Genomic DNA, 113,402 nt, shown 5'->3' on the forward strand with positions numbered 1-113,402 from the left:
ATGCCATTTAATTTTTGTTTAGGAAATAAAAGACATAGTAAAATTTATTGTTTTAACGAAAATTAATATTCCATGGAAACTTATTGTACATATAATTCAGGCTAAAATTTAACTTATATATTAACTGGTATCATATAATCATTCTTAACGTTTAAAAACACGTATACAAAATTTTAATTATGAACAAAAAAATATCGTATTGTAAATCATACTAGTAGATCATAGCATTCAACGATGTGGCTGAAATTTATTTTTTTCAAAGATCTTTAAAAAAAAATCAATGTATGATAGAACAATGACAAAATAATGAATGATTTATTTGGTACGAAAGCCTATTAGGATCAAACTACGTAATAACGCCTTTTGGAAAGGCGTAATAACGCCTTTTAGAAAGGCGTTATAACGCCTTTTAGAAAGGCGTAATAACGCCTTTTCAAATTTTTTTTTACCGTAGTTTGATTCTAATAGGCTTTCGTAATTTGGATTTGTCAGTTATTAAATAAAAGATTTCAAATCTTATCACACAGCCATGATAATTTAAAATTTAAATCGACACAGTATGACACAGAATAATTTGAAACATGAATATTTGTTGGATGGTACTGAGATTTTTTTTCTCCGAATAATTCTCTCTTTTTTTTTTATTTTTTTCTTCTGGAAATGATGTGTACGCACTTGCGCATTTGCGTAGAGGCAGCTATACGCGCCTGGGTAATATTGGAAAGTCATAACTGCATAGTTTGGATGGTGTTTTTAAGATAATAAGAGCCATTCTCTGTAATGACTTGAACTTTTATAAAAGATCTGTTGCACGCATAGTCTAAGAATTTTTCCAAACTCTCTATGATAAAAGTCTTTGATACCGTAAACTCAAATCAGGCAAAAATTAGTTTCTGTGTATCAGGTAGCCATGGCAATATACTTTAACGTTTGAAAAATGGCATTTTTGAACATGCTCAGAGTCCTGTGGTTAACATTTGCAGCAATGCAGGCAAGTAACAATGACTGATTCTAAAAGAAGTTTTGGTGTCTTGAATGCAAAATAAACATGTTAAACATATTTGGAAATTCAGTTACAAACGTTACTGTGGAAACAATGTATTCAAATGAAATAATTTTATTCATTTATTTTTAAAGTCATATACACTAAAAAATAATTAAGGGTTGTAATGCAACCACATTATAGAGAAAGATCCTTGTAGCATGTTCCAAGAAGGGAATGTGACATTTCTTATTGGTTGGCAATGGTTACTATGGCTTTAATACAGCAAAGGGATTTGGAATTTAATCTCTAGATGTTTTAATCTGAATCTATCTTTTTAAGAGCACATTTTATTTAACTGGTGATCAATTTTTAAAGCCAATAGTGTGGTCCTAATTTCCACATTTCAAAAAAATTCAAATTCTTAAAATAGAGCGTTGCTATGGAAGTTATAGGAAAAATTATGTATAAAAAGCTGACAAATATTTTGTTTCCTTGGATACGTACCCATGAATGTAGATTTCAAAAACTTTTATGATTGATTTTTATGAACAACTAACTTGACTGTCAATTTTGACTATCATACAATCTCTAACTGGAAGCAAGAAGCTAGCACATAGGGTTTAATATTGCTAAAATTGAACATTTCCCAAATTGGTAACCATAGCAAGAGAGTTAATTATTTTCTTCATCAAACTTTATCAATATATGATATTCTACTTCAGCTCTATCAGATAAGAACAATGCAAGGTGAGTCAAACATTATGTCTCTTGATTAAAAAGTAACTAAATTCCTAAAGCAACAAAAGATTATCACTATAAACCACTGGTACGTTGTTTCCATGGTTCTTATGTTATCTGTGTTACAAGAACCTAACGATGTACATTTGCCAGTCTTGAATTTCCATGATTTTTCCTTAAGATAGCAGCATTAACCAAAACTTAGCAACAAATTTTGTGTGGCTACCCTTTCCATGGCAACCATGAAAGTTATTTTTGGAATTTTGTTTTACCTTATTACATAAGGATAAAATATTTTTATTGCTTTTTTTAGTGTTGTTTAATGAGTTTGATTATGTAACACCCATCATTAGTGAGTTTTTCAGCATATTTCAGCATTTAAAATATAACTATGGTTACCACTTACTTAGATATATTCTTAATAGTTTCTTTGTGGACCCGATTTTAGCAAGAGTTATTTCCCGTTGGTGGCCATATTGGAACTCAACAAACCCAGATTCCTTCATTATCCAGTCAATTTAAACTTGTAAAACAGGGCAATGAATTGGAGATAACACAGTTTTCCTTACGAATATGTTAACAAAAGATTCCTTTAATTCTTAATTTTAGAATTTTAAAGTTTTTTGGTCTTATATTTCTGCCATACTTTTAAAATTAGTTGCTCAGAGAGGAAAATTCACTACTTGACCTCCAAGATAGCCCCCAAGGGAAATTACTCGATGGAAGATACGTCATACGAAAACAATCTATAGCATAAGTGGCAATGTAATGTATAATGTTTTTGTAAAAGTGGTTTGTTTGATTTTCTTAGTCTTTATTAAGGCTTAATCTCGGTGGAGATTCGGCTGGCCTAGATATTTGGTCTGACGCAGAAAGGAACACGACATGAATTTTATTGGCAAATAGCAACAATTAAATTCTGGTATTAGGTAAACACTGACAGGGCTGTATATTTTTGTTATAGGGATCAAACAGGAGCGTATATCGCCACTGGAGTTATTTTAGGCCTCATGATTCTGATCGTGACGGTGATTCTTCTGAGGAGGTCGTGCTGTCCCTACTGGAGACCTTCAGATCTCGTCACTGACTGCAAATACAAATGCCAGCAGTGTCAAAAGGGAGACAGTAAAGTTAAAATTGAACCATCCTCGGTTGAAAGGGAGAAACGGAAGAATACCTGGGCTCCCGTCAAAAGACATATGGCGGAGTTGAGGCTTGTTATGCACACTCCAAAACCAGGTAAAACGACAGGAGTGATTTATTTAATAGGAATTAAGAATAAAACATGTAGTTAATTTTAATATACATGCTTTGGGAGTGCCTATATCATATACATGTATACTTTTTTTCAAAAAAAAAAAGATCTGCATCATTTAAAAGACTTAATATTGCAATTGATATGGTTTTCACACATTTTTTGCAGTGTTAGAGAAAAGAGAGTCCAAAAATTTAGAAAAGAAGATTTCTTTGTACGAGTCGAATCCAATGCATTACCGCGCCTTTATGGAGCCCCCGCCGGCGTATGAATACGTAGAAGTGAAAGAGACCGACAATAAAAACAAGTCTGGATTTCTTCAAAATCGACAGCGAATAAGCAGAGTAGTCTCACAGATGAACCTTCTCAAAGAAAAGGCAGCTCAATCTCGTCAAGAAAATAGTATGACGTCATCAGATAGGAAGACAGACGACAAATCGTTACCAAAACATTCTAGTAAAAAGTTTGACAAATCTGAAACATCTTGCGGAAGTAAAAGACTTGCAAGGACTCACAGTGTACCGCAAATGGCACGGACAGCTTATTGATTCAGGAAATGTAGCCTGTTATCATTAAATACTGAGATGTGGCCAAATAAATGAGACTGGGTCTTAAATTCATATCACGAAATAGGCCTACCTGAAACGGTTAAAGAATTCGAAGACGCGCATAGTACCTACTTTATAGTTAACTTAACACCTTCCACACTAATTGAAATAACAAGTTTTAACTTAAAAAAAAAAACAATAATCATAACTTGTTTAATAGTATTTTCTTGAGGTTTCCTTTTATACAATATTTGATAAGTTAGTCTCTTATTGATTTTGTCATTTATACACTCAGTAGATATACTAACAAGACATGGCAGTAGTGGGCAGGGTACAATGGCAATTATGTCAAGGAGGATAGCCTACGTTTAAGAAATAGATATACGTTTTTTGAAGTCCAAAATACAATATATTCATTCTATGGGATGTGTTATTTTGTATTTCTGTGAAATAAGATTGCACAAATAAATCATTCATTTAATGAAATTGTCCACCATGTCCGTGAGCAAATGTTCACTCCGCATGTATTCTGCATATTTACCTTGTTTATATATGTTTTATTGTAAATACATGTATTATACCACAACACCCCCACCCCACCCCACCCCCCCTCTGACTAAATATCTACAAATATTTAATACTTGGAATGTATTTCTGAAGTGAGTTTTGTCTGAATTTAGTCATGTTGATTCAAGTTTTACAAAAGTCACAGGAATCATTCATTACTTAAATGTGGAAGTGTTATTCCTATATACTGGGGACGTATTGGAACAAAATTAAGTCACTTGACTGAAAATATGAATTAATTTATAGTTCTTTTGAAGGACTTTTAATGAACATATTTTCTAATGCAGGAAGCTTCTTTTAATTCTATGGAGGTCCATTAATTCGTACCAATTCATATATATGTCTGGTATTTTTACTACGTAAATTATTGTGTTAAAACGCCATGAATGTTTTGCGTTTAAACACTAAACATATTGTGTTGAGACGCAATACACTTGCATTAAATATATATAAATTTTATCTATCTATCTATCTATCTATCTATATACAATTATATATTGCTATTATAATAAGCTTGAATGGTCTTCAGTATATTTTTAGTCATTGTTTTGAAAGCATGTTATATTGAATAACTTTCGATAACTAAAAATCAGATTCTTTTTAAGTCCTTTAATTCCGGCCTTGCATCTTACACACATGTGCAAGTAAAGATAGAATGCGTCATGCAAGTAATAAAATATACATAGCCTGAAAATTTCTTCCACAGCAGCGAACACATAAATTACTCCTTATAAACATAAAACTCGTATGATATATCACAGAAAAAAAATCGTCTGACGGATAGTACAGCGTAAGCATCCGTCACTCACAGGGAAATAATTGGATGGACAGTATTAGCCTAAAAATACAGTACACGGCATCATTGAGACTGTGCACTTAAAAAAACGATCAGGTGCTAATTAATGCTGTAAAATAATGCTGGAATTATCCATATCCACTCTAAGTATAAAGTGTAGAAAATCTCGTTAGTACCACGTTGAAGATTGGTATAGGTAATAATACTGATAGATGAGTATCAAGATAAGTAGTCAATGGTGTAGATTTATTTCGGAACATATCCCGGAGGGTAAGCCGGATCAGCCGGAGGGGGGTAGGCTGAGGCTTGGTATGAGAAGGCTCCTGGGGGTGGCTGCCCGGGTCCTGGGGGAGGAGGCTGTCCGTACAGATTATTATAAGCAGGGGGCTGCTGATGGAAATATTCCGGACCCTTCCTTTCATACAATTCCTGTCTCTTTTCAATAACTGAAAATACATATCAAAGAAATATAAACTCTCGATTTATATCTCTTCTGGTATGATTAGTTATTGGATCTGCTAGGGTAAACGCGAGAGAGAGAGAGAGAGAGAGTTTACCTGACTGGGGCGTGTTTAACGTAACATGAGCAGCTTCCTTTTTAACTTTACGTTGTTGAGTATTTCTTTTTAGGGAATAATGCCTCACAAGTAGAATACAGGCACCAATAAGCACCAATCCAAAAAGACTGCCGACTACAGCCCCAGCAATTATTCCGGCATCTCTGTAAAATAACAGAAATTCTGGTAACGGCACCAATTTTGAGGTCAATTGTTGTCCTTTTCGTCTGACAATATTAGCTGCTGGTTATTTTAAATGATCAATTTGCTTTGATACGTGCGAGGCGTTTATAATTTGGTTTGTTACGCACACGATGACAGAGTTATAAATGATAAATTTGGTTTGATACGTGCGATGATTTTTTAATTAAAATGATTTGATAAGTACGATGAGTCTTGATGACTTTGGTATGATACGTACGATGAGCTTCCAGTGGTACTATAGCCGTAGTATCTGTAGTAGTAATATCGTGAGTAATAGGAATACCGGTAGGACCTGTAGTATCTAGATCCGCCCCTTCGATATGCATCTACATTGTTCGCTAAAAAGAATTAAAAAAAAAACATTAGCAAACTTGTGAATAATTTAAGTAGATGTTAAAATTTAGCTCATGTACCTGTCAGTGAGTGGATGTCAGTATGTCTTAAAATACATAAATGATTATGTATTTTATACTGGTGTTACACTTTATAACATGTACATCTACAAATATCAAACCACATTTAGGTCTTCTTGCATCATATTTCAAGTATATGGAAAATCATCTTTTATTTAAGTTGAACTGAAATGATTGAAAAAGGAAGAGAGGAAAGGAGAAAGGGTTGGATACTCCGACAGCCCCCACATAAACATACGTATTTCTCAAACGGGGAAAAAATCTGACTTCTGATTCTTAGTTTTATTTAATACATTCATTTCATCAATAACAGGCTCGTAGCAAGGTTTTAAAAGTGGGGGCTAACCTCCAAAAAAAAAATCTGACAAGCAATACAAAAATGGGCAAAAGGTGGGGATCCTTCCAAAAAAAAAAAAAAAAAAAAAAAAAAAAAAAAAAAAAAAAAAAGGTAAAAAAGACTTAAACTGTCCGAAATTGAAAAATCCTGTTTCGTGGGGGAGTGGGAAGGGGTAGACCTTTTTCTTGCTCCTTGGTATATTTCATTTTAGATACTAGAATTTACCATTGGTCGACCTTACAGCATCAAAATGTGTGTGTGTGGGGGGGGGGGGGCAACTAGCATATAAATGAAAATTTACTAGCAAAATACTAAACTAAAAAAAAGTGGGATGTGTGTGGGCGGAGCCCCCTGGCTCTCCCACCCTTCGCACTCTACGGGCCTAAATTATTTCAATATTATGAAACACCCTGTTTGATAAATACAATATATTCTTAATTAACTTTTCTTCAGAAATATTAAGTAAATCCATAAAAAGCAGTATATATACATACCAGTATTATTTTGATATCGAGTCATTGTCAAAATAATTAGAATTGAACATTTCGAACCAATTCATCAAAGAAACCTGGAAATTCCTTTAAAATTTCTGAAGATCAAGTTTTTAATTTCACACCCCTCCACTCAAAATTCTATCATAAATTCAACCCGGTAAAGTTGGAAAAAAGGGCTAAAGCTCTACCAGATCCCTTCCTCTTTCACCTCTGACCTCAAGCCCCACACCTAGCCCCCCCCCCCCCATTGGCAAATTATGAAGAATTGAATATTTTAGCTTGCTTGGAAATGTATGGTTTATAAGTTATAAAATTTAATGATGATCATTTCTTCAATGAACTGCATTGTATAAATATATAAGGTTGAAGCAAATAGCAAATTTCAAAAAGATGGTAATTTTTTTTGTAAGATTATTCACAATACTTTTAAGACCTTTTGGGGCAAATTATAAGAAAATATTGACATATTCAGGCTGGGTAGAAATCAATATTGCTAATGGTAAAAAGGTATTTCATTAATCTATAGATCTGCAGATTCTCATTTTACAAGCAGCTTCTAAATCGATTTATATATTGCCAAGTAAAATCGTTGACCTTTAACCTTGCCTACACATTCTTACCTGAAAGCAACACAATTCCCAGTATCACTGATATAATGACTACAACTAGACTGGTCAGTCCTCGGGCTAAGTACCCCATGACTCAGACTGTTAGACGGACAGACAGATATACAATGTCTACCCGGCGAATATCCGCGGCGTGACGCTGCGTTCCTTTATTTTGGAGATATTGGTCTATTGCTATGCGCTGACCTATCCATTGCGAAATGGTCTTGATTTCAGTTAACCATTGTTCGTTATTTAAATCCCCATTCCAGGCTGCTGCGTGACGTATACTTATTAAATATACCCTGTTTTGATACACGTCACACAGTACATTGCCCTCGGAAGTCTTTTAAAGTATGTACATACATGTACAAATGTATATACATTATATACTCCAATGGCGCCAATTGTTTCTATAATCATTATACATGTATTGATTGTCAATTTAAATGCAAAACATTTTTTAAAAAATCTATTTCCAGTAAAAGTGGAATACTGGTAGGAATACGTAAAAAAAAAAAGAAGAGAGAACACACACACACACACACACACACACACACACACACACACACACAAACACACACACATATATAACAGCATATGGACTTGTGTTACTATTTAAAGATTCTGAAATGCATATCGACCTGATGTTTCTAAATATGGAAATAATCTTCTATAAAACAATAATAGTGTTGACTTAACATAGCTAGTATGACTTGATAATTCTGGGGGGGGGGGGGGGGGGGAAACCCAGATATACTAGAGTTACTAAATATTGTAATTGTGATGCTCTATAATAATTGTTAAAAAGGTAAATGCCTTGAATACTGATCTACATGAACTTTATGTTAAAACAAATTGATATATTTTTCGTTAATTGATAAAAAAAAATAGTAAAACAAATGTAGCCATATCAATTAGTACATTCCCTAAAATATTCTATTATAAGAAAGTAACACAATGACGTAAACAGTTTCTCTGTATGAAAACTTAAGAAAACTTGTTTTTATTAATTTCAAATTTTGTCTTGTCCATCTGTCTAAAAAATAATATAACAAATGTCTCCCTTTCATTCGGTCAATCCATAGATATATTGACTTCACAAAAAAGCATATCGACCTCGCACTTCGTTTTCATACTAATTGTTAGGCCATTATTTTTCATCTTTATCAACATTTAGATTTCTTGATTGTCTTTGTTGTCTTACGACTTGTGGTTGATGTTTTTGAACATTTTCTTAACATTTGAATATGTCACGCATAACCACGTTTTACTAGTACTTTTTCCTCTATCAGTGATTTATTCTCAAAAGATGTCGCCATATCAACATTTATCAGAAATTTGTTATTTCTTTACAGCCTAATCTATTGTTTAATCTGGTGTTTCTTCTGTTTCATAAATATTCTTTATCCTAATATCACTGTCGATGTAATTTTTATTTTCATCAGCATTGATCATAATGCTTTTGGAAAGAGTCAGCATTAGTTTTATTTATTTTCTAAACACATTGCAATTCAATTTTAAGCCGGCTTTTATCGAAACAATTTAAGAAAAGTGATACAATAGTGATTTTTATCAGAGATCCTTTTTATGTATTTATTTGATCATTTCAAAATGTTTTTATCATAATTTATTTTTTGCAAAATTTTCGTGGCATCCCCTCTTCCGTTTTCCCCTAAGCATATTTATTTTATATTTTATATCATTTAGCAAAGAATTATTTATATAGGGACCGCCCCTTTCCCCCTTATTCGTTGTTGTAGTAGGAGGTTAGAATCTCCCATGATACCAGTATCTATACCCCCCCCCCCCCCCCAAAGATGGGTTCTCTTTTTTAGATTGAATTTTTACCGATTGTTTTTTATTCGGAGATTTTTTTTATAATTTTATTTTTTGCTTTTCAATGATCCCCCCCCCCCCCCACACACACACACACATTTGGATATCGACGCTTCACCCTGAGCTGGTCTATTTGCACTTATCGATATGATTAACTATGGATCAGAATTAAAATGGCTTAATACATTTTATTTTTATATGAAGCTATTATTTTAGAATAAAGAAGCGAATATTTGCATTGATCCCTCTCTCTCTCTGAAAAAAAAAACATACGTGTATTTAGAATACCATTTAATATTAAGACTTAGTCTACTTAATATGAGTCAAAAAACATTTGCAAATTGCTCAGAAAACAAATATACAGTATCTTTATCCATGCATAATATATACAGATCGCTATAAATCGTCGTTCAATGTCGCGTTTAGATTAATAATATGATATCAAGTTAAATACTTAAACAGAATAATTAATAAATGCATTTATTATATACCTAACTGTTTTCACCCAGTTTTACTGTTGAATTTATGCAATCACGTGACGGTGTGATCCGACGTTCCGGATCACCACACTGTGGTTTTCTGAGTCCATATCACCCCTCTCTGAAACTGATGACGTAGTACACAGATAAATGACGTTTTTATTCTGGCGCATCAAAAATTTCCTTGACAAAATGGTTTGTTTAATGGATAAAAGTTATTTAATTGATCCAAAAAGTTTTCTTTTATTATATTTTGCTAGTTGTAAAGGGGTATATAATAAATTTATCATTTTAACAGTAACTTGATCCGAAGAGCCGTATCACGTCTCGTTGACAGGCGCGGATCATCAGATCAAACTCGACGCTTCGCGTCTCGTTTGATCTGATGATCCGCGCCTGTCAACTTGACGTGATACGGCTCTTCGGATCAAGTTACTGTTATAATAATATATATTTATTATAAACCCAACTGTTTGTCACTCAGTTTTACTTTTGAATTCACGCAATCACGTGACGATGTGATCCGACGTTCCGGATCACCACACTGTGGTTTTCCATATCACCCCTCTCTGAAACTGATGACGTAGTACACAGATAAATGACGTTTTTATTCTCGCGCATCAAAATGTTCCTTGACAAAATGGTTTGTTTAAGTTCTGTAATTGATCCAAAAAGTTTCCTTTTATTATATTTTGCTAGTTGTAAAGGGGTAATATGTTGACGGTGCGACCGTTGGGGCGAGCGCATTGTTCACTTCTTTTTAAGATCCGCCTCTTCAAACCGCACGAGACACTTGGAACGTCTAGACTGTGACGTCACATGACGTCGTATGTTAGCTGCATTTCCATAAACAAAGTTTAAAAAGTGCAAATATTTTAACAAAGAACGTTTAATCTACTATCTGCATGCAATAGCCATTAATTAAAGTGAGTTTATTTTTTGTGAAATTTTAGTTGTTGTCACCGCGTGAACGAAGTTAGCAGCGAGAACAAGAAGCGATGCATTGTGGGTCAGAATTACTGCGGAAAAAAATTCTATTGAATGAATGTGCAGTAGTCCGAATTTTCTCTTCGCCCAGGCGTTGTCGTTAGAGCTCGCAGTGACGAGCGGCGCTTCGCGCCGCTCGCTGCGCTCGCTATTAATATCTATTGAGTAAGTTACTTGTACCAGAGGACCAATGAGAGAAAAGCATGTTGATAATTAGCACCGCCTACTACGAGGTGTCAAGCCACGGTCCGGAGTCTGTATAAATAGCTGTCTCCATCTGCAAGGATCATAGTTAGCTGCGTCACTGCTACTGCGAATTGGCGATAAAAAATTCGGAATCGATACGTTTGAAGATATTGTACCTTTGGAATGTTGAAGACGCAGAAAACATGATTTTTGTCAGGTACAGGGTAGCGATTGTAGGCTTTTATATTCAATCCGTGAACTCTGACAGAAAATTTATCTTCCTAGATCGTTTTTTTTTTTTGAAAAAAGGGGGATGGGTATGGGAAACATCGCCATTGAACTTTCTCTATATGGCAATTGGCGTACAGAAAAAAATGAAATGATTTGTGACATTTTCATGAAAGTTTGAAATGGTATTGGAATTAAAAAAAAAAACGCGGGGACTTCTGATGTGATATTGCTATTTGTACCATAGGACTGGCGGTAAATTTAGATTTTGCTTTGATGTTGCTGTGGTGTATTTGCCAGAAGAATCACAGTTGTTTTAAGTCACGCCCACCTTTTGGCATCAAGCCATACTGTGACAAGACCTTGACTGATGAATAAATGATGTCAATTTCCAGAGCTGGCTGATGAATAAATTAAGTCAACATTTGTAATTTAAAAAATACTAACATTAGCTTGTCGATGTTCGTTTCTTTAATGTTTCTGTATGTTTTCTCCGCGTATCCTTAATCAGTAAATGATACGTCCTATCTCGAGTTCTCGTCATTCTCTTTCCCGTCTCCAAATACAAATAGCAATATCACATCAGAAGTCACCCCGCGTTTTTTTTTTAATTCCAATACCATTTCAAACTTTCATTAAAATGTCACAAATCATTTCATTTTTTTTTCTGTACGCCGATTGCCATTTAGAGAAAGTTCAATGGCGATGTTTCCCATACCCATCCCCCTTTTTTCAAAAAAAAAAAAAAAAAAAAAAAAAAAAAAAAAAAAAAAAAACCGATCTAGAATTTTCTGTCAGAGTTCACGGATTAAATATAAAAGCCTACAATCGCTACCCTGTACCTGACAAAAATCATGTTTTCTGCGTCTTCAACATTCCAAGGGAACAATATCTTCACACGTATCAATTCCGAATTTGTTTATCAACAATTCGCAGTAGCAGTGACGCAGCTAACTATGATCCTTGCAGATGGAGACAGCTATTTATACAGACTCCGGACCGTGGCTTGACACCTCGTAGTAGGCGGCGCTAATTATCAACATGCTTTTCTCTCATTGGTCCTCTGGTACAAGTAACTTACACAATAGATATTAATTGGTTAGCAGTAAATACACTCACAGTTTTTATTCACTCGGGGCTCCGCCCCTCGTGAATGAAAAACTGTGAGTGTATTTACTGCTAACCAATTAATATCTATAGTGTAACTATAACTAATACTTTTTTCTTGAAAAAAGTTAAATCAAATATCAAGTTCAATATCGGAAAGTCTGTAAGCCCAGTACCATGGATGGTTTATTAGCATGCAATACACATACTAGATATCAAACTTTGCCATAATTTTTTGTAATCTAACAATAAGTAGAAACATTTCTGAAAAAAATAGGTCAAAGGTCAGGTTCAAGACAAGAATAATAATGATTATGACCTTGACCACACAAGTTTTTGGGACAAGCATGCTCCTATCAAAATATTATTGCTCTATACTCTCGGTTGTAATCGATACTAGTATACAGACTGAAACATATTAAAAATTACCCCAAAGATCAACTTTAAGGTCACGAGGTCAATAACCTAGTACTACGAAAAGGCATACATTTTCAATATCATATCACCGCCTATTTCGTTTTAAAAAAGTTGATTCGGCCAGACATGCAGATAGTCTAAACTGAAGACATGTCAATTAGTTTCACTGTGTTTGCAGGCGACACAATGAAAATTAGATCCACCTATAAAAAAAAAAAATAGTGTATCAATGGTCAGAAAGATACTGTCAAAATTAACAAACTCTTGCCAGCTTGTCAAACGAAGCGTGTCTTTGATCAGTACATTCTTTACAAAATCACAGTCTGTAGATAAGTTCATATTGTTTGTTCCTTATTGTCCTAATTAAATCCCAAATTAAAAAAAAAAGATCAGGCAGTCGTGATGTGTAAGTACCGAAATAAACCCCCAGTATTGTATTGACCATGGACACTATGTGCTGGAGTTTAAGATTGGGTGTCTTTCTCACTCTCATTTCAGGTAAAAATGATTCGTATGTTTTATCGATAATCTTCAGTATTTTATGCTTTTTGTAAAATGTCTAAGAATATTTTATAGTATAGGCGGTGAATTTTGCCGGTGTAACGAAGAATTTTAACCCGGGTTGAAAAACTGACCCCGGGTGGTCAATATTTCAACGTTGAATATTGAGACCAATGGTGTGGAATTCAGACCCCAGCCCGTTGAAAATTGAGCCGCATCGTTGAATTCTGATCACGAAACCGGCTCTAAATTCAACAGCATTAAAACAGATAATATTGAATTGACGTTCACAGTTATGATTTATTCATTTAAGAATTATATACATTTGGATAAATATATTTCACCAGGCAAGTAGGAACCGAGAGGGGGTGGGGTGGGGGATAGGCCGTGGCCCTCTTATAATTTTGCCAAAATATACCATACAAAAACAAATTTACAGCCCATGCCCCTTTATAAAGAACGTCCGATGGCCTTTTTTTGTTTTGTTTCCTGTGTTTTGGCTGGTCAAAAACGACCCCTCTCCTTCCCCCAAACTTAAATTTATTTCTAAGGGGTTGTCTTACGAATTTATTCTTATTCTTTAGATTATTATCAACACTTAAATATGTTAAATTACAAATGGAGAATTTGTACCAAAAACAGCACTGTTAAGAGTAAGGTCTTTAATTTTCCAAAGACCGATCACGAAAAATATACATTATTCTTTTTACAAAGAACTCTTCCATATGCAATAACTTTCGTACTATAGTTTCACTTTTAAATTATAAATTGTGAACATTTCGCGAATTATCGTAATGTTTTGAGTATCTATTTACAATATATATTGGAACAAGAGGCCCAAGGGCCTTAACGGTCACCTGAGTATAAAACAACACTTTAAAGGATCCACAGAAGTATGAAGCAAAATTAACTTCCTTGCTTATAATTAATATCCTTGCTTATTGCACCATGCGAGACCTGAGCAATCTCCTTGGGATCGTACTTGGTTTGCACTAGTCTTACAAGGATGATAATGAATGCAGAATATACAAATACAACGGACACTTGCCTAGTGTGAAAGGTATTTTGCCACTTGCTTAGTGCTACCATTAAGTACAAAAATAGAAATCTCTAATGCCTGTATATTCACTCGAAATGATGACCTACTTTTTGATAAATCTGTTTTAAGGCCCCTAGGTGCATCCACTTAAAAGGTTTGATGATTCTAAACCTCTTAGTATCTGAAATAATGACTTTTAATGTTTAGAAAATGATTAGCCATAGAATTCAGAAAGTAGGTCACGATGACCTACTTTTTGATTTACACACTTCAAGGTTTAATGATGCATAAACTGACAAGTTTTGATGATCATAGGCTTCAAAGTATCCAAGTTATGCATCAGAATTAAAATGAAAATATATACCTGCAAAATTCAACAAGTGGGTCACCGTGACCTACTTTTGAATCAACATGATATGAGGTCCGAAGATGCATCAACTGAAAAGATTTGATGATCCTAGGCTTTATAGAAAGCACAATATCAACGTTTTAATAAAATGTAATTTTTGGTCAACTTTGAAGTGACATTGGGACCATGCCTTTTGCCCCACGGTGATGCCTTGAACAATTTTAAATCTACAACATATCCTCATCCTTGTTTTTAAGTTTGGTGATAATCTGCCCAGTGGTTCTTGAGAAGAAGATTTTTTAGCAACCAGTGCTTTTGTTTTTATTTTCCGAATTATCTCCCCTTGTTTAAGGGTTCCATCCCTTTTTAGTATAAATAAGAGTCCTTTGGTCAAGGATACTCTGTGACAAATTTGACAAAAATTGGTCAAGGGATTCTTGAGTTATAACCCATATTCCAAAAAGTTGACGCACACCGCACACCTCACAAATTACCATAGCATTAGCTCTCTGAGCCTTCAATATATATTCAACAGAGTCCCGCACTAGCACCAGGGGGTCGTTACATAAAGCTTGCTAAGTTTTTGACTTAAGTAGGGTCATAAGTATGTTTTAGGTGCAATCTTAAGACCTGCCTAAGTACTACTTAAGTATGTCTTAAATCGTAACATAAAACGGACTTAGCTAAGTCAAACTTATGTTCAAAATGTTTTATTAATCATCCTAGTTTTTCAATTTATTTATATATGTATTTGTAAAAATGATTTAGTTACGTTTTTAATCACATGCATATTAAAGTTGACTTCCTTACTTATCGGTTTTAGCTAGGTTAGATTAGAGTTCGTATTTAATTACAGTTAATTCTGTTTAAATAATTTTGAATATTTGAAAACAATTATTGCACGGTCACAAAATGGCACTAGTGGTTCATTGTAAATGCGTGAATATTGTTTATCACTCCAGACTGCGATGTTTTCAGTTTACCGTTTGTTGTTATTCTTCCGTTTGACAAATGTTCACTTGCTTTCAAATTGTCATTCTCGCATACATGGCACGACAACCGAACGTCTACGTACTTGAAATTGAAACTCTTAATAAAAAAGTGAAGAAAAAAAACAATAGGGGCATTTTGAATTTTTGTCTCTACCATATCAGCAAGCAGAGACTGCAGACGTTTAATGAAGGGTGGAAAAGAATTGTTTTCAGAAAACAATTTTTCGTATATCTCCAACTTATCAACGAGAGAGAGAGAGAGAGAGTTAACGGTAGTGAACCCCTTTCTGAATCCTCGCTTGTTGCGTTCTACATTCAATCTAATTTACAGAAAATCTTTATTAAATAGTTTTACTACGCATCATCCTTTACTTCACCTACAGTTTTTAAAACCATTTCATCTCATTTTTTTTCTCAGTGAACGAACATGATTACTATATACAATTTACATATAAGGATTAGTGTTTATAACCTAGGTCCCACTAATATTTTCAAACGTATCCCAAAAATAATATTTTGCATCTACATGTATGTCATTTAGAGAGTGATATTGGTATAATTGATGTATAATCCCCCCCCCCCCCCCCGGTACGAAAAACTAAAATTCTTATACCAGTATATCAAATAGAGAAAATTATCTTTTAATGCATAATATTAATAAAGGAATGTTTTAACATAGTAAGTCAATCTTAAATAGTTCTAAATATGTGTTTAAGAAAGTTAAGACATACTTAAAGCTGAACACGCTTCGTAAAAAGAATCTGTCCGCCATATTCGGTTGGACTCATGCTATATCTGAGGGCCCCTATATATAGAGCCGCTCACTTGGTCACTGTTCAGTGTAATCAATTGTCACCGGTGTAGACGGACGTATGCTATACAGCACTTGGTAGCGACAAAAATAACTGTGTGCTTCTAATGCAGGAGAGTAAGATCCCAAAGAGATTTACAACAGTTGCACAGGTCAGTGCAGTATACAAACAAACACAATTACACGTCAGTAACTGCAATAAAATGTAAACGAAGATAATGCAAGATAACCAGCACGAACACGGGTCGCCATTCCACGCCGATACCCGTGACAATAAAGCAGTCAGGTGTAACGAATGCGAAGAGTATACCCTGGTGCTGATATCTTAGACAGTAATATCGAAAATGGCGTATGCCTATTTACGAGTCGTGTTCAGCTTTAAGTCACCTCTACCGGCCGCCTAAGTTTTGCTAAGATTGTCAAATCTTAGCACGCTTCTAGTTACGGTCTTTAGTTTAAGACTGTACTTAAGTCCTACTTAAGCATGGTCCTAGACTTAAGTACCCTTTATGTTACGACCCCCAGAACCCTTAACCCTGGGGTCATGAATTTCACAAATATGGTAGAGAGCTCAATGCTTATTACAATCATGCCAATAGTTCGACTTCTTGACGTAAAATTTGTTATGCATGGTGTAGACAGACACATGGATTTGGGAGTAAGAAGATTTTTAAAGATTGTATTAAGGAGGCTGGGGGTCAACAAATTAACCACAAATTAACCACCAGATTTAACTTAATTTTTTAGATATGATATTTTAAGCTGTCAACTATCATTTGGCAAAGAAAAATTTCAAAAATTTTAGTTTTAAAATTTGATCATTTTCTATATCTTCATATGGAGCTCTTCTTCTAAAGGATATCAATATAGTCTAAAAATGGCCACAACCCCCCAGCCTCTTTAATTTTGATGGTTTTAGCCCCACCCTTCAGGCCCCAGGAGGGCAGGGGTCATAAATTTCATAATTTTTGTTCCCCTTCACCCAGATGATATATGCCAAAATTGGGTGAAATTGGTTCAGTGGTTCCAGAGAAGAAACTGAAAATGTTCAAAAGTTTACGACCGACGGACGAAAACAGATAGCAATAGGTCACCTGAGTGACTCAGGTGACCTAATAAAACGAGATCTAGGGTTTTCATTTTTTTTTTTTTTTTTTTTTTTTGTACAGATGTACAAGTTTAATTTTACCTATCAGTTACATCATGAACATGTGATTCTTGTTGAATGTATTGTAAACCCTGAAAAATGTAATACTGTTGCGAGTAACGTAAACTCTTGAGACATGTAAACCATGTTGCGTTTATAATGTAAACCCTGAAACATTAATCCCTATTGCGTGTAATGTATTCCTGTTGTGTGCACTTGTACATGTAATTACTGTGGTGTTTTTGCATGGTAATTTCTATGTAATGTATAATATAAGGTTATGCACTTGTTTTTGGTGAGGTGGTCTCCATTATACCGTTAAAAGTTCTTTGGATTTTTATGTATCTTTTTCTCTTTGAATTAGTGCGTTGCACTAGGTTGTTATAGTCATATTGTAAAATACGTATTATATTCTTTATTCCAGAATGCATCTGTAAATATTGTTATACGACTAGTACAGGGGCGTATACTTGCCAGAACTCTTATGGAGGACAGTAAGCCATTTACTTATACATATATTTATTCTCTACAAATCTCTCTATGGAAATGAAAAATATTTTGAATATCAGTTTTGTACATGTAATCAAGTTTAGAAATTAACGAATAGTTTAAGGTATTCCGTCCCTAATAGCAACAGATTCAATGAAATTGAAGATGTGTAGGGGTTGAATACTTCGTATATTTAGACGTAATTATTACTATTAGCATTTAATAGTGGGATGTGTCCTAATTTATGACCTTGAATTTTGGTAAGAGTTATCTCCCTCTGTTTTTAATTAATAAAAAATCAATTTTAAAAACTTATCTGGTAAAAAAAAAAAATGTTTTCAATTGTCATTCTATTTCTAATGTTTTAATGCATCTTTCCATCACAGTATTTATTGACATTCTTATTATATGAATTTTCATTTTAAAATAATTGCTTGTTCCCATAGACTTCAGTGCGATCTTTGTTAATTAATTACTGATTAGTTAATTACATTTTTGAAACTTTCCCTTGGTAAATCCTTTTCTACTGTAAAATGCTTTAAATTAATATCATAGTATTTTGTACGAGATGGACATTAAGAGGATAGAGAATCTGGTCCTATTAGGGATGGAAAACCTTAAGTTCACGAGAATTGTGATGCTAATTAATGTCACCTAAATGCTGAAAATGTACTTTTTTCCAACCCCAGGGAGACAGGACAGATAGCGGGTATCGCTATCGGAGCTACAGTGGCACTGGCCTTACTGATCGGGGTCTTAGTTTGCTGTATCACAAAATGTAACAAAAAGAAGAAGTCCCGGTCCCAGGCAACGAGGGTGCAAGTCAACGAAGCTAACAGACACAGTAAAACTGAACAAAAAACACAATTTTATAATAAATGCACATATAAATATATACATAATATAAACGAATGACTGAATTTTACAAACTTTAATTAATCTGTTGATTTCTGCTACTCTTAGACTTACTCTCCACAGACAGTGAAAATCGAAAAACTTGAAAATACTAAACAACAAATCTTCTGAAGAAGAGATTTATTTTATTTTCAGATCAAATGCCAATGAACAGTATCCCAATGTATCCAGCACTTCCCAGAGCTCCGCTCCCGGAGTACGCCCCTCCGTCTTACGATTCCCACAACTTCAACCAGCCCCCTCCAACCGTTTCAGCCACGGTTACGGGCCCTGGTCTCCATAGCAATGGCATCGGTGTCCATGGCAACGACGATTTACCTCCGGCGTATTAATCTGTGTTATCTCCGCGCCCAAGTGTAGCTATTCCAAAAAAGACTTTCATTTCTCAATTTATGAATGCCAGAGAGATAATTCATGGTCATTTGGTCATGAAGGTTTCATTTGATCATTTCTTTTTTTTCTTTGACTTTAAATAATATTTGTTGACACTTATTTGAAATCAATCAATTACAGCCATCATTGTTTTTTGTTATACTCATTTATTTGTTGATCTTGTGTTCTTTCTTTTATAAAACTTACTCTTATTTGTTGTTTTTTTTCACAATTTCTCAATATTAAATGGGGGCTATTTTACACATTTTCACATTAATTCTGATATCACCACTTACTCTGCCTATATGAATGCTTGCTTACATACAATTATATATATATATATATATATATATATATATATATATATATATATATATATATATATATATATATATATATATATAATGTATGTATATTACAAAATCATGTATCTGTTCAATATTCATAAATACACGTACTCTTCTGTTTAATCACTTCCTTAAAAATTTTAAGAATTTTAAGATATAGAGAATACATGTAGTTTACCACCATGTGCCAAATGAACAGTCTACAAATATTTTATACATAACTATAACTGCGTATGAAAATCTTGGGTAGACCTGATGCTCGGTGTGTTTTTCAACAAAAAGTACATGTATATGAATGTTGAAATTTCAATGGAAATGAACAAAATTATAATCTTATTGTTACATACATGTGTGTTGTTTATTTAAATTGATGTTGATTTCACTATATGGACATCATGAATTGTTAATAACAACCTATTACAAGTTTAGACTATCTTTTGTTTTCCCTGCCAGATGAATGCCAAAATTCTACATGTATATCACTTTTTGTCATACAAAAGTATTGAGCTGAACTGATTTGAGAACAATTGAGTATAATCATGTAGATATGAAATAATTCTGTTGATCCTCATTATGTACAAAACTTATTTATTTATAAAATTTCAAAAAAAAAATTGGAGAGGTCTGATGACAAGTTCCCGTGAAACAATGGGCTGGATTTTCATTATGATAATCTTTAATCTGTTCCCATTTTATCTCAGTTTCAAAGATCAAAAATTATATCTTAGTACATTTAATATTCCAAGAAGATGGGCAAATAAGCCAAGAAATATATGCCTATTGTTCTGTAACGGGAAAGGAGCAAAGGGAATCAAACCCAGAACCCCCTTCATCACTAGTCAGGTTCTTTAACCACTGAGCTACCCAGACTGATATGCAGAGCCCAAACCATTTCACTTTAAATTAAATCTCAATACATGTATTACTATAACACAATTTTCTTTGATATTTCAGTTAAAATTAATGTACAGTATACTTCATATAAAATCTCGAAACATTTCAATAACAACACAACAATCTCACACATGTCAAAATTATTTGTACATAAAATATCATGTACACCAAAGAAGGCAAAAAGGATCATTTCTTCATATATAACACAAGTTTTCTATATAATTGGGTTTTCCCTCCATTCTTTGAAAGAACTTTTCTGCAGAAAAGTTTTATTTGCCATAATTTCAAACCTTTCAATAATCAGAACTTAGTTCTAAATATTTATGTTCACGAATTGAAGTTGATTTTTATACATTTGAAGCTATAGGCATTTTGCACCCCTTGTTCGCCATCTTCTTTATAAAAGAGGTTGGAATATTGCATATCTGTCAAAAGTAACACAAGCAACAGAGATGATATACAATGAAAGGTGGTTTCTCTCATTGTGTTAAAATAATTTGCATGTACTGAAAACTCAACAGCAGTTAATCTCAAAAGTATCACTTTAATAGGTCTAGTACAATGTGAACTTTTTTTTCTTCCAACAACAGTACATTTTCCAATTGACTTTGACTAAAAAAAACATCACCTTATAAAAAGAAATAAAATTGTACACCAATTCTTTGCAAAAATCGTATTTTCTTTCTTCTACACATACATGTATAACATTTATTCAATTAGAAACAGGTATTCTTAACTCAAACAAGAGGCCCATGGACACATTGCTCACCTGAGCACAATGGCTAAAAAAAAGCAAAAATCAGCTCAGTATTAAAAAGCTTAAATGCATAAGTGGTTCTGACCTACCCCTAAAAGGGGGGGGGGGTATTTTGAACAAAATTGAATCTGCGCTAACTAAGGATGCTTACATATTTTTTTGACTAACTGTAGCTTTTTTCATACAAGTTTGAACTTTCATTGTGGCCCAAACCTATTCCCAGGGGGTCATGATTTGAACAAACTTGAATCTACACTATCTGAGGATGCTTCCATATAAATATGACCGTTCATGGCTTTGCTGTTCTTGAGAAGAAGATATTAAAAGTTTTTTCCTATATTTTCCTATGTAAAAATTTGATTGTCCATTGTGGCCCAAATCTACCCCCGGGGATCATGATTTGAACAAATTTGAATCTACCTCACCTGAGGATGCTTCCATATAAACATGACCAATCATGGCTTTGCTGTTCTTGAGAAGAAGATTTTTAAAGATTTTTCCTACATATTCCTTTGTAAAAATTGATCATCCATTGAAGCCCCATCCTACCCGGGGGGTCATGATTTAAACAAACTTGAATCTATACCACCTGAGGATGCTTTTACATAAATATGATCAATCTTGAGAAGAAGATTTTTGAAGATTTTTTTCTATATATTCTTATGTAAAACTTTGTGACCCCACCCTACATGGGGGTCATGATTAGAACAAACAGAAATCTACAGCACCTGAAGATGATACCACACGAGTTTCATCTTTCCTGGCCCATTGGTTCCTGAGAAGAAGATTTTTAAAAGATGTCATTAATTTTTCACTGTTTTGTACTATCTCCCCCTGGAAGAGGGCATGGCCCTTCATTTGAACAAAATTGAATCCCCTTCACCCAAGGATAATCTGTGCCAATTTTGGTTGAAATTGGCCCAGTGGTTCTTGAGAAGAAGATGAAATTGTGAAAAGTTAACGACGACGACAATGATGACAGACAACGGACAAATTTCGATCAGAAAAGCTCACTTGAGCCTTCGGCTCAGGTGAGCTTAAACTACAGATTTGTTCATGAAATCACCATAAAACTAAATCATCTTCTTAGTCAGTCAGTGATAAAGGTACAAAATATGTACAGTATATATATCAGTTTAATCATGCAGTAAATACCATATTTAACTTGACCAATGCCGTATTCCTGCAGTTCTCTTCTTTAAACTAGATTCTCCAACATGCATTATCTTTTTTTTTTTTTCAATTCAATAATTATTATCACAGTAAATCAGTTATTTGGCTAATAAATATGTGTTCAATATAGTCAACAGAGGGTTTGTAAACAGTATGATGATAATAAAAAACATTTTATGTACAGCTTGTCCTGGAATGTGTTTCTGACACTGAGAGTATTACATACGGTACTTAATATTGGAAGTTTAATGTCATACAAATACACCACAAGATCTACGAGTCAAGACAAGTTTGTTTGTGGATCAAGTATACGTTTTGTTGAATCTAAAGGAAGAAATGATACCAAAGGTCCCATCCAAACAAGAAGCTCAAGAACTTTGACCAAAAAAATGCATTGTGTACATCTTTGAACTAGGGATGGCAATTTGAAACCATTATCTTGTTTGTTACGTTGGTCGAAATGATGGTAATTAGTAAGAAAATCTGTAATCAGTTAGTCAAAAAAAAAAAAAAAAATTAAAATATGAGTAAAGCTGAACACAATTTTCTTAAGATTCAATTTACAATGTAATATGTAATAAAAAAGCTCTGAATGTTGTTAAGATAGGGTTTTCATGTATTTATTTCAGCTAATTTGGAGGTAATTAATTATGGCACTCCAGATTGAGATCGTTTGTCTAATTGGTCAGTTTTAGAAGCGTTTATTACTGTTTAAACACCATATCTTCACCCATCCTGTCTTATTTCTTCAATGATATTTTTGAAATCACCGCTGAGTACTGTGAACTAATTACAATGTGTATCTTACCCTGTCTATCCTTTGCAGTTATCTGTCAAATTACGTGTGTATTTTGTAATTTACGGTGTAAATTAAATGACAGTCCAGACTCTGGTCTAATTATGGTGACAATGCAGAATGACCTTGGTCGAAAAATTTCAATGTCATTGATATCTCAGGTATGTTTTAAGATTTTCTCAATGTTTCCTTGCTTATGAAAAAAAATATACTAGTGCATGTATATAGAATTCTGATCAAGCATAAACAGAATATTGCTAATGTCTTTAAAGTCATCTTGTGTATTTAAATGGAACTTACTTGAAGAAAAAAAAAACATAAATGTATTAGGAAAACGTTTATGGAACCTCTTGCGATAAAATGATTAGCAATTCCATATTCAATTGCCATCCCTAATTTTAACATATTTAAATCACTGGTCTTGAACTAATTTACAATCAGTTATCATGATTATGCTAAATTACATGTATTAATTTCTCCAAAATTAAAAATTACTCATGAAATTTTGCTCTGCACTCCACAATGTAAATACAGTATATTCTGTGAAATTGTATAGGTTTAACAACCTTGGTAGTTAAGATATGAATATAACTCCTTCCTGGTTTATTGGAACACGCTAAATGTACTGTAGATTTTCAGTAATGCAACGTAATTTAAGTGAAAATATCCTGTCCAGAATGTTTTGAGCAAACATCTTATATGAATTATCAATTATTACTAATATTTTATAGTGCTAACAAATCAAATCCTTGTATGAAGGACTCCCTTCCCTAAATTCCTATAAATAAAATACATTCGAAGTTTTAAAACCATGATTTAAAATTGCCACTGAGAAACAAATGTTCATTTTAAATATATTCCACACAAAAATTCTTCTAATTCTACACCAAGACATTTTATTCTAAAAACTAGTTTCTATCAAAAAGTGACAGAGCTTAAAATAAATAACCGTTCCTCCTCTTTCTTGATCCACCGTAGAAGTTTGTTAATGGCTGCTATGGCAACAGGTTTTGTAACCAGAGGTCCAAATACTGCATAGAGTTCAAACCCTTGAGTTAGCTGCAATTAAATATTCAATACTTAAGATGTTATATAAATATGATTTGAGAGGTTAAATCTATTCTATTGTAAAAATCTTAAAATTGGAATTGAGACACAAAATAATCCTGGTGCACCTAACTTACATGTCAAGCTACAACACTATATCCTATGACAGCAGATCAATTTGTTTTTTAAAAAGAACTTTTCAACTTTGCATACAGTCAGAGTACTACATGTACACAGTAATAAAGAACCTGAACCCACCCATCCTAGTGATGTTTCATGCTGCCGTACGCTGTACAGTAATAAAGAACTAAACACCCAACCAGCCTAATCATGTTTCATGCTGCCCTATGTGGTACAGAGAACTAAACACCCACCCAGTCTAGTCATGTTTCATGCTGCCATAAGCTGTACAGTAATAAAAATCTAAGCACCAACCCAGCCTAGTAATGTTTCATGCTGCCTTATATGTGGTACAGTTATAAAGAACTTAACATCAACCCATCCTAGTGATGTTTCATGCTGCCCTAAGTGGTACAGTAATAAAGAATTAAACACCCGTCTAGCCTTAAAGTTTGATGTTTTTATGTTGCCCTATTCTGTACAGAGAACTAAACACCCACCCATTTTAGTAATGTTTCATGCTGCCTTATGTGGTACAGTGATAAAGAACTAAACACCCACCCAGCCTAGTAATGTTTCATGCTGCCCTACGTGGTACAGTAATAAAGAACTAAACACCCATCTATCCTAGTAATGTTTCATGCTGCCTTACATGGTACAGTAATAAAGAACTAAACACCAACCCAGCCCACTATTGTTTCATGCTGCCCTATTTGGTACATTAATAAAAAATTAAACACCCACTCAGCTTTTAATGTTTCATATTGCCCTATGCAGTACAGAGAACTAAAACTCACCCAGTCTAGTCATGTTTCATGCTGCTTACATGGTACAGTAATAAAGAACTAAACAACCACCCATTTTAGTAATGTTTCGTGCTGCCTTATGTGGAACAGTGATAAAGAACTAAACATCCACCCATCCTAGTCATGTTTCATGCTGCCTACATGGTACAGTAATAAAGAACTAAACACCCACCCAGTCTAGTCATGTTCCGTGCTGCCCTATATGGTACAGTAATAAAGAACTAAACACCCACCCAGTCTAGTCATGTTCCGTGCTGCCCTATATGGTACAGTAATAAAGAACTAAACACCCACCCATCCTAGTCATGTTCCGTGCTGCCCTATATGGTACAGTAATAAAGAACTAAACACCCACCCAGTCTAGTCATGTTCCGTGCTGCCCTATATGGTACAGTAATAAAGAACTAAACACCCACCCATCCTAGTCATGTTCCGTGCTGCCCTATATGGTACAGTAATAAAGAACTAAACACCCACCCATCCTAGTCATGTTTCATGCTGCCCTACGTGGTACAGTAATAAAGAACTAAACACTCACCCATCCTAGTAATGTTTCATGCTGCCCTACGTGGTACAGTATTTTCAGTGGACGGTCAGTCATGTGGATCCTGTGATGGAGATACAGGTACAGACCAAACAGTCTTTCCTGTTCCTCAGGTTTGAGGTATGGAGCCTCGATCTCGGGACTAGTGAACTGAGCGGTGGAGCGTGACTTATACAGGAAATGCCGTAAATCCGATATGCCACACTGCCGAATACTATAACTGGTGTTGGCAACAGAATCACTGATTGCTTTAAGACCATTGTATTTATCTAATTTCTGAAAATTGAAATGTTACTCCATTAATATTTAAGGATGTTTTTTTCAGTCCCAAAATAATTACTGCTGTTCACATATACAAAATATAAATGTCAGACATTTACATAATATAAAAAAAAAGAAAACTCTAATCATATATTCAAAAAGAAAAATTAAAGAATCCATTTTACAGTTGAAAAAATTATTAGCAATGTTCATCATAAAGGATAATTTGCAACAGAAAATCAAGAACCCTATTATCTTGAAACAGATTTTCAACCTGACTGTTGGATTATTTCATACCTCCAGTATTTTGTTCTTGCATTCAGAAAGAGTGAAGAAAGACTCCCTGTCCACCGACAAAAGGAGTAGGCAAGTCTGACACCCCTCGTCCAGGTACGATATGTGTGCCTGAAGGTACCCACTGAAAAAGCATCACAACTGCTAATGCCTTATACTCATAAATAAAAGGAAAATATCTCCATCTATATTACCCGAAAATATCTGCAAATGTATTATGTATGCCTGTTTCACACTTAATAGGACAGGTACACTGTACTTGAACTTATTACAGCAGGATTTATATTTTGTTGCCTTTGGGGCCATTGTGTACACTGCTGTGCCAATTCATAAACACAGCCTAAATTTGACTGATTTACATTGTAACATGTATATAAGACAATAATAAATTTACCTGAATTATCATAGATATAATACAATACATAGAAATACTGAGGTAATTAATTCTTGGTTGCACCAAGAAGATTCTGGCCTTTTTAGGGCTAAATTCTGTATAAGCTAAAGTAAGTACTCTTACAGTATACACTGTTCAAAGTCTTTAGTCAACGGAATGAAAAATTTCCTGCTTAATTTGAAATATACATATATAAGCTGGTGAGTTCAAGATAAAATATACAGCTTATTATATTTCATTACTTATGACAATGTAATAACGAACTCTTAATAAAATTTGCACATACCCTCTTTCTCCTACAAACATTAATTACCTGGAGTCAAACTTGGGAAGACATATTGGTATCCAGGATTCCGCGGCCTTGAAGGACTCAGAAGAGTTGACTAGGTTAATGATTAGATGTAGATCCATTGGATGTAGGTAGTATTTCTTCATGCGGACAAGTGTTACAAGCTGATTGTCGGCCAGTATCAGTGCAAACACCAAGTCCTAAAATCACATTAAACTGTCAATATCAACTTATCATCTAGTTTGTAAGGTCTTACACCCAAAATGAAAATATACTTATTTAAGCATATGATCATAAAAAATAATAACCTAAAAACATTTCTCCCTAGCAGCTGATAAGTAACATTTCTACGCATTTCTTAATTGTACAAAATCATGTGAAATCATATAAGCTAACTCGAATTATACCCTCTGAATTAAACCATACTTTAATAACCAATTGATTATTAAGCATTGCTAAGACATTTCAGACCCAGTTAGCAATATACGCAATTCAATTTTTTATTCTACATGAACTTGATGAATCACAAATATATATAAAAAAAGAATGTTTCTCTGACCTTGACCCTGGCTTGTTGTACTACAGTCTGTGCTATCTGGTCCCTGACATGAAAGTCTAGAGGTAAACACCTCACAGCTCCCAATAAAAAACTAGCATCACTATCAATCATATTTAACAAGTTATCCAGGAATTTTTCTGCTCCACTTAACAGTCTCCGAAGATCGTAATTACGTCTCTGTTTAAATATCTTATTTAAAGTTGAGTGAGTCAGTACACTGAGTATCTGGTTGTATAAATAAGAGAGCTGATGTAGAAGCTGATGTTGGGAGTCCTCACTGCAGCACACCGCCACTAGAATCAGGTGATCTCGAACAAGGAACACGAATTTGTGATCACCAGCAATGACACATCGGATATTATCTTTGTTTGAATCGTGAACAAATGAAACTAAAGCTTGTAAAAGTCCCATAATAGTTACAAGTTTGTCCTCATTTCCATATCTGTGAAAGAAATAAGAAATCAATCAAAGAAGTGGAATATTTAAATAAATCAATATTCATAATTATCATTCAAATTAAACTTTGAAGTTCATGATGTGTATATCAAGCCCCATAATTACATTGTAGCACTGTAAATATTAATGAATTCGGCATTGAAAAACAAAGTTTTTGCAATATTTTTGTTTCATATTATTTTTTCTTTACAACTATCTGTAATCATGTAAAACAGAATATCTAAATATTATAATTCTTTTTGCTTCAAACAAGGAGTAGAAACACACTTTTAAAATTCTAAAGATTGAGTAATCTTTTTTGTCAAAGAAAAAAAATAGATTGTGTATAACTGAACATAATTAGGACCATAGGTAACCTTGAGTAGACAGGTTTTCCAGATTCACTCAAGATAAAGATATGCTTCTTCCTTTGTCTCCACTCTGCTGTCTGTGTCTCGTCCAGCTCCTCCTCTGGGATTTCCTGAGGTACCAATTTCACCTTCTCAACATCACTACTAAGCTAAAGAAATAGAAATACACTGACTTCAAGTGCATGGTTTTCAAAACTGAAAAAAAAAATGATGGATAGTATCTGTTAGTGCAAATATAAAAATTAAGTACTGATCTCATTATATCATCATTTAAAAAGGGTAAAACTCCTGTTTGATAGAGAAACATCTGACAATGCATAATTTACACCCCACCCCTTTCCAGAACATGATTTCATACAAGATAACATTCTAAAAAAATTTACATGTGAAAAACTTAGGGTTGGATACCATTAAGAATATGAAACTTACCAGCATTTTAAAAAATGATTTGTTACGTTTTAACAATGTCTGGATCTATGGATCTATTGATTATTTGTTCATAACAAATGTGGTTTCAGTACAAATCTCATGCATGGATCTGGGGGGTCCAGACTCCCCTCGTGGGATTTTCAGAATTATCATTTTAATTTATAAAATTTCTATGCAAAGTAACAAGGAAATTACCTTGGAATCCCCCCCCCCCCCTCTTTTTAGGGAACATGAATTCCTTGTAATATTGTAAGAAGAACAATGTATCTGAAGGGAATCGACTTATTCAGGAAAGTGCCTTTTCTTAACTCCCATCCCACAAAATGGAACTTTAAGGTTTGGGAAGTTTAACCCCCATTTTTTTTTGGGGGGGGGGGGGTGTTCAAAAATATTTGAGTCCAACATTTGTTTGAGTTGGGGTGCCCCTGGAAAAAATTTCCTGGATACGCACCCTTTGATATGAAATCATCCAAAAAAAAAAAAAAAAAAAAAAAAAAAAAACCACAAATTCAGGAAATTACAAGTAAACATAATCATGAATAGTAATGTACAATTTGACTATATGCACATGTAGATTCACAATACAACAAACTTACTTAAAACTTACAACAATTACAAGTTTGACATAAACCGCTTCAAGTGGTTGCCAGGATGTTGTTTACAGTGACACAAAAACAAAAAAAACAAAAGAGAGCTTGGAGAATACATATACAGAATAAACTAGAGAATGATCAGTCTCATTTATTTGATAGATCCATAATCATTTATCGTTTATAATTATAACAAAACAGGGTTAGCAATGTTTACTTTACTGAAAACTATTCACTGAAAAGTTAGACAACTCATGAAGCAATGCCTTTTTTTCTTACATGTAAGCAGCATAACCTTATGCACAGGAGTCGGCAGTTTTATCCATAAAGCAATGTAAACAACAACCAGTGAGCTTCGCGAGCGTAGCGTTAGAAGCTCACTGGTTGTTGTTTATGTTGTTTTATGGATAAAACTGCCGACTCCTGTGCCTTATGAGACACATTGAACAAATTTAATCTTGTGGTTATAACCTATATTTTGAAAGTAATCAAAGTATTCAAACAATTCTGTTTTGCTCAATTAGCTTGAATGCATTACAAATATTGGTACTGGTATTAAAACGGTTTTTACTAGTAATTTTGGAATTACTGAGGACTGGTACATGCTGGTGTCCAATCATACAGAGATTCAAGTGCAGGGTTTACGAATAGACACTTCATACGTTTTATTTGAATTAACCATTTTAGACACTATCTCTAAAAAAAAAAATCAAAGGAAGACATTACAACTATCAATTTTGTGCTATATAATTCTACTAACTTGTTCGCTTTCAGACCGACCCTCTTCGCCGCCTGAGATTTCGTCATTGGACGACTGATTTTTAGTGTCGTCATGCGAGCTTTGTCGAACTAGTTCGTGGATAACCCCGCTTGGCTGACTGTCATATTCCTCAAGTGCCTCGTAGTCGACATTAATGAAAGGTTCCTCGATATCCTTGCGTCTTATTTCTGGCTCTATGAAGTCACTCTGCTCCGATTCTGAGGTGGAAACATGTTCCGCCTCTCTATTTTCTGCCATTTTGATCCATCGATTATTACCTCCAAGACCAAAGAGTCTACTTTCACTTTGTCCGCATAAAAAGGCGCCAAATTACAAATAAATACGAATAAGACTTAAAGCAAAGATTGTGCTTAAGCACTGTCGTATTTCTCCCTTTCTGATTAATTTCTTGATCAAAACAAAAAATTGGCTTCTGATAATACCTGTGCCTGGTTTTACTGAAACACGCTTTAAAAGTAAATAGTTTTGATATTGGCACTATTCACCTCTGCATGGAAATATGAACTCTTCATGGTAAAACTAGAACCAAAATCTTGATCATCTTCCTCTGCACAGCTTCTTTGCCAGATGTCAAACATAATAAATGAAAATTTTCAAGGACTGCATTTTTGGTAGAGGGTAATCATTGAAATTTACAACCCTTAATTTTTCTTACCAAAAGATTCTACATACATGTATGTATCAAAATTGGCTATACCATTATGAGAAATTAACCTTAAAAAAAAAACTTTATGGAAGTCACAAAATTTGATAATTTTAAGAAATCAATAAATATGGTGAAAGTGCATTCATGAATGTATATTAAAGTACATGTATTAAAACTAGTATTGAAAATTTTTAAACTTTAAAATTTTGAACTGATTCAGTCTGAATTGTGGAAAAAATGCCTAATGTGATTCAAAATCCCAGTATTGAGAAAACCTACATATAAATACATATATACCTTTAGTTTGATTTATTGTGTTGTTAAGTTCCTACAAAATATGTGCATCCATACCTAAAAGACCCACAGGATAAAGTGAATTTGGAGGGGGGGGGGGCTGCATGCATATACTTTGAAGATTTTGTAATTGTTCATTGTGACAGAATATATACTGGACAAAAAAAGTTAGGGATCATGATTTTGAATTGTTTTCCAAAAACAATTATAATATATTTTTTACGTTATGGTTCAACCATACTTTCTTTAACATGTTATTGATAAGAAAATGCTACCTGTAGGGTCGTGCAATTCTTGCCCAATTCATGCTTTACTGAATGCCGACACAGGGTGAAAAACAAGGTGATTCAGGGTATACACAAAGTTAACGAAATTGTTTATTTGAATACGTGTTTGAAGTTGTGGATATTTTTTGATGACCCTGTGACATTTCAAGCCATGAGACGTCACTTAACCGGGTTTGAGGTAGATAGAACGTTCTATCGTTAAAATGATATTGTCCTACGGACCCGGTTTAACGATAGAATTCGTTCCATGTATTGGCAATGTTGCAAAATAAACACGGGCGATAACTCGTACTCTTTGCATTTTCTATGAACAATCCAGAGAGTTCCGATGTCAACATGGCGTTAAATTTGAAGTGAGGAAATAACGTTGAGAAAATGAGTTGAATTTTCGTACTTATGTAACAGGGTTTTCTTATGGTGTTAAAGAAGAACTCCTGCGTCTAAGGTTCGATCATTTTATTTTGTCATGTTGAATAAATAAATACATCAATAAAGCCCTGAAAATATCAATAACAAATTATAAGTATTTAGAAAACAAACATATTACATTTATAATGATATTCATGAATTTAGGCATGAATTACTTTATAATAATCGATCATAAAAGTATTACACATTATACTGAGCATTGAAATAAATACATGGAAAAGTAAGAGTTATTTCCCTTACATCGACGTCTTGAAAACGAGAATATAAATCGAACTATTCCAAATAGAACTATTACAAATAAAATGAATAGTTCACAAATCTATTTGCAATAATATATACACAATAAATAGAAAATAATTGTAGGTATATATACCTGATTGTGGATCAAGGCTCAAACAATGGCCACCCGATAAAAATAACGGGTCTTGATATATAGACTCCTATTAAACAATAATTATATTCTATATACACTTCTGCATAATTGATATTTTATTTACATACTCAAAGAATTTATACTTTAAGCTTCATTTAATAATGATAAAGTTGAACTCAGTATATCTTCACAGAATTACATTAAAAATCAAAGACGATGAATTATTGGAAAGTATAGAATAAGAATTAGTATAGATAAAAGAAATAGAAGTCAACTTACAGTCTCTGTCCTGAGGTCTCGTCTCAAAATTAATATTGTATATAATGATGACCAAAAATACTCATCTCACTTTCTCAATGGTCTATAGATGACTGACCGATACACAAAGAGATCGGCGGGAAAAAACGTCCCTAACCAATCGCAAGCTTGGTTATTAAAACTGACCAATAACATTATATACCCTCAGGATAAGTAAGAACTTCTAGAACATAAGTAAAGATTAAAACCAAATGAAGTTGTAATATTTTATTAATTTTATTAACGGTGAGCGCAAAACTCCGTGAAAACGAAAGCTGCGCGATGCTAAAAATAAAATATATACACGTGAATATTAAGTCACTGAACTATATAATATAATATTCACTTAATAAAATAAATTAAAATATCACTCTATCACACTTAAATGAATTATTTTTAGGTAAAAGACATATGCCATCTCAAAAAGGTTTGTTATGATTAATTTGGTAGTTATTTTCAGTGCAACTCCTTTTGTATTCTTCAAAATCATTTCGGAGTGAATCCACTCCGATTTGCTACATTGCAAGTATAAGGGACGTATTCTAACTGTGGTGAGGGCTTGTCCACAGTTAGATTATTCTAACTAGGTTTGAGGCAGCCCAAGCTATAGGTATGCTTCAATCTGGCAATACTTAAAGAACTGTTGCTGCACACTTTAATGTGTCCCAAAGTGTCATTTCACGATTATGGAATCGATTCCAACATACTGGTGCCGTTGCTGAGAGACCACGTTCTGGTCGTCCGAGGTCAACCACGGCTCGTCAGGACCGCTATCTGGTCAATATGGCAAACCGGCAAAGGTTCCAGAGTGCTGTTAGGCTAAATACAGACTTTCAAACAGCAACAAGAGTGCGAATAACACCACAGACAGTTCGAAACAGACTCCATGCGGCTAATATCCGAGCATTCCGACCAGCAGTCCGGCCCAAACTGACCCCAAGACACAGAACAGCCAGACTCCAATGGGCACGATACCATGTCAATTGGCAACTGCGTCACTGGACCCCTGTTCTTTTTACAGATGAGTCGCGCTTTTGTGTAGACTTTCATGACGGTCGTAGACGAGTTTGGCGTACGACCGGTGAACGTTATGCAGATTGCTGTGTTGCTGAGCATGATCGTTTCGGGGGTGGTTCTGTGATGGTTTGGGGTGGTATCAGTATAACCGGAAAGACTGACTTGCACGTTATCGCAGGAAATCTTACAGGGATAAGATACCAAGATGAGATACTGCACCCTATTGTCGGGCTGTATGCAGGTGCTATCGGTGATGATTTTATTTTAATGGACGATAATGCTAGACCTCACAGGGCTCGCGTCGTAACAGACTACCTGGAAAATGAAACCATTGAGCGAATGGACTGGCCGAGTCTTTCGCCTGATTTGAATCCCATAGAACATGCTTGGGACAAACTACAGCAAGCCATTTCAGCGCGCCCAGTACTCCCTAGGAACCGTGAGGAGCTTTCTGCAGCACTCGTCGAGGAATAGCTAGGCTAGATTGCCGCAAATCTTCTTCCGGAGACTTATCCGCAGTATGCAGAGGCGTTGTCGCGCGATTATTCAGGCACGGGGTGGTCATACAGCATATTGAACACATCAAATCACTGCGCAAACGTTTACGTCTGAATTTTCCATCCTTTACCAAGGCTGTTTTTTTATTCTGTTTTGGGGGTTGTGTGACAATTAATCCCAATGCACGTTAACGCTTCATTGATTTGTGACAAACACAATAAAAATTGTTTGTTTACTTGTTAAAGATTTATATTATATAATTATAATGGAATATATTGTTATTTGTTGTAAATTAAATAATTTATAAATCATGATCCTTAACTTATTTTGTCCAGTGTATAAAGAAATGTGACAGAAATTTGGGCAAAACAATACTGATTTTAACATTTCATTATGCATCAAGAACTCTCCTTAACTGGGGTTACTAAAGGGATAAATGAAGGTAGGAGAAATAAGAAACAAGAGATTAACAATTACAGCAATTGTTAGGAATCTGTATTATATGTATAGTCAAGGACATGATTAGAAAATGACTTGAATATGACAAGGCAAATAATCTTGCTCATTTGCATTTTTTTTGACGTGACATAAATGTAATCAATACATGTAATAGATGAAATATGGAAGGTTCAACTGAATTGATGTATAAATAAGAGGTAATACTGCATTATTAGTCATTCTTTTGATTAAAAAAAAATCAAAGTACATAGGAAGAAATTTCAATAGCACATGTTTTGTTATATATCTCCATTTGAAGAAGGGTTCCTACCTGTCTTGTTCACATTTTAAATTTCTATTTTTATTAAGAAAATAACCTCAGTTTAATGAGTTGAATTTACAAGAAAATTTTAAAAATTCAATGACAAAAACATTCTTCATAACATCACATTAAACATCTGTGTTTGTAAACATGGGCACGAGCTCTGATATTGTTAATGTTTACATTTTCCAGGTGTTTAAATTGTTTACTTAATTTGCATACATCACTGAGCACGTACTGACAATAATGGTTGGTTCGCTTTCTACTCTGAATTTTCTGGATTTAGTTTTAACATTTTTCATAAATACACAAATTTTCCACTTTTCTTAAATATTAAGGATAAAATTTACTGAGTGAAAGTGCAAGGATTTGTGTCAATCAAATGCATCCCGAAATTTGTAGTTTTAATAATTTCCAGATAAAACAAGTTTCTAAACATGCATTTATAATACTTTGGTGAGAAATGCTCTTGGACATATACTCCAGTAAGTTATTATATTATACTGAAAATTTGATATTAACTTCAAATCTTTGTCCAGGTCCCTTTAAAATTAAAATGTAGACAAAAGATACATGTAACTAAATTCTTAATAATTGTACACTGTATTATGTTAAAGTTAAAAAAAAAATCATGTAAAACTAAAGTCTTTTTATATTTATTTACTAAGAACAATGAACTTGAAGAATTTCAAATTTACAAGCAACTCAATGCAAAAAATTCATATTGAACACAATAATTCCTGAATTGCACCAAAATAAATCATCCTATCAAAACTCACAAATTTTATCAAAAACAAAAAAAATCTTAAATTCCATTAGTACTTACACTCAACCTGATTCAAATTACAAACATTATACATAGACATAATTAGAAAAACATTCAAATCAATGTACAAATGGCCCTTATTTCACTAAAAATTTACACTCCCCCCCCCCCCCCCCCCCCAAAAAAGAAAAAAAAATGTGAAAAAAAATCTCACATGCAATACAACTTTGAAACATTTTGAAGAGCAAGATTTTTCATTTTTCAATATTTGATGCAGTTTTGCCTATAAAAGTCTATATACATAAAGTCACATCTTTTTTCACTAATCCTTTCACCAGAAGAAGAATGTGTAAGTCACTGATGGCAGCTGCTTCATGGCCAGTATTGTGCTGTCATTTCTTCCCAGATTTCTTGATACCTCCACCCGCTGTTTTGGAAGATAAGAAAAACAAGATAAATGTATTTGTGAAACCTTATTTATAAAACTGTCACTCATAGACGACAGCTTTTATTCACAAGTTATATACTCCTTTTCATCTAAAGGAACATTTAAGAAAAAGGATATTATGGTTGATCATGTAAGTATTTTGGATCAATGGCAGAATAAATGACTGATAATGAAGACACTTAGAATATAAGACTGGATGCTTGATATTAAATTTGAAATGAATCTGATTGTTATAAATTTTACATTAACAGCAACATTTTCAAAATAGTTGTTATTGTCTAACAAACATCATGAGATTAATGCTATGTCCAGTCATTTTTACAACCAAAATTTGAATGGGTGATCTATTTATCTGTATAACATATTTAATGTTTAAGAGTGAAAAATCTTTAAACATACATGATGGAAAATTCTAGGCTTTATCACCCCTTTTATACAGTTTGAATATTTCACTCTCAGTGGGTCTTTTCTAGGTTTTATTACCCCTTTTATACAGTTTGAATATTTCACTCTCAGTGGGTCTTTTCTAGGCTTTATCGCCCCTTTTATACAATCTGAATATTTCACTCTCAGTGGGTCTTTTCTAGGCTTTATCGCCCCTTTTATACAATCTGAATATTTCACTCTCAGTGGGTCTTTTCTAGGCTTTATCGCCCCTTTTATACAATCTGAATATTTCACTCTCAGTGGGTCTTTTCTAGGCTTTATCGCCCCTTTTATACAATCTGAATATTTCACTCTCAGTGGGTCTTTTCTAGGCTTTATCACCCCTTTTATACAATCTGAATATTTCACTCTCAGTGGGTCTTTTCTAGGCTTTATCACCCCTTTTATACAATCTGAATATTTCACTCTCAGTGGGTCTTTTCTAGACTCTATCATCCCCTTTTATACAATCTGTATATTTCATACTCGGTGAGTCTTTTCTAGACTCTATCATCCCCTTTTATACAATCTGTATATTTCATACTCGGTGAGTCTTTTCTAGACTCTATCACCCCCTTTTATACAGTCTGAATATTTCATACTTAGAGGGCCTTTTCCAGCAGCTTTTGCCTGCATTTCTTTCATTGCTTTCTGTTGCTCCTTCTGCTTCTGCTTATATGCCACATCTTCCTACAAAATCATAACATATATTTTCAATAATTTCTATCAAATTTATAAAAGAAAAAAAAAACAGAAATAAAAAACAGACATACATTTTACATGTTAGGAATGACAGTTTTAATCACCATACTGCTGTTTGCGACTTTGAATTTTTGATATTACTACATGTATTTAAAGACTAAATATTTGCAAAATTACACCCACTCAATTTTTTTATGCTTACACTTCAACTTTACAGTAATTTACAGTAATTGAATTTTAAATTTATCAAAAACATTACATCGTCTAACTCAGCCTGTTGTTTTTTGGGGTTCTTCAGGGGTTTCTTTTTGCCACCTGCAACAAAATGAGAGTTACATGTAGTACACTGTAGAGTCTTTTTATTATTTTATTTATCTTTTTTTCTCTTTTCCTTCATTTTCATTTTCTACATAAGTATTTCATGTACACTATGTAATGTATCTCTGGCCTGAATGTATGTACTGCAAATAATCTACATTGCCCTCATGTACCATATGTTTAAATGATTTTGAGTGAATAAATGAACTGGAACTTGGACGACCCCCCCCCCCCCCAGTCGTACACATGACTTTTTTTCTAGAAGACCCATCAACAATTTAGTTCTAATCTTCAATAACTCACTTCAATTTACTTTTTTGTTATTACTGTTGTCATGTGATTTATTTAAAACAATACTTTGAAATATCCTGTGAAATATTTTTAGGTGCATGTCGTGTCTTTCCCAGGTGTAGAAGTTGCCAATTTGGTATCGGGTCATTATCAGCTGCAGCAGCAGCCAATATCCCACGTTATGAAGGGCACATGGGGAAATGAGGAATATTATTTTTTTTTTTTCTCTTTGTTTTGATAGAATAATTCGTTAATGACAATATATAATATTTCAAAGTTAAGAATAAATTGTTAAAAAAAAATTTTTACTATGTCTTAATGACTGTTATTAATTCATTTCAAATTTTTCGTTAATTTTAATCAGATATCAATTTATAATTTTACAACAAAAAAAAAAAATTACGAGAAGTGCTCTCCAGCATGGAAGTGTTTAATTAATGTATAAAAGTATCATGATCCAGAAAATAACATCTAATAATGAACATGCAGATATGCATTTTACAGGTCCGGCACAATCTCTTGATTTAGCTATTTAGCTTGATTTAGCTATATAGCTTTATCAAGCTATTCAGAATAGCTTGATTTAGCTATTTTATGACACTTTTTTCTTAAATGTGTCATTTTCTCAGCATGCACAAAACGGCGCACCTTGGTGCAGTGATAATATTCAACCTTAAACTCTTCTGAAAATAATGCATGTAAAAATCACTCATCAAATTGTGTCTCCTTAAGAGACTTTCATGTACTCAGAGTTCTAAAAGTTTTGGTGCTATATAAAGCAATTGATACAGTTACTTCTTCAATGAAATTATAAAGGAGGCCAATTATGGTCAACAAGATAATTGATTGGTAATAATTCAGTACAATGAGAAGCAATCATACTTATCCACACCTCAACGCACACAAGGTAGTGTACAGTTACCGGTACTCAAACAATGGAAATACATCTTTTGCTTAAAAGTATTCAAATGCTGCAATGTTAAAACTTTCTTTGATTTTGGCTGTTGTTTTGATAGCCCATGGTACATTAGTTAGAATAATCTAACCGTGTCTCGGGACAAGCCCTCACCACAGTTAGAATACGTCCCATATACTTGCAATGTAGCAAATCGGAGTGGATCCACTCCGAAATGATTTTGAAGAATACAAAAGGAGTTGCACTGAAAATAACTACCAAATCAATCATAACAAACCTTTTTGAGATTGTATATGTCTTTTAGCCTTAAAAATAATCCATATAAATACGAAAATTCAACTCATTTTCTCAGCGTTTTTCCCTAGCTTCAAATTTAACGCCATGTTGACATTCAGAACTCTCTGGATTGTTCATAGAATATGCACAGAGTTCGAGTTATTTCGAGTTATCGCCCCTGTTTATTTTGCAACATTGCCAATACACGGAACGAATTCTATCGTTAAACCGGGTCCGAAGGACAATATCATTTTAACGATAGCACGTTTTATTATACCTCTGTGAATTTTTTCTATATAAAAATATGACGATTAAACCTGCTATTTTTTTAAACCGTGGAATAGTTTTTGTGCTATTAGCCCATGGTGAAATAGTCATCAAACTGTGACCGTGTAGATTTGGACGGTACTTAGGAATTCGTCTGGAACAGCATCTGTTGTTTGCAGAACGAACGGGGTGAGGGAACGTTGGCGTAGGGGGGTACGAGGTATAGGTAGAGGCGCTGTGTGGCCGTGAGGTAAAAACAAAATATAGGTGTGCCGTATTCCCGAAGGTCCACCAATATGCAATTCCAGAGATAAAACAAATGATGAAGGATTCCGTATTTATTAGATGAGTCTCAACGATGGCAACAGTTTACATGAATCAACAAACAGACATATTATAAATGATCGAGTCGGATCTGGCCGAAGTGGCCCCGGACTCAGAGTCCTCACGAGTCGGACGTGGCCGAGACTGGCCTTCGTATATTCCAGACTAATGATTGAAATTATACATGACTATTTATAAGAATGTACATAATGAGTAAGTAAATGACAGGTGTTGACATTTAGTAAAATGAGTGAAAGATTCACAGGTATGGATTAATTAAATAAACTCAATGACGCTTTGATGTTTGGACATAAAAAAAACAGATACTTAATAGTGTTGTTTTTAGAGATTAACAGTTCTTGAGACATAGCACTCTGTCTCTTTGTAACAATAGATCAAGAGTCCGAAAAGTGTCACTGGTCAATTAAACAATTAGATTCGCGAAACATATCGTAAGAAATAAAATATGACACAACTTAAAAATTGAAAAGTAAAGTCCAAAATAAAGTTCTTTCTTGAACAGTGAATTTTTCACTGTGATAAAACTATTCACCGGCAGCATTCCGTTTCCCTCGCTTTTCATTTCGAAGCTCTTCTGGTTTTATCCAGATTGTGACGTAACACAAGTAAAGTCGGCTTCAATATAATAAAACACCTATTTACTGACTATTCGGACAATAGCAAGTTTATCGTCCCCCTCGACAGCAACTCTTTCCCTCGGCTGCGCCTCGGGAAATAGTTGCTGTCTTGGGGGATGATAAACTTGCTACTGTCCTCATAGCCAGTAAATAGGTGTATACTATCTAATGGTACATATATGAATAGTCAAATACTTGCGACTTTTGGTCTATTTCTCACAAAAAACATTTTTCTGAAAAACTGCACATAAATAGCTTTATCAAGCTATTTTGAATAGCTTAACAAAGCTATATAGCTATTTCAAGCTAAATAGCTAAATCAAGAGATAGTGCTCGACCTGTTTTAGTCTTTAAAAAATTAAATCTACACTGATCTTTTAATATTTGTTTGTCGTTTATGTTATTAATTTGGGTCTTTCTTTTCTACTTTTCCTTTTTTTGTTCGTTTTCTTTTATTTTACTTTTTTTAAAAACATTTTCTTTCATAATCTGTTTCCTTGGGTTCGTTTGGGTAATTAACGCATCTCCATAAACATGCACGTGTGAAATTCACACGTATTTCTTCTCTCTTTGAATTTTTAAAGCTCTTAACAAATCAAGTTTTTTTTTATTTATATTTTCAAATAAAAATGAATGTTTTGATTCAGTAAAATACCTTCTCTGCCAGACATTTTCTTGTTGGTAATTCCAAGACAGTCGAGACGACACTATATTTTGAAAACAAACTTTTCAATGAGGAAAACACTGGAGGAGTTCCGAAAATATTGCAATAAAATGTATATCGATCCCGATAATAGTTAGTACAAATATTGAAACAAAAGAATTTAGACAATTTTACTTACAAATCTCTTAAACCAATATACTGTAATACAAATATTGTAATATAGGTTTACTTTTTTTGATTTGATTAAATATAATATTAAAAAATTGCAGAAAAGTTACTTATTTTTTCCCCACTTTTAACATGTTTAAGGAAGCTCTAAACACTAACACAAAGTGCTTTTTGGACTTGGAGAAAAAAATCACATAAAGGTGTGCATGTTGAGATTATTTAGTTCATTTTCAGCATAAGGTACCTACCTTATTTCTGCAGGAAAAATTTTCAAAGACAACGGACTATCCGTGAACAGAAATCACTGTTGTTTACTTACATTGTGAAAATTAATGGAAATAATGAATTAAATTACTTATTTTTGGTCTAATATAATGTTAAAAATATTTAAATCTATTACAAATTATGTAATTAACTGAAAAAAAAAAACAACATTTTTTCTATCTTACTTCTAAGGGCAGATCACTCTAACTGCATAAAACTACCCTACAAGTATATCTCTTCAGTATGCAGTGTTTAGAGCTTCCTTAATTAGCATATTGAATACTTTAGCAATGTTTATCCGACTAACTTAAATTGATTAAACGTTATAATAAATATATTATATAAATCATATACTTTATAACGCAAAAAGTACGCGTCATATCGGGAAAGTTGGGCGTTTGATTATTCGAGAAAACGCACCATATCATTATAAAAATCTTTATATTGTCATTTTGATCTTAATATACACAAGAGACATAAATATTTACAGGGACAGGAGAAGATGCTTTCCTTATTATGGTATTTCAATGTATAATGAAGGGATATTAAACAATTTTGAATCATTTTAAACTAGTTAAATGTATGCATTTTATGTCCCAGAAGTATGAGCATATGCAACTCAAGACAAAAAGGCTTGCAAAGGAAGCAGCAAAGATAGGTCTACAGGTGAACATCGACAAGACAGAGGTAATGCGGCTCCAAAACAAACAGCAAACACCAATTACGCTTGGAGAGCACAAACTGAAAGATGTAGACTCCTTTACATACTTAGGCAGCATCGTCACAATCACTGGTGGAACAGATGAAGACATAAAAGCAAGAATTAAAGCGAGACACGTCTTCATCACCCTCAAGCCTGTGTGGAAATCAACAGCACTGTCCACACCCATAAAACTTCGCATCTATAACACCAATGTCAAGTCTGTGCTCCTCTACGGGTCTGAAACATGGAGAGTCACCAACACCACCTCCAACAAACTACAAACCTTCGCAAACAGATGTCTGCGCCACATACTAAACATCAGATGGCCAGAAAATATAAACAACAAGAACCTGTGGGAAACAACAAACCAAGACCCAATCACTAAACAAATAACCCGTAGAAAGTGGCGGTGGATTGGACATACCCTCCGAAAACCATCGGGAGACATTACACGCCACGCACTCGAGTGGAACCCCCAAGGCAAATGGCGAGTTGGGCGTCCCAGGACAACTTGGCGAAGGTCATGTGAAGAGGAAATCAGACAGTGTGGACATAGCTGGGAACAATTGAAAAAGGCTGCTCAAAACAGAGTGCGATGGAGGACTGTTGCCGAGGCCCTATGTTCCACCAGGAACCAAAAGGAACCATGATGATAAATGTATGCATTGCTAGATGACGATGAAAGTGAAATGAACCAAATTAACAACTGATAACATATAAGTAGCCGACCATTTTGCACCTTAAACCAGGGACCTATATACTATATAGGTCCTTGAAGAGTTACTAGTATCTGACCTTGATGAAAAAGAAGAAAATTTAAATTTTGTCAAAATATCTGTGGTAAATGATTCATTTTATTTCAAATTTTAAGAAAGTGAGAGTTAATGCATATTTTCACCAAGAGATTTGTATGAAGTTCAAATTACTTTTTACAATATCTTAATAACACATGTGCTGCCCATAGACTTCAAATCAAAAAGTTTTAAATTCCTTTGGTGGAGTATTTTTTTACTTGATAACATATATGACGTCATAATTAATTTAAACTTACTTTTTCCCGTAGCCTTCTTTACCAGTGGCGGGTCCAGGAATTTCATAACGGGGGGGGGGGGCAGTAGAAGGCGGGGGTTGGGGTGGGGTCTGGGGGCTGCATTGAAGCCCCCAGTAGTCTAGGGCAAAGCCCTGGTGGGGATCCGGCGGCGAAGCCCCCCGGAAGCTGACGAATTCTTACAAATAAGAGATGCTTTTTCCTTGATTTTAGGATATTGGACATATAAGTTCTATATACAAAAAATTCAAACGGGGGGGGGGGGGGGGAGGGAGGGAGGGAGGGAGGAGGTAGGGGAGCTGCGCCCGGCGCGCCGGCCCTAGATCCGCCTTTGCTTTACAGCATTAACAGAATGATGTCAAAAGTAATCCCTATACCTTTATTCAATATTGAATATCATTTAAAGAAAAGGTCAAGAAGATATGGAAAAAAAATTCTGAGAGACTGTAGGCAATCAGGATACTACGGAAGCGTAATAGGGCCGCAGCAGTATCTTTTATTAATTTGTTTTAACAAATTACTAATTTGTTATAACAAATTATCAATTTGTTATAATAAATTATCAATTTGTTAAAACAGATTACTAATTTGTTATTACAGATTATTAATTTGTTATAACAAATTACTAATTTGTTATAACAAATTATCAATTTGTTATAACAAATTATTAATCTGTTATAACAAATTACTAATTTGTTATAACAAATTATCAATTTGTTAAAACAGATTACTAATTTGTTATAACAGATTACTAATTTGTTATAACAACTTACTAATTTGTTATAACAAATTATCAATTTGTTATAACAAATTATCAATTTGTTATAACAAATTATTAATTTGTTATAACAGATTACTAATTTGTTATAACAGATTACTAATTTGTTATAACAAATTACTAATTTTAATTGATATAACAAATTAGTAATTTGATATAACAAATTAGTAATTTGTTATAACAAATTAGTAATTTGTTATAACAAATTAGTAATTTGTTATAACAAATTAGTAATTTGTTATAACAAATTAGTAATTTGTTATAACAAATTAGTAATTTGATTTAAAAAATTATTATTTTTTACAAAATATGAATGTGAATACAGATCTATGGAAGCCAGATCAGATCAGATCAGAAATCTTATTTTAAATCGGTTTTATGAAAAGTTAAGCATAAGCTTTGGAGAGCTTTTGATCAATATAGTTAATGTGGATTTAGATGAATTAGCAATTTAGATTAAAGCACTTTAATTTTTGTTTAATTGCAGGTTTTTTTTTTTTTAATTTTGTTTTGTTTTGTTGTTGTTTGTTTGTTGTTGTTGTTTTTTTGAGTCAGTTCCTTGGAATAGATTTCTCTGTTAGACAATTAAAAGAATAGCTGCATCCCAGGGATTATGTAGAAGAAATACAGAATGTTGGATCCTTCGAGAAAAATTCGAAGTTCCGGACAATTAATATGATTTCAACGTCGTCCATTCAAATCAACACTTTTTTCAATGTCAACACAGGGGTCAAAAGGGGAGAAGACCTATTTTTCCTTCTTTACACATGTGTAATATTTTGTGTGTATTGTTATAACAAATTATATTGCTTAACGATTTCTTGTAAAATATATGAGTAGTCCTATATGAGACAACCAGGATACAAATTACAAATGAATTTGAAGAAACAACTGTCGAAGTTTTCAGCCAATAATAAGTTATGAAGGCTTTAGTGGGACTTCGAGGGCTTTTCCAAAAGGCACGTATTTTGATTATAAAAATTACATACATACATGAAAAAATTTCACAAGGTATCTAAATTCAAATTTTACGAAGTACTACCCACTCAAAAATATTGTTTATTTTCGTTTTCAGAAAAGGTTATTACAGAGTGTTTATCAATTTTTCTATGATAATTTATCTACAAATTCATTTTTTATCAATGTTGCCTTTATTGCCCCCAGCATAAATTGGGGCCAAGGAGGTTCACCAGAGGAGCAGATTCAGGTTTATGTATTAGGAACGGCGGTTTAGTTTAAAATATATTTTATTCATGATACATAAACTGGATTGAACAGTAGGCATAAATCATTTGGTACATGTATAGAATGAATCGAGAGAGGGGGGGGGGGGGTAAAATGAAATAAAATAAAAGACATATTGAAAAAAAAACATATTATAATGAACATGTTGATTCAGGGTGGGAAAAATTCCCTCTCCAAATAACATGTCTTTGATAAGATATTTTTTCCTAGCATACGAACGGGGATGCAATGACCTGGTAGATGGGAGTCAAGGACGGAGCCCTGGTGGGGGAGGAGGACAAAATTCAAATAGAGCTCCTAAGAATAAGTAAATAGGAACCAAAGAATTTGATGCATTGTATCTTTATAACAATAATGTTTGACAGTGAAAACTCTAAATGCTAAAAGATGTAAATCCAGATTAACATATTGGTCAAAAGCTGTAGCTGCAGAGCTTGTACATTTATTATTTTCACAAATCCAACTTATAAAAAATTTCTGATCTCATCTGGCTTCCATAGATCTGTATACACTTTCACTTTATCAAAATTATCAATTTGTTTGGCAAATTATTAATTTCTTATATCAAATTGATAATTTGTTATATCAAATTAGTAATCTGTTATAACAAATTACCAATTTGTTATAACAAATTATTAATTTGTTATATCAAATTGATAATTTGTTATATCAAATTAGTAATCTGTTATAACAAATTAGTGATCTGTTATAACAAATTAGTAATTTGTTTTAACAAATTAGTAATTTGTTTTAACAAATTGATAATCTGTTATAACAAATTAGTAATCTATTATAACAAATTATTAATCTGTTAAAACAAATTAATAAAAGATACTGCTGCGGCCCTATTACGCTTCCGTAGGATACATTTCCCTTCTCTGAGATGGAAAAAAAATATCTTATATATTTACATTGTATTATCCGATTTTCTTAATTTTTCATTGAAAAAGACCGTATAAAAATGTTTTTTCGTTGAGCTTACCTAAAATTATGTCCCGATACACCTTATTTTACAAAGCCATACTTATAAAGCATAATTAAAGGAATCCATTCAAGGCCGTAACTAGACTCAAATTTTTAGTGAGGCAAGGGATCTGGGGGCCGCGCGAGTCCAAAGCGGGCCCAGGGTAGTGTCCTGATCGGGATTCTCGGGGGAGGGGAGAGTTCCCGAAACCTGGGTTTTTAGCAAGTTAAAGACTAAATCTTTGAAAGTTTTCACGTTTTGAATTTTTTTTATATGCTTTCTTAACTACTATGAGGCATCAGGTGAGATGATCGATTTACAGAAGTTGAAACTAAAGTTGAAAGTACATATTGATTTAGTACAAAGACACACATACATGTAATTAATTAAAGTTCAAAGAAAACTTTTTCACTTTTCAGAAAACAACGAATTTCAGTTAAGTGAGGCATTTATCTCACTTGCCTCAGTGGTAGTTATACGGCCTTGCCATTTCTTGAATTTGAGAAATTTGTAGGCACCTTTCATTTGCTAGATCTTGACCTTTTAATTTACAATTTGGACACATTCTCTCCTCTCTTGGTTCATGTACATATATTCCATAATGTATACCTATTTTAATCAACATATTGTGAGAAGAAATTTGAAATTTAGTTAAAATTTTTCGATATTTCTCAGAATTTTCTTTCGTTAATAAATAAGGTTCTAGCTCAAAGTTTTATTTAATGTTCATGACAAATCGTTATAATTATAAACATATCATATGTGTAACGTGAAGCGGCCATGCACCCAACTAAGGGCTCTTCAGTCAGACTCGCCGCGGCTTACATCACCATGCAGAACAAGGTACGTAGTATAAGTTCCCATGCCAAGAAAAAGTACGCAGTCTAGTTTTAGAGCGAATTCAATAAAAGCGGAATTAGCGTTAATCTGTCATTTTTCTCCAGGGAGATGTGCGCGAGGCAATTAATGTCAGCAGTTTTGAGGGAAGGATCTTAAGTTTTACTGGTTTTAAATTAAAGCTAGAATACTTATTATTTAGAAGCCTTTGCACCTTTTTTCCCGTTTTTTTTTTTTTTTTTTTTTTTTTTTTTTTTTTTTTTGAATATTTTTTTTATTTCCTTCGATCCAGTCTATTTTTACAATTTTGGTACCTGTGTCTAGTGCATTTTACATAATTTGTAAATAAATAAAGGTTTTTGACAGGAACTATTTTTTTCAGGGCATAGGAGGCTACTTCCTGTGGTAGAAGTTAATTTTTCTTTTACTAAGAAAACGGAAAACTTAGGATCCACCCCCTCAAATCTGCTGCCGTTAATTGTCTCGCCAGCGTCAGGGGAATATGGGTGATTTGCATCAATTACACTTTTATTGACTCCATCGCTTTGGAAAAATGGACGGGATTTCTTGGCATGCTATACTGTCCACCAAACATCTGCATCTCTTTCTCTCTCTCTCCATGTATCACCATTTTCGAATGCAAATGATGTATAAAAAAGAACATAAAAATAATAGAGAGTAGGAAGCAAATAATATCTAAATTAAGTGAAAATAAATTACTCCTAGTTAAAATTTTATTTCGATTTTTTTTTTCATTTTCAATTCAATTTATTGACAATTACCATGTCGTCATACAGTCATGAACATTAATAACACAAAACAATTTAACACGATTAATACATACATATACAAAGTGACAAATGTGAGGTAAACAAAATACTGTAGAGTATATTCACATATTTTCTAAGAATTCATTGCTGACTTTCTTTTCTTGTCAAAGCACTTTTTCAAGAAACAACATATCCTTCTGGCAGTTGCAATATTTGTAGGATTGACAATTTTTCTGATGGGATTTTCACTAGTATATGTGTTTACATTAAATATATCAGTATATTTGCATCTATATTGGTCATACTTTGAACGGTATAGAACAAATTAAATGTTTTTCACCTTCAATAAGCAATTTGCATGAATAGCATAGACGTTTTTTCTCTAGGAATAGGGGGTTTACAGTATCTACCCGTTTCAATTTATAATAGATGGGCACTGATCCTTAATTTTGTTAATACAGATCTATTTAGTCTTGGTTGTATGTTTTAAGTCTATTTCTGAATCGGGCTTGATATTCTAAATTTGTAAAGTTAGAAGAGTTCCGAGAGTTTAAAATTTGTAAGCGCATCATTGATTGGACGAAATTCTTGACAGGCTCAGTAGCAACCAACATGGCTTCCATTTCTTATGTGACTTTTGAAAATTGTACAAAACTTGTGAAATAAACAATTAATTATCGGATAAGATGTGGTATTGCAACACGAAGCTTTTGGCGTTTTACAAGCATGTATAAAACTGATTATCAGGTAAACAAATAGCATATTCATACAAATGTACGTGTACTTCAGTCTTTACAAGTGAAAAAAAAATGCAGTGCAGTGTACAGTTAAGTTTAACATTTTTAAATATCGATGCATTTTTTTTTAAATATACAAACTTTTTAAAGAATGTCAGAAAGAATTACTTGCTGTTTAAATACTGTTAAATTGACTGATATATTCGTCCTACTATACCTGGTTTGCGCTATATTTTCTTCAGCTGTTCTTGGAACAATGCCACTTTTTCTGAGTCATTCGGAATTTCCTCTACACGGTTTGAACATCATAAATGTTTGCTTACTAAACTGAGCATTTCAATTAAAAAAAATATTGAAGTGTCATTCCATACATAAAATAGTAAAATAGGAATGCTGTTACAGTTAACAGGTAGAGAGATACTGACATTTTCATTAAAAACTTGGTCTGCAAACACAGCTGGAAGAGAGTAGATTCACCACACTAAAATTTATTGCAATGTAGCTGAGTGAATATTATCTGAACCAACAGTAGTGTGAGAGAAATCATCTAGATTGCAATTGAAAGCAATGGCCTTTTTTTTGCTTTTGAATGCATAATTATTGGGAGGGGGGGGGGGCAAAATTATTATTTTTTAAATTTTATCTTGCATCCCTTTTGAAACTGATTTTAAAACCTCACTCAGATTTTTTTTAAGGTGGATTTTGATGGCATGTACCTGAATTTTTAGTCAGTTGATGCAAGTAAATTATTAAACATTCAATGTTATATTGAAATTAATAAAAAAAACTTTTGCATAAGACTTGTGCAGATTGCATTTTTAAAGTAGACATAAAGCTTTTTCTCTCCTTGGCTTTTTTTCTTGGTCAAAACCTGAAAAATTGTTCAATATAAAATATGTAAATGTTAGGGGAAAAAAAGAAGTAAACTAATAAGGATTTATAGTATGGTTTATATTTTTAATTATCTCCTTTAGTTCATAAATATATGGTATAAGTGGAAATTAAAATGTTTAATCTCACAATATGATCGAAATTGAAATGAATTTTGAACAGGATGGTCTCTTTTTGATGGACAGTCAGGGGTGATACTGAAATCCGTCATTTTTAAAATGACGATTTTTAGTCATAAAATAAAATTTTTATTATGACTTAAACTCGTCATTTTTAAGAAAATGACGAAAAACAGTCATAAAAATTTAGAGTGTTTCTAGAATACCGAGTTACCTCTCTTTGAAAAATGTTAGATCCACCAACCGAAAAAAGGACAAAAAACATCGTAAACAAACTTCATTTCTCTAATACAGTTGAATACAATACTGGTTATGTCGACAGTACAAATTTCCCAAGCAAAAATAAGAGTGGAAGAGTTATTTGTCAATTTATTTGCATTAAATAGGAAAGAAGACGAAAATGACGATATGCCGTCTTTTTTCAAAATGGAGGGTCCGGGCGCACTGAAATATCTCGCTTGTTTTATGGGGCGCACTACTTTTTTATGGCTTTAACTTTTTGTCGAGACTTTTCTCTACAAGTACGTATTCTTCCAGACGGTGTACTATATGTTTTTATAGGTTTAAAAGCCATGTAAAAATGGCGAATTAGTTCTACCAAAATTCGACATTTTACTGCTAAATAATAACTTTCACCTTCCATGTTGATGTTCTAACGCACATGGTCGGCAGTAATTAGTGACCCGGATGAAATGAAACTTGCGTAAACTCTTCTTTCAGCAGTGAATTCAAATTTCGCTTTTATGTAACCAGGATAGAAGAATTAAGTTGAAAAGAAAATATGACGATAGTAAGTCATATTGACAAAAATGACGAAAATACGTAGTTAGTAAATATGACGATTATCCATCATTTTTCAGAAATGACGGATTTCAGTCTCACCCCTGACTGATGGACTAAAATTATTTTCCTTGATTTTTTTTTTTTTTTTTGAGTTAGTGTGAAAAAACCCCATAATTTGTTTTTTGCATAATTGTCTGTATAATTCTTGAAAGAAGACATTTTAGTGTTCAGTGCTATATATAATCATTTACTTCAACATTTAACACATTAGCTTTTGAAATGCCTCCTTCTAGGGTGGACCCTTTGTTGAGATTTTTTCTGCCCAAGGCAAAGACCCCTTACATGGCTGGAAACATGGTGGAGGGATTAGAAGAGAGTATGAGAAAGACGTCAAAGGCTACCTGTACTGTCTGGAAGGTTCCACCACCACCACAAAGATACAGCTTCCTAAAGGTAAGATGTCAAAGGCTATCTGTACTGTCTGGAAGGTTCCACCACCACCACCACAAAGATACAGCTTCCTGAAGGTAAGATGTCAAAGGCTATCTATACTGTCTGGAAGGTTCCACCACCACCACAAAGATACAGCTTCCTAGAGGTAAGATGTCAAAGGCTATCTGTACTACAATGTATGTGGAAAGTTCCACCACCACCACAAAGATACAGCTTTCTAAAGGTAAGATGTCAAAGGCTATCTGTGCTGTCTGGAGAGTTCTACCACCACCACAAAGATACAGCTTTCCAAGGTAAGATGTCAAAGGCTATCTGTACTGTGTGGAGGGTTCTACCACCACCGCAAAGATACAGATTCCTAAAGGTAAGATGTCAAAGGCTATCTGTACTGTGTGGAGGGATCTACCACCACCACAAAGATACAGCTTACTAAAGGTAAGATGTCAAAGGCTATCTGTACTGTGTGGAGGGATCTACCACCACTACAAAGATACAGCTTCCTAAAGGTAAGATGTCAAAGGCTATCTGTACTGTGTGGAGGGATCTACCACCACCACAAAGATACAGCTTACTAAAGGTAAGATGTCAAAGGCTATCTGTACTATGTGGAGGGTTCTATAACCACTACAAAGATACAGCTTACTAAAGGTAAGATGTCAAAGGCTATCTGTACTGTGTGGAGGGATCCACCACCACCACAAAGATGCAGCTTACTAAAGGTAAGATGTCAAAGGCTGTTTGTACTGTGTGGAGGGTTCCACCACCACCACAAAGATGCAGCTTTATAAAGGTAAAAATTGTCATTGTGTGTCATTGTACATATATTTAAGACTGAGCTTAGTTTAGGATTCATACTTTAGGGATGAAACTGCATTTTCTGTCTCTAAAATATCATTGTTGGAAATCTATTGATGTAAAACGTGTACTCATATTCATTAGGCAAAGTTTACATAAAGAACAAAGAAAAGTTGAAGACTGTTACTAAATACTGTTTGTATATGGTAGTTTTCACTTGAATCTAAATACATTCACTTATTTATGTACCAGTATGTGTAACTACCCAGTCCATTTATTTGAAATCATTAAGTACTGATTAGTCGTTACTTTACACACCTTTATTTTTTTCAGCCAACCTTGTACAGAGATTCCTAGTCTTTCAGGTGTTTGTTCCAAGAGGAAAAGAATTTTCTTTTGAAATTGGGTATGTGATCATATACATGTATATAATATTTAATGGAGCTTTATGATTACATTTCTGTTACAAATGTTTTTGAGTTCATCTTGACATTTGTAAGACTCTTCTTAGCTCACCTGAACCAAAGGTTCAAGTGAACTTTTCTGATCATCTGTTGTCTGTCATCTGTGTGCCTGTCTGTTGACTTCAAATTTTCAACTTCTTCTCTGGAGCTGCTGGACTAATTCCAACCAAGCTTACTACAAAGCATCCTTGAGGGAAGAAGGTTTAAATTTATACAAAGAAAGGGACAAACCTTCTTAAAAGGGAGATAAGAAAAGGCAAAAATGGTGTGGTTGTGATTAAAAACAAATCCTCTCAACATGCTCAAGAACAATTGGATCAGAAATGATGCAACTAAAGTGAAAGCTTCCCAGCATAATGTAGATTCATGTTTGTTCAAATAATGCCCGGGGGGGGGGGGGGGGGGGGGGGGGGGGGGGGAATAGAGGATCAAAGTTGATGATCAGTGGTATTGATATGCAAGCATCCTCAGGTAGTGCAGATTCAAGTTAGTTAAAAATCATTGCCCCCAAGGGTAAGATGGGACGGCAGTAGGGGATCAAAGACTAGTTTTACATGGAAAAATATAGAGATTTCTAATTATTCATATGAACATGCAAGCAGCCTCAGAAAGTCCAGATTCAAGTTTGTTCAAATCATGACCCCTTGGATAGGTTTTGCCACAATAGAGAATCACAAGTTTTACTTTTCATATATAGGAAATAAAAAAAAATTCAAGAGTGTATAGGGTGGGTTTAAATTGGGATCAAAGTTTACAAAATGCATGTGTACAGGAAAAAGTCTTCTCCAGAAAAGCACGGCCATGTTGGTGATATTCATATTGAAGCATCAAAATTTTCCATGGGCTTAAAAAATGGGGAAATCTGATGATGAAGAACAGCAGGGCCAAGTATATCCAGGTGAGCATTGTGGCTATGGGCTGCTTATTTAAAATAGTGACCTGTTGTACTTCCATTCCTCCTATGAGGCTTTCCAAACTTTTAAGTGGTATGAAATTTGACTACTTAAGTTTTGAAAGGTTACATGCACAGTACTCAAGTAAAAGTCAAATAAAGGCACATTTCCTAACTGAACAATCTTTCTGCACTAAGCAGGAAAAGATTAATTCAATTCAATTCACTTTATTGACAATTACCATGTCAGCATACAGTCATGCTTAAAGAAAACTCTGTGAATCAGTTTGTTCGAACATTTTTACTTTTTCCAGAATCATTACATTGATTTTGCCTTTGCTCTTTCAGGGTTATAGATCAAAGGAAGAACAAGAGGAGACTGATGTTTTCCTCAGCACAGAAAGACATACAGGCAAACGAGCTCCACGCTCGTATACCCCTCACTATAGTCAGGAGACACATGGTAAGTATTACCTCCTAAACAGAAAAAGTACTGTATACGTGTAATTAGACACACAGACAAATGAGCTCCACGCTCGTATACCCCTCACTATAGTCAGGAGACACTTGGTAAGTATTACCTCCTAAACAGAAAAGTACTGTACACATGTAATTAGACATACAGGAAAACAAGCTCCACGCTAGTATACACACCATAGTTGGTAATGTTTAGTATTATTACATTTTCAGCAGTGAAATACTGTAATTTATTTACTGAATAAAAGTATATTTTGTCACAGTGTGAAAGAACATCAAAGTGATACATGTATTTTGTCACAGTGTGAAAGAATATCAGAAGTATAGCAAAACTAGAGATTTTCCTTCCCTTCAAGAAGAATGTTCAACTTGTAAAAAATACTTCCTGGCCTATTATAAGATAGAAAGAGTAAATAAAGCATCCTGACAGAGAATAAAACTGCCAAAGTTTCTCCAATTATGCTGTAGAAGTCCATGTTTACAATGTTTTCAATCTCACAATCGCTAAGTTGTGACGTCTCAACCGCTCAACAACATGTATGACATCACAGCTTATTAGACTTACAAAAAGATGGAGGCAAAGTGAAAATCAAAGGAAATGTAATAAACAGAAAATTCAATGTTTTGTAGTTGGATATGGAATTCATTTCACTTGTTAGTCAGGATTTTTTTGACATTTTTGCTTGTTTCACACTCGTGAAAATATATATAAAAAATTCCTGTCCCACTCATGAAATAAATTCCAATTTCCAACTGCAAACATTAAATATCCTCTATTTAAATAATAAACAGAAAAAGTGTAATACTGGTACATGTAATTAGAAATTTGAGCATGTCATTTCACTTTGGCATCATTAGAAGTTAGGTTTTAACATGTATTGTTAAACAATGAATTTTTTAACAAATATTGTACATACGCCAAGTAAAATACATTTACAGTAGTTAATTTTATCCAATTTATTTCTTGCACACACATGTACTTGTATATGGCTGTGTTTTCACATGATATGCATATAGGATTAAAAATTCTACTTTCCTTTAAAAAGTCCAAATATAGACCATATTTTATTGTGAGCTATTGTATTTCAGTGGCTTAATCTGTGTGTGGATCTAGTGTCTGTTGTGGGGGACACGTGGAGGGGTCAGACGTACCGCTGTGTTGAGTCTGTCTGTGTGTCTGCCAACTGTAAACTGCGAAGGATATTTACGTTGAAAACCCAGCCACCTGACACTGCAGAGGATGAAGGTATGGTGTTGAGTATTCTCTAGCTTTATATTTTTAGTGTTCATTATCAAGATTCTTCACCAACTCTGAGAGACAGCTCTACTACATGCATCTAAACATATTTTGAAACTATTATGTTTTGCTTGATGCATGTATATTTGTGAATCTATAATTGAAGGTCATTGAATCACATCGATGTTTGCATGCTTATGAATTTTTGGTGTTTGATTTGGTTACATATGTATGTTATAAATGATTTTACGATGGCTCGTAATTGTTAAAACTTTCAGTGAACTCTGATGTACATGTAGTTACTGGGTACAACAAGAAATATTACCACTGATTGTGATAAATGTATAAAAGTAGATATAAATTAGAATCATAAGAATGAATGGAGTGCATACATATGGATGAATTGATTGTGGTGAACCTGTTATAGAGATGTATGGCTGTGAACCTTGTAACACAGGAGAGCTGGAAATCATTCCTAAACAGTGTCAGTTTGCTACGGATGTACAGTTTGTTACTCAGGTGAGACTTTTATTCTTTATAACTGAAATTTATTATATTCAGTATTTAAAGTAGATGTGTGCTATTCTTTCAACAAGGCATTAAAAATTTTCAGATTGAATTTCTCTGTTTCCTTGATAAATAACTTCATGTGTATGAATTCTAAGAGTTGAAGATTTAAATGAATACATTATTAGGAGCATTTTCTTTGTAGGTTTTAAACATGGCCAAAATCAAGCATGCTGAAAGGTTAAAAGGAGGAGATAACTCTGTCAGATCATCCACTGAGATAGGTATAGCTTCAAATGAATTTTCTCATATGTTGCACACCATGTACCTTTGCATTTGGAATTTCTGCAGTTCAAAAGTTTGAGATTTAATTTTTCAAAGTTTTGACTCATACTTCTGCTATTTGCAGTTTTTGGTAAATTCAATTGATTCTGCATTGCAAATATACATGTTTATGCAACTGAAACATTATTTGACTGTGTATTTGAAATTCTGAGTCACAAGATTCTGCAAAACTGCAAAGCTCCATATATTGCTAATTATGTATTAGAATTTTGTGAGCAATGGAACGTTTCCTCCATAATTTTTCATACACTGCAATAGTTTGTAGTTTTATTTTAAAGAAGTTTAAAACTTCTATAAAAAAATAAAAGGTTCCAAGAACATTAAGATTGTCCGATTTTAATTTTAAGTCAGATGGTAAACAAAATACAGAAACTGTAAATTTATGGCATGCACCATCGACAATGTTTTAGATCTCAATGCCAGTGGAAGACGAACCTCTCTCAATGATTCAGGATATCACATCGCATTTGGAACTAAAGTTCCCGGGGCTCCCACAGCCAGCAAAAACAAGGTGAAACCATAGACTTACATCAGTGTAATGTTAAAAGGCAATGAACAGATGAAATTTAATTTTCTCTTGCTTTTTGGCTAGGTCTGTAGTTTCAGTTCAAAGATATTGTTTTAGATTGTGATAGATGTTAAGTCATGTTTAAAATAGGACGTTTTCTTTTTATATTTGAAGTTATGTAGAAGGAGAACTTTCTCCAATGGACTTGCTTTAGCTGCATCCTTTAACTGGGGGGTAATGAATCAAAAAATGCACAATAGCACTGCATTTAGTGCCTAGCATTTTCACTGAGAGTGGAGTGCCACTCTTCTACAGTATTCGTTCTATACTGATTAATATCTGAGTACTTTTTAGCATGATTTATTTCATTGAATATTGCACAGCACCATGAGGTTGTGAATATTATAAATCTGTTACACTATTCATACATGTAACTTTATTCATGAACTTGTGAAATTCTGTGTGTAATGCACATACATGTATGTGTATATTAAGTATATACAATAGTTCTGACTTACATCAAAACAAATATTGATGAGAAAATGTGCAATCACGTCTCACTGATTTAATGCAGATTATTTGTACATGTAATAAAGTGACCATAAAATGGCTCTCATTCCTGTAATCTTATCTGTATTCCCTTTTTTGTCTTTGGAAATTAAAAGTGCTTTGTGCACAATGTACTTACTAATACATATATATCTTTGTAAGAAATATAAATACAGTGATTTATGAATAAGTACATGTACACTCTTTTATTTACATGTAAGTATGTAGTATGCAAATTTACATGTACTACTGAAAGACAGTCATACCTTGTATAAATTAAATTATCAGAGTATTGATGTGAAAAATGAGGAAGGGGAGGGGGGGATAGTTTTCAGTGGAAAATTGAATGTTTATAGCTTTGTTTTGACTTTCAGGGAAATCTTACAAACAGAAGTAATCGGAGTGCAGTATCTAGAGCTGATGGTATGTACGGAAATGTAAATTAGTGTTGTTACAATAGTCACTGACTATTGAAAAATCATCATTGGAAGTTGGCAACAATCTATCGAAAATATTGAAAATTGATAGTTATTAAATATTCTGGAAGTATTATAAAGAGTAAAAAAAATGAAAATTTTTCAGATGCTGTGAATGAAGAGTCAACATTCAGAGATCTTTCAGACAGTATCTTCCGAGATGGTGGGGGATTTGATCCTGGTGGGGGAGGGGAGAGACCTCCAGAGACAGTACACCGAGCAGTATTACACAGACGACAGCTCTCAGACCCAGCCACACAGCAAGACCTAGAAATGGCCAGTCGAATAGGTATGATAGAGGAACCAGTGATATTGTAAACATTGACCTTTCACCTTCTTTACACTTTAAGACTGGCAGGAGAGAGATGGTTTTAACTTTTAAGTGAGGCAAGTCAGAGGATGGAAACATGTTTTAGTAGATTGTTCCATAGTTATAACATCCTTAACAAAAGTCAATAATTGTGTTATGATATAGTACAGGTGACTCTCGATCTCTCGAAGTTCAAGGGACCGCAAGAAAAGTTCGAGAGATCGAGGGGTTCGAGAGATAGAAAGTGAATAAAATCCGGAATTTTCAGTTCTGATCTTCATTGTTCTACTATTATAAATACCGGAAGTATATGTTGATAATGTCATTGCACATTTTCATTCGTGTTTTACAGGTAATTCACTTGATTTCAACAACAACGATCGTATTTTGAATAAATAAAAAGATTTCTTTAAGTTTCAATATTTATTTGTTTTCATTTCATGATAACATGAAACCTGAATAGCAATCGTCGGTGTGGATACCCCCTGGGTTTGATTGGGTCCTTCACCAGATTTCTCGTATTAAATCAGTATTCAATTCTTGAGCTAGGATTTCTTGTGCAATGTTTGTCTTACTGGGATTATGTAGACTCTAATAAAACTTCATAATCTTTGGAAAATTATTGACACGTCCCTTAAATTATTTTCTAAAAATTATCGTCTCGCTGTCAAGTCAAAATAAGTTGTGAAGCAATTCGTTTATAATTAACCAATCATAACCATTTAATTATATCAACACTCAGATGCTCATAGGTATAGTGTCATCTATGTAAATGCCCAATTAACACCTCCATGCCAGACCCAGGCGTTCACTGTTATCCAGGTAAGTCCAAGCTGCATTAATTTTACGCTTGATTGGCGTTTACACACGCGCATTCAAAACTTCGAGAGATAGAGAGTAAAAAACAATGAAATGTGTATAACGGGACCCATTTCTTGGTTCGAGAGATAGAGAACTTCGAGAGATCGGAAGTTCGAGAGATCAGAAGTAAATTTGCTTAGTTATATAGAGGAAAAAAACGGGACTGAAGGTTCACTTCGAGAGATCGAGAACTTCGAGAGATCGGAGTTCGAGCCATCGAGAGTCACCTGTATGTTAAATGATTAATATACTGTCCAAACCTATGCTTGCAGATTATGAGAAGCCTGACTTGTTGGTGAAACCCCACCCTCCACGGGAACCTTCCACAGATCGACTTCGGAGGCGAATCCGGGTTAAAAATGGGTCCAGCAGCTCAAACAAAGATCGGGGATCCAGTGCAGGGTCATTAAAAGGTTCAGAAATCTTATCTTAAAAATATCAAGATTTATAGACTTGTGTTGTTGTAGAGATGTCTGTAGTTGATATAGTCAAATATCTTCTATACAAATTTTACAATAGTGTTCAGAGACCATTGATACCCACCAAATGAACTTTAAGTTCTACAAAAAAAATATATATTTATAGATGTAAGTTTAGGAGAAATTCAAGGATACTTATTGATTATGCACAGTCTTAAAGTAAAGTACTTACATGTATCAGCTATAGATACCACATTTCTGTATGCAGATGAAGCTACAAGCTCAGTCAGCGGAACAAGTTCAGCTAAGACTACCAGTTCACAGCGGGGAGGGGCAGAAGAGGGGCGTCGCCAGAGACTAGTGTCTGACACAGAGCTGATCAGTAAACACAGGGGTGAAAAAGGGAAATCCCCAGGGAAAGGTAGTGAAGAGGACATCCGTATGTCTGAGTCTGAATCTGGAATATCTTTGTCACAGTCTTATAGAAAAGGTTTGTATTGAGAATTGTTTATATGATACCTTTCTCTTTTAAATTTCAATAAGCTATACATGTATATGCATAACATACCACTTTGTTTTTATCCTCTGGAAAGCATGATTTTTATAAAAGTAATCCACCAATAAAACATTTTGACACAACATGTAGTAATGTACTATTAGAAAAATACACAAAAGCTCAGATGAAATTATATGTATTTACAGAGTATAATCGTGGTGACTATGAGGGAGATGGGGCTGTGATGGATGACTCCTTGATGGGCGTGATCAACATCTTGAACCCTGGCCCCGGGAATCTGGAAGAGGATGAGAGGGAGGATCTGGGAGAGTATGAGGAAAGTGAAGAGTAAGTTGAAGAGAGAGTGAAGAGTGTATGATGAGAGCAATGAACAATTCAAAGAGAGTATGATGAAAGCAATGAGTCAGAGAGAATAAGATGATCTCCTCTCCCAGAGAGGAAAGCAATGAGTATGTCAAAGAGAGATTGAGGAGAGGAATGGGTAAGTCAGAGAGAGTGTGAGGAGTATGTCACAGAGAGCTTGTAGAGAGCAATGAGAGTATATGAGTATTAGGAGAGCTATGGGTAAGTCACAGAAATATGAGGGTTTCAATGAGTAGATCAAAAAGAGAGTGTGAGGAGAGTGATGAGTAAGTCAAACAGGGTTGGGGTCAATTACTTTGAAATGTAATTAATTACTTTCAAATACATTGATAATTTTGTCAATTACTTGCAATTACAATTACATTGATTTTTTCAAATGTAATTAATTACTCTCAATTACTTTGACAAATGTAATTAAATACATTTCAATTACTTATGTTTAATTTTTAAAAAAATCTTGAGAACAAATATATATATATAAATGGCATTGATACACAAAGCATTATGTACTGAAATGTTTTTACAGTTTTGAGTTCATTTTAATCATCATCAGATTTTCAAACACAGCATCACTCAAACGACATCTTTCTGGTCTGAACAGTTTTCCAGCCACGCTGAAAAGTCTTTCAACGGGTGCTGAAGTCACTGGTACAGCTAAATACCTTTGGGCTAACCGAGAAAGACAAGGAAGCGTGGAATGATTTTGACCTTAAAATTATCAGAAACATTTTCTGGGACATTAAATTCATCCAATGCTATTGAATTCATGTTTGGTTCTGAATAAGGTTTTTACTATAGTGAACTTTTATTCAGTGTTTTTGTTCTTGGGTATTAGAGGGGTTCACACCTGGACAAAATTAGACCTCTACCTATTGCCCTGGGCAGTGTTACATGCTGTATATAAAACAAATTAAACATTCTGAGACATTTAATTGTTGCACAAACACAAGCCCATGCCACACAGGTATACTGAACTGTGTATCTTTAAAAGACACCTTTTAAAACTTATAATTTAAAAAAAAGTAATTGAAATGTAATTGAAAAGTAATTGAAAATACATGACATTTTTGGAAATGTATTTAAATACATTCAATTACTTGTAATTGAAGACTGGCTCAAATACAAATTACTTCCAATTACTTTAAAAAATGTAATTAATTACGTTCAATTACAAATACTAATTACAATTACCCCATCCCTGAAGTCAAAGAGAGTATGACATGTGCCATGAGCACATTTGCATACAATAAATGTTTGTAAGAAGAGACCAGTTGAACTTGAGAAAAGACAAGTTTAAGAATTTAGATATTCAGTTGGATTGAAATTAACTTTTATTCAATTTACAGGGAGCCGGAGTCAGACAGTGGAATGTTTCTTTTTGTGTCAAAACCTAAGTCTGCTCCCCGACGCCATGTCTCTCCTAGTCAGCTGGAAACAGAAGAAGAAACACAGGTAATGTTCACACAACCACACATAGGCATTGCTACAACCACAGAGTCAAACAGACATTATCCACACATCCACATAGGCATTGTTACAACCACATGATCAAACAGACACTGTGTCTGTGTCCCACACATAGGCATTGCTAAAACTATACAGTTTATATCAACCAGAGGTACTGTTCACACAACCACACATAGGCATTGCTAAAACCATACGATCATACACAATACACAGATACTGCCCACACAACCACAAAGTTAATCACAAATCAGGCATTGGCCAAACAACTGCAGGATTAAAATCACACAGTGGTTATGATACTGCTTACACAGCCATAGGGTTAATGACAAATCACATCATAACTAACGGGTTTATACCAAAACATAGCTTAAATCAAACCACAGCCTTGAAATAAACAGTTTGCAGGGTTTGACATTAACTTTTACATGTATGACTACTAGATCAGTCGGGCAACTTCCCATAATTTTTACTAGCCCTGACCATGAAATCACTAGCCTGACCAAACCTGAAAATTTAATTCTTATAATGATTTTATCGCTGATTTTAATAAGGATATTTTCAAATCGTCTCTGGTGCATGTCAAGATTTTGAAACACTAGCCAATTGAGTCTTTTTCTTCAAGACATGCGAATAGTGTAAGCTTTAAAGATCATTCAACGAACTTTAATTAAAATTTTTATCCTAAATATTAATAAATTACAGAATATATTTTTTCGGTAACAGTTTATACCATATAGATACTGAAGGATGTTAGTTTCTACCGCTACATGTCTATTAGCTGTATTTTCATGACCAATCTCTAAACGTAAGAAAAAAGTACAGTCTCCTCGCATGAAATGAAATATGGGGGTGATTGACGGGGATATATATAATACTTCTGAAAGTTATAAGCTCTTAATATTTTTTCAATTAATGTGTGAAAGGGGGGGGGGGGGGGTGTTGATGCACACTTCAGGTACCTGTGGCTAAAAATAGCGATTGTTTCATATGGGCTTTTCTTTCTTTACAGAGCCATGGCTGTATTTACAACTGGACAAAAAAGAAAATTTCTTTTAAAGTCTTTAGAATATTTATTTGGAAGACTGAAATGGGGTTTAACAGTTATTTTATCAACGACCAATTGGTCTAGTTCACGTACATTTTACATGACAGGACCACTCATTTACTGGACTAGGTCGGTCTGACGTGCCTTAGTGTCAAACCCTGGTTTGGCAGAAAGCTACTTTATTGCCAATGCAAATAATGGGATAAATTGAATTGTAATACAGTTGAACTTCATTATCTCCAACACTGATATACATGAATAACATTGTTATGTTCAATGTGCATTCACAGTCCCAAACCACTTTTTCCTGGTGTGTTTTTACCCTCATCTGGAATCCCCAGATGTTGTTTAAAGTTTAAACATGGTCTAATCAAGTTCGATATAACAAGGTTTGACTGTATATATATCATTTCATAAACATGTACTAGTACTTAACATTGTTTAATGGATAATGATAGTATTAAGAGAGAAAAATTATTTTGAAGGTCAAGAGTCCATCTTCTTCAAAAGGGAAACAACAGAGGGGACCAAAGCTGGAGAATGACTTTGTCCACAGTAGTGATTCCAGCTTTGAGGATGAGGAGACCCAGAGACGTAAAATAGTGCCTGGATCTCGCCCCACCAGTGGCTCCTCTAGCAGACCCCACAGTGGTTCAACAACCAGTAGACCACAAAGTGGTGCCTCAAGCAGACCCACCAGTGGTACCACCAGTCGACCTCACAGTGGTACCAGTAGACCACATAGTGGGTCCAACCGTCCACTTAATGTCCCAAGGCCCACAAGTGCAAAATCACAGTGCATTTCTAGTGTTAAAAATAGTGCTACAAATCACATTAGTCCCAAGAACTGTAAAAATGTTCCTAAGCCCCAGAGAAAGGATAAAATAGACCTTTTGACCAATCACATGCCAAAAACAGCAGAAAGTCCCGAGCTTCAGATGAGCTCGCAGCTTCCCACTCAGCGCTCGGACATAACCAATGGGAGTCTGTCTAGTAGGAGTGTTTCTAGGATGAGTCGTAAATCTGTGAAAGAGATTCCTAAGGATGATGTTCGTCTGTCTGTGATAAAGTCTTCTGAGGTATGCAGGGGCTTCAATTACAGAAAAATTAATTTTATTTACAAAGGCACTTTTTGCTCAGTAGATGTGTGTGAGGAATATCAATTTTGTCCACTTTTTAACAATCTTGTAAAATGCATTCTCTATTACTCTTTTGTTGAAAGAGTTCAATTAAATTGTCTTGACAATTGACAAATGGTTCATGTAGTGTATTTGATACTAAAACTCAACATTGTATATTATATATATGCAACTTTAAATTTTTTAAAAAATAATTTTTAGGAGTGTCTCATTAATTAAGTAACAACTGTTTTTGTATTTTTTTCCAGAAGCCTTATGATTTTACCAAATACAGTGCAATAAACTATAAAATGGAGGACATTACAGATTCTTTTGAAGCTGGCATGTTCTCTAGCATGAAAAGACAAACTGAAGAAGATTACGAGGACATTTCTGTCAGCGAGTCCCCCCATAAACTTGTTCCTCCAGCTCCAACAGGTGCTATCAGCAATAAAACCCCTCCCAATCCATCTCCCAGAGAAGCGGTCAACAATCACAGAAATTTATACGATTTCTCCCCCACTCTGACCCTAACTAGTGATGAAGACAGCACCTGGCAGGCACCTGTAAGTAAAACAGAGGCTGCTAAGTAGGTAGTGTTAGAATTAGTTCACAGCTGGAGTGGACTTAGTACAAAATTTTATGTAGCAGGTTTGAGCTTTAATAGTGCTAGGCGATGTAATTAAATGTAAATGTAATGGTTGCTGTTTCTGATTTTGTAGCCAACAGAGATGAAGTTAGGAGTCAGTACGGACACACTGACTTCCTCCAACCCACGGTATGTTTACAGGAAATTGTGAAGTTACAGAAAACTTATTAGGATATTTACAGACAAAATTGTAGATTAATTACGGAATTCATATAATGAAGATGAAAACTATTAAGGAAAATAATTTTTTTGAAGAGAATATTTTGATTTCAAGTGATATTGATATAAGCCAGTACATGTATTTTGTGAAAATCAAGTTATTTTTTTCCTTTTCTTTGGCAATGGTTTGAGTGTTGTCTTGTTTACATTACAGAGACTGGAGTGGTGCTTTTAGTCCACCCATTGTGTTCCCTGGGGGCCGCCCATCTGACTCTATAGAAGATCTATCCAGCTGTTCATTATCACCACGCAAAAATGTTACCACACTAGGTAGGCAGATGTATGACTCTCCAGATATTGGCATATATATAATATAGGTCATTAATACCGGTAAATAGGTAGTATATGTAAACATGCAATAACCCAGTGTAAATATGAAATTGTTTAATGGTTTAGTATAAAATTTATAATTCAGAATTCATTTTATTTCACTAGATACAAAGTCACATGAACAGATTTATGCACCGTCCACTCGAGATGATGGGACGGATGAAGACGAGTTGGATTTGTTATACGACTCATGTCTGAACTGTTACTATGATCCACACACTCAAAAGTATTATGAGCTCATCTGAGATATGTCTGAACCCTGAACCACACAGTGATTCAACCACTCAGAAGTATTATGAGCTCATTCTAGATATATCTGAGCCCTGAACAGTAGAATGACTCAGCCTCTTAAGACGAGCTCAACTGAAATCAATCTGAACCCTGAACTGTACAGTGACTCAATCATACAGAAGTATCACAAGCTCATCTGAAATCAGTCTGAATCTGAACCGTACAGGGATTCAGAAAAGGAGACATTATGAGGTCATCTGAAATAAGGTTTTTTTGACTCTTAAATGTTGGTTGAACTCGGTTTCATTACAATGTCATCTAAAATCTAATGGCTTGTGTGCCCAAAGACTTCAGTGTATTGTGGGGTGAATTTAAACCTTTTATCTCAGACTTTCATTGATCTTTCAATTTGTCAAAATATCTTTTCCTGAGGACTAAGTTTCTATATACCAAAATTGATCTGATGCAATATGTGCACTTAAGGAAGCTCTAAATGTAGGGTAGTTTTATTCACTTAGAGTGATCTGCCCTTAAAAATGAGGTAGAGTAACTGGTAATCTACACTTATTATTGACACAAATTGTAATGGATTAAAGTATTCTCACCATTAGACCAAGATAACATAATTTAGTAAAAACAGTGATTTCTGTTCACTAATACTCTATCCTTTTTAACATTTTTCCTGGGAAAATTTGGCAGGTACACTATGATGGAAATGAACCAGATAAACACAATATGTACGTCTTAATATGATATAATTTTCTTAAAGTCCAATAAACATTTTTCATTAGTGTGTAGAGCTTCGTTAACCTCCAGTGTACAACAAGAACATCAGATTTTCAGAAGAAAAAAAAGAAAGATTGGTATGGTCTCCCTTGTCTGATTCAGTGTATGATGTACCATCAGTCCTTGTCTTTAAACAGAAAGCTTTTTTTCAAGATTTTAGCTTGGCTGTGCTGTGTTTATGTGAACAGATACATTCCATCATGGGCCTTTCAGATCTATCTCACTAATGCACCTGATATATCAATGGTATTCTATACCCATGTTATGTTGGAGTAAAGCGATCTGAGGGCCAGTAATAACATAGGCTATGTCAGTGATACTTCTATCTAGAAATCACACAAAAGATAGTCCTCTTTCCTTTAATCATACTTTCATCGTAAGTGCCATGAGCTTCACTAGAAATTGCATGTTATTACAAGTCTTTACCATTTAGAACAATAAGCAGGGTTGGCTGGGAAATACCAGTTGTGGTATTTAATTACTTAATCCTCTTCATGCTACTTAGCACGCAAGGTCTTCACCAGAGACAGTGGTGATATTTACCACTGGTAATTACTGGTATTTCCTGTCCAGGTAAATAAATACTACAGATTTTCTCGAAATGAGAAATATTGGGAAATACAACTTTAAGTTTAATTTTTTTTATTTTTTGATTTATTCAGTGAAATATATAATTGAAAAATCAAAGAAACAAAGTAAATTTTAAAAACACAAGACGAATATGTCTCAAACTTTAAATTCAACATGTTCAGAGTGTCGGCACTGTGTATCACCACTCCAGGTACCCTACCCTCTGTGCATTTTGTAGCAAAAAACAAGTTTCTTTTTAACTGTTTAACAAAATTGAAATTTTTTAGTTAGACTTCTTTTTCACATTTGTTGTATTTTACAGATTATTAATTAAGTAAAGAACAAAATAAACTTGTTTTGGACCTTATATAAACACTAGGTATTACAATCAAACATGATGTTTTAACAAATTGACAGTGGTGTGCTCCTATTTTGAGAGATTTTTACCTTGATTAGAGTTAAAGGCTTTTTAAGTTTGACATCTTTTCCATTCTTTTTCTTAAGCTTTATACAATTATATAGAAAGGAATGTTCCACAAATGGGGTTTTTGGTTCATTATTATGGATTCTGAACTGTATAGACTACATCTGACACAATTATTGAACCAATGACACTGATCTATCAGTAAACTGTATTATGATTATTTACAAAGAGAAGTATTACTGGGTAGTTGGAAATTCTTAACAAAAAGACAATGATAAGATATTTCAGCTAATAATGTGTACTAGGTAGCTCAACAGATAGGATAAAAATTTTGAAAATGTAGCTTTACTTTTAAATTCCCAGCATTTCCCAGAAAATTGTACCAGTAATTCCTGGGAATTACCAGTATTTCCCGCCATCCTGGAAAATGAGTATTTTCCATTTTTTTGCCAACCCTGACTATAACTATAAGCAAATGTTCATAAAAATAATTTTTGCATAAAAATGGAAGGAGTGTGTGTATATGTAAATTAATTCTATTTTTAATGTATGAATATCAGCATTTTAAACCTACATTGTGGAACACTATTTTTGTACCATTCATGAAAACTCTGTGATCAATTGTGATTTAAATATACATATATTTAAAGTGTTGTTATGTAGATTGAACAGTAACTGTTACTGAAGAACATTCATGTTTAATAAACATGTTGATAACTGTAACTTATTTATCTCCTTCTTTTATTTATGTAACCTCTAGAACTGAATGAGAGCAATAGAAGAAGTAAAGGGAGAAAGGAGAGGGAGCCCCCCCCCCCTCCTCCCCTTGAGATTTTCAGAGTCATTAAAAGTATAAAGTAAATAAAGATGACCTTTGAACCCCCTGTACATCTTATATATATACTGCAAGGAAAAAGAAATGCAGGGTAACCGGAAGTTCCATGGTGTCTGTCTACTCACCAAGTAAAGAAAAAGCAGATTGCTGTGCAATTTGTGGGGGATTTTTCCACCATAGAATGTCTTATTTGTCGTTAGAGAGGAACTGGAAGGGTTTCCAAAAGACCGTGACAATAACGTTGATGCGTAGCAACGCCACGTCAAGACTGGGCTATTCATCCTGCCACCTGTATAATCGCCACCTCACTACACTGAAACCGCTATATTTATACAGTAGGCAATCATAATCCTTACATTCACCCCAAAAACAAAGAAATCGATTGCGCGATTTTGGTTTGTGAGCCTGTCAACTTTACGTCGTTGTTCCTCTTACTCAATTTTTTTCCCTTTACAAACCACCATCACAAACAGTCTCTGGATGATTTTAGACCATGCATTAGATCCATTCATTGTAGATAATGTCTTAACAAATCGTGCCTTGTGTACATTCATTTAAAGTAACTATATGGCTGTGCCCTAAACCAAAGCAAATTGGAAACTATACTCCGCCGAGTGACTTTTTATTATGCCCCCGTATCGAAGATTCGGGGGTATATAGTTTTTGCCCTGTCCGTCCGTCCGTCTGTCTACCTGTCTGTCTGTCCGCAAAAACTTTAACATTGCTCATAACTTTTGATTGGTTGGAGCTATGGCTTTCATATTTCACATGTGTATTCCATGTGACAAGACCTTTCTTTAGGTACCAAGATATTTGACCTTTTCACCTTGACCTTGGAGTTTGACCCACTTTTACAAAATTTTACCCAAGATTAACCTTGGCCATAACTTTTGAACATTTGGTGCTAGGGCCTTCACACTTTACATGTGCAATCCTTGTGACAAGATCTTACTTTATACCAACAACTTAGAGCCATTGACCTTGACATAGGATTTCTGACCTACTTTTAAAAACTTTAACCTTGGCCATAACTTTTGAACAGTTGGTGCTAATGCTTTCATACTTCACATATGTAATCCTTGTGACAAGACCTTGCTTTGGATACCAACATCTTTGACCCTTTGACCTTGACCTAAAAGTTAGACCTACTTTTGAAAAACTTTAACCTTGGCCATAACTTTTGAACGGTTGGTGCTAGGGCTTTCATACTTTACATTTGTTATCCTTGTAACAAGATCTTATCTTGGATTGCCAACAACTTTGACCCTTTGACCTTGACCTAAGATTTTTGACTGACTTCTGAAAAACTTTAACCTTGACCATAACTTTTGAGCAGTTGGTGCTAGGGCTTTCATTCTTCACATGTATATTCCTTGTGACAAGTCCTTCATTTAGATACCAATTATAGCCCATTGACCTTGACCTTGGAGTTAGACCTATTTTTGAAAACTTTAAACTTGGCCATAACTTTTGAACAGTTGGTGCTAGGGCTTTCATTTTTCACATGTCTAATCTTTGTGATAAGACCTTACTTTGGATACCAACAACTTTGACCTTGACATTGGAGTTTGACCTACTTTTGAAAACTTTAACTTTGGCCATATCTTTTCAACGGTTGCTGATAGGGCTTTCATATTTTAAATGTATATTTTTTGTGACAAGCTCTTTCCTTGGGCACTATTAATTTTGACCTTGACCTTGATGTTTGACTTACTTTTGAAAAACTTTAACTTTTTCCATATCTTTTCAATGGTTGCAGCTAGGGCTTTCATATTTCACAGGTATATTCCACGGGACAAGACCTTACTTTTGATACCAACATATTTGATTTGCATTTGAGAAATGTTTAACCTTTGCCATAAGTTGCCATACGGGGGCATCAGTGTTTCACAAACACATCTTTTTCGTGAACTCGACAGTATAAGTTATATGTATAGTTTGGTGTTCGTCCCCCTCTCCCTTTTCCATTGATGAAGTAGCCTTTTCCCGTCTAGTCATTAATCCCCAGTCCCTTTTTGAGATTCACTATAATCTTTTTTTGATAACCTACTTCCGTTTGAGGGCGGCTACGCAATTTTGTCTTGCACAGTTTTGACAAGGAGGTCACTTGGTTTCATAATTTTTACGGCTAAAGTGATAAATACATGTGTATTTTGATCGAAAACAAAGGCGTCGGAAGCAAACTGAAAGTGGGGGGGGTAATTGAAAGTGGGGGGGGGGGGCTAAACCAACAAAAAAGGGTACAGGCTGTAAGCCCCAATTTTCAATGCCTATATTATGTCTATCTTTGCAAAAAAGTGGGGGGCTAAGCCCCCCCCCCCTCCGGTTCCGACGCCTATGGAAAATATCTGTCAATGAATGTGTCGGATACGTCTTAGAAAGCAGATTCTTTATTTTCAAAGATGTTGGCTAATCACTCATTTATGATTTATCATGCATAATTCGTGCTTTGCATAACAGGATCTAATAATAACTCAAGAAAACACTAAACCACAGTCAGTATCAGTAACGATTTGATGCGTGGGTAAATTATTCTGTTTTGTTTCATTTTTTTCCGGTGTCATTGGATGTGTTTTTGTTCCCCTCTTTTGCTAGGAATTATAATTTGTGTCTGTCCGTCTGTCTGTCTAGCTTTCATTTTGTCTGTATGTAAAGATTTCATTTATAGTTTCTGGACGATATCTTAATTAAAGATTCTTTAGGTTTTGCAATGGGATTTTTATATCATAAATGAAAACACTACGACCTCAAGAAGACCCTATTAATTTTGAGGCCAAAAGGACAAAAGTCAGAGTTAAAAATTCATATAATACAGAACATGGTTTCCAGGTGATAACTTTACAATGAAATTTTTCATCAGCTTCCTGTGACTTAAAAAGAGTCCAATGATATTATCGATTTTGAGGTCAAAGGTCAAGGTAAGAAATTCATATACTGCATAAAATGGTTTCCAGATGAAACTTTAGTTCTCTTTGAGTTATTGCATATCATAACTCCCTATCTCTTTTGAGGTCAAAGGTCAAGGTCAAAATATTCATGTATTGCATAAAGTTGTTTCGATATGATAATTTTGGTTCTTCTTGATTTTTTGCAATGGAGGATGATATGTCATCTCCATATGACTCAAAGAAGACCCTAATTGATTTTGAGGTCAAAAGATCAAAGCCAGAAATTACTGATCCCAAGAGACAATCCTGGCTTTGTCAGACATAATAGCCGTCTATTACATTCATATCACCCTATGCTTATAGTGCACGTATGTGAAGGAGAACATGAAGGTGTTCTAATCGGAATTTGAGAAATACATTCCCTCATGAACTTTACATTAATGCACTATTCTTTTAGTGAAATATAACTGAATGTTTATAAGTTCAATACCAAAATCAGACTGGGACCAAAATAATTATTTATTTATTAAAAAATAATAATGTAATAATAATTTAATATAATAATAATAATTATTTATTCAGGTCTGGTCAAGAGGAGGGTAAGAGGAGAGAGGGTACGTGTACTAGGATCATTCCAAACTTGGGCTTACTTTAAATATTATTCTCAGTAAACTGACTGGCAAGCAATACCCTCTCCATACAAAAAGTCAAGGTGTACATAATACCCTCTCCATACAAGAAGTCAAGGTGTACATAATACCCTCTCCATACAAGAAGTCAAGGTGTACATATACAATGAACTAAATAAATGTATATATTACAATACGGGTAAACACACACACACCCTCCTCCCCCCCCCCCTCTCAGGTCCAGATCAAAATAAGCATAAATGAGCATAAAAATTAAAAGTATTTAAATAACATATTCAAAAAGAATATCTATTGGCCTTATATAAGCACTTATTTAATTCAGCAATGAACATAATACATTGCTTGTATGGTCGGTGTATTTTTGGCACACTGGTAATAACTTGACACTTTCAGTAGTCAGACAGTACTGATCTATTGAAAATGTCTCAATATTTATTTGAATTTCAGGCACAGAATTTGTGGGATTTCGCACCCCTGTACGTAATACAGCGCCCCAGAAAACAAAAGTGACATTAGATAATTGTTTTCATGTGCTTAAACTATAAAAGTTGTCAGCTTTGCGTCAATATATCACAGAAAACTTGCATCAATTTACGTCAAAAACAAAACAAAACGGTTTGATTATATATACTCGGTGAAAATAGAATTAGCACGTTTACTCCCCACTCGACAAAGTTTTGTATAACGTACAAAATCTTCAGTAATTGAAATTGGCACCATACATATTAATGTGCCACGGAGGATTATCCAGAGTGGAATATTTTTAAAAATAATAACTTCTCCCTGATATGATCCATGGTCAGAATCACTTAGTGGAGATTTCAGTAATATTTGATATTTCTCATGGGGGATGCCTAATAGAATATAATCTAAAGCATCCTGCTCCTATAAAAAGCTGCCTAATTTCCCTTTTAATCGCATGTTTCATTGAAAAGGAATTTTTCAAAACAGGAAGAGACAGCCGTGAGAGGGAATCTGTTTATTTTCTCTCTCTCATTTTGCGTCACGGCTGCTAATCAAAGCGTAACAATAGGCAAAATATATCTCACCCATCCAAAAGTTAAAAGTAACCCCTTTTCTCCCCCAGAGAATCAGAATAATTATTGGCACATTTTCATCTGGGCCCGGCGGGAATGATAACTATAATTAGCTAGATCTCCTTTCTTTGACAGCTGATGAGAGATGCGTCAACTTGCATTGTTGTCTTATTTCTCCGAGACTTCAACATCATCTCGATGTTTTGGCGGTCTGAGATGCATCTCCGTCTATCGGCTGCTGCACGCGCTAACGCGCGCTTTTTGCAAGTCAATAAACGTATAAATATGACAAGGCAACGTTCTTCGCAGCATTTTAACTGAACCCTATTGTTGTGGCAACAGGACGATATCGGTAATCTATATAAAGGAGTTTTTACTCAAACTTTTTTCATTCAGTGCTTGTATAACAACCGAGATAAACTGCAAACCAATATTTGGAGAGGTTCCTTTATTTTTACTTTTGAAAAACCTTTCACTAGGAAAGTGTAATGTTGAAGTGGTTTAACTATCAGTAGATAGTTAATTTTTTTTTAAGAAGAAATTTCGGGGAATTATTTCTGAAAATGTTTTCAGTGATAGCTTCATCTGCTCGGGTATCGTCTCCGTCTCCATCATGCAACAAATCAGGCAAGTGTTGTGTGTAAATTAATGTCCACCAATTGTTATTTATTCAACTAAATCCATTTATATTCATTACTTTCAATGTTTGATGTTTTCAACAATTATAATATACTTAATGTAATTTGATATGTTAGATAATTTTTGATTGATTTAACGTTAACATGGTAAAAGTTGCAGGTACCTCATTGCAATATATCCCACTGTACTCGAAATAAAACATATCATAGAGGCTGTCACATCTGTTTCATATTTGGATGTTTTACTGACTATAGACGATAAGGGCCAACTAACATCTAAATTGTATGACAAACGAGATGACTTCATCAACTTTCCTTATTTATGTTGTAATATTCTGCTATCACCTGCATGTGGTGTTTACGTCTCCCAACTTATTCAACACTCAAGAGCATGCTTTGAGTACGATGAATTTTTATATCGAGGCAGACTGCTGACAGATAAGTTGATGTTACAGGGATTTCAACAATCTCATTTAAAGTCATCGTTTTGTTAATTCTATGGTCGTTATAATGACCTGTTAGCAACTATAACCTATCATTGGGTCGTTTTTTGGCTGACGTGTTTCATAACAATTGTTAGGTTTTTGTTTTATATACTCAATTTGACTACGGAATATTCCGTCTACCTGATCAAAACATAAGGCTCAAGGGAGGTGTGACCGGTCAATAGGGGATGCTTATTTTTCCTAGGCACCTGATTCCACCTCTGGGACTTTCAGGGTCTTTGTTTTATGCCCTGTTCACCGATTTGTATTGTTTGTAGATTTAAAAAAAATTGGTCACCGTTATCTTCAGCTTTTTCATTTATCACATTAACTGTACAATTACTATACAGAAACATTTATCACATTAACTGTACAATTACTATACAGAAATATCTCTTAGCCTCTACTTTGGAATCATTGCTTAAAAAGTCACCATGTCTGCATTAGTTAACTGCAATAAATATTTCTTGAATTTAAAAAAAAAATCAGATGTGACATTTTACTTTTTAAAGTTTTTATACGAATGACTTTTAAAAAGCGACAAATATAATGAATATTGCTTTTGCCATTTACAATGCTTTACATTTTCGTGTGAAATTTTTTATGCACACATAGGTCAACAAATTTTCTTCAGATGATAATTTCTGAAATGTCTAGTGTACTTTCTGAAATCTTAAATGTTTTTTTTTTCTTGCTGATTTGATTATTAAAATGCCACTACTTATATGATATGTCATATTACCCCATTATGTCGTCACCATGTGTATGTCAGGTCACCATTTGTATGTCAACAACAACAAGGAGACATCCAAAACCTTGTCCGTATCCAAATTTCAACAACACTGTGACATTTCTGTTAAATAATTCTTATAAAAAATAGGAGCTGCAACCAGATCGAACTAGCAAGATGTAGCTTAATTGTCAATACTCAGGATGATTACGTTTATGCTAACAGTTTATTTATACTGTTTTGCTTCATATTAACGTGCATCCTAATTATGTTTTCATACAGTCTTTGCAAAAATGGTTTTTTTTTTACCTTACCGCGATCATTAAAGCTTTAGGATATACACACAAACTAGTAATTATCCTGCAAGTCTAGATCGTAAATTTTGAGAAAATGATGGACAGATATAGATTTGTCTTCTTTTGTTTTGTTTGTTTTTATTTTGGTTGTGTGTGTATGTGTGTGTTTTTAAATTTTTAAAAAATATTTTAATTTATGAACATTAATTAATGAACATCATTACCGCAGACAAAACGCTAGTATGGAATTCAGTGGTCTAAACCACTCTTTCTTTAGTGTAGTCTATTGATACCAAATTCTTCCTTGATATTTAATCTTCTCACCTATTCATCCTGTCCAGAAAACTAGGAATATAGACTTAAGTATTTTGCCCCTCGACACAAATACATTGCACGTCATAAATACATTGCACCTTGACATAAATAAATTGCACCTTGACATAAATACATTGCACACTGACATAAATACATTGAACGTCGACATTGTTAATTGAATTTTGACATGATTACATAAATACATTGCACGTAGACATACATTTGTAATAATTTTGTATGTTGACATTAACACGTTTTGTTTTTCATAATACTTCGAACTTCGCCATGAATACGTTGCTTGTTGTACATTCACTTAATTCACCTATCGATTTAAGTAAGCACCACATCAACTTGATCTGAATGTTAGTTCAACGTCAGTAAAGACTTCACTATTTGGAACCGATAAAAACGATTTAAATATTAGCAGCGCTTGCGTAATTTTGTGTTCCAATCTTGCCCTTCTCTTTTTCTTTACGGAAATAGATAATTTAGTGTTAACAAAAACATGTATCATAAGAAACATGTATATGAATTATCCATTCAATGAATATTTTAGAATCAGCAAGTCAATTTCTAGTGTTAACAAAAACATGTATCATAAGAAACATGTATATGAATTATCCATTCAATGAATATTTTAGAATCAGCAAGTCAATTTCTACTGAAAATTTGACCAGCATTTTCAATATTAAATGAGGGATATACTTTTAAGAACTCAATAAATGCAAAAATATCATAAAATCTGAAAAAATAATGATATAAGGTAACACAATTGTGTCACTGTATTTGACATCTGAATGTATGGTGACATATTTCTGTCCTTTGTATGCAACTATTCATAAACAAGTTGCATGAACTCTTCATTACGTTGTACATGTAGGTTTCATTATTTGGAGTTTGATATAGCCAGTGGAAATGATAATTTCTTTATTATCATAATTCGTAGAAATATAAGTTGCATATAGAAGAAACAATAATTTTCACTTGTTTCAACTATGCTGGAAATATTGAAACATAGGCTTGTTGTAAATTTTGAATTTACTAGAGGGAGGTTGATGCAAAAGAACAAGGTTCACTTAGAGCCTTTTTTGGCCCTGTGAATTTCAGAAAAACTGAAACTGCTTGGTTTTAGTTGACAGTGCATTAAATATCATTTAGACCTTTGATGACTGCGTATCTGTCAAAAATGACGTAATCTTCTGGCTAGCCAATGCATTGTGACGTCATGAAATGGGTCATTTTCCTCATATCCTGAAAAATTCTACAAAACGGCCAATTCTTCAAGCTACTTTTCGATATTTAATACAAAGCACAACCTCTCATCTAAAATATGCAACTATTAAATAATAGAACTATTTCTGAGGATTACAAAACGTGTTTTATTTTTTTTTTAGATCAGAGGGTGCGCTCATATTATTTCTCTTCTGTGAAAGTACTCAAATATACTTGTTTTCCTTAAAATTCAAGAACATTGCAATTCCATGAAGCCTGTTTTCCAAGACCTTGGTTTTAAGGAGAAATTTTTTAATAGGAAATGAAAGCACTAACTCTCTACTTTATCTTGATGTTTAAAATGGAACATAAAGTGTTAGCCAATAAATTGGTATATCTACAGGGCCATTTTATGCATAAAGTGAACCTAGCTCTTTAAAACATGATATTTTGCAAATCTAGATAACGCGCCAACGCATTCATTCAATTTGTCATGTAACGCATTCATTCAATTTGTCATGTAACTGCATTTATTAAACTGCAAATGCAAACTGGTTAGAAGAAAAAGAAATATGATAAAAAAAATTTTAAAATGAAAGAATTAGAACATTTCTTAATTTTTTTCATTTTCCATGCTATGGATTACAAATTAAGGTGTATTCACAAAATTTCATAACGAGCAAACGTACTCATTCAATTTGAAGCATAACTAGAAACGCAAACATAATCATTTCATACTACGTTATCTTGGATAACAGGAAAAGAGGAGATCGACAGGGATTTAGAGAGAAAGAATATTAATTTGCAAATAACACCCTTTATCTCTAACACGTGCATTAATTGTGTTTCAATTCTTTTGCAATATGTTTAAATCTTGAGTTTCACAGAGCTACCTTTGTTTTGATGTTAAGCCCGATTTGCTATCTGTTTATGTTTATTTAGAATACCGAGTTTCACTATATATGTGGATATAGCTAGTCTATTGCTGCTATACTGATTTGCTATCTGTGTGTATTAGAGTAGTGAATTTTACTGTATAAGTGGTTAGCTAGTCTATTGCTGCTATACTGATTTGCTGTCTGGTTATATTAGAGTATTACTTTACTTTACTAGTAGATAGCTAGTCTATTGGCGCTATACTGATTTGATACCTGTGTATATAAGTGTATTGAATTTCACTATATAAGTGGATATCTAGTCTATTGCTGCTATACTGATTTGCTATCTGTGTATATAAGCGTATTGAATTTCACTTTATAAGTGGATAGCTAGTCTTTTGCTGCTATGCCTGATTTGCTATACTAGTAGATAGCTAGTCTATTGCTACTATACTGATTTGCTATCTGTGTATATTAGATTGTTGAGTTTCACTGTGTAAGTGGATTGTTAGTCACCGCTGCTATACCTGATTTGCTGTCTGGTTATATTAGAGTGTTTAGAGTGATTTGCTGTCTATATTAGAGTAGTGAGTTTCACTAGCTAGTCTACCGCTGCTATACTGATTTGCTATCTGTGTATATAAGTGTATTGAATTTCCCTTTATAAGTGGTTAGCTAGTCTACAGCTGCTATACTGATTTGCTGTTTATTTTACAGGACATCACCACCAGACCCATCAGATGAACACAGAGATGGAGCATAGTTGTGAGGTTAGCACTGCCAAGAACATTCAGGATAAGGTCGGTGTTTCTCCTCCATTATATTGCTATAATGTTGGTACTTGTAGTGTAAGCTAGCATGATTTCAAATATTCTTGCTTCTCAAGTGCTGTTAATTTTTTTTTTCAAGAATTTCCTCTAGTTTTGAAATTCTGCCTAGAAATACATATTTCCCCGCCATAATCCCAGATACAATTCATTTCCAACTGAAGCAAGTGTCTGAATATTGAGTTCACAAAGCTTAGAACATGAAAAAAACTTAAATGTACTCACCATAAATGTGGGTTAGTGATGCTGTTCCATGTTCTCTAGTTTCTCAATTCTTTGGTTGTCAAAGGCCACGCAAACTTTGGGTCTTTTGACAATTAAAAACAAGGGTCTCGAGTTGTTGGAAAGGTGGTAGCTAACTAGCTGAGAAGGGTATACTTTGTAACAAGCAAAATTAATCAATACAACGAGAATTACAAGTTTGGTACATGTACATACAATTTATTTCAAACTATTGCCTTTTACTCGTGTTAAATCTTTTATGTAACATAAACGTTAACTTTGTATTAGACAACTCACAATTTTAGGGTGGTACTTGTTTACATCCTTTATAGAAATTGACTGCACACGATAATGACAGTTGATTTCATTAGCTTCTTAACATCAGATAAATGGGTTCAAAACACGCTGCATTAACTGCTATCAACTATTTTCGTCGTCAATACAAGTAACATTTTCAATATCAGTTTTTGTTACTCGAGTACTAAACAAGAAAGCTGACTCTAAATCTTTATTTTGATCTCTTCCAGTAATATGTATCAATGCAAATGCAAAATTTTCAACTTCTCATTAAAACTTAGAAGGCCTACTTAATTAGTGTGTCACTGAACATGTATCTGCTCGGTTAGGCTGTTCTTAATTTGACCCACTTGTCTCAAACAACGTAACTTGCATGTTGAAGAAATTATCCAAATATTATACTTCATCAATTTTCATACTTGCCCAGTGATTATCTATACAGCTGAAAATTCATTTTAATCAAGCATGTTTTTGTGAACAAATTAAATACACATTTTTGAAATAAATGTATTGCTTCTAAACAAAGACTCAAACATAAGATATGGTGACTTTTGCAAAATTTTTAATACTAGTAGTTTTTGCATGATTTATATTTTACCTTCTAATATTTAGTTGCTCCTTTTTACAATTATATCATCCTTAAGGCGACTATGTATGCTTTGAAATTTTTTATAGAACATACTTGGAATGGAGTACCATTCTTTCTAGGGCGTTTTCCAAACATCGTTTTTAGAGGTTCGCATGTTCGACCGATTGTCTCTTTAAATTGACCAAAAATGTGTTTATAATTGGTTTTTATGTGGTTTTGTTTTCCGAAAATTAAAGCGTAGAAACGTACTTCATTAAGTTTGAAGAATTGCTAAGAAGGAGATATCTAAAGAAATTAGTATCATGTGTGCTTGTTTAGTATTTCCCAGAAAACGATTTTTAGTTATTAGCATTGAAATTTAAAATTGACTATGCGCTTTGTATTAAATAATGCACCGTTTCATCTCAAAAATTAATCACGAGTTTTTTTTCTCAAAAACATAATGTAGTTGGTACACTTCCATGGCCAGGTAACCGTCTTGATTAAAATCCAACTGAAAACATTTGGAGTTGAATAAAGGAGAACATTTTCAAATTATGGTTACGACTTAAAAGTTATGTGGGAGTGACTCTAAAGAGAATGGTGCTCAATGCAGAAAAAAATTCTTAAAAACTTAATTCATAGCATGCCTAGTAAAAATAAAACCGTTGTTCGTGCAAAAAAAGAGCAACTAAATAAGAAAAAGTAAAGAATCAGCTGTCATTTATATACCAAAAATCCCATACTGTTGCATAATTCATGATATTTTGTGCTTTCCTCTTAGATTTGCTAAGTAGTAATACATGTCTTTCCAAAATGTGGATTTAATTCTTTCACAAAAGCATGTCAGGTTAGAAAGTTTTTGACATCTACATTTGACCCTTTGATGACAAATGCAATATTTACTTACGAAATCAATTCTGTTTAATTCTAAATTCTTAGAGCAACCAATATTTTAACACATTACTTTGAAAAGATCATTGGCTTTGACTCGTAAACAAGACCTTTAAAAATATTCCAGCATCTAGAAAAAAAAAATGTTAAAGCACCTTGACATTTCATCATCTGACCCTCTCTGCATCGTTCGAAATGAATTCATTGCACCAAAACTATTTTTTGTGTTTTAATATCCTAATCTTCATATACAACATGACTTCTCGGGTGACTTCGGCATTAGGTGACATAAAACTCCAGGGCTTTCCTGTCCCTTTAGGGCAAATATTCTGGACTTTCACCCTCGAAGCCATGTGATATATGTATAATAACCGCTAGATGGTACTGTAAAGACCCAGCTATATTTGTAATTATTGGCGCTATTGGATACCACAGTATCCTAGACATGAATCAGACTTTTGCCGACATGTGGGAAATCTATAGTGATGTTATTGGTAACCACTGTGTCCTAGACAGGAATCAGACTGTTGCCGACATGTGAGAAGTCTTTAATGATGAAGGCCTAAAATACCACTGGAACTTGTTCTCCTGGACAACCACCAAGGAAAAACCTTTGTAAATGATTAGAAAATGCACTGAAATGTTTCTGTGGAACACGAAAGATACAGTACCGACAAAAGAAGCCAACCTCTCAGGAAAAAATAAAAAGTCCTAAAATTGTTCTTTGCGTCTTAAAAAAATAAACTGATGATCATGCAGAAATGATGTTGTTAAAAGCTTTGTGCCTCAGCGTACCCGGTTGATTTAAATTATGCTCATCATCAGTGTTTTTAATCTGTTCAATTTTGGCTTTTACATGTAGTCTGATTTGGCGAAATCTCTAGCCCAGAAAATACTAGTACCTCCTATTTTACCCCGTCTTCGCCCTAAGGTGACTATACCTTAAGACGGGGACCATCAGATCCTGTATTTTTCATAAATTTGTTTGAACCCTCCAAAATCTCAAGGATTCTTTCCAGTTCCTTCCATTTCTTCCTTCACTCTCTCTCTTAATCTATCACTATAGCATGTTCAGCGTTAACTGCAATTATTCAGTAGAACAATAAGAAGCAGAATTATACCATTTTATTTATCACAATGACTTAATGCTACTTAGAATCCTTTGTTGTTCTCACTAATTTAAGTTAGTTAATGGTTAATTCTTAAAGAGTGCTATGAATAACCAGATATGTAATAATCCCTCCGAATCATATTCCTGGAAACTTCGATATTTTAAAAGAACAGCGTCCATATGACAGTTGTTCAAAATGTCAACCGTTGCTATGAAAGTATATCAGAACACCAAAATGTTTCTTGTGTGTCACTGCAAGATTGTACAAATTTTCACACCAATCTCATTATATTATATTTATCATTTTGCACAAAGATGTCGACGACAATGACTTAATTTGCACTTTTCTAAAGTATAAGGATCGGGAAAACTGTGAAAAAATATCTATTTGCAGATTTTGTATTGTTTGTAGATTTTTCCAGATCTACCAATGTTCATTATCCCCACCTTTTCCGTTGCTTTTTAAAAAAAACTGTTGAAGTTCCTATGTTCTCCTTTGCATAAAATATGCAATAAAACGATATACGGTTAGCATAAACAGCCTTTAATGAAAATAAGTTCTATGCTACACGGAAACCTGAAAACGACCATCTTCCCGACCCGTCACTTTTGTATGATCCTTGACCAGGTGATGGTGACACAACCATTACCACATCGGCTTCATTTAAGGTTAGAATTGCGAATCCTGTTGCCATTTCTTCTTCATATTGCTGTTCAGTGTCTACATATATGGACCCACGGTACTGGCCATTCTGAAGGAGATGTACTGAAACTTCACCGTATTGTCCAGTTTCTCCATCTAGGTGTTCCCCTGCAGCAAATGCTGTCCAAGAAAATGCGTAGATTCCCTGGCTCGGCGCGGTAAAGGCCCCAGAATGATTATTGTAGGCGTTGCCATGGTTAGTAACGACTGTATCGAAGATGTACACGTGACCATTCCCAACATGTCCAAAGTTTTTGGAGATGTACGCATAGAAAGCAACAGCATTATTACTCTGAGGCAGCGGCAGCAAGAGACGTTTGGATAAATCTTCTGTAAAGTTTATAAAAAAAGATTGTAATGTTTATTATCTTTGAAAGTAAACATTTAAATAGTCTTCCTGTTTAAGACAAATTTCTTTGCCAAAAATCCAGTAAAATATAAGATTTATTTATCGTCTTTCGAAATGTACCTTTGTTATTAAAACTAACCTCTAAAGACCATTGTTGAATACAATTTTCTAACGTTGTGATGAATGATACATGGCATAATTCAGTTGTTATAAAAGCCTTTCACATGTATATTACTTATGAATACTGATTCTTAATCCTAGTATATATATATATGATATAAATGTTATCTTCATCCGATGACAATAGGACAACATGCATCACTTCAAAACTGACTGAGTTAATACTAGTATCCAATGATACTGTTATTAATTCGGTTTACTGAAACTTTTACATGCATAGTATTTAAAACGAGGACTACCTTGAGATCTTCGAATTTCTTTGTTTTTCTCTTGTATTGCACTATTTTCTATACTTTCTGTCTGCTGATTGACTCCCTTCTCAGATTTGCAGAGCTGGTTCATCTCGTTTATAATTTTCTTCAATGTATGAATTTCTTCACTGTGTCTTTGTAATTCTCGATTTTGGCGTTCAATCACGTGGTCCCTCTGTTGTATAATCTTTTCTTGCTTCTGCACGATTCGCAGAACCTCATCCATCTTTCGCTCAATTTCCCGCCTCCATGTTTCATCAACGTCTGCTTTCGTTTCAACTAGAAACAACAATATGATAATTGTCACGACAGAGTTGAACGGTGTCATCGTGGATTTTCAAATAAACAATGTTGAATTGGAAAGATAAGAGAACTCGATTTGTGACCTATGATTATCTTCAGACATAAATAGCAGGAAAGGGAGCAAACATTTCTCGGACAGTGAAAATGCATAAAATTCAGGTGAATGCTTGTGGAATACCGTTAAATAAAAATGATCAGAATGCATCCATTCAAAACTGAGTATTCAAAATATGCATTTATTACTTAACGACGTATATAATCATAATGAAGTTGATATGTCAGTTGATGGTTCTTATGATTATACGAATGCCAAACACAAGCTATTGATCGAAGTTTATAGATTTTTTGACAACCTATTACATTTTTATAGTATAAAGACATGGTCCAAAACAAATATCAAGAAAGTACTAAGCAGGCCAATTTCAAAAAAAATAATCATGATTGAAACTATATTAAATATTAAAATAAATAATAAAAAATAAAATATTAAACTGAATATGAATTTAAAATGTATTCCAATTGCTCCAGTTCATCTGCAGGGAATTCTTGCTCTAAGCCTAATTTGCTTGAATAATTTTTGTTTTATAACTTATTTTCCAAAGGCTTTAAATGCTTTTTAAGATCAGACCTGTCCTAAAGACTAAACGATCAATGAAAAAGAACCACTTTTGGCAAGAGCTGGTGTACTGCTATTTCATATAGAAATAAATCTTCACCATTAAGAAATATTTATAATCGTTGATATTAAGGACAATAAAACAATCGCTAGAAAGTATGTCTGCTCTCTCATGTTATTTGTTAGAATTTTCAAATCATGTTAGTCTTCATCACTATCGTTTTCCAAGAGAGATCCTCTGAAGTATTAAACATTATAGTATTTTAGCACCAGGAAATCCACCAATAGTAGTCCCATGTCAATTCTGTCTTTAAAACAATTAACAGTGGCTAGAGCGATTTAATAATACATGTCAATACATACCAAGGAGGGATTGTTGAACAATACATCATGACGGCGTGTTGTATTTAGAGGGCTTTGTGTTTCTATTGATCAAGTGTTCAAACACAAATTTGAATACCTTATTAATGAAGGTTCAATCTTTAATCGCTATTTACATTTTCAAATATTTAAATTTTGGTATTTATAGACATATCAATTTTGTTTTATAGACATGTCAAAAACCTATTTGTCGAGGGCATAAATTAAAAGGACAAAATAAAGCCTTAGCGGAATTAGTCTGGTTCTTACATCATAAATTCTGAGAAGAGATTTCGGCTTCACATGATCTGAACAACTGACCGATGTGAACACGTGACTGATCTGAACACATGACTAATCTGAACACATGATTGATTTGAGCACGTGACTGATCAAGTTCATTTCCAACTTTGTTCTCAATCCCTCATATGTATCGCATTTCAAAAGATTTAACATATAATTTTGTAATGGCTATAAATCTTCTCACTAAGGACTGATAAAAACATAAAAATAATATTATTCTCCGTAATATGAGAAGACACTGTTTACTGAAACCCCTATCAACACAAGTTCTCAACGATGTTTTATTTTCAGACAGAGCATTGTGTATTAGATGTTACGACGCACATAAGATCGGAAGACGGACGGCTTAATTCTTTATACTATCCAAAAATAGTAGACAATAAAATAATGATATTGTTAGTGTCCTTGGGAGTAAACAATGCTCCTGAATTTATTCATCAAATTAGATCGATTTGTGTCTTTCAATGAAATCTGGGGATAATGAACAGTGGTCCAATGAAAAAATACAAATTATGAGTAGAGCAGTCAAGGGCCTCTGAAAGCATCAGAGGTGGGATCGGGTGCTATGGAAGATTAAACATCCCCTATCGACCGATCGCATCCACCGTTTGCTCTTCGTCATGATCGTGTAAAACGGAAAAATCCGTAGTCAAATTCAATATAAAAAATGGATCAACAATTAATATGAAAGACGTCATTCAACCTAACAAAGATTGTATTTGAAAACAAGGTCATTATGTCAACCATAGAATTTGCGAAATATTGACTTAAAACAAGTCCTGTATGTGCCCTTGTATTATCAAGTTATTTGCCAGTAACCTGTCTCGTTTTACAAATAATTCGTAAGAAGTATGTGCTCATGCGTATCGAGTTAACTGGAAGACATAAACCCTAAATACGGTTTATAATGGAATATTACTACATAAAATTGAGGAAAGTTAGGGAAGACTAGAAAAGTTGAAATCACGTTTATCGTAAAGTTTAGTTGTCAGTTTGCCATCAATGTCTTTCTCAAGTAAAATACCCATATATGAAGTAGTTATTTCAGTAGTTATGTGGTGTCTTTTATTTTGAGTTCAATAGTATACATCGAACCAACATAAACTTGAAAATAAATGTTAATAAAACCTCATTGATATATCTAAATGTCGAATTGAAGGTCACGTCAAGAGACTTTTTTTCATGCAGAAGTTTTTGAAAAAAAATCCTGCTTCTGAAGACTTTAAAACAGTCTGTTAATAATAGAGAGCAATTTGTAACCATGGGAATTCAAACAAAACCGAGTTTCAAAAACTTCATAGGTAATCAATGAGGAACTCCAACATCTTATTCTTTCAATTTCAGAGTACTTGTGTAAAATCAGAATGGTTTTTTTTTTACAAAATAAATTTTTAGATGACCAATAAAAAAAAGAGAGGAAAATTGTAAGTAACATTCTTATTAAAAAGCAGTTATCTATTACCTGGGTATGTCAAAAAGCTTGGTCTTAAATTCATAGTGGGGAATTGTTGCAATAAGTGTTGAAACGTAATACGTTTTGATACTATTGATTTTGGTAAAATTTGGTGATTTCAAATTTTGAGGAATTTTGGAATCCGATAGAGGTATGCAATTCAAAATCGATTTGGTTGATAGGAATATTGAAAGTATTTGAAACTGATTATTGATTTTAAGGAACCTCTTCTTTAGAAATGGCACTATGAGTATAATTGAGATTACCGCTTGTAGAATTTTAATAATGAGCCTCACAAACAAAGACTGTGCTATTCACGTAATATTATTGACATTTTACTAGATAGGTATAATATGCTTTGTGGCATGATTAAAAAGATTTCTTTAAAGTTGCTAAAAAGGGTTTTCTGATATTTCTTCTAGTGTGTGTGTATATACATGAAAGATTCTTTGAATGACTTTCAATAAGTTTTATCGAAAGAAACGAAAATCTTATACATTGCATTCCTCTTATATATTAGATAAACCATATTTTACCCAAAGCCATATGCTAGGGTATGAACAACATAAACTAATTCACTAAGAATGATGAAAGAAGTTTAAGTGTACCGATGTACTTTTATTTGTTTTCAATCATTCAAATTCTGCTTCTATAGACATCCTTAGTTAGCTCATCCCATTTCATCTTATCTGTAGTTTCCATGCGCTCGAGTTCTATTTATTCAAGTAGTATATGTAACAATTCTTAAATATATTCAGAGAAGGATTTTGATATGTTTCAGATAATCTTCTAAAGTTTTACTCTCAATTTTAGATTTAGATGTACCTCAGGGATATACCTCTGTCGAATTAAATGTAAAAAGATTACATTTCTTGACATAAATACATAATACGAGAGTAGATGAAGAACTCCTGATTTGAGTTAGTTTAATTTATAGGCAGATTGCATCTGCTCTCCTTTTGTGAGTAACGATGGAAACACGAACCATTTTACATTTTTTCCGATGTTTGTTTTTTATGTACCTTGAAATCAGAAGCAAGATAAATCACTCATTAGTAGAAGTTAATTAGTCAAAGAAACTGAGATTGAAATGGGTGTACGAGCATAATATACCTCAGGTGAGTCACCAGGTGACTCGAAGAAAAACTGAATATCGGTAAATCGAAAAAAGAAACAAGGTCATGAAAATGAGTTTTGTTGAGACCAAATTAATCTCACGTCATGAGGTAAGGTCTCATTTGTGAAATATGAACTCATAGCACTGATAAAGATGAAGTTAATGTTTCACATTTAATCAATCGTCTGCTGAGAACGTGAGACGGCAAGCAAAGAAGCAGACGATAGCGAGGGCAATCATTTCCTCCATCTTACATTGTCTTAAGTTATTACCTGCCAATACTTGTCATCCATCATTTAAAATTGAAAAATCGATAAAAGTTTGTTTTTGAAATTAGTGAGATATCACGCATATTTTATCGATGTGACGTATGCGCAGCCAAGGAAGCAAATCGGTTTCCGTTCTGGCCTAATTTCAGAAGAGGAAAAAAAAATGACATGTTCGCAGCAAATATTTCAATACATGTTCGTGGCATTTTTTGCTTAGAATATTCCTTACGAAATAAAAAAAATAATACTACATGTATTTTAGAATGATGTAGTAATTACGTTTGATTGTCCTAACAGATAATAACAACTCATTGTATTGTTTAGAGTAACATAATATATAGTTTTTTCTTTAACCCCTTTGTGTAAAATATTTCATTAGCATATTTTAATTCAATCAATAATCAATACCATGTGAAATTGCAAGAGCTTTTTCGCTATGATGCCATCGTATCAATTTTGACATTATTCAAAGATCTTATACATCAACGATGTCACTGTCCAACGACTTGAACATATATGAGTTTTGTGTATTGTTTTCTGTTCGCAATAGATTTTTGCAGCAATGTTCAAATTTTGGTCCCAAAGCCCTATCGTGCCTACTTATCTAGCCAAATTGAATTAAAATCAGCTGTTTTAAGATTTTTTGTATCTTTTTATTTTAAACGTTATAACTATGACCTATTTTTTTGTATTATAGGAAAGGGAGACATTCTTGTCATATGGAATCTTCAATATGGTAGCAGGAAAAAGGACTGCAGAATTGCTTCATAAACAACATAAACATGAACAACATCGTCAATCTCATTCGGATGTATGTGGATTCACGGATTTATTTCACCATGTCAAACAATCAAACGAATCCACTCCCAACCCTTCTCCAAAAGCACGACATCAACGTCCAACGCATGCGCACACCATTGATCTGTCAGAGCATGTGAATGCCTACAAGTCACATGGTCACCATCAGAAAAGTTCCAAATGTGATCTCTCCAAGCCCCAAGACGTGCAAAAACACAAGAAATCCGAGGACCTTCAATCAAGTAGTTCAATGGATTCCATCTTGTATAAATCCGCTGTGAGCTGTCATAAGCCGCTTAAGTGATCTTTGATCAGTTGTTTATTTGGAACACTGCAGAGACAGGTGTTGGAGCTTCAAAACAATGTGCTTTACCGATATATTAATGTTGTTTAAAGGATCAGAAAAAAAGATTTTCCAGTACATTGTACTCGTGGTTGCTTTACAGATCCACTTCTTGCACATGACGTCTGCAATCCCTCCTTTAAAGCAGAAGTACAAAAGGACTTGGAACTCCAGAAAACATTGAACGAAGTTACAATAACTTAAAGAATCATATCATTGTGTATACCATCTCTCTTGTTTGTGAATACTAGTATATATTTCTACTTTTATGCTGAAATCATATAAATATCATTTAGTATATAATTTTTTTTATCATAATTTCATTATCTTTCTTAACCATTCATTCCCCAAGACGGCTAAATTTCAACATAAATGCTCTTCATATAAGCTTTAAGCTTTAAAAATGAATTGTAAGTAAATTATGTAATGAAAAATTGTCCATCACATTTTTCATCTATTGTGGCCAGTGCGAATAAAAAAAAGTTATAAATATTGTAAATCATTGTAAATTTGCATTAACAAAAAATGTCTTTGTAATATGTGATGCTTTGTTTTCATTTACTAAATGAGTTAATTTGCTAAATTTGCTAATGAAACCTACATATGAAAAATATATTTCACAAAATTTAAGTTGGTTGCTGAAATATTCAAATTATTTGAAAAGTTCAAGCAGTAATGTTCTTAATTATGGTCAAATACAGAATTTTTTAAAGATGAAATATGGAGATAACGAACAGTAATCAAGCTCAAAAGTCCATTGAAACAATACAAATCGGGAGAAGAGCAAACACGGACCTCTAAAAAAATCAGCGGTGGGATCACGTGCCATGGGGAGTAAGCATCCCCTGCCGATCAGTCACACTCACCGTGTGTTCATTGTCATGATTGGGCGAACCGAAAAATCAGTAGACAGTGTAATAATAACGGCCCGACAATTAGTATGAAAAACGTCAGTCAACATTCGACGTAATAATAGATTGTATTTGCTGACAAAGTCATTGTATCGACCATAGAAATTACGAAATGTTGACTTAAGTCTATGGCTACATTTCACTTAGCAGGTCAATTTAAAGAGATCATTTTAGTGAAACTAACTATGATAAAAAAAGAGTCAGTCCCAAAATTTGAAGAAGATTATATAGTAATATGAAATGAGAAAGTAAAATACATATTGAAAATAAGATACAAAATTTCTTCTAATACGTCTGACTGTGACCTATAAATAAGTCATTTAAAAAAAGAAGTAGGTTTAAAAATTGCATATATATATCAAGCTGAAAAAGATATTTAAGAAATGAATTTGATTTTTGAAGATCCATGAGGACATGAACAACGACGTTTCAGGTCGGCATATTTCATGAAGCGCGTTACGCAGCACTGTTAAGGCGTACTTCAAAGAAATCAACAGAATATAAACGTGCATAAATACATATCTTTTTAGACTGAATTTATTTTTGTAAAGGTACTATATTATCTTATGACTTTAACATTCCTTGAAATAACATTGTATACCCCGCTCTGTACTGAATTTGGTTTGGTCACGTTATTTGTTAGTCACGTGATAAATGCATGTAATGTGTACTGTATGTAGGTCACAAACAAATTTCAATATCGCAAGGGCATACCCTAGTTAAAATTAAAAATTAAAGTAATAGTTTGTTTCTACATAACTTGTAGTTGATGGAAAGTGCTGCTGCTTTAAATAGAATTCGCATTTTATTAGTTTAAATTTCAAGTTATCTGGCTAATGTTGAAATATGTGTGACCTTTACCAAGTATTTTATGTGTTTATTAAATCATGCTATCGATTTCAGGAAAGCAGCAGCACTTTTCAAGTTAAGGAATACGTCCGTTATGTGTATTCAAAAAATGGTCAAGATCTATTAAGTGTATGCCCTTGCGAAAAGGCGATTTAATGAGGCACCTCGGCGTGAAACATGCACACCCTGTAGACAAAAACACGGTAGAATTAATTCAATACATTCTCTCGATATTTTTTAAATAATGGCACTAAACAAACGTTTCAGATTTGTATTAATGATCTACCTAAGATTTGCAAATAATATTCTGTTTAATAATAAAATGCATTTTTCACTGTGAAAAAATTACTTGATCCGCCTCTCACTGCACATAAAATGCGTCAAACTTTACCATGATGACGTCATGTCGACAAGTGCATTGCGATCAGTGACTTGTTTATATCTTGCTGTGTGGGATTTAACTAGCGACAAAAATGAATGCAGTGGTAAGTTTTGATGTAGTTCATTACTCTTATGCAGCTTAGATTCGCAAATTATTTCATTTTCTGTTATTGTGAGGAATTGCTATATTTGTGTGATGTCACAGTAAACTTTTCCCGTATAAATTAGGCCCCGCCCCCTTTATGCAGCCTTAATAGAGCTGCGTAGCGCTTCATGATAAATATGCCGGCGTGAGGCGTTGTAGTTCATGTACCTCATGAATTTTCAAAAATTAAATTCATTTCTTATATTTACATTATTTCTCTGATGAGTTGCCACATATATTTGTCATTCAACTGTCATTTTTAAAGCAAAACAGTTTGCACTATAGTTTTGACGTCCAGTACGATATTATGACGTAACAATGGAAATATATTCATGCTCATCCATGGTAGTTCATGAGAAAATGAACAGTCTTCTTAATTGCAAAGAATCTTAAGGAAAAATATTTGGAAATGTAAATATTTGTTTGTGACGGACATCATGACAAAATATGTATAATACATGAGTTTGAAAAGTTATTTTGAGCCAAAAGTGGTGATAAAATAGCCCATTTAACACGCACTGTAGCAACCACTAATGATAAAATGCCGCTTTATGATTGAAATATCATTAAGCGTTACAATGTCATAAATTATTGCATAAATAGTTGACATCCTCAACCGCTTCATGATATAATTCTTTCATTAAGCGGCAGCATTACAAAAATTGCTAAATTTATTTATATAAATTTGTATTTCACAGTTTAGCTTGAAATTATTATCTCCAGTTGATTTGAGCACTAACTCTATTCTCTCTGGTGGGTTTGAGGACTTACCCTAATCTTTTCGGTGGGTTCGAGGGCTAACCCTACACTCTCGAGAGATTTCGAAAATTAACCCTTATCCATCAGGTGTGTTTGAGGAATAACCCTAAACTCGGGTGGGATCGATCAATCGAGTGGTTTTACAAGACTTACCGTTAATGTTTTGTGTTTGTTCGCGCAAGACAAAGCTTATAAGTTCGAGAGGATGTTATGAGGGTAAAAAGAATACCGAGAGGTTGTCAACTTTCGACCTGTCAACTTTTGTTTGAGTTATAAAAGAAACCGAACGGGTATCAAATGTTGACTTTTGTTTTAAGGGAAAATAGTATCCCAATTTGGTGTCAACTGTCGACCTTTGTTGTGATAGATAAGATTTAGCAATGTGGTGTCGACCTGTCAACCTTTATTTTGAGGGATAAGAGTTTAGGTGTCAACTGTCGACCTGTCGACCTTTGTGATGACAATACAGATTAAGTGTCAAATTTTCAACCATTTAGGTTATAATTCTTCTTGTGGACTATTTAACGTAATAAGGCAAAACACTCACTTTTTGTGTTATAAAGGGAACCATTTCTTTCCTTGTTTTAAATTTGAAAGATGTTAATAGGTTTTATGGATCTACTTTTACGTATACCCTAGTTGAACCAGGATGAAAATGAAATGAAACAAATTCACATGAGTAATAGCATATAAGAATCCGGCCATTTTGCACCTTAAAGGTTTTGAAAAGTTATCTGCCTTTGATGAAAAGAAGCAAATTTGAATTTTGTCAAAATATCTGTGATATGTGATCCATTCTATTTCATATTTTAATAAAGGGAGTGTATATGCACATTTTCACCAAGAGATTTGTATGAAGTTCAAATTTCTTTTTACAATATATTAAAAACATATGCATTGTCCATATACTTCAGTGTAAAATTCAAGGTGCTGTTAATTGTACAACAATTAAAATTTTCTAAAATCCTTTGGTGGAGTATTTTTTATTAGATAACACTTTCAAATTGCTACCAAGATTATAAATATCGGACTATTCATTTATCAGGTACAAAATATGGCCATTTTACGTTGAATACCTTAAACACATGATTCCCACGTTAACCAGAGATAGAAGGTTCATTTTTTGTAGATTTCATACTGATTATAGCATGTATAAATTTTCCAAGAAGAAAAAATGCATTTAAATACGGAATTAGGGACCTCATGACTTAAAATGAAACTCAGTTTCCTTTAGAAGCCATGATTCACACAACATCTGGTTACTTAGATACTGGATTAAAGTATGAAAAAAACCCTTTTTATGACATTTCAAAAAGTAGTGACTTACTTTTTGTTGAAAAATGCATGAAACTAAAACTGGATTTTTAATTTTTTGATCAAAAACCAAACGCAAAAAGTCATCTGAATCTCGATAGGTACGAGAAAAAAGGTTAATATTACCAATTTCTTAAAGTCCAGGGTCAAGAAAAAAAATTAAACATAGGGCTGAAAATCAGCTAGAGATCTACACGCATTTACAAAAAGAAAGCAAAGTCAGAAAACTAGTATCATTGTGCTGTGATGAAGAGGAAAGATAAAGCTTTCAATATGTACAATCAATTCATAAAACTTCCCATAAAAAGTGATTTTCACGAACAACATTAATGTAAAAATAATTTTCCTACATTCTTAAGTATTGATTCTAAAAATTTTTGGTAAAAGTACACTTAACATTATTCCGTGCTCGTGCTCTAGAAAGCGAAGTTTATCTATCTGTAGGTGGTAATGTTGAGAGATGATGATGAAATTCCCTCTTGTTTATCGTATTGCAATTACAAACATGTTTGTTAAACATTAGAAATTTCTTTGATGATACAAGTAAATAGCTATTTGTGTTTAAAAAGTTAAATTCCTCAATCCTACAACAAATAAAACGTAAAAAGTACATTTTTTTTTACCTAATTATTTATTTTCATACCATTGTGCTGAATTATGCGTTAGTAATAGTATTAGTTTTCCAAATAACTTGTAGTCATCTAATGTATACGTACGTATAGACTTGCTAAAAAAAAGAAGCCAAAGTGTGCTATTAAACAATCATTCCTCCATTATTTTTAAAAGACCCATTTCCCTTTTATAGCATTTGCGAGAACCTCTGGGAACAAGACAACTCCTACAAATTTAAAAACGTCTGTATTTCATATCCTGAAGTGACGTCATCACCGAAAAGTTATCCAACCAGGTTCCAATCTGATTAAAATCAGATCTTTGTTACCCTCCGAAATTCTGATGTCACAGCGACCACCAAAATTTCGGAGCGTAACAAAGATCTGATTTTAATCAGATTGACCAGGTTCAAATAATTATTTATCATACCTAAAATTTGCAAGAATATTGACCAAGCCGTGCACATTTTTGTTTTTCAAAGTGCGTTAATATTGTCGATATTAATGTACTTTGTAATGAAATATTTTTATTTCAAAGTGCGTTAACTTGGTCCCAAAATTAACGCACGAATTTTTTTTCCAAGTGCGTAATTGTTCAAAGTGCGTTGTAACAAAGCAATAGCCCAACAATTAATATGAAACATGAAATCATTCCGTTTGGCATAGAGTGTAGTTGTTAGTTTGCGAATAGCATCTTGAAGTTAGTAAAACATCCAAAACTGAAACAGATGTGTCTACGGTGTCGACTTCAGTGGGATATATCTAGTCGACATATGAATGAAATGAATAATGTTAATTGAAAGAACATCGTTGAAATATCTTAATGTCAGATTAAGTCCACGGCAAGAGATTACCTCTTCTCATGAAGAACATTTCAATAAATTCTGTTTCATAAGCATATAAGAGATGGTCAATTAAGAAAGAGCACAATTTTCACCCATCTAAATTAAAATTGATTGTTAGAAGACCTGGTCTCTTAATACTATATATATATTGTCAATTAGGAACTCGAGACTTTTTTTAATATGAACGTCAGAGTATTTGTGTATTTTCTGAAAAAAGCAGTTTAATAATAATTATGAATTTTCACAAGATTGTGTTTCCTGAATTTTGAAATGCAATGAATATGCATCTCCTTCTTATGTTTATCTAGATAGGCTATTTAATAACACAAAATAAACTATATCTTTGAAATTTATCCTGACGTATAAGAAAAAAAATGTCCACAAGTCTCTACAAGGACAAAGTCCCTATTTTTAAAAATGAGAAAAAATACATTCAGAATTCCAGGATCTTCATTCCCATTGATTTGACGACACAGAACAAACGTCTGACTCAATCTTTGAATCATCATAGGACGTCAACACACATTCATATATATGTATACTTAAAAATCTAAAAATCACCACTCAAATATCATAGCATGGCAAAAAAGTCTTTACATCCTTTTCTGTTTTGGAAGGCTAGTACCTATAGAATATAATAACACGAGAAAATTAATTTGACCGGAAAACTTTGCAGACAGAACATGAAAAACGATATTGAAAAGCTCTTGAAATCTGAAATTGGACAAAAAAAAAACCCGTCTCAATGGACATTCTGAAGAGCCATACTTTAGAAAAATCAGAGAAACCAAACAAAATTTAAGAAAACTCTTTCAAGTATATAAAAGAAATTAGGAGCAGAATTAAGGCACATTCCTTTAATGAAAACAAAAGCATTCTTCAAATATCGATATGATCATAAAGGTTGCACTTTCCATCTTTTTACAGGAAAATAACTTTACAAAATATAAGCAATTCTGGACAGATATTTCGGAAACACTAATTACATTCTTACTTGTTAATGAACATCTTTGCTTCAAAATTTTAAGAATATCTTATTGTAATACCTATTGTAATGAATAACTTATTGTAATTTTTCACCCATTCCCAACATTTTTGTCGTTAATTTCTGTGCCAGAAACAAAGAGACCAATTTGGCATTTGGTGCCTTTTCAAAGTGTACTAGGCATGTCGACATGCAACCACTTATAATTGTTTTCTTCTGTTCTTTAAACATGTTGGAATTTAAACATGTTGGAATTATTTTGCAAGCTCATATAAAATGAAAAAAAAAAAAAAACTGGAGAAAAAAAGAAATGTTATTTATAATAGTCTACGTTTTTTTCAATATTTAGACACTTATGCATCAAACAAAACCAAATAGAAGTAAGAATTTTATATTTAACAGCTAACAAAAGGCTTTTTTTTTGTTCTTTCATTATTTAAGTTTCTAATTAACACGGTGTCTAATGTTTATTATAAAGATTATTGTACCGGAATCAGAATCAGGAGTTTTGAATTTGTTTTTTTCACAAATCATTTTTTTTCTAACAATGTTTCTATGCACAGCATTAAACAATCTCTAAAACTCGTCTTACGTAGGGAAACAGATTGCAGGCAATTATTTCCTATCGCACAACATGTGATGGAGGGTCCTCGAACAGATTTATAGCCTTAATGAGCTGTGGTCTTTGACGTGTTTTCATTTTTCTTCAATGATTGAATGCATTGTTAGGAACTTACGAAAGCCACTTAGAGTCATAATCTTCATAACAGTTGCCATCATTTCATGAAGTCATTTTGAACGATCTCTCACTCTTCGGATGTTTGTAATACACAGATGTTGAACACACATTAGAAGATGCATTCATTTTGTTATTTTTGTCCAGACAATTAAAATACAGAAAAAAACCTCTTGAAATGGGGCGGGGTTACTCAACATAAAGATGTCGTTTAATTTGATGTATTGGACAAGAGAACGAGACATAGGGAAAAACATGAAATTCCAATCAATATAACGTTACAATACAACAACAGGTATAGCCTACGAAGTTTGTAATTAAGTCGATCAGTGAAAGCAACATTGTTAAAAGAAATCTATTAATAAAATGTTTAGTGCTTCCAGTCGAATAGCATTTTTATGGTGAAAAGTTCAAATGACTTTATTACGCAGTTAATTACAATAAAAATGGTTCACTCAACGAGGCAGAAAACGAAGAGAACAATACAGTTCACTGTGATTTATTACTTAAGTAGGGAAAGGATCCGATTGATTTCTTTCTATCTAAAGGTTAAGTTTATGCATTTGTGAACTTGTTCGTATGATATATGAAAAGTTACTTATATAATCATGATATTCATTATATAACTTCAATTCGTCTATTAAAACAACCATAAAATAAGCAGTCTTATGAAACTCAAACTTGATGAGCAACTTTTATATATACGATAATGTATATGATAATTCTCAATTCAGTATCTTGTTGTTTAATCCAGATTTTCTTACAAACATCTATGTTCCATTTAATTTTAAAAATTAACTTATACTTTTGGTCGTCCGCGTGGCACAGTGGTTAGAGCGTCTGCTCTAGAGTCGCGGAGTTGATCCTTACGTCGCGGGTTCGAATCCCACTGTGGGACGCTGAGGCCGGTCCTTCGGATGAGAACGTATAAACCAAGGTCCCGTGTCGCAGTAGGTGCTGGCACGAAAAAGATCCCTCACTGCTCAATGGCCCTGAGTGCCGAGCATAGGTCAAAATTTGCAGCTCTCCACCGGCAAGTGGTGGCGTCTCCATATGAGTGAAAAATTCTCGAGAGGGGCGTTAAACAACAAACAAACAAACTATACTTTCGGAAAACATATTTTTCACACATTCAGTTAATACAGAGGCATTACGTATATAAAAAAGGGTCTAAATCCAATTAAACCCAAAAATCAATCCTAAGACTTTAATGGACTTTTGAGCTTGAATACTGTTCGTTATCTCCATATATTTCAGTTATCAAGTCTTAAGGACATTGGCAAGGTTCCTGGTTTTTGTATAGAATTTTTCAAGAACTTCTGAGTAGGTTTAAATGCACTAAACATGCTATATTCTGGATCGTTTTACCTACCAATCCAACATTCTTTTTTAGATTTTGTCAAATTAGTGTTTTTACAATTCTTAATGCATTTCCTATGTAAAATGTTGATAAAAGGGACCTACAAAATTTTTCACCATAATATTTCTTCAAAACTCATTTATTTCATACAGTTTTTGTATTATATACATTATTGTATCTTCATTTCCTATGACTTCTAAATATTTTGGCTGAAAAAATATATATAGAAACAAGACATGGATATACCGGCACCGATCATCATTTTTGAGTTGCGTCCCTTAACAGCTAAAATTGGTCAAGAGACTGGTTGATTGTTTTTATCATGTAATTGACTGAATTGATTGAAACACATTGTCATAAAAATATTGGCATGGATTTATTTTTAACTTTTATTTGTAATTACTAAATGCTGATTCCTTCACACGACCTAAGAACTGTTCTCAGTTGGCATGGTCGACCTACCTTTTAGTATATATGACATCTTTGCCCTTCCAGCATACTGAGCATAACAATGGTAAATGACGACCTGTTGGCTCTTTGTCCCTGAATACAAGTACAACAAAGCCATTACTACTTTTCTTTCTTGCTGTATAGATGATTCTACCCGTTGAAGCTCGAAGTGCACGTGCTTTTGTTTACCTCTGTAACATACGCTTTATTAGTTTTCACCGCTTAGAGAATTCTACACGGGAGATCACTCTCAATCACTATTTTATAAGGAAAAAAACCCATGTATTAAACCTTTTTTCTCCGGAAAACCCTGACTTGCCAATGTCCTTAATCCAGTTATTCAAAAATTTAATTCACAAAACTTAACGGACTGAAGACAGCTAAATAAAGGTACAGACGGACAGACAGGGATAAAACATAAAGCCTACTCTCTTTTCTCCATAAAGGAACTTCAATAATGTACCGGAAGTGGCATCAACTCCTTTTGCTTTCATTGAATATTCTGCCTTACTTAGATAAGGATAGAAAATTTACCCACTTATTGAAGGAAAATAGAGTTGAATATGGATGCCAAATGCTGTATATGTATATTTAAGGAAAATTCGGTGACCAGCATAAAAAAATTCAAGTAAGGCGTCAGATACACAATGGAAGCACGTGTTCTATTGGTTGATCAACTGTTTTAGTGATTCAACATAGGACATTATTGATATGTTATGTCCAAAATGGTGATAACCATTCTTTTGGGAAGCTGGATAAGAAGTTATACGGATGAAAATTGATAAGGTTATTTTCGTTTCTTGCTTATTTCTATTGATATAAACATGATAAATATAAATACGTGATATTGTTATAAACACTCCTCAATTCCAAAAAATCCCACTTTCATTTATGAAGTCATGACTAACAAAGAAAAACAACACTTTCTACATTTTGTCTCAGCGAAAACAGTAGAGGGAGTAGTCAATAACCTAATTGTTTATGATTGGTTGCCACAACATGCTCGGCCTCCTCGAGTGATGAAATCAGAGAAAACATATCAATTTTCATTAATGTAAATATCGAACTACAAGAGACCGATTTAGAGTCAATTATGACAAGTTGAGAAATTTTAATCATCATGTATTTCCATAGAATATCGTAATTCTATGACGAATTGTGAACATTAAGTATCGAGGTTTCTGGAGGAGAGAACGATCTCAAGGAACAGATGCAATGATAAGCTTTATTATTCTACGACCTGAATTCTCTCTACACAGAAAAGCACTTTTCCACGCAATTCTTGGAACGTCATATTGAGTTGTTTTATGTTGACAGCCTGCCAACACAGATTGCAGTGTTTGTTGTCTTTACGAAATTGACAAGGATAATTTTCAAACATAATTAAATATTTTGCCTGTAAACTCATTACTTGGTTTAATATATAATGTAATCTACTTAAGTAACCAAAAAGAGCAAATTACAAATATCTATGGGAACATGATTTTCTACTTATTTAAACTGTCAAAATCAAATAAGTAAAGCAGAATTAGACAAAGAGCCGTTCTATTTTCAGAAAAACTTGCAGACATTTTGTCTGTGTACAGTCGGTGTTGATGCCTACATTGACTAAACAAGACAGTCAGCATAATTCTGTAATTTTTTTTAAGCCTTTGTCCTCTATTTTGTATCATTCTATTTATATACATGATTGTACAACTGTTTTTGTAATGCAACCTGAAATTTGTAGGGTAGCAAATGAAAAGAAATAATAATAAACCAAAAAAACAAAAACAAAAAAAAAAAAAAACAAAAAAACAAAACAAAACAAAAACAAACAAACAAAAAAGAAAAACAAAACAAAACAAAACAAAAACAAAAACAAAACAAAACAAACAAACAAAAACAAAAATTTATATATTTATGATTTAAAAAAATGCAATTAAAGAAGCAATGTATGTTGTAGAAGCATTTTCTGTAGCTTTGAATTGTGTTAATATCATTAATATTGATTATTTTCAACATGCAAGCTCATTTTCTAGAATTTGTAAATATTCTGCTGCTTCATAAGCATGGGACAATTAATGATACGCCGCCTTTCCCATGCAATAATATACTGACTGTCGTCTCGTGTTCTTTTGGCTTTGTACGTACATTATGTATCGTAGCATTAACCGCAATAATTATATATATATAATATATATATATATATATATATATATATATATATATATATATATATATATATATATATATATATATATATATATATATATATGTAAGACTCCAAAGTCCGATGGTGACGCCAAAGTCCAATGGTGACGCCAAAGTCCGATGGTCTGCGCCAAACCCCGATGGTTTGATGTCGGTACGGACGCCAAAGTCCGATGGTCACGCCAAATTCCGATGGCTTGTTTCCTATGAGACGCGCTGCGCTAAAGTGCAATGGTCTGACACGCCAAAGTCCGATGGTGCCAAGGAACAATCAACGTTTATGACGTCACAATATTCCGACGTCAATCCTTGACGCCGTTGTCCTGCATTCAAAAGCCATCAGTTCAGTATTCGTCCTCGCATACATTTTTACTGATTTTGCTTATTGCTTGCACCGACCAGATATTAGGGTTAGTCCTCGCACACCACTCGACTGATTAGGGTTAGACCTTGCTTCGCACCAACCCGAGAGATTTAGGGTTTGTCCTCGCACACTAGTCGAGTGATTAGGGTTAGTCTCGCACCCACCCAAGATATCTAGGTTAAAGTTGTTACACACTTTTCGAGCGATTAGGGTTAGTTTCGCACCTATCCGAGAGATTAGGGTTAGTTTTCGCATAATGATATCTATTTACACTTATTTAAGACCTTGGCATGGCGCGGCATTGCAGCTTGGCGCAGTAGTACTATGACGTCACAAACGTCAATCGTTTTTCTGCACCATCGGACTTTGGCGTGTCAAACCATCGGGGTTTGGCGCAGACCATCGGACTTTGGCGTGACCATCGGACTTTGGAGTCCCTTCGCACTTTGGAGTCCTACATGTATACAGAGAGAGAGAGAGAGAGAGAGTCTAGTGTGATTTATATTATTTCAACAAATATTGAAGATAGAAGATAATATGCAGTTAAAATTACTAAGTCTTCAACTTTATTATTGATTCAGTTTCGAATCCTGATTTTACCTCTTTATGATTATCTAATTTCTGTGTAAAACTTTGGGCTCCATTTATACAGGCTGACACTGGGAAGAATAAGAAGCTGGTAAAATCGTACTATTCAAAATTTTCATGGTTTCAACCGTTTGGTGTATTTATGTTTATGCTGCAAGGATTCCGACTGTGTTCAAATCTGATATCTCTTTTCTACGTGTGATTTTCTTAAGCATAATAATACATATACAGATTTCATTACATAAAGAAAATAAACAGCTGAGTGGTCTCCTGGAAATACAAAAACTGAACTCAGTCAGCATGGTCAGTGGAATATGTTCCTTGTAGCATGGTAAAATAACAATTATGTAATAATAAATTAACCAAGTTATCATTAAATTTCTACATATAAACAGTAGGACACGCATCTCACGGATATCTGTCATTTTGCTTACATTCTATGAAGATTATATCGTTGATAAAATTCTAACACGAAATATATATACTTATGAAACCTAAACGTTTTTGAACATTTGTCCGACAAAAAATCCAGTGGTGCTAAGTTAATTAACATGCTTTATATCGTACAATTCCTATATAATGAACTATGTATCAAAACCAGATGGACGAATCATTACTGTACTGTGAAATTCTACTCCTAATGGCAACCACAAGAGGTTTTATTCTGGCCTTAATTGACAGTCTGCAGACCATGGCTGCCAATCATTTAATTACTGGTGGATTTATGTTCTATCCCACCTTACGGTCTGACGACTTGTTCCTCGTGTATCTTTTCCTTCAGTATCTCTTTGTAATATACCAAAAAGTTAGTATCTTATGAATTACTACGGAATCCCATTTAGGGCCTATCAAAAATATTTTTGAATTCGATATAACAGAATTGTCAAATTTGTTATAACGAATTTAATTTGTTATATCATTTTTATTTATTTCGTTAAAACGAATTTGATCTGCTATAACAAATTTGTTGAATTCGTTATAACGAATTCAAAAATTTGTTTTAACGAAATAAACTCGATTTAATGAATTCTAAAATTTGTTATAACGAATTATATTCGTTAAGACGGATTCTTAAATTTGTTATAATGAATTAAATTCGTTAAAACGAATGTTACAATTCGTTTTATCGAATTCATATGTATTTTTCGAATTCAAAAGATTGTTATAACGAATTAAATTCGTTATAACAAATTCGACAATTCGCAATATTGAATTCAAATATATTTTTGATAGGTCCTAATTGAGCTTCCGTAAATCACTGTTTTCAAAGTATCTAAAGAATAAATATTAATCAAAGATTTTAATTTCAGCAATTCAAGTGATTTCCGAAAGGAATTATATATAGGATGTATTTCCTCTGGAAAAATGCACAAATGCCCAGTAAAGTACTTCCTGAATTTATTATAGAGGACACTTTTTATAGTGTTTTTTGGAGACAAGGTCTTCCAACAATCTGTTGGAATTTCCATGGGTACCAAATTTTCGCCCAATTATTAGCATCCCTATTTTTGTATTCATATGAAGCAGAATTTATTCGAAATTATATATCAGAGGAAGAAAACACTTGCTGTGGCCTTCAACTCGACATTTAGATATATCGACGATGTATTATCAATTAACAATAGTGATTTTCATTCATATGTTGACACAATATATCCCAGTGAGCTTGAAAAAAGATACCGTTGAATCTGACACATCCTTTTTCCTATTTGGATATTTTACTAGAAAAAGACTTAAATGTTAATATAACAACCAAGCTTTATGATAAACGTGATGACTTTAACTTTTCAATCGTCAATTTCCAATATTTATGCAGCAATATACCATTATCACCTATTGATTCTATACGCAATAGCATGCTCTATATATGAACAATTTCTAAAACGAGGTAAGCAATTGACAAACAAATTGATAAAACAAGAATATCAACAGAGACTGCTCGAAATCTTATACAAGTCTTATACAAGTGTTAAAAGTCATCATTCTATGGGCGATACAATGATCTTGTCAGCAAATACAGTCTATCATTAAGTCAAATGCTGACTGACATTTTCATAATAATAGTAAGGCCATTATCTACATACTGAATTGTCTACGGACTTTTCCGTTATTTCCCGATCAAGGAGCACACGGCAGGTGTGACTGGTCAGCAGGGGATGCTCACTCCTCAATGGCACCTAATCCCACCTCTGGTGTTTTATAGGTCCGTGTTCGCTCTGCTCCTTTGTATTGTTCAAATGGACTTTTGGGCTTGAATCCTGTTCGTTATCTCCATATATTTCATAGTAGCAATATTTCATATACACTGTATTTCATAGTAGCAATATTTCAATCATGAATTCCTTGGAAAAATTATATACTATTGAGGAACGTGTTGTCTAACCTTAATGCATTTTTTCAAGGAATAGCAATAAAAACACCTAATATGCATTTGAGTTCAAAATACTAACACACAGTTGACTTAAGTTACCCAAAACACCTCATACACCCTGCAGTTAGAGTTCCTCTGCTTTTACAGTTGGTGTAGCATCATGCAAAATTTTCTCTAAAATGTTTTTGTCACCTTTATGTCACGTACAGATTTCCCGTGTTCTCTGAAAGAAACGTATCGACTAGACAAAAAAATGCACTACTGGGATATATCCCCTAATTACCGTTACCTTTTCAAATGACTTTGAGTGAGTTCTACCTTTTCTATAAAGGTCAGTCCTCCATCATTTCTTTATTACTAGCGTACGGTATTAAAAACAATATTTTACCCGCAATGCCAATGACCTTATTGAATTCATGGACGATATTGAGTTAGACATTGACTCCCGTCATACGCGCCATCAGATCTGTATCAAATCATGAAGACCACCTATGATATCTTTATGTTCATATAACTTACTATTTCATGTAGTTCTTAACGATGATTTGGCGATCGACCATCTAGTTAATATTGTATTTACCAAACATTTATCTCCGTATCTCTTTTCTTGCGTCTATGTAGTTATTTCTCTGAGGACAGGTCTACGAGCATTTTATATTAGCCAAGGAAAGTTTTATGAAGCAGAATTTATTCAAAAACCTCTACACGAGAAGAAAACTCCTGCTTTGGCTTTCGATTTGTCGCTTAAAATATCACAATGACGTTTTATTTTATTCATTTTTATATTGACACGTTATATCCCAGTGAAAACTCGAAATAAAGACACAACAGATAAATACATTTTATATCTGGATGTTTTTAATACTAGAGGGAGACGTCTGTCACATTTGGTGCTTTTTTGAATGTTGAACTGACTTTATTCGTTAATGACGAACTATAAGAACTGATTTTTATGACAAATAGGATAAGTTGAGCTTTTCAATCGTTATTCTCCCCTAGTATATAGTAATATTCCATTATCACCTGCATATGGTGTTTATGTTTCTGAACTCTTTACACAAGACATATTTTGAGTACAATCAAGATAGGCTATAGACAAGTAAGTTGTCGTTACAGGACTTTAACAATCAAGATTTAAGTAAGTATTTCTCAAATACTATGTTCGTTATAATAACCTACCGTTGGGTCGTATTTTGACTGACGTTTTTCATATACGAATCGTTAAGTCGTTGTTTTTATTCTTATTTTGACTATATACGGATTATTTCGTTTACCTGATCCACACAGAGGCTCAAGTGGGTTTAATCAGTCGACAGGGATGTCTACTCTAGACACCTGATCCCACCTGTGCTGTTTCTTGAGGTGTGTGATTTTCCCCCTGTTTTCACTATTCGAAAAGTTTACAAGATTCTGATCACTGTTCGTCTTCACTTTTTTTCATCCTAAATATTTCCTTTAAATTGGAATATTCTCACTTTGGAACAAAATGGACCCTGAACCCACTGAAAGATTTGTCAATGAACAATTAATAAAAGAAATGAACAATGCTAGTAGTTAATTTAAATTTAATTGAACATTTGTATATACTTTATGTTTTATATGGGTACAGTGTTATTATGTAACTTTTAGGGGGTTAAACCCGCTAACTTAGATATCGATTATGTCGTTATCAGCATCTGACGTTTTTACGACATTAAAACAAGTTTTGTCCAAATAAAAGACAACTGTTTGATGAATTGAAGTCAGTCGACAGCGGGGGGAAGGGGGGGGGGCTTAGTATACTTCGGATATAAGACAGAGGTATTTACTAACAGTACCCAGTCTATATATACGTATGACCATTAGTGGAAGAGTCAATCACTACCAAGTTAATAGAAACGTCCTGGATTTACCAAAGACTCTTCACCCTAAATTTTATTAACCGAATAACGTGGTACCAACCATCCACCATTTTACCATTTGTATGTGTTTATAATTGGACCATTAGATCTTCTCAATAAATGTAATAAACTTTACATAGAGCGTTATTCATAACTATGCCGATACAGATATTATTGGCCCCAAAATTGGTTATTTCGTCATTTTTTGAAATGGCCTATAAATTGGTCATATTATTCATCTAAAGTAGGCCAAAAATTGGCCGTTATTCATTACATAAAATGTGGTCAACATAACCATATAAACATACCAGTGACTAGAGTACCAACAGCGACCCTTGATAAATTACCCGTGCCCTCGGTTTCGTTACATAAACTTTATCTCATCGAAACTTTCCTCCTATAATTTCCTTAACTTTTGGATTAATTTTCAAAGCCATTTGGTGAAGGTGTAAATGTAAAATATAAAGATAACAAACAGTAATCCTTCTCTTAAATCCAAATGAATCGTAAACAGGGCAAAACACCAGAGATGGGATCAGGTGCCTAGGAGGAGTAAGCATCCCCTGTTGACCGGTCTCAGCCGCCGTGAGCGTTATGCCTAGATCTGGTATATGGAGTTCTCTGTAGTCAAAATTAGTATAAAAGCAATGACCTAACAAATGTGATCAATCATTTCAGACAAAATACGACCCAATGAAGGCAATGATAAGTTGTATTTGCAAACCAGGCCATTATAACAGTAAAATATGCGAAAAGCTGATTTTAAACAGGGTTTTTGAAATCCTTGTATGCAAAAGAAAGTGATAAATATTTCACAAACTTTTACCTGTGTAAAGGACGATGCAATACATCAAACTATTCTAAACGTCATCGACAAAAGGAAGCCAATGGACGGTTGCTAAGAAGGAGACATCTTTTTTGTCAAACATGTAGGCAAAAATCTAATTGAAATCTCGCTTTACTTTAAAGCTATTTTAGAATTGGCATGCGATATATTGATCAACTTCAGTAAGAATAATGAAAAGGATGAAGATAATGTACAGTGATCGATCTCAAAAAAATCTTCAAACAACACAAATCTGTAAACATGGCATAAAACACGAACCCTCGGAAATTCCAGAGATGGGTCCAGGTGCCTAGGAGAAGTAAGCATCCCCTGTTGTCTGGTCACTCCCGTCGTGAGCCCAATGTATTGAATAACTGAGCTAACAAAAGAGAACTAGTCTTGAATTTTCTGATGTCGTTCTAAGATTATAGATGTTTGGCATTCCTGAAATTCTTGGTCTTTTGTCTGTAACATAACGCCATGTCTTCTCAGTTCAAAAACTTATTTGCATTGACAATAAAAACGCTGAAGAAAAGAAATAATAGTTTATGTTGAGGAGAAATAAGTATATTCATAGTAAACTTTGAGTACCGTTTTACATAAATCTGTAAAAGCTATAGAATATTACATAGATAAAAAAATGATGGACCGATGATATGTTCAATACATTGTAGCAGAAGGCAAAATTAAGTCGACAGAGGATACGTTCCTCAATAATATATAATTTCCCCCAAGAATTTGTGATTGAAATATTGCTAGTTAACAAGTTTTCTCTTGTGCAAATTCCAGAGGATGTTATTTACTACATGATCAAATTAAAAATCACTTCAATTGCTAATACAATAAGGTTTGTTTAATATGTGTTTTAGACATTATAAAAACAGGTTAGGAATTAGAAGATAATAGTAATTATCAATCTTTCTGGTATATTACGAAGAAATACAAAAACTTTTTTTTTGAGGAACGTATCATAAGACCTAAAGTTAGAAATAAAATCTATCTGGAAAATCATCGATACTGCAAGTTTTATTCATACTGTAAATATTATGCAGAATATCAAATATAACATTTAAACATGATATCTGATGCAGATGTTCACCCAAATGTAATACAGAAATATAATAACAGGTAACAGAAACACATGTGACAACAAAATTATCACAAACACTGAATATCAAAATAAACTGAACATTCAGGTATTTAAATAATACTTTTTGGTATATATTTACAGCTGGATTCTTCAAATCTTCTACTATTTATAGAATGAACAACACGTTTTATGTTGAATTTAACGAGGTAAAACATGTACCCAATTCGAACAACAAATTTGTATAACATGTTTATTTGACTGTGTTCTTTTTAACAAGATTTAACATGTACCCATACGAGCAGCATGGAAATCATTTGCATTGGAAAATGCCACATTTTACGGGGTAAAAACTGTAAAATAATTCAGTAATCATATAAAAGGACCAAGACCAAGTGTGTGATAAGATACCTATGAATAAAAATTTTATTGCAAATTAAAAATAATTCCTCTGCCTATTTGACCAAAAAAACACCACTTCAAAAATCCTTTTAAAAAAAAGACATCTTCAAAAGCAAAACGTCTTTTCTTTAGTTATATGTTTTCCAACCTCAAAGACATTTGTGCCTGTCTGAAACCTTCCCTCTATAAATACTACTCAAAAAATATATATACTTCGCGAGATTCTATAAATAGTACCATTATAATATCAGTGTAAGGTTGATAGACAAAACAATTATTTGTCTAAATATTGTGGCAATGAAAACAAAATTACAACTATAAAAATATAAAACAATCCAGTAATTCTCACAGGTAAAAGAACACAAATAAATAATAAGATTCTGAATGTAAGAGTTACAAAAATATCCCAAATTATACACACTGCCAAAAATACCATTAACATGTTTGGCACTTATCACTTAAGAGATTCTGCTATTTTGTTCTTTACCACTTCACAACTTTAATTACTAATTATTATAATATATCTAGTATTAGCCAGGTAATATTCTGTTTCTAAGGTTTGCCTTCAATTCTTCATCAGACATATGCGCTCTTTCAACAAGGGCAAAAACTAAAATTCCTGTTAATAAAGCAAAGAGCCCGGCAAAGATAATAAGTCGCTCTACCCGTTTGGCCAAACTTATTGCTTTGTCTATGTTTCCTTGCATTATACCTTCATTCAGGGTGGACTGAAGTCTAAATGCAAAAATAACAGCCGGAATCCCGAGTGGAAAAAATAAAAATAACGCTACAATACTTAAAATTTTGAGCACTTTGATTCGGGTTTGAGTCAAGGGTTTTTGACGTTCTATATCCCTCCATCTTTCTGGAACATTTTGGCAACATGTCTGTTGAGTTTGAATTGTTTTTCCGTTAGAACCTCCGATTATGACCTGTTCTTCAACGACTTTAGAACCACCTGTTTCTGTGGTATATAGAACAGGAAGTGATGTCATTGTCAATGATGACGTATTGGAGGTAGCGTGTCCATTGCTTTGCAGGGAAGTGTCGATGTGGATGTCGTCCTGGGTGACCGGAAGAGTGGCGGGGGAACTGTCTGTTCCATCATCTATGTCTAGGCATGGATTGTCAAAACCTTCACTTTTTTCATTCTTTTCTGTCAATATTTTGGCTTTTCGATGGGCATCAAATTCAGACCCATCAAAGTTGTCGGAAAACCCATCCGAGTTAAATGCTGCCATCTCACTTAAAATGAAGAAAAAAATGTATTAACGTTCTCATTTAACAATTGGTTTATATTAATAGTTTTGAACAATTAAATGTTAAGTTATTGTATAAGTCGAAGAAAGATTACTCCGAGTCATGTTTAAAACTTCGTGTAAATATACGGAAGTACAGAAAAACACTTTATTCATAGTTTATAAACCTAAAAAATAAATTTATTTCACATACTAAAAAGTTTATTTGGTACATTTTCAAAAGTATCATAATCTATTTATTCAAATCACCGTAAACCAAACGGAAATTACTTGATAATGTTTTCATTCTGAAGTTCTTTCGTAATTTAATCTTCCACCTACTTGGTACTAGTTAGGATCCACCACTTGTACGAGACACAAGATAGTAATCATATTTAATGTGTTTGTTTACTATCGTTAATGTTAATGATCGTCCTTTATAAAGATGAAACTGATTGATTTTCAGTCTACCTGTTCTATTTGTCGATTGCGTAAACAAATCGTTTCTCCTCAGATATCACAGTCACACCTTATCAAATTTCTGTCGTGTTATTTCGTTGTTTACTTGGTCGCCATATTTGGTCTTCATTTACCTGTCCGATAGGTGGCGGTTAAAGGTATATTACGAAATCATAAAGCGAACAAGTCCTGTCTTAAGCTGGGATTATAACTGAAACATGAGTAATGCTTTATCTAGGACACAGCTACCGGACTGTCCTCTCCCAAATTTAGAACTGTTCGAATTAAATTTGTATATGAAAATTAACTGTCAAATATAAATTTTAAATTGAACAAAATAATTCTAAATTTGGGACAGGAGAGGGCTATAATTTCACAGTCAATATTTTAAATATAATCCACGACTCCCCTACAAGCATACACTATTTTTTTAAAAAAGTGCAATTTCAATTTTAAACAAGATTTAAATCAAATGTAATAAGAATTTCTTCACTTTAAAAACCATTCAAGTAAAATATTTAAAAAAAAAAAAAAAAAAAAAAAGAGAGGTAAAGTAAGCAGGCTATTCAAGTTTTATTTATTTATTTTTTTTAACTTAAAAAAAAGATTAAAAGGATACCTTTCACAACACAAAAAAGGATTAGGAGAAAAATGAAGAATAATATTCTTATATTCAATCGAAAGCAATTTTAATGAAGTAAGAAATCGGTACATACCCAAATATTATTAATCAAGACCAAATGTTCTAAAAGTCTATGACTTATTTAATATCATGACTTTGTCATTACTAAATGTATTAGTTATTATATTATAGAAGCCATAGAGAAACAAACCTCTCAGCTAAAGGTTTTATTATTATTTTTTTTTTATTTAGTTTAACTGAAAATGACTACTCAGTCACGCATTCTAGAAAAACATGCCCAATTAAGATTTTTTTATGTCGCTTAGAAATTTACCTTTATTATATCTTAACCAGGATAATTTTAAAGATCAATTTCAACTCTAAAACTTAAAATAGACACGTGATTTTGTAAATATTTCAGAAGCTGAAATAAGCGGTTTTCCAGAAGACGAATTATTCAATAATACACATATCATGCATTATTTTGTGGTGAAGGGGGTGGATGTGTGTTTGCATTGCCTGTTGTAGACTGCGCAGGAGGAGACAATAAATTTTGTCAGCATAAGATGCATAAATATGCCACCATATATGTCCCTTAGTGAATCATGTTGTTCAACTGTCATGTTATATACCCTGAATTGGTCCTTTTATCGTAGAATGACTGTCCTACATGTATTAAGTTGTGTATTACTCTGCTTTCACAGCCACTACTTTATGTGCATTTTATATTGCGTTTGTTCTTTACGATATTAAATTAAAACAGGTAAACTAGAAATAGAACCACTGTTATTGAAACGAGTTGTAAATCAACAAAGTACACGCATATACATGTACCTCATTATTTTGGGGGTTTTGTATAGTCATGATGGCTCATATCAAATGTGATTAGAAATACAATACTCTTGAGTGTACAGTTACATGTAGTATAGAAAAAAAATATGAACTAAAAATGAAATTTTATTGAGAAAGAAACACACAAGTTCATGATAATCGATTTGTACTTTCATTTTTGTTGTTTGCTTGTTTGTTTATTGTCTGGTTTCTAAATGATTAAAATGTTGAAGTATATTTGCATAAAGGTCTTTCATTTGAGGTGTTAAGATTATATAAGATAATTTTTTTTCCTTTTCCTCTTACAACTATACCATTTAACCAAAATAAAAAAATGCTACACTGTTTAAAATCTTACAGGGACTCCATTTTTGGTGGAACAGCAGCGTAGGAATAAGCACTTTTCAAATTTGCTACAGAATAATGAATTTAATACACATTTTTAAACAATTAAGGTCTTAAAGGATTTTCTGAAGAGAATGAAATTTTTAATTAGGGACTTCAGTTTTAGAATATATTATATAAATACGACTTTCCAAACAGACTACAATCTTATCAGCTTTGTAAGCTTTCAATCTGTAAACAATTTTGAGTGAAAAAAATCAATATACGTACATTCCAAACGTCATCAGTGATAATGTCATCACTTCCTGATTGTAATGTGTGGCATTCATGTTTGTAATATGTGGCATTATCTTTTTTTATATGCAAAAACAAATAAGAATTTTAAAAAGAAGTGGACATAGCATGATAGGCAACAACAATGAAAAAAAAAGATCTTATATATTCCTAACACCTCAAAAGAAGGACCTTTATGCAAATATACTTCAATATTTTAATCCTTTAGAAACCAGACAATAAACAAACAAGCAAACAACAAAAATGAAATTACAAATCGGTTATCATGTACTTGTGTGTTTCTTTCTCAATAAAATTTCATTTATCCTCAATGTCGAGGAAGAACATGATGACCTTGATCTGACCTTGCTTCTAAAATACGACGGTCATAAAAAAGGTTCAGTCTTGCATTCCACCATATTTAAAGTTGAAGTCTACACCATGCATTTCCTACATATATTCCCAAACTGTTACTTCCAAACTTTTCATTTATAAACAAACCTTACAGTACCTAGATATTGAACATCTAAAACAGAATCCTCTTGTGTTTCTTACTTTTCCTCTTCTTTCAACTATGGTCCCGCTTGACACGTCATAAGTTAAAAATGACGACCTAAAGGCAATCACTTTAAAGTCCTCGATAGAACTTTATTTCTATAATTTCTATTATGAATTCTGTCGAAGATTATGCCAAATGTTGGGAGAGATATGAAAGGAAGACATGAAAACTTTGTTTTAGAATATATATTTAAAAATCGTGTTAGAAAGTTATTGGGCAAAATGCCAACCATCTTTCCTTCCCTTTTCACAAAATCGGAGGTGATAAAAGAATTAGAAAGACTATATGAACAATATGTTATGGTTCCAGCAGACGAGGCTTGCAACAATATCGTCTTTGTTGTAAGGCTCTTTATCTTAACTGTATTTTAGACAAACTTGGCTTTAATTCTACATCTGGAAATCCAACTTATACTCACATTTAACTTTCCGAGGATGAGATTCTTCAAAATCATATTTCAGTCTTTAATACTCTTAACATTCCAGTTAAAGAAGGTGAGTTCGAACTACCATACTTATACTGGATTCTTAACTTTAAAAAAAAATCTTACAAAAAAAGATACATTGTCGGGATCAGCAAATGTTCTCCCCTATCTTTACTCCCCACAAAAATATTAACTGCTATAAAGGAGTAACTTCAGACGTACTGTGCTGCATCATATTCTAGATGTGGTGAAAATCAAATGTGGATTCTCAAAAACTCCAAAGAAATTTAGAAAATTTAAAATCACAAATGTTTTTAATAGTCAGTAATGTCAAAACATACGATTTTTCTACACTTTGTAGAACCAATGAATTAAAAACTAGGCTTTTTTGATACCATAGACAACTGCTTCTTCAAAAAAAAAAAAAAATGAAACTCGGAAATTTTCATATCTTGTAATTGACCATCAACAAAAGTACTTTGTTAAAAATTACTCTGATTCCATGTAAAAGTGCTCTGAATTTGATATTAAGGAATGCTGGAGTTCCTCATTGACAATATCTATGTAGTCTTTAAGGACTAGGTCTTCCAACAAACAGTTGGAATTACGATGGGCGCTAATTGTGCTCCTTTATTAGCCGACCTATTTTTATATTCCTTTAAAGCAGAATTTATTCAAAAACTTCAACATGATCATAAGAAAAAGAAAACATTTGCTGTAGCTTTTAACTCTACATTCATATATATCAACGATGTTTTGTCAATTAACAATAGTTACTCCATTCAAATATGTCAACTGCGGTATATCCCAGTTAACTCAAAATTAAAGACGCCTCAGAGTCTGTCACATCCGTTTCATATTTGGATGTTTAACTGACTATGGGCGATATAAAGGCCAGCTAACAAGTACATTGTATTATAAACGAGATGACCAGCTTTTCAATCGACAATTTTCCTTATTTATGCAGTAATATCGTCTGAATATGGTGTTTATGTCTGCCAGCTTATTACTCGAGAGCATGCTCGGAGTAAGTTAAATTTTTAAACCGAGGCTGCTAAATAAGGCAACAGACAGATAAGTTGATGTTAAAGGGATTTCAACAACCTCGTTAAAAGTCAGCATTTCGTTATGTGGTCGTTGTAATGACCTATGTAGCAAACATATCATTGGGTCTTATTTTGACCCGACATATTTCATACCAATTATTAGACCTTTGTTTTTACATGTATATTAAATTTGACTATGGAATATTCCTTCTTCCTGACCAATACATGGGGCTTACGGTGGGTGTTACCGGTCGACAGGGGATGCATACTCCTCCTATGACACCTAACACCACCTCTGGAATTTCCGTGAGTTTTACCGTGTTTTATGCCCTGTCCACAGATTCGTTTTGTTTCTAGATTATTATTTTTTTTTAGATCGACCACTGTTCGTTATCTTCATGTTTTTCACCTTTCTCAGTGAATGCAGCTTTTCAGTGTAAGCACAAATGAAATCTTTGGTACATACATACAACAAGATGCTAAGTAAGAAGTAAGATATCCTACTCTGGTCGAAAGGGGGGAATTGTCCTATATCAAATTACTGAAAATCAAAACTAGTGGAGTGAAAAAACGACAAGTAAATTTGTAATATATACATGTATTTTTAAAGTGATCTCCCTGTTTATTTTGTTTACCTCATTAAATTTAAGTGTAATAGAAAAAGACAGGAAGAGTCATAAGCATGGTAAGAAAAAAATGTTTTCTTTATATTTCATGTAGACGGCTAGAAAATTAAATAAATAAATACTAAAAAAAATACATGTAAATACGAAAAATAAATAATTATAAGCTTTTCAAAATCATTCCTTCTGCATTTCTGAAGAAAAAGGGCAAAAACAACAATAAGAGTCGATTCTTCCTCTCACATTTTATATATAAAAACATACTAAGTCTTACGAATTCATATAACAGTTTATTATGAACCATTTATAAATACAAGCTCGAATGCATAGCATCAACTTTAGTTTAAAAGACTAATATAAAGATAACTAAAGATATTGATAAAAGTTTCACTCAGCAGGCATGATTGAACATTAATCATTATAACAGAGTACAAGTAAAATGTCATTATATCTTTGTTTACTTTAATTTTGACGAGTAATGCATTTCATAATAAAAGACAGAAAAAGCTGTTCGATGGCCATTCTAATGTCAGAAGGTCTTTATGAACCAAAATCTACCTTAGAATTTAGTTTGACTCATGATTATCTCTAATTAGAAATACCAAATTCGATTTTTTTTATTCTAGATCTAGATCAGATGTGCAATATGAAATCTTAAAATTTAAAAAAGAAAATCATATCAATATTAACATGTGCCTTCTCTTTAAATTACATTCTTTTGTAAGAAGTTCTAAATCCACATCTTTGAACTACAGCCACAGAGGAGAAATACAGCAGTAAATGGAGAACATAAACCC

The 113,402-nt window shown here is 33.5% G+C and overlaps 8 protein-coding genes and 1 long non-coding RNA gene across 9 annotated transcripts; 5 read left to right on the forward strand and 4 right to left on the reverse strand.

Moving 5' to 3' along the window:
• Window positions 1-2,733: 2,733 nt before the first annotated feature.
• Window positions 2,734-3,580, forward strand: LOC133203544 (uncharacterized). The gene is made up of 2 exons (XM_061339315.1): window positions 2,734-2,962; window positions 3,147-3,580. Exons 1-2 carry the CDS (start codon window positions 2,734-2,736, stop codon window positions 3,524-3,526), a joined length of 609 nt encoding a protein of 202 aa, XP_061195299.1. The 3' UTR covers window positions 3,527-3,580.
• Window positions 3,581-4,785: 1,205 nt separating this feature from the next.
• Window positions 4,786-7,731, reverse strand: LOC133203616 (uncharacterized). The gene is made up of 4 exons (XM_061339387.1): window positions 7,515-7,731; window positions 5,868-5,988; window positions 5,447-5,610; window positions 4,786-5,335 (listed from the first exon to the last, which is right to left on the reverse strand). Exons 1-4 carry the CDS (start codon window positions 7,591-7,593, stop codon window positions 5,136-5,138), a joined length of 564 nt encoding a protein of 187 aa, XP_061195371.1. The 5' UTR covers window positions 7,594-7,731; the 3' UTR covers window positions 4,786-5,135.
• Window positions 7,732-16,541: 8,810 nt separating this feature from the next.
• Window positions 16,542-19,673, forward strand: LOC133203545 (uncharacterized). The gene is made up of 4 exons (XM_061339316.1): window positions 16,542-16,586; window positions 17,969-18,075; window positions 18,760-18,914; window positions 19,121-19,673. The coding sequence occupies exons 1-4, from the start codon at window positions 16,542-16,544 to the stop codon at window positions 19,315-19,317; spliced, it is 504 nt and encodes a 167-aa protein (XP_061195300.1). The 3' UTR covers window positions 19,318-19,673.
• Window positions 19,674-21,122: 1,449 nt separating this feature from the next.
• Window positions 21,123-30,498, reverse strand: LOC133203607 (vacuolar fusion protein MON1 homolog A-like). Its single transcript, XM_061339377.1, has 7 exons — window positions 30,224-30,498; window positions 28,451-28,593; window positions 27,639-28,080; window positions 27,104-27,279; window positions 26,400-26,520; window positions 25,836-26,117; window positions 21,123-24,383 (listed from the first exon to the last, which is right to left on the reverse strand). Exons 1-7 carry the CDS (start codon window positions 30,479-30,481, stop codon window positions 24,243-24,245), a joined length of 1,563 nt encoding a protein of 520 aa, XP_061195361.1. The 5' UTR covers window positions 30,482-30,498; the 3' UTR covers window positions 21,123-24,242.
• Window positions 30,499-35,485: 4,987 nt separating this feature from the next.
• On the reverse strand, window positions 35,486-40,950 carry LOC133203619 (uncharacterized). The gene is made up of 4 exons (XR_009723423.1): window positions 40,873-40,950; window positions 37,447-37,502; window positions 37,088-37,175; window positions 35,486-36,038 (listed from the first exon to the last, which is right to left on the reverse strand). It is a non-coding gene; the product is annotated as an uncharacterized LOC133203619 (long non-coding RNA).
• Window positions 40,951-41,925: 975 nt separating this feature from the next.
• LOC133203547 (uncharacterized) lies at window positions 41,926-42,666 on the forward strand. Its single transcript, XM_061339317.1, has one exon. The coding sequence runs from the start codon at window positions 41,926-41,928 to the stop codon at window positions 42,664-42,666; it is 741 nt and encodes a 246-aa protein (XP_061195301.1).
• A 5,593-nt stretch (window positions 42,667-48,259) lies between these two features.
• On the forward strand, window positions 48,260-66,923 carry LOC133203605 (protein CFAP20DC-like). Its single transcript, XM_061339374.1, has 19 exons — window positions 48,260-48,405; window positions 50,482-50,641; window positions 51,770-51,842; window positions 53,141-53,255; window positions 54,359-54,515; window positions 54,934-55,025; window positions 55,219-55,297; window positions 55,769-55,869; window positions 56,790-56,838; window positions 56,998-57,180; window positions 58,335-58,475; window positions 58,750-58,971; window positions 59,184-59,325; window positions 60,708-60,813; window positions 62,359-62,952; window positions 63,261-63,557; window positions 63,714-63,769; window positions 64,014-64,129; window positions 64,295-66,923. Exons 1-19 carry the CDS (start codon window positions 48,385-48,387, stop codon window positions 64,432-64,434), a joined length of 2,844 nt encoding a protein of 947 aa, XP_061195358.1. The 5' UTR covers window positions 48,260-48,384; the 3' UTR covers window positions 64,435-66,923.
• A 4,869-nt stretch (window positions 66,924-71,792) lies between these two features.
• Window positions 71,793-87,670, forward strand: LOC133203617 (uncharacterized). Its single transcript, XM_061339389.1, has 3 exons — window positions 71,793-72,237; window positions 76,882-76,964; window positions 86,685-87,670. Exons 1-3 carry the CDS (start codon window positions 72,174-72,176, stop codon window positions 87,087-87,089), a joined length of 552 nt encoding a protein of 183 aa, XP_061195373.1. The 5' UTR covers window positions 71,793-72,173; the 3' UTR covers window positions 87,090-87,670.
• Window positions 87,671-105,706: 18,036 nt separating this feature from the next.
• On the reverse strand, window positions 105,707-107,999 carry LOC133203615 (uncharacterized). Its single transcript, XM_061339386.1, has 2 exons — window positions 107,895-107,999; window positions 105,707-107,430 (listed from the first exon to the last, which is right to left on the reverse strand). The coding sequence occupies exon 2, from the start codon at window positions 107,424-107,426 to the stop codon at window positions 106,716-106,718; it is 711 nt and encodes a 236-aa protein (XP_061195370.1). The 5' UTR covers window positions 107,427-107,430; window positions 107,895-107,999; the 3' UTR covers window positions 105,707-106,715.
• Between the last annotated feature and the right edge of the window lie 5,403 nt (window positions 108,000-113,402).

Source organism: Saccostrea echinata, unplaced genomic scaffold (genome assembly GCF_033153115.1).
Source record: "Saccostrea echinata isolate AGI-Se365-2 ecotype Australia unplaced genomic scaffold, CSIRO_AGI_Sech_v1 ptg000051l, whole genome shotgun sequence".
Classification (NCBI taxonomy): domain Eukaryota; kingdom Metazoa; phylum Mollusca; class Bivalvia; order Ostreida; family Ostreidae; genus Saccostrea; species Saccostrea echinata.

Bases quoted from the DNA above. Each gene is read 5' to 3' on its own strand.
- LOC133203544 (XM_061339315.1), top strand. From the start codon at position 2,734: ATGATTCTGATCGTGACGGTGATTCTTCTGAGGAGGTCGTGCTGTCCC. The intron at 2,963-3,146 runs GTAAAACGACAG...CATTTTTTGCAG, and splicing joins TATGCACACTCCAAAACCAG to TGTTAGAGAAAAGAGAGTCC.
- LOC133203616 (XM_061339387.1), bottom strand. From the start codon at position 7,593: ATGGGGTACTTAGCCCGAGGACTGACCAGTCTAGTTGTAGTCATTATA. The intron at 5,989-7,514 runs GTAAGAATGTGT...AATTCTTTTTAG, and splicing joins GGGAATTGTGTTGCTTTCAG to CGAACAATGTAGATGCATAT. The intron at 5,336-5,446 runs GTAAACTCTCTC...ATGTATTTTCAG, and splicing joins GTTAAACACGCCCCAGTCAG to TTATTGAAAAGAGACAGGAA.
- LOC133203545 (XM_061339316.1), top strand. From the start codon at position 16,542: ATGCAGGAGAGTAAGATCCCAAAGAGATTTACAACAGTTGCACAG. The intron at 18,076-18,759 runs GTAAGCCATTTA...TTCCAACCCCAG, and splicing joins CAGAACTCTTATGGAGGACA to GGAGACAGGACAGATAGCGG. The intron at 18,915-19,120 runs GTAAAACTGAAC...TTTTATTTTCAG, and splicing joins CAACGAAGCTAACAGACACA to ATCAAATGCCAATGAACAGT.
- LOC133203607 (XM_061339377.1), bottom strand. From the start codon at position 30,481: ATGGCAGAAAATAGAGAGGCGGAACATGTTTCCACCTCAGAATCGGAG. The intron at 28,081-28,450 runs GTTACCTATGGT...TTTCTTTCACAG, and splicing joins GGAAAACCTGTCTACTCAAG to ATATGGAAATGAGGACAAAC. The intron at 24,384-25,835 runs GTGAGTGTTTAG...ATTTAATTGCAG, and splicing joins ATGAAACATTACTAGGATGG to CTAACTCAAGGGTTTGAACT.
- LOC133203547 (XM_061339317.1), top strand. From the start codon at position 41,926: ATGCAACTCAAGACAAAAAGGCTTGCAAAGGAAGCAGCAAAGATAGGT.
- LOC133203605 (XM_061339374.1), top strand. From the start codon at position 48,385: ATGTATAAAACTGATTATCAG. The intron at 55,870-56,789 runs GTGAAACCATAG...TTTGACTTTCAG, and splicing joins CCACAGCCAGCAAAAACAAG to GGAAATCTTACAAACAGAAG. The intron at 58,972-59,183 runs GTTTGTATTGAG...ATGTATTTACAG, and splicing joins GTCACAGTCTTATAGAAAAG to AGTATAATCGTGGTGACTAT.
- LOC133203617 (XM_061339389.1), top strand. From the start codon at position 72,174: ATGTTTTCAGTGATAGCTTCATCTGCTCGGGTATCGTCTCCGTCTCCA. The intron at 72,238-76,881 runs GCAAGTGTTGTG...TTTATTTTACAG, and splicing joins TCCATCATGCAACAAATCAG to GACATCACCACCAGACCCAT. The intron at 76,965-86,684 runs GTCGGTGTTTCT...TTTGTATTATAG, and splicing joins CCAAGAACATTCAGGATAAG to GAAAGGGAGACATTCTTGTC.
- LOC133203615 (XM_061339386.1), bottom strand. From the start codon at position 107,426: ATGGCAGCATTTAACTCGGATGGGTTTTCCGACAACTTTGATGGGTCT.